The 139,268-nt window shown below is 48.6% G+C and overlaps 5 protein-coding genes and 1 long non-coding RNA gene across 21 annotated transcripts in view; 3 read left to right on the forward strand and 3 right to left on the reverse strand.

Annotated features, from left to right (window-relative positions):
• The window catches only part of PLXNB1 (plexin B1), a 26,359-nt gene extending 2,221 nt beyond the window's left edge, over positions 1-24,138 (forward strand). For 5 of the 8 annotated variants that reach the window (XM_082703209.1, XM_082703210.1, XM_082703211.1 and 2 more), the window contains exons 2-38: positions 2,544-2,596; positions 3,243-4,355; positions 5,027-5,209; positions 5,539-5,667; positions 5,765-5,865; positions 6,156-6,288; positions 6,581-6,737; positions 6,980-7,088; positions 7,171-7,279; positions 7,683-8,369; positions 8,578-8,700; positions 8,888-9,010; positions 9,271-9,364; positions 9,440-9,612; positions 9,769-9,920; positions 12,333-12,438; positions 12,582-12,718; positions 12,985-13,161; positions 13,358-13,529; positions 13,719-13,961; positions 14,722-14,898; positions 14,975-15,123; positions 15,621-15,721; positions 15,824-16,041; positions 16,197-16,375; positions 16,514-16,580; positions 16,841-16,987; positions 17,685-17,853; positions 18,150-18,253; positions 18,328-18,412; positions 18,650-18,822; positions 19,013-19,173; positions 19,278-19,425; positions 21,028-21,092; positions 21,236-21,311; positions 22,126-22,200; positions 23,384-24,138. In XM_082703209.1, coding sequence (XP_082559335.1) covers positions 3,249-4,355; positions 5,027-5,209; positions 5,539-5,667; positions 5,765-5,865; positions 6,156-6,288; positions 6,581-6,737; positions 6,980-7,088; positions 7,171-7,279; positions 7,683-8,369; positions 8,578-8,700; positions 8,888-9,010; positions 9,271-9,364; positions 9,440-9,612; positions 9,769-9,920; positions 12,333-12,438; positions 12,582-12,718; positions 12,985-13,161; positions 13,358-13,529; positions 13,719-13,961; positions 14,722-14,898; positions 14,975-15,123; positions 15,621-15,721; positions 15,824-16,041; positions 16,197-16,375; positions 16,514-16,580; positions 16,841-16,987; positions 17,685-17,853; positions 18,150-18,253; positions 18,328-18,412; positions 18,650-18,822; positions 19,013-19,173; positions 19,278-19,425; positions 21,028-21,092; positions 21,236-21,311; positions 22,126-22,200; positions 23,384-23,488 — 6,414 coding nt within the window. In that variant the 5' untranslated portion in view covers positions 2,544-2,596; positions 3,243-3,248 and the 3' untranslated portion in view covers positions 23,489-24,138. Of the gene's footprint in view, positions 1-495; positions 559-2,543; positions 2,597-3,242; positions 4,356-5,026; positions 5,210-5,538; positions 5,668-5,764; positions 5,866-6,155; positions 6,289-6,580; positions 6,738-6,979; positions 7,089-7,170; positions 7,280-7,682; positions 8,370-8,577; positions 8,701-8,887; positions 9,011-9,270; positions 9,365-9,439; positions 9,613-9,768; positions 9,921-12,332; positions 12,439-12,581; positions 12,719-12,984; positions 13,162-13,357; positions 13,530-13,718; positions 13,962-14,721; positions 14,899-14,974; positions 15,124-15,620; positions 15,722-15,823; positions 16,042-16,196; positions 16,376-16,513; positions 16,581-16,840; positions 16,988-17,684; positions 17,854-18,149; positions 18,254-18,327; positions 18,413-18,649; positions 18,823-19,012; positions 19,174-19,277; positions 19,426-21,027; positions 21,093-21,235; positions 21,312-22,125; positions 22,201-23,383 lie in introns of those variants that run through there. The other 3 variants (XM_082703215.1, XM_082703214.1, XM_082703213.1) reach the window with 2 other exon arrangements.
• An 8,994-nt stretch (positions 24,139-33,132) lies between these two features.
• On the reverse strand, positions 33,133-95,322 carry FBXW12 (F-box and WD repeat domain containing 12). 2 transcript variants are annotated; one of them, XM_082704515.1, is made up of 12 exons: positions 94,855-94,943; positions 73,458-73,579; positions 67,165-67,250; positions 50,597-50,634; positions 50,234-50,391; positions 49,288-49,406; positions 43,226-43,435; positions 42,496-42,654; positions 41,355-41,565; positions 40,724-40,902; positions 40,520-40,653; positions 33,133-33,312 (listed from the first exon to the last, which is right to left on the reverse strand). In XM_082704515.1, the coding sequence occupies exons 2-12, from the start codon at positions 73,489-73,491 to the stop codon at positions 33,213-33,215; spliced, it is 1,428 nt and encodes a 475-aa protein (XP_082560641.1). In that variant the 5' UTR covers positions 73,492-73,579; positions 94,855-94,943; the 3' UTR covers positions 33,133-33,212. The 2 variants fall into 2 exon arrangements, 1 of the variants encoding a protein (XP_082560641.1); XR_014304286.1 differs by lacking the exons at positions 33,133-33,312; positions 40,520-40,653; positions 40,724-40,902; ... (6 more) ...; positions 67,165-67,250; positions 73,458-73,579 and adding exons at positions 92,668-93,421; positions 95,195-95,322 and having other exon boundaries at positions 94,855-95,057.
• SPINK8 (serine peptidase inhibitor Kazal type 8 (putative)) lies at positions 75,270-78,766 on the forward strand. Its single transcript, XM_082726058.1, is given in 3 exon segments — positions 75,270-75,470; positions 75,473-75,514; positions 78,568-78,766. Coding segments are annotated over 3 exon segments (258 nt in total). The 5' UTR covers positions 75,270-75,376; the 3' UTR covers positions 78,690-78,766.
• NME6 (NME/NM23 nucleoside diphosphate kinase 6) lies at positions 95,201-104,821 on the forward strand. Of its 5 annotated transcripts, none has more exons than XR_014304348.1 (7): positions 95,222-95,645; positions 98,244-98,340; positions 100,600-100,702; positions 101,810-101,849; positions 102,275-102,435; positions 103,794-103,933; positions 104,181-104,821. XR_014304348.1 is itself a non-coding variant. In XM_082704810.1 (6 exons), exons 2-6 carry the CDS (start codon positions 98,251-98,253, stop codon positions 102,885-102,887), a joined length of 561 nt encoding a protein of 186 aa, XP_082560936.1. In that variant the 5' UTR covers positions 95,201-95,645; positions 98,244-98,250; the 3' UTR covers positions 102,888-103,325. The 5 variants fall into 5 exon arrangements, 3 of the variants coding, with proteins under 3 accessions (XP_082560936.1, XP_082560938.1, XP_082560937.1); XR_014304349.1 differs by having other exon boundaries at positions 104,248-104,821; XM_082704810.1 differs by lacking the exons at positions 103,794-103,933; positions 104,181-104,821 and adding an exon at positions 102,721-103,325 and having other exon boundaries at positions 95,201-95,645.
• Positions 104,822-110,035: 5,214 nt separating this feature from the next.
• Positions 110,036-117,663, reverse strand: LOC309850687. Of its 3 annotated transcripts, none has more exons than XR_014304405.1 (3): positions 117,500-117,663; positions 110,753-110,841; positions 110,036-110,276 (listed from the first exon to the last, which is right to left on the reverse strand). It is a non-coding gene; the product is annotated as an uncharacterized lncRNA (long non-coding RNA). The 3 variants fall into 3 exon arrangements; XR_014304406.1 differs by having other exon boundaries at positions 117,154-117,646; XR_014304407.1 differs by lacking the exon at positions 110,753-110,841 and having other exon boundaries at positions 117,154-117,644.
• Positions 117,664-124,071: 6,408 nt separating this feature from the next.
• CAMP (cathelicidin antimicrobial peptide) lies at positions 124,072-126,299 on the reverse strand. Of its 2 annotated transcripts, none has more exons than XM_082704860.1 (4): positions 126,007-126,299; positions 125,250-125,357; positions 125,041-125,112; positions 124,072-124,261 (listed from the first exon to the last, which is right to left on the reverse strand). In XM_082704860.1, the coding sequence occupies exons 1-4, from the start codon at positions 126,202-126,204 to the stop codon at positions 124,133-124,135; spliced, it is 507 nt and encodes a 168-aa protein (XP_082560986.1). In that variant the 5' UTR covers positions 126,205-126,299; the 3' UTR covers positions 124,072-124,132. The 2 variants fall into 2 exon arrangements, with proteins under 2 accessions (XP_082560986.1, XP_082560985.1); XM_082704859.1 differs by having other exon boundaries at positions 124,072-124,285; positions 126,007-126,272.
• Between the last annotated feature and the right edge of the window lie 12,969 nt (positions 126,300-139,268).

Here is a 139,268-nt window from a genome sequence, read left to right on the forward strand (position 1 = left end):
ACACTTGCTTTGTGCTGATATCTGGCTCAGTGGCTGGGACCTCTGAATCAAAAGCCACACTCCTTGCCTGCAAGGAGCTTTAAGTCCAGAATGGAGAGGGTGGAACAGGGAGAAAAGTGGCCTTGGTCGGTGCCACTCACGCCAGCCACACACTGTTCCGTATTTAATGGCCGGAGCAGTCCTGCCTCCCGTTCTACACACCGGAACTAAGGCTCAGCCCAAGGCAGAGCTGCTGTTCCCATCAGGATGGTAGCTGGCTTTGTCCATTCCATCCACCATAAGGAGCCTGGGGGGAGACAGGGTAGGGTCTCCTGGGAGATGATGGTTGGGAGTCCGAGTTAAGCAGATGGAGAGGGAGTGGGCATTCCAAGCGGGTAGGAGTGTGAAACAGCACACAGTTAGACCAGCAGAAGCTAATAGCATCTGTGGGGGAGCCCCAGCACGGATTAGATGGAAGAGGGCGTGGACTGGAGGGCTTTGACCTTTATTCTTCAGGCCTGGGGCTGCTCCAAAGACAGGGGAGAGAGATGCTCTGATTCTGCTTGAGGATCCCATGAGGTAGGAGGGGCAGTCTGGAGGGGCTGGAGGCTGCTCTGGCCTGTGGCAGAGGGTTAGGGGAATCCAAGTGCCCAGTAGGGTGGAGAAGATGTCCTTGCCCCTCTCTTCCCCCTTCTCCACCTGTGGTACACAGGGAAGGGCGAGGGTGGTGCTTTAGTGACTGAAGAGGCCCTTCACTTTTCCCAGAGCGGCTCAGCCTCCAGCCTCCTTTGTGGCCTGGCCAGGAGCTATTCTGATCCCTTCCATTTTCCTGTGGGCCACTCGACCCAGTTGTGATTTTACATTTGGGGAGTGTCTTGGTTGCTGCCCCTTGAGGGCTGGAAAACCTTGGCACGCAGTAGGCTCTGAGCAAATGTTTGTAAGTGAATGGAATGACTCTTGGTCTAACTATGGACCTTCTGCCCCTAGCACATCCCTGGGAGGAGGTGGCCAGAGGGAGTGAGCAGTAGCTGAGTGCAGGAGATGGTCTCTGCCCATCCTCGGGCAGACCCTGTCTTCCCAGAGGAAGAAACTCTTCTCCCATCCCTTGGAAACAAGGTGGGGGGCTCCTGGGAGCCTGGCCTTGCCATAGTCCTAGGTTCACGACTCTCCCTGCTGTCCCCTTTCCCCCACCCCCTCGGGTAGCAAACAGAGGCAGCCTTGTTCCCGCTCCCATAGAGCTGCCCTGTTCTCCGCACACTAAAAATGGAAACCCCCAAGCTATTTCGGGAGCAGTGCCCAGCTGGGCTGTGGCCACCACTCCCCTGCTCCCACCAGGCTGCTGGACCCTCCTCCGAGACTTAGGCCCAGCCTTCTCACTCTGGGACAGTCTCGGTAGCACCTTGGCGGGGTCTTGGCTGGGAGGAGCTGACCCCGGGCTGAGGGAGACTCTCCCTCACACAGCCTGGCAGCTGGGTGGCGGGAGGGGCCAGGCAACGTGGCCTGGGCAGAGGCAAGTAGGGAAAGTATCTTCCAGCCTGGGAGCAGCACTTCTTCAACCTGGTGTTCCTGGCTGGGAACCACCCCGGGGGGGGGGGGGGAGATGGTGGTGTCATGGTTTTCTCCTCCTTGCAGGCTTTGGGTGGGGGGGCTACAGGGACGGATCTGGGAGGAGAGCAGGCACCCAGGCTCTGAGGTGGCCCTGGGGATGGGGAACACAGCTGGACATGGTGACTTCCTCTGGGACAAGCCTCCCCCCCCCCCCCCGCCCCAGCCCTGGGCCCTGGCTCTGCTCTGACCTGCAGGAGAAGAAATAGCAAGAGATGCGCCAGCTTCTGCGGCCCTGTAGGCCTTAGGGCTCGAACCAGGGAAGTGTGCATGAATCCGTGTGTGGGGGAATCTGAATGTGGGTGGGTGTGCCATGCGCTCGTTGTGGAATGCCTGTCTGTGCAATGTACATGTTTGTGTAAGGAGGTTGTGTCTTTGCGCAGGTGTCTGAGCGGGGGTGGGGGAGTATGTGGCCTGTGTTTCTGCGTGCGTCTATGTGTGGACACGTTGCGCCTGCATGCGTCTGCACCTGTGCTAGGGCCTGTGTGCTTGTGTGTGCGTGTGCATACGTGGGGCTGGCAGCACGTGTGCTTCCTGGGGTGTGCAAGCCCATGTCTGCTCATGTGCTGGTGTCAGTCTGGACTAGGACAGTCCCTGGCCCCTGGGGAGGGTATGGACCTGGGTGCCCTGGCAGATTTGGGGCAGAAGGTGAGAAAAAGGGAGTGCGTGGAAGGGAGAAGGGGCTGCAGAGGAACAGGGTGATGCTGGGGGAGGGGGGCTGCCAACCGCGGGGCTCCTTCCTAGCTGCCCTTTCCCAGGCCCTGAGGGTGCCTGGTTCCGCTGCCCTCCCCCTCCCTGTGTGGGCTCTGAGGAGGCGTCCCCTCTGGAATGTGTTTGGTGGCCGAGGGCCAGGCTGGGCCCAGTTCCACTGGCAGGCTGGGCAGCGGGAAGGGGAGCCCGGGCTCCCACGTGCCTGCAGCCCAGCCCCCAGCTTCATGCTCTGCTATCTTCCTGGCTAGGTGACTCCCACACAGGTCATGCTGTTGTCTCCTGATCCAGCCGGCCCTGCCAGGTGAGCCTGACTACAAACCTAGGCACCTGGGAGAAGTGTGAGTCCGGCTTCTTAGCGCTCTCCGAAGTGGTGTCCAGTCTTTCAGGCCCCAGCCCTGGCAGCCTCAACCTCCGTCATTTCACTATTGGTTCTGTGGATTCCTTCTGGATTCCTGGCCTAAAAGGCCCCCCATCTAATTCTTGCTCTGCTCTAATGTGCAGATGGCCCATGGGAACTTGCCCTCCCTCTTTGCCCGCAGGCTGCTGACATCTGTGCAGAGGGGTCCTCTCCCTCCTAGGGGCCATGAGCCCCTCCTTCCCCTCACCTGTGCTGCTGCCTCTTCCAGGCCCTGGTCCCTGGGGATGGGATGTTTCCCCCATCTCTGGCCCTCTGGCCCTTCCCCTGGGACTCTGTGATGAAGGGGTGGTGGGGTAGGATGGAGGTCCTCCTGGGACAAATGTGCTTGCAGAAAATGGGCAGTGTTGAAATTTCCAGGAAAGATGTCCTGACCCTTTGCTGGTGTGCCGTCCTGGGGCCATCCTGGACCATAGTGCCATCTAAGCCTAGGCCTCCTTTGCTCACTCCTTGAGTTAGGAGGATCATCTTGGCAGTGTGATAGCCCTGTCCCACCAGTGGCCCATCAGTTCTCCAACTCTCTCCTTTCCAGGTGACCATGCCTGCCCTCGGCCCAGCTCTTCTCCAGGCGCTCTGGGCCGGGTGGGTCCTCGCCCTCCAGCCCTCTCCACCGGCTGCTTTTGCTCCCAACGGCACACACCTGCAGCATCTGGCACAGGATCCCACTTCAGGCACTCTCTACCTAGGGGCCACCAACTTCCTGTTCCAGCTGAGCCCTGGGCTGCAGCTGGAGGCTGCCGTGTCCACTGGCCCCGTGCTAGATAGCAGGGACTGCCTGCCACCTGTGATGCCTGATGAGTGTCCCCAAGCCCAGGCCACCAACAACCTGAACCAGCTGCTCCTGGTGAGCCCAGGGGCCCTGGTGGTGTGCGGGAGCGTGCACCAGGGGGTCTGTGAGCTGCGGCGCCTGGGGCAGCTCGAGCAGCTATTGCTGCGACCCGAGCGCCCTGGGGACACCCAGTATGTGGCTGCCAATGACCCTACAGTCAGCACGGTGGGACTGGTGGCCCAGGGCTTGGCTGGGGAGCCCCTTCTCTTTGTGGGGCGGGGATACACCAGCAGGGGCGTGGGGGGTGGCATCCCTCCCATCACAACCCGGACCCTGTGGCCTCTGGACCCCCAAACTGCCTTCTCCTATGAAGAGACAGCCAAGTTGGCCGTGGGCCGCCTCTCCGAGTACAGCCACCACTTCGTGAGCGCCTTTGCACGTGGGGCCAGTGCCTACTTCCTGTTCCTGCGGCGAGACCTGCAGGCTCAGTCTAGAGCCTTCCGTGCCTATGTGTCCCGAGTGTGCCTCCGGGACCAGCACTACTACTCCTACGTGGAGCTGCCTCTGGCCTGCCAGGGGGGCCGCTACGGGCTGCTCCAGGCTGCGGCTGTGGCCACATCCCTGGAGGTGGCCCAGGGGGAGGTACTCTTCGCAGCCTTCTCCTCGGCCGCTCCACCAACCGTGGGCCGGCCTCCATCAGCCGCTGCCGGAGCATCTGGAGCCTCTGCCCTCTGTGCCTTCCCTCTGGACGAGGTGGACCGCCTTGCTAACCGCACGCGAGACGCCTGCTACACCAGGGAGGGCCGCGCCGAGAACGACGTGGAGGTGGCCTACATCGAGTACGATGTCAATTCAGACTGCGCACAGCTGCCGGTGGTGAGCTCCAGTTCCTCCCTGTCTGGCAGTCACAGCTTAGGCAGGTGCCCCGAGGAGTCTGAAGGGGAGCTAGCGGTTGTGTGGGGGCTGATGAGGTCAACAGAGGTAATGTGCTTCCTTTGTGCCTGGGTGATGGAAAGACGCCTTGCCGAAATCGTGGTGCGCAGAGGTCAGAGAGCCAGCCGTTCGGAACTGGGCGTGGACTGGACACTGCAGAGGGCATATTTGTATGGATGGACTGAGGGTTCTAGGGTGTGGGCCAGGGACCTTGATTGTAGGGGGCTGGGCCCTGTTTTAAGTTTTTGAGCAAGGGAAATTGAGACTTGTTCCGCTCTAGCTTCTGGATGGAACACAGGGAAGAAGCCACACCCAGCCTCCTGAGTGAGGGACAGGTGGCAGGGGCCCAGGGGAGCAGACTTGGACAGAAGGACTCAAGCTTTGGGAGGCTTTGGACAAGTGGTCCAGGGGAAGACTGAGCGCATAAACTGGGGCAAGCCCAGGCAGAGAGACTGGGGTGAGGGTGAGGTTTCTAGGGGCTCCCAAGGAGAAGGATGAGGGAATAAGGCTGTCCCAGGAGGCCCGGCAGAGAAGAGAGAATCATTTGGGAAGAGCTGGCTGGGCCAGGTGATTGGGATGTCCAGGGAGGGTCTTACTGGGCTTGTTGCCTGTAGGACACCCTGGATGCTTATCCCTGTGGCTCGGATCACACACCCAGCCCCATGGCCAGCCGTGTACCGCTGGAAGCCACGCCCATTCTGGAATGGCCCGGGGTTCAGCTGACAGCTGTGGCAGTTACTGTAGAGGATGGACACACCATTGCTTTCCTGGGTGACAGTCAAGGGCAACTGCACAGGGTGAGTGCACAGGAGGTAGTGGGCCCTGTCCCACTGTGATGTGGTGACCAGCCTGGGCAGAGCTATACCTGTGACCCCTGGGGCCAGGATGAGGGGGTCTGTGACACACCCCTGGCCTGAAGGCTGGGAGAGATGATTTAGGCTTCTTTTCCCAGGGCTGGGTGTTAATTTACCTGTGACCTCCCCCACCTCCTCCTCAAGGGCTGGGTGGCAGGACCTGTACTGCCTAGGAGAAAACTCTGCTTCTAAATTGCTTCACTGTAGGGAGAGGAGAGGGCCTTGGGTTTGTGACCACGGACCTGGATCCCAGAACTTGTCTCTGATCTCAGGTCTACTTGGGCCCAGGGAGTGATGGCCACCCGTACTCCACACAGAACATCCAGCAGGGGTCTGCTGTGAGCAGAGACCTCACCTTTGATGGGGCCTTCGAGCATCTGTATGTCATGACCCAGAGCACAGTGAGTGCCAGGAGGGAGCTGGGGCCTGGCTGCTGGGAGGGGCGTTGGGGCTGTGCCAGGGACCCATGAGTCACTGGCGTTTGGATTACCGTCATAGCTTCTCAAGGTTCCTGTGGCCTCCTGTGGTCAACACCTGGACTGTGCATCTTGTCTTGCTCATAGGGACCCATACTGTGGGTGGTGTGTGCTCCTTGGAAGGTCAGTGCTCCCTTGACTCCTGACCCTTGACTTATTCCCCAGCCCCAGCCTCCTGCCCTCACCTGCATAATTGCCCTGTCCAGTACTCCTGGTCATCACTGATCTTTGACTTGCAACCCCTGCTCCCTGGACGCCCTACTTTCCTTCCTCCATCCTCCATTCTGGGCATCAGTGCCCTGCCAGGGTAGACATAGCCTCGTGTCACAGCCCACCTGAGGCTCCTGCTCAGGTCCCCAGGGCTGGGGGTGTCCCTGCCCCCCTGAAGGTGGTTCCCCATTATTTTCATACAGGTGCAGTCGCCACTCCGAGTGCTCACGGGGACAGGGCCCAGAGCGGTGGCTCTGGAGCTTCCAGCCCGAGATAGGCTGTCTGCACGTGGCAGCCATGAGTCCCGCCAACATCAGCCGAGAAGAGCGGAGAGAGGTGAAGGAGCTGGGTGGGCGCGTCCCTCACAGGGAGGGCTCTGGTGATGGGTCGGTACCCCACGTTTTAGTGTCAAGTGCTCCAAATACCACGTGGCCCTCCACCAGTCATTTCTCTTGAGGCCTTGCTTTCTCTGTTTCTAACCCAGGCTGGAGGGCGTTTATGACGGCTTGGGGCCCGCCAGCCCTCAGGGGCCACTAGCCCCTGAGCCTGCTCACCTCGGCTGCCCCGGAAACAGGCCCTGGCCTGCTGCCCAGTGGCTCCAACAGCCTGGCCTGGCCTCTCTTGGCAGGTTTTCCTGTCAGTGCCTGACCTGCCGCCTCTGTGGCCAGGAGAATCGTATTCTTGCCAGTTTGGGGATCACCAGAGTCCCGCCCTGCTGACCAGTGCCGGTGTGATGTGCCCTTCCCCAGACCCTAGTGAGGCCCCAGCACTGCCAAGAGGAGCCGGTGGGTGAGAGAAGGGGCCACCTCTGGGGCTTGGGAGCCCCACCCTCTTCCTTTCTTGCTCCAAGGGGTGCAGTTGGGGTGAGGCGTGAATCCAGGCAGGGAGCCCTGAAGTAGCACCTTTCTCTGAGTCCCCTCAACTGCCCATTTCGTGCCCTGTGGACCGTGTTGCAGACCCTGGGTGCTCCCCTCTGCTAAGGGGTGTGAACCCCACTCACCCTGGGCCCTCTCTTCCTGCTTTGCAGACCATGTGTCCATGAGCGTGGAGCTCAGGTTCGGTGCTGTGGTGATTGCCAAAGCTTTGCTCTCTGTGTATGACTGTGTAGCAGTCACTGAGCTCCGCCCGTCTGCGCCGTGAGTCCCCTCCCCCCCTGCTGACCCCTGGCCCCCGGGCTCCCCCACAGTGACCCCTGCCCAATGGCTGCACTCTGTGCAGGTGCCAGGCTTGTGTGAGCAGCCGCTGGGGGTGTAACTGGTGTGTCTGGCAGCAGCTGTGCACGCACAAGGCCTCGTGTGACGCCGGGCCGATGGTGGTCAGCCAGCAGGTGAGCGGGACCCCCAGCTGGCCCCCACAGGGTTGCACGGGTGTCTCTGACGGCCCAGGGTCTGTGTGCCTGCCCCGCTAGGTGAGGCTCTGTCGCGAGCCCCCCCACCCCCACCCCCACCCCCACCCCGGAGCTGCTGTGTGTGGCGGACTCCCTGGAATTTAGGAGAGAACGTTTGTGGCTGAGCGGCAGGGGAGGTCTGGGCCTCGGGCCCCACCTCAGCACAGATGCCCCTGGAGCCTGCCCTCCCCTCCCCTCTCTCCTTTGGAGAATTAACGGGCTGTTTTTGTTTCTCTTTCCCTTGGTCTCCTTTCCTCCTAACACACCCTTTGCCTGCCTGCCACCTGCTCCTGCGCCTGCCTGCTGAGTGGCCCCTCCTGTCTTTCTCTGCCTCCCCCTTCAGAGCCCGCTTCTCTCCCCAGCCCCTCCAGCAGGAGATGTACCCACCCCCTTCCCTCCCAGAAGCCCCCAGGCCCCAGTCACCTCTGTTCCCGACACCCTTCCCATGGAGCCTGGGGTCCCCTCCACAGCCACAGCCTCGGCTGTCCCACCTGGGGACAGGCCTTCCCTGCTCAGCCCCTGGGGGCCAGGGGCGGGTCCTGGTCCGGTACCTGCCTCCGCCTCCACAGAGTCACCTCTCCATGAGGAACCTCCCCCTCCCGACCCCCCCAACAGACCTGGAACTGCTGTCCCCGCCCCCACTGACTCCGGACCCACGGCCACACCCGAGGACCTCTCGGCCTCCCACCCATCGCCCTCAGATGCAGCAGCACTGCCCCCCGCCCCTGCAGACCCCGGCCCCGAGGCCGACCCCTCTGCGGCACTCCTGGACCAGCCCCCCGGCACTGCTCCCACCACCACTTTCCCAGGGGCCGCTGGCTCCGTGAAACCTGCCCCGGACTGGCTCATGAGAGAAGGCGGCGAGCTGCCTGAGGCGGACGAGTGGACGGGGGGTGACACGCCCGCCTTCTCCACTTCCACCCTCCTCTCAGGTGATGGAGACTCGGCTGAGCACGAGGGCCCTCCCGCCCCCCTCATCCTCCTGTCCAGCCTCGACTACCAATACGACACCCCCGGGCTCTGGGAGCTGGTGAGGCCCAGCCCAGGAAGGAGGCCTCAGGGGAGGGGACACAGGGCAGACGCGCACCTTACCTGCCTTGCGATCCTGCATCAGGAGGGATCGAGGGGCAGAGTGGGTTCTGCAGCTCCACGCTGGCCTTGGGCCCTGGGTTCTGCACAGGGAGCCTCCAAGTTGACCGGGTGGGCGCCATAGACTGCCTTGCTCTTGGTGTCTGCAGGAGGAGGTGAACCGGGGGCCAAGTGCCTGCCCTTGTGTAGACAGCGTTCAGGGTTCCATGCTAATGCCAGTGCACGTGGAGCGAGAAGTCCAGCTGCTGGGCAGGAACCTGGGCCTCCTCCAGGTGAGTGTGTCCTGTGGCAGGTGGATGTGTGGCCTCCTTGGCTGTTGGTCAGCTGTACGCAAGCCCTGGAATGCAAGAGGAGGGCTTGGCCCTCCGTCCCAACCCGGGGGCTCTGTGAGGGGCCCTGGCAGGGCTCACTGGGTCCAGCTCCTCCAGTTGCCCCACCAACTGTGTCATCTGCCCCCAGGACAGCCCAGGAGACAGTGAATGTGTGATGGAGCTGGAGGGCCGCGAAGTGGTGGTTGAGGCCTGGGTGGAGTGCGAGCCTCCTCCAGACACCCAGTGTCGTGTGACCTGCCGGCGGCACCAGGTGCGGGTCACAAGTGCCGGGGTGGGCGAGGATGCACTGACCATGGGCCGGCCACTGGCCTCAGCTGGCCACGCCACATTCATCGTGGGAATCTGCATTCCCCGGCTGTGGCCTCTGACCCTGTGTCCCTTGGGGTCCCTGTTCCCCAACTCTGACCTCTGACCGATAACTAGTCCTTTTGGTCCTTTCTGTGACCATGCCCCCTCCAGGCCTGATGCCTCCCCTGGCCCCAGGCTCTGACCCGACTCCCATTTCTGCAGTTCAGCTATGAGGCTCTGCAGCCAGAGCTGCGCGTGGGGCTGTTTCTGCGTCGGGCTGGCCGTCTGCGTGTGGACAGTGCCGACGGGCTGCATGGTGAGCTAGTGGGGGCCTCTGGGGCCGCGGGACTCCTCTACACCCGCCTCTCACGTTTGTCTCTGCTCTCTCCAGTGGTGCTGTACGACTGCTCTGTGGGACATGGGGACTGTAGCCGCTGCCAAACTGCCAGGCCCCAGTACGGCTGCGTGTGGTGTAAGGGGGAGCGTCCACGCTGTGTGGCCCAGGAGGCGTGTGGCGAGACCGAAGCTGTGGCCGCTCAGTGCCCCGCCCCCCTCATCCACTCGGTGTGTTGCAGTGCTGGCGTGTCCCTTCCTCACCACTGCCTTTAGAGGGAGGGCAGGGGTGCAGGAGGCCTGAAGGAGGGAGGCTGGGTCTGCATCCCCGGGCTGCCCAGGGGTGACTGCCAGGTGGAAGTGTTCCAAGTCCATGTCTTGGAACAGGTGGAGCCACTGACTGGGCCCGTGGACGGAGGCACCCGTGTCACCATCAGGGGCTCCAATCTGGGCCAACACGTGCAGGACGTACAGAACACGGTCAGGGTGGCCGGGGTGCCCTGTGCCGTGGACGTTCTGGAGTACGAGGTCTCTAGTAGGTGAGTTAGCTGGACCAGCGGGAGTTCGGCACACCTCACGGGCTCCCTGGTGGGCTTTCCTGCACTTGGCTGCCCACCCACTCCTCATCTGTCCTTCCCTCTCCCCCTTTCCCTGCTTCTGGCCGCAGGGCCTCAGAGCAAGGGTTGAGGCCCTGGAGCGTTTGCCTCCACTTCGTGCACAGGTGTGCATGTTCCTGGCCTGGGCTGCCGGGGAGTCACTGCTGGGCCTAGGCCTGTCTCTACCTAGAGCTGACAGATGGCCCCGTCCAGGTGTTTTCACCTGGCTTTCTGGTGACCAGGGACGTAGTTGTGGTAGCAAGGTTCTCAGATCCCAGATGACTATGCTCAGGGGCTTGCTGTCCGCCAGCTGCCCTCTCTGTCCCAGGCACTGCTGCAGGAGGGCACCTCAGGATGACAGACTTGTGGCCCGCCTGCCGAGTCCGGTCCCTGGGACCCCAGCTGCCTTCCCAGGCCTGCAGCTGATAGAGGTTCTGGCCCATGGTAGCCTGGTTGGCAGTTGCAGGGTCCCAGAGGTGCCCACATAAGACACTCCCAAGGCGATATCCATGATCAGCAAATCCCAAACCCAGCTGAATATCTGGGTTACCCGGACAGCCTGTCCAAAGCCACCATGGAATGGGTCCTTCGTACCCACCCTCAGAGATCTGGACTGAGCAGGCCCATGCTGGGACCCCATAATTTGTATCTTATTTATTTTGGTAATCTGTATTTTATTTATTTATTTTTGAAGATTTTATTTATTTTTTTAATATTTAAAAAAATATTTTTAAGAATTTGTCAGAGAAAGAGAGCGTGTGCATGCTTGAGCACAAGCAGGGGGAGCGGCAGGCAGAGGGAGAAGCAGGGTCCCCACTGAACAAGGAGCCTGTTGTGGGGCTTGATCCCAAGACACTGGGATCATGTCCTGAGCCAAAGGCAGAGGCTGAACCTACTGAGCTGCCCAGGCATCCCTATTTATTTATTTTAATATTTATTTATTTAGTTTTTAAAAGACTTTGTTTATTATTTGACAGAGAGGAACACAGTGAGAGAGGGAACACAAGCAGGGAGAGTGGGAGAGAGAGAAGCAGGCTTCCTACTGAGCAGAGAGCCCGGTATGGGGCTCGATCCCAGGACCCTGAGATCATGACCTGAGCCGCAGGCAGAGGCTTAATCACTGAGCCACCCAGGCACCTCCCCTATTTATTTATTTTTAGAGAGTGAGTGGGCATGCATATGTGTGCAAGTGGCAGTGGGGTCGAGGTGGGGGAGAAGGGCTGAGGGAGAGACCATCTTAAGCAGGCTTCATGCTTAATGGGGTGCCCGACGCAGGGCTTGATCTCATGACCCTGAGATCATGACCGGAGTTGAGATCAAGAGTCAGACACTTTAACTGACTGAGCCACGCAGGCACCCCCTCGTAATAAGTATTTTAAACTAGACATTGGGGGGCACCTGAGTGCCTCCATTGGTTAAGTGTCTGCCTTCGGCTCAGGTCCTAATCTTGGGGTCCTGGGATTGAGCCCGGCGTCGGGCTCCCTGCTCATTGAGGAGCCTGCTTCTCCCTCTCCTGCTGCCTCTCCCACTAGTTTGTGCTCTCTCTCTTGATCACTCACTCTCAAGTAAATAAGTAAAATCTTTTAAAAAAATTAAAAGTAAACCAGACTTTGTTGGCACACGTGGTTTCTCCCTTCAGTGTGTTATGACCAAAAACTTGAGGTGATCGTCTAGACTGTTAATGATTTTAAAACCATGAGACAAAGGTAACTTGCAAAGTGATTTATAAAGAGATTAAAATATTCGCTAGTTGGAGCCTCTCCTGGGTACTTCACACATCACTTGTTCTGTTTTCCAACGTGCTGGCAGTGAGTGTGACCATGTCACGGATTCTCGCCGCTGCCAGCTTCATGTTGGGGAAATTGATTTGCCCCAAGCTTGTTTTCTGGCCGAGAACCAGCATTTTCTGAGATTGTTCACTTTCCCTTTCCGTCTGTCCCCCGACCTGAATAGAGGCTTCCAGGGACTTTTTTTTCATGAGGAAATCAGGTTGCCACTGCTTTGCGAGTGGTGTGGCACACGTGGTGGTGGTTAGGCCAAGCATTAGCTCAACCCCTCATCCTACAGCCAGCCCTCCGGGGCTCCTTATAAATTTGTGCCACAGAGAGAGGAGGATTCCCCTTCATAAGGGGGGCCTCAGGGTTGGATTTGAATAACTGAAACTGTGAATAGGAATTCGCAGGGGCCAGAGCCCCCTGGAGTGCCATAAGGCATTCCCTCCAAAGCAAGAGGATCTCTGTCAAATTCAGGAGCTGGAAGAACACCTGATTGAGTGGGTGCAAGGAGGGGGCAGCTGAGTCCATTTGAGGGAGCCCTTGGTGTGGCCCAGCACCCCAGCCTGCCCTGTGCCCACAGCTTCGTGTGCGTCACTGAGGCCAGCGGCGGGGAGGTAGCTGGCATGGTGACGGTGGAGGTGCCAGGAAGAGGACGTGGCATCTCAGAGCACGACTTTGCCTACCAGGTGAGGTGGCTCCCCCCCCAGCCCATCTAGTTTTGCCCTCCTGGGGCTTCCCACCCTAGGCCCTTCTGTCTGCCTCAGGCTCCCCTGGTTTCTCTGTGGGTGGCCTCATGCCTGCCTATCTCTCCCTACCCCTGTTCCCACAGGACCCGAAGGTGTATTCCATCTTCCCGACCCGGGGCCCCAGAGCCGGGGGCACCCATCTGACCCTGCATGGCTCCAAGCTCCTGACTGGGCGGCTGGAGGACCTCCGAGTTGTCGTTGGAGACCAGCCTTGTCACCTGTGAGGGCTGCTTCCTCACTCTCCCAAAATCCATGTGTTCCGGGGAGAAGACAGAGGGGCAGGATGCTGGGGAGACCGGAAGTGGGGGAGAGGGTCAGGTCTGCTCCAGCAGAAAGTGGACAAATCTTCCCGAAACTGGGGCTATTGTGGGAAGGCGGCCTCCAGGGTCACCTGTAGAGCTCTCAGTGGGCTCTGAGGGAAGCGAGTGGAGGCCTGAGTGGGCCCTGTGTCCTGGCCTGCCTTCCACTAGTCCCTCCCTTCCGTAGGCTGCTGGAGCAGCAGGCCGATCGGCTGCAGTGTGAGACCAGCCCCCGCCCTATGCCTGCCACGCTTCCTGTGGCTGTGTGGTTTGGGGCCACTGAGCGGAGGCTTCAACACAGCCAGTTCGAGTACACATCAGACCCCAATGTCACCTCTGCCGGCCCCACGAAGAGCTTCCTCAGGTGCTGGGCCAAGTGGCTGCATGCCATGTGCTGGCGGTGGGGGGGATGTCTTTGCAGCTGTAGGGCATGGAGGGGTTGCAGGGCTTCCTGTGGCCGTTGTGACTCCCGTGCCAATGGCAGGGAGAGGGACCATGTGGCTTGGGCTGGGCTAGGCGGGTTCTCAAAAGCCACCCACGGTTCATGGTCTGTCTTGCAGCGGAGGACGTAAGATATGGGTCCGTGGCCAGAATTTGGATGTGGTACAGACACCAAGAATCCGAGTGACTGTGGCCCCAAGAGCCCTGCTGCCCAGCCAGGGGCGTGGGCGGAGGCGCCGCGTGATCCCGGAGACGCCATGCTCCCCTGGGGCTTCCTGTGGCGGCCATCATGTAGGAGATCCACGGGCGTCCCTACGAGGAGACCCTTGGGGCTAGCTGTCCCCCGTGTCCCCCCCACTCCCAACCCTGTGTACAGCTGTGGGTGGCGGGTACCAAAGCGGCGCTCTCCCTGTCCTTGCTGGACCCCCTTCCTGCATGGCCCTCAACGGATCCTCCCTGTCTTTCCTCCCTCTGCCCCAGTTTGAGGAGCCGTGCCACGTGAACTCCTCTCAGCTCATCACGTGCCACACGCCTGCCCTCCCAGGCCTGCCCGAGGACCCCTGGGTCCGGGTGGAATTTATCCTCGACAACCTGGTCTTTGACTTCGCCACGCTGAGCCCCACACCCTTCTCCTATGAGGCCGACCCCACCCTGCAGCCCCTCAACCCCGAGGACCCCACCATGCCATTTCGGCATAAGCCCGGGAGCGTGCTCTCTGTGGAGGTACTGTGTCTGCTTACATGTGGGTCCGCGCAACCCTTCACTTTGCTGGACATTGCTGCTGAGGGAGACTGGGAGTTGGGGGGTGGGCATGGCAGCAGAGCAAGAGCCAGAGGACAGATCTGGCTCTTCACCCTTCATGTGGCGAGGGCTGAGGGGTTGGTGGGGGCTGCCTAGCCTGCCGCGTCGGGCGGGAGCTTGGGTCCTGCCGCCTGGGTCCCAACACATTCTATGGCAGGAGTCTGAATGACAGTATGTAAATGGTCTGGCACACACAATAGCTGGGGGCATGGTACACAGTAGGTGCCTGGGCTGATGCCCGTTTGGCAGCCTGGCTCAATGTGGACAGGCCCTTGGCATGGGCTCGGACATGTGCAGTAGCTGGGCATCCCGGACGACTGTGGGTGGACAGCCCACCGTTGTGTACCACTGGCCCACAGACGCAGTAGGGGCTCTGGCTTTGTGAGTAACTGTGTGTCAGGGCTGGGGAGGTGACTTTAGATTGCCCAGATTTTTAGCTCTGGAGGAGTGAAAGTGTGGGGAAGAAGAACGGGAAGGGCAGAAGAGGGTCGGGGGCAACTTGGGAGATAACCATAGACGGCCACCTCCCCCACAGGGGAAGAGTGCTGAGGCATCATCAGTGCTGCGCCAGGGGTGGGGGTGGGGTGTCAGGACTGTCCTTCCCCCATGGGATCTGAGTGACCACCAGCTCCTCCCCTTAGGGAAGAGTTCTGAGTAATCTGTCAGTGACCTCGTGTTCCAGGGGGAGAATCTGGACCTTGCGATGTCCAAGGAGGAGGTGGTGGCCATGATAGGGGATGGCCCCTGTGTGGTGAAGACGCTGACCCGCCACCACCTGTACTGTGAGCCCCCCATGGAGCAGCCCCTGCCCCGGCACCACGCCCTCCGAGAGACACCAGATGCTTTGCCCGAGTTCACGGTCAGTAGGTGGGCGTGGGCTGGGCCGGGCCCTGGGCACGTGCTGAAACCTTGCTCACTGGATGCTTCCCATGTAGGTGCAGATGGGGAACCTGCGCTTCTCCCTGGGCCACGTGCAATACGATGGCGAGAGCCCCGTGGCTTTTCCCATGGCAGCCCAGGTGGGCTTGGGGGTGGGCACCTCTCTTCTGGCTCTGGGCGTCATCATCATTGTCTTCATATACAGGTGGGTGCAGCCAGCTGGGACTGGGCTGGGGCAGCGAGGGGGGTGTGGCTCTAGAGGAAGGGCAGACGAGGCCAGGGGTCGACAAATGTTCCTGGAAGGTGCCAGAGAGTACTGATTTTAGGCTTTCGTGGGCCAGGTGGCTTCAGTTGCTGTGCTGGTTCTGCTCCGCTTTGACTGTGCAGAAGCAGCCATAGACGAGAGGCAAACTCACGAGTGTGGCCGTGTGCCAACAAATCTTTATTGGCAGAAACAGGCTGTGGGCCAGATTTGGCCTGGTTGTAGTTTGTTGATCCCTGGACTAGACTGGAGGTGGGCTTGCGCAGGACGGGACAGGCTAAATTATTCTGAGCGACGCCTTGGCTTGGCTGGGCATGGCCGTGTTAGACGGTGCCAGCCTAGGCCAGGGCGAGGCTGGGGTAGATAGGCCTGGGCCCGGGGCACCAGAAAGGGCTCTGTTCTGGTCCGGCCTCCCCCTTCCTGACCTTGGTGCTGAACAGGAGGAAGAGCAAGCAGGCCCTGAGGGACTACAAGAAGGTCCAGATCCAGCTGGAGAATCTGGAGAGCAGTGTGCGGGACCGCTGCAAGAAGGAGTTCACAGGTGAGGCTGACGAGCAGAGGCCTGGAGGATGCTCCGGGGTCTGCCAAGCCTCCTCCCATGGCATGGGTCCCAAGCCCCAACCCGGCCTCCTCCGCTCCACAGACCTCATGACCGAGATGACCGATCTCACCAGTGACCTACTGGGCAGTGGCATCCCCTTCCTCGACTATAAGGTGTATGCCGAGAGGGTCTTCTTCCCCGGGCACCAGGAATCACCCTTGCACAGGGACCTGGGTGTCCCTGAGAGCAGGCGTCCCACCGTGGAACAGGGGCTGGGGCAGCTCTCCAACCTGCTCAACAGCAAGCTCTTCCTCACCAAGGTGCCAAGCGCCCCACCCCAGGCCCCAGGCCTCTCCACTGCTGGGAGAAGGGGAGGGAGGCTCCTGGCCCCGCCCCTCGGGCCTCAGCCCTGCCCCTTCTCTGTCCCTCCTGTTCTGAATCGGCCCCTCCCTCCCCATCATGTCTCCTGGACCAGTTCATCCACACCCTGGAGAGCCAGCGCACCTTCTCAGCTCGGGACCGCGCCTACGTGGCATCTCTGCTCACTGTGGCTCTGCATGGGAAGCTCGAGTACTTCACTGACATCCTCCGCACGCTGCTTAGTGACCTGGTGGCCCAGTACGTGGCCAAGAACCCGAAGCTGATGCTGCGCAGGTCTGTGTGGCTGTCGGAGGCTGTGGGGTCTGGGGGGCTGTCAGGGCTGGAGGCAGGAGCTGAGGCAGGCCGCCTGGGGTAGAGGAGTCTGTAGCTCAGACGGCTCTCCGTCCTCCCTGCCCTTTCCTGTCCTCCCAGGACGGAGACCGTGGTGGAGAAGCTGCTCACCAACTGGATGTCCATCTGCCTGTACACTTTTGTCAGGGTGAGAGAGGCAGGGGTAGGGGCAGGGTTGGGGGAGGCAGGGTGGGAGGGGCTTACTCCCCCTCCCCCGTGGTGGGGGCAGGGCTCTCAACCACACAGCTTCTGGCCCCCAGGCAGCTCAGACACTCCTGCCCAGCAAGTCTCAGTCACCTTAGGCCCTCTGCGGCCCATCCCCCTCCCCAGCGTGGGCCATGCCCCATACAGCTCCGTTTCATGCCCATCATCTGCCCTGGGGGTCCTCATAGCCTGTCACTCCCCTAGGACTCAGTAGGGGAGCCTCTGTACATGCTTTTTCGGGGAATTAAGCATCAAGTAGACAAGGGACCAGTGGACAGCGTGACTGGCAAAGCCAAATACACCCTGAATGACAACCGCCTTCTCAGAGAGGATGTGGAATACCGTCCCCTGGTGAGTCGGGGGAGGGAGAGGGGGGAGGAGGGTAGCAGTGGGGAGGGACAGAGCATGTGAACATGTTTGCGCACAGTGGGGTCAGGCCCTGGTGAGGATGAGCGTGGGTGGTCGTGGTGAACATCTGCGTCTGGTTTACAGCGGGCCTGACTTCTGGCTGGCTGCTGGGGAGAGGCTTTAGACTGGCTTAGCAGGACAGCAGCTTGAGGGCCAGTCCTTGAGGCAGAGGACCTGAAGGACCAGTGCCCACCAAGCCCGGGCCAGCTCTGTCAGACCCGGCCACCTCGTCCTCTGGGTGGCTTTCTCCTTAGGGCAGGCCTTTCCTCAGTGACCCACACGGGGTGCCTTTGGGAAAGTCTCATTCAGGCTCACTTCTCACGCAGGCTTCTCTCGGGTGCCTCAGTTGTGCCAGGAACCTGGGGCCCTGAGTCAAGAGGGCCTTGTGTTCCCTTGTTTTTTACTGCCTTTCACTTACCCAGTGCACTGCGTTAGGTGCTAGGGTCACGGCGGAGGGAGCCACTGTCCCAGGGCCAGGTCGAGGGTGGAAGGGTTGGGGACAGTGAAGAGACAAGAATTAAGGACTCTTTAGTGCCTGGAGGTCGGAGGTAGTGGCTTCCTCATGGTTGTCCCTGTCCCTGTGTTTCGATCAGCCGAGGTGCGGCACGAGCCATAACTGCTCCCGTGTGTGCCTCTGTAGACCCTGAATGCACTGTTGGCTGTGGGGCCTGGCGCGGGAGAGGCCCAGGGGGTGCCTGTGAAGGTCCTGGACTGTGACACCATCTCCCAGGCCAAAGAGAAGATGTTGGATCAGCTTTATAAAGGAGTACCTCTGGCCCAGCGGCCAGACCCCCGCACCCTGGATGTCGGTGAGGGTGGTGGAGAAGGGTAGCCTGGGGGCCCGAGCCAGAGTGAAGGCTGGGCTGGCCCTGGCTCAGCCCTGCAGGGGCGGCCTATCGCTCAGTGGGCGTGGGGCAGCAGTGGACTGTGGAGTCCCTCTGCAAGGGCAGCCTCTCACATGGTGAGGGCCCGCAGCCCTAGTCTTTGCAGAGCGTGGGGGTGAGGCTGCCCCCTGATGGTGGGTCTGTGCCCCTGTGGAGGAGGAGGTAGACCCCACCTGCAGGAAGGGTGTCCCGGGAGTCCTCAACCCACCTTGCTCTCGCAGAGTGGCGGTCCGGGGTGGCTGGGCATCTCATTCTTTCCGACGAGGATGTGACTTCGGAGGTCCAGGGTCTGTGGAGGCGCCTGAACACCCTGCAGCATTACAAGGTGGGAAGGGTAAGAGCAGGAGGAGGGGTGGGGGGGTGGGGCTGGTGGAGGGGGTCACTGGCTGTGATCCGCAGGTCCCAGACGGAGCGACCGTGGCCCTGGTCCCCTGCCTCACCAAGCACGTTCTCCGGGAAAACCAGGATTATGTCCCTGGAGAGCGTGAGTACTGCCCACCCCCTTCCAGCCCCCACCCAGTCACTGTTCTCTGTCCTCTCTTTGCCCAGTCCCCAGTAACAGGCAAAGTCCTCTGGACCTTAGGGTGGGCGTGTGTCTACTTCCCTTCCACTGAGAGAAGCCCTCAACCCATGCCTCTGCTCCTGGAAGTTGGCAGGACCCTAGGGGCCCAGGGAAGGTGGTACCTGATGAGGGGTGAAGAGCTGTGGGGTCTTGGCACAGGGACCCCAATGCTGGAGGATGTGGATGAGGGGGGCATCCGGCCCTGGCACCTGGTGAAGCCGAGTGAGGAACCGGAGCCCCCCAGGCCTCGGAGGGGCAGCCTTCGGGGCGGGGAGCGGGAGCGAGCCAAGGCCATCCCTGAGATCTACCTGACTCGCCTGCTGTCCATGAAGGTGGGGCAGGACGGGCGGGGAGGGAGGCTGGGGTCAGGGCCAGGCCAGGCCTCAGGTCTGGGCTGCGGGGGAGGACGGCTGCTTAGGGGACTTGGGGTGGTGTGGGGCTTGCATGAGCATGGTGCCACTGGGCGTCCGAGGCCAGGCTGGGGCTGAGGTTCCCTCCTCTTGTGCTTCCCCTCCCCCACAGGGCACCCTGCAGAAGTTTGTGGACGACCTCTTCCAGGTGATTCTCAGCACCAGCCGCCCCGTGCCACTTGCTATTAAGTACTTCTTTGACCTGCTGGACGAGCAGGCCCAGCAGCACGGCATCTCCGACCAGGACACCGTCCACATCTGGAAGACCAACAGGTGGGGAGGGGTGGCGGTGGCTGGAGCCGGGTGGGCCAGGCGTGCTGGGGTCTCCTCTCCTGCTTCCCCCGAGTGCTCACCGGCCACGCCTGCCCCACCCGCAGCCTGCCCCTGAGATTCTGGATCAACATCATAAAAAACCCTCAGTTTGTGTTCGACGTGCAGACATCTGATAACATGGACGCCGTGCTCTTGGTCATCGCGCAGACATTCATGGATGCCTGCACACTTGCCGACCACAAGCTGGGCCGGGTGAGTAGGTCTCGCCGGACACGGAGGACACGCCGGGGGGCCTGGGAAGCAGGAGCTGGGGCTGGGCAGTGCTGTGTGCACCCAGATTCCAGGCTTGGCCGACAAGGTCCAGGAGGAGGGCTGGGGGAGGCTGGTGACTCCAGTCCCAGGCCGGGCTTTGTTCCCAGGAGGTGGCAGGGCCTCGTCTTCAGAGATGACCCCTCCAGAACCAAATCCAGCAGGCAGCCTGGAGCTGTTGTGGGACCGTAGAAGCCACCTGTCCACCTGGTGTCCCCCACGTCACCTCAGGCTCCCCTTCTCCCAGTCGGGGCTCACTGTAGCCAGAGGCCCAGGGATCCGGAGTGACTCCCAGTTCTACATGGGGCGGAGGAGGTGTCTGGCTGCCAGTGCAGTGTAGACGGGAGAGTCTGGGGCAGCGAGTGCCCGGCGTGGAGCAAGGTGCTGCTGAGAGGAGCTGAGAGGCAGATGGTCAGGGCCAGGGCTGTCTGTCGGGTAGCACGCAGTGGCGGGGTATTGTCACCGCAGTAAGAGCCAGCAGAGTCCCATGACAGATAAGGGCACATGGCTGCAACTGCTCAGGCCCCCAGCAGGCAGGGCCGGTGGCTCCTCAGGCCCAGGAAGGGAGCCTGTTACCTCTGGAGAGATGGATCTCTAGGCCTCTGTGGAGAAACAGAAAGTTCGGTTCTATTCTGTAGTGTTGTCTTGTGGGACCCATTTTTGTTCTGTGTGTACCCATCACTCAGTCCACAGTGAACTGAGAACCACGGGGGCCACCAGGACCTAGGGCCACGGTGGGTGGGTGCTGCATGGTGGCGGGGTTCTTCCCCAACCTTCACACTGCCTCCCCTTGCCAGCAAAAGTGCATATGCTTGCCGGGTAGCTCAGCAATAGCCCTAGCCAGGAATGCCAAGCGTCCCCCTACGGAGAGCGGCTGAGTAGGCACGCGTGCTGGCTCCGGCCCAGGGACTCGCACCACTGCCCACGCAGGGGCGCCATCTTGCCTCACCCTCCCCGCAGCTTCGGGTTGAGGCAGCGGGTGCCGAGAACAGAAGTGTGCTGCCCAGAGCCCACTGCTGGGGGGCAGAGCTGGGACTGGAACCCACTTCGGTGGTGGGGGATGGATCTGGGTGTGTCAAAATTGTGGGTCCTGACTGGAGAGACCTGCTTCAGGTGCCAGCTCGGCCACTCGGGGTGAGGTGGAGTGGGGCCATTTACTAAATAGTGGGGTTAGTTTCCTGATCTTGAAGATGATTACTTGGGGAATGAGCAGCACCAGGAGAAGCAGCATCAGGGCCCCACACGCTGCTGCACCCTCCTGGCCTGCATGTCTCCTCCCTGCTGGATGCAGGTGGAGGCGGATGGAGCTGAGAAATGACTGTGGAATGATTCGGAGAGAAGCTTGGGGTGACAGGAGCAGAGGCTGGACATCGGTGGGGCGGGGGGGAGGAGCGGAGGAGGTCCTTGCAGAAGGAAATGGGCCGGGGGCACCAACTGTCCCAGGTGCCTGGGACCAAGGGGTTCTGGGGATATTCGAAACGGGGGAAAACCGGGACAGTCAGTCACCCTAAGGGGCTCTCCTCTTTCTTTCCTGCTGCTGCCCAGGACTCCCCCATCAACAAACTTCTATATGCTCGAGATATTCCCCGTTACAAACGGATGGTAGAAAGGTAGGAGGGTGAGGTAGTGGATCTGGAAAGGGGATGGGTGGACAGAAGGATGGAGGTTTGTGGCTGCAGCCCAGGGGTGGACCCTGGTGGGGTGAGGCATGGCTCATTATCTCAGCAGCCGCCATACCCATGGTCCCTGACAGGTACTACGCAGACATCAGGCAGACCGTCCCTGCCAGTGATCAAGAGATGAACTCCATCCTGGCTGAGCTGTCTCGGGTATGGCCCTCCCTTTGCTTCTTGGGTTGGGCACAGGTCTCCCACCGTGAGGATCCTGCTCTTTTGCCAGGAAGCCCTGGGGACATCAGCAATCCTGTGAGCTGGTTGGGGTGGGACCCATCTCATCAGCAGAAATACGGCATTTTCCAGTGACCACTCTAAAGATCAGGGCTCCCAGCACCTCACTATAGAGCAGCAGAGGCTTGTCCGGGCAGCTGCCACCGAACCTGACTCAGCTAGGTGCTGGGGGGCCTGCAGCCGTGCTGGGGTCAGGGGACGATGGGTCCCAGGCAGTGAGGTGGCTGGCATCGTCCCAGGACGGCCCATGCTGGCCTACTCTTGCCTCCATACTGCTCTGCTGCCCTCAGGGGTGTAGATGTGCCCATAAACCACACCCAGTTACAACAGGTGGTGGTGCTGCATGGGGGGGCTTTGTGTGCTCACCTGACCCCCCAGGAGCTTCATAGCTCAGGTGATCGTAACCCCGTGGCCCTGATGAGGAGGTGCAGACTCCCAGATGGCCCCATAGAGGGGCCTAGTGTGACCTCACAGGAGACAGGAGGGAGATCAGAGCAGACCGACCCTGGGTCACAGCCTGGGAGCAGCACCTTTCCCACGGGGCCCTGCCACCATCTGGGACCCCAGGCTCCCAGCTGGCGCCTCAAGGGGAGAGAGCCAGGCCCTATTCACGCTGCAGACCCGGGACCCCTGGTGTGCTCATGGGGCTTCCTGTGCAATACCTGTCCCTTCTGCTGCCTCGTCCCCCGAGGGGCTGGTGACACCCCTCATCTCTCATCTCTTGTCTCCTCCCTAGAACTACTCTGGGGACCTTGGGGCACGAGTGGCCCTCCACGAGCTCTACAAGTACATCAACAAGTACTATGACCAGGTGGGCAAACCCGCACAGAGCCCCGGGGCCTGATGGAGAGAGGGGCGGGACTCATGGTCCCCAGGGCGTGGAGCAGGGTGTGCACTGGTGCTGGCTGTGCTCTAACCTGGCTGTGCCCTCTCGGTCTGGGCTCCTCGGCGGCAGCAGGGATCCCAGGCATTGGGGAGGAGCTGCTGAGGATCTGCCGTGGCCTGGAGGTGGAGGGGGGCACATGCTGGGAGGGACACACAGCTGCCACCCATATCCCGACCTTGCCCTGACTCGCATCCCTCCTGAGTCTGCAGTGGCAGCATGCCGAGCACGGCCACCTCTGGGCTCCCTGCGCTGCCAGCGGGGAGGGTCCTGCCGGGGATGGGAGCGGGCATAGCAGAGCCAGCAAGGGGGCTGTCTGGGCCCTTCCTGGACTGGGCCTTGAGATCAGAGCACCCACGAGTCAGCCAGCTAGGTGCTTGCCAGAATCGCACACCCCAGTATTTGTGTGGCACCTGCGGCGTGGCTGTTGCTGTTAGAGATGAGGAGCCTGCCTCGTGGCCCAGGCCTGGAGTGAGGACAGTCATGCCACAAACGAGGGACGCACAGATGTGAATGTGGGCACAGCGACTTTGCTCCAGCAGTGCAAGCCCCTGCATGAGGGAGGCAGGGGGTGGGGTGTGAGGCATCTGGAGGCCTCTCCCAGGCCCTGCCGTGCCCCCTGTGGCAGCCCCCGCTTGTGCTTCTGTAGTTGTGGGTGTGGGGTCGGGGAGCTCTCCGAGGGCAGGATTGCATGGGGCCCACCGTCGCGGGGTCCCTGCTCCTTGCCCAGTGCCTGGCAATAGGAAGTTAGGAAATGCTTCTTGCGTGGTGGACAAGGGGAGCCGCGATGGCTGAAACAGGGCTTCTAGAGGGTTCGTGGCGAAAAGGTCAGCATGGTGGGTGCAGGTGGCCTCCACTCAGCGCGATCTTACCCGTGGAGGTGGATGCTTATTACCATGGGTGCTAAGTACTGAGTAAAGTACCTCATTTTCACCTCTGGAATCCTTAAAACCCTATGCTGACCTCACCAGCCCAGCTCTGAGGAGGTGAGGGGACTCGCTGTGCTCCCAGGCCCCCGCCCCCCGCCAGGCCGCAGCATTTGAGGCAGCCCGTGGACGAGCACAGGGAAAGGTGGTGGCGGGCACCCCTGACTGGCTGGTCTTGGTTGCAGATCATCACTGCCCTGGAGGAGGACGGCACAGCTCAGAAGATGCAGCTAGGCTATCGGCTCCAGCAGATTGCAGCTGCTGTGGAGAACAAGGTCACAGACCTGTAGGGACCTGGCCAGCCCTGGCCTGCATTTGCCTCAGCCTTGCCTGGGCGGCCCCAGAGCCGTGAGGGAGAAACTACCTTCTTAGATGCCTGTATGTAGTGCCTGACAAGCCGAGTTAGTGGAAGGTGGCTCCCAGTTCCCCTGGGGGCTCTGGCCTGGGCCCTGCTGGACCTGCCTCGCAGGCCTGGGGCCTTGAGGCTGATTGGGTGGGGCCCAGCCTGCTCCCTGAGCCCAGTGACCCTGTGGGCTATTTTGTGTGTGACGTCAGTCTGTGGGGAGTCAGGGACTAAGGGTTTCCAGAGAGTGGCTGGTGGGGCCTCCAGCCCCTGGAGAGACTGTACTGTTCCTGTACACTGGCCTTTATCCCGCTGGGATGCAGAGGGGGAGGAGAAGAGCCCCACTTCCTGTCCTGCCCTCCTCTATCATCCCTGACCTCAGTTTAGCTGCCTCTGGCCTTGTTGCTGCTGTCACGTTCCTAGGTCCGAGAGAGGAATGCCTTTGCTAGGCTGCTGCAAACTGACCCCTCCGCGGGGCCTGCTGCCTCCAGGCCACCCTGCCTCAGAGGCAGCCCGTGGTGAGGGCCACCTGCTGCAGGCGCCCGGGGAGAGTGGTGGCCCCACTGACCCAGATATTCATTAAAGGATAACACACTGCATGGCGTCTGATGTGTGGGCTCAGCCCAGCCCCTGGGAGGTGGCAGCCGGCCTGGAAGGCCCTGGAGGGAGGTGGGATCTGTACCCTGGGTCACGTGTGTGTGTGGGGGGGGGGCGGTTCTCGTCACCCCATCCAGGATGGGCTGGGGAGCCTGCAACCCGAGGCGGGGCATTGGGTGCCGGTCTGAGTCCCATCAGGGGCCCTGCCTCGTCTGTAGCACAGATGTTCTCAGGCTGCCATCCTGTTGTCTTGTCGTCTGAGAGGAACTGGAGAGGAGGACTACTACAGGTGACTCCAGGCACAGTGGGTCTTAGGCCGCTTCTCTGTACTCCTGCTTCCTGGCTCCCCACACCCTTCTTGCCTGGGACGTTTGCTTCCAGGGCGGGAGGTCTGACCCAACCGTCCGCCTGTGTGAAGGCCACCTTGGGTGGTTCCTGACTCACAGCTGGAGGTGAGCATTGAGACTGTCTCGGTCGGGTCTTGTGTTGCAGGCTGGGCCTGTCCGTCTGGGGCTCGATGCCCCTTTGACTCAGACCACCTTTGGCCTCGGCAGGAGGCCAGCCTGCCAAATAGGAACACCCTCAAATCTTGACAAGCCTCTCCCCCTTGGCTCTCTGCTTACTCCCCAAGCCCAGAGACCCCCCAGGCTCTCTTCTCTTCTGACCAGAATCCCCACTTCCCACTAGGGTCTTCACAGAGTTTGAAGAGACTGAGGCTGATAGAATTCCAAGAGGAGTCCCTTCCTTTCCTCTCTGGGGCCCTAAAGCCATCTCAGAGTCCTTGCCCCTGAGACAGCGGGAGCCACGCTGATCTGTCTGTGCCCACTGTGGTCACAGCTGCTGTTCTCTGCCCCGAAGCCACTCCCTCCCCACTTCTGCCCCTCAGAGAGGTCAGCAGTCAGGCCCCATCCTCTGGGAGCCTGGGAGCTTTGGTGCTTCAGAACAAGGAAACCAGGTGCCTGCATGCCCGGGAGGAGGACGTGCTCTGAGGAGGACGTGCTCTGAGTCGTTCACTTCACGTCTCAGCCTTCTCAGAACGTTGTTCTAGATAAAGCAGAGAATGAAAATGTACGTGATAAGGCAGGAATGTCTAAGTCCTCACTCCGACGCCACAGCTGAGAACGGAGAGCTCCAACAGCTCTGCGATTGCTCGCTTGGGTCTGGCCCCATTTCAGCCCCATTTCAGCATCACATGCTTGTCAGCCAAACTGACCAGCGTCTTCCTGTGTTTCCAATCAAGGTAGCAAACGCGTACTCTCGTGGCTTGGTATCTCACACAATCATGTTAGTGTGCAATGGACCCTGTTTCTTGCCTGGGGCGCCTTCAGGAGTTTAGGAAGTGACTTGCCTTCCTACATGAACTTTCTCCACTTTAAATACTGGAATAATTGTCCAGGCAAGATCTGGGAGTTTTGATGACTTTTTTTTTTGCATTTAAAGAACTGTGCTCAATGGTGTCGTAGCTGAATTTGTGCTGATAAATGGTGGTATCATTTTGGAAGCCACTTGAAACCTTGGGAGTAGGCAGAAGGACTCCAGATCCTCCTGGGCAGTGCTGACAGATGGCTGTCGGCTATGCTGGGGGTCACAGGGTGGGCCTTGGCTGCCCCAGGCTTCTGGTTGGGCACCGACACCGGGGTATCCAGTACCTTTTCACCCCCTAGCTTCTCCTTAGGATAATACATTTCAGAATAAATTCAAACCCAAACCTTCTGGTGCTGCTCCATGGATCTCCCTTTGAAAGTGTCCTGTTCTAATTAAGGATGGTGGCTTATCCTATTGCAAATATTTACCGGAAATCTAAGGCAAAGATAACATCTTGGTATTTGAAAGGAATTTGTTCCATGATTGCAATTTGGGGGTTTTATTTTTAAGTGTTTGGATTACCTGGCTGATATGTGTACTTGAAGCAGAATGAGCTTTGGGCTGTCCCAGCAGCCACAGGTCTAGGAGGACTGAACCCCTGGGGAACTGGGGACTTGGGATGGTGGTGTACTGCCACCTTCTGGTCACAGTGTGGAATTTGATCAGAGGCTGCTATGGGTATTTCTGTGTCTGGAGCTCTTTAAAAATCACAGCAATGATAACTTAGTAGTGCTAAGGGCTCAGGAGGTAGCCTTGCCTTGTCTCTGACCTCTGGTTTAGATGTGAGATACATGTAAGGAAGTAGCTGAGTCCTGTTACAGTGAGTGGACTGGTGCAAAAAACAAACTTGAGTGTTTCAACAGAAGATTGATCACCCAAGTGTTGGGAGGGCAAAGCAGAGGTTAGTGACCACTGAAGCCTTTTCACCCCTAAACTGGCAGGGGCACAACCCTGTAACGGGCCCATGGGATGCACCAGGGCTGGGTGCTCACTGATGCTACAGGAACCCGGTACCTGACTTCCCGGCTAGGCACCTACTATGAAAATGCCACAACTCCCAAATTCATCTCTTCCCCACAACCTCAGGCCAGGAAGGCCGGAGACCTGGATTCTAGTTTGAGTATCGCCTCCCCTGACTTGCTGGGCCTCTGGGGAGAAAGGCAGAAACGTACTGGTACGTGGTGCCCCTGTGTCGCAGGATGGGACTGCAAGCTGGCAGCTGGCAGGATTTAATGAGGAAATGTTTGTCAAGGGCCGTATTGATCCAGGTCCTGGTGGGAAACTGATGGCATAAACCAGAGAAGAGGTCACGGAGATAGGCTTAGTGAGATAACTACTTCCAGAGCTGCGGAGGAGGTGGGGGGGTTGAATCCATCTGGAGGGAGTGACTTCCTCAAGGTCACCCAGCGAGGAGGACTAGAACCAGCTTCTGACTCCCAGACGGAACCGTGGAGACGTGCTGCATCAAGCTGCCTTCAACCTCCTACCCTGCCCTTGCCCGGCAGGGAGTGGCACCCAGGTTCCCTGTGCCACCTCCCACCCCCCTTTGTCCCCAATTCTATTATTGGACCAGGCCCTTGGGTCTCTTCGGGGACCAGCCAGGCCCAGGTTTGTCTGTTTCTTACACCTCATTCAGTCTTGGTTTTGTATCTCCTCCTCCCCTCCTTGCCTCCAGTGGTTGTGTCCATTTCTCCTGTTTTGTATGTTTGTGTGTTTGTTTTTTGTTCCTATATTTGAAGGGAGTCATATTTAGGATTTTTAAATCTTTGTGTTAAACTTTTTAATTGAAGTATAGTGGACATATTCATTTCAGGTGTGCAACATAGTGATTCAACAATCATACACACTCTGAAATGCTCACCACAGTAAATATATTAAAATATTGTCTATTTCCTGTCCTGTACTTTTCATCCCTGTGACTTATAGTTGAGAGTTTGTACCTCTTACTCCTGTTCACCCATTTTGCCCATCCTCCCCACCCCTCCCCCTTCTTAGGCAATCACCAGTTTGTTCTTCATGTTTATGAGTGTCTCTCATTTTCGCTTTAATTTTTTAGATTGCACGTGTAAGTGCAATCCTACGGTATTTGTCTTTATCTGACTTATTTCACTGAGCATACTAGATCTATCTAGAGCCATCCCTGTTGTTGTAACTGGCAAGATTTTATGGCTGAGTAATAATCCATTGTGTGTCTGTGTGTCTGTGCATGTGTGTGGAATCTGTATCTGTTTGGCCATCCATGGACAGAGGCTGCTTCCATGTCTTGGCTATTAGAAATCGTGCTGCAGTAAACATAGGGGTGCATATCTTTCTGAATGAGCACTTCCATTTTCTTCAGGTAAGTACCCAGAAGTGGAATTACTGGATCATATAGTGTTTCCAATTCCAATATGTTTTTTAAAAGATTTTATTTGACATAGATCACAAGTAGGCAGAGAGGCAGGCAAAGGGGATGGGGGGGAAGCAGGCTCCCCGCCAAGCAGAGAGCCTGATGCAGGGCTCGATCCCAGGACCCTGGGACCATGACCTGAGCCAAAGGCAGAGGCTTCAACCCACTGAGCCACCCAGGCGCCCCTCTATTTCCAATTTTTTGAGGAAGCTTCAGACTGTCTTCCATATTACCTTCCCATCAACAGTTCCCAGGGGTTCCCTCTCCACATCCTGACACTGGTTGTTTCTTGTCTTTTTGGTTCTAGCCATTCTGACGTGTGTGAGGGGATGTCTTACTGTGTTTCTGATTTGCATTTCCTTGATGAGTAATAATGTTGAGCATCTTTTCATATGTCTGTTGGCCATCTGGGTGTTGTCTTTGGAAAAATGTCTATTCAGGTCCTCTGCCCGTTTTTTTAATTGGATCGTTTTTTGGTGTTGTAGAACTTGTTTATTTTGGATACTATTTGGATATCTTATGAATTTTAATATTTTATTAACCCCTCATCGGATGTATCATTTGCAAGTATCTTCTCTCATTCAGTAGGTTGCCTTTTTATTTTGTTGGCCTTCTTCGCTGTTTAAAAGCTTTTCAGTTTGATGTAGCCTCAATTGTTTATTTTTGCTTTTGTTTCCCTGGCCTGAGGAGACAGATCTAGAAAATGTTGCTAACGCTGACGTCCAAGAGATTTGTGTGCACCAGAGGTTGGTCTGCATTTATTACTGGGTAGTAGCTCATTATACGGATGTCGCTGAGTACTTTTCACCAGTTGAAAGAGATTGGGTTGTTACTGATTTTTGGTGACTGTGAAAACAGTGGCTATAAGGATTTATATATAGGCTTTTGGGTGATCAGAAGTTTTCATTTCTCTTGGGTACTTAGAAGTGGGATTGCTGGGTGATATGCTAAGTGTATGTTTTATTGCATAAGAAATTGCCCAGCTCTTTACAAAAATGGCTGGAGCACGTTGTGTCTCGGCCAACCGTGTCGGGGAGTTCCGGTTGCTCCACATCCTCTAGCTCTTGGCACTGTCCATCTTCCCCTTAGCCCCCTCCAATCTAATAGGTGTACACTATCCTTTTGTTGCGGTTCTAATTTAAATTTCTTTAATGGCTAGCAACGTTGAGCCCTTTTCATGATCTTGTTGGCCTCTTGTGTATCCTCTTTGGAGAGGTAGCTGTTCAAGTCTTTTGCCCATTTTTACGTGGGTTGTTTTCTTGTTGAGTTTTGGGAATTCTTTATATATTTGGGATGTAGGACTGTAAGGGCTCAAAGGATTTGAAAGGCTCATCAAGGAAAAAGAACAAGAGGTAGTAACACACATAAACTTTACTAAGCAGTGCATGGAGGGGAAGTTCCTCATCCTGGGAGCCTGTCTGGAAGCTTGTGGTGCAGGGGCCACCATCCAGGAGGGGAGGATAGCAAGGATACTCAGGGAGAGAGGAGGGGGAGATGGGAGCAGGTGACTTCTGTGCCCAGATGTGTGTGTGGGGTGGGGACCTCTGGGTCAAATAGTCCCCCATGACTGCAGTAGCCCAGGGCTTATAGTCCTAGGGCTCTGGCTTAGCAGTGGGTAAGGTTTCAGTGGGGGGTATGAAAAGCAGACAGGCTCCAACTAGCTAAAACTCTGCTTGTTTAGGCCATTTCCAAAATAAAATCTGAATTTGGTGCCAGTTGGCTTTTGCGGTAACAGGTCTCATGCCTGTTTTTGGAGCCAGTGATAAAGCATCCTCAGGATCCAGAAACTTGTAAAGTCACAGACTAGGATTTCAAAAAACCTTTATTCCTAGCCAGTCTGCCCTTTTAGTAGTAGAGAACCAGGAGAACTGATCTGATCTCTCTGTTGAGTCCACAGACGATTATGTGGTGTGTGTCCCTTATTGTGAAACTTGCTGAATGTAATTCAGCCCCAGGCAGGAGGAGGTACTGACAAGCGCTAGAGCCACTGACGATGTGGCTGCACTGGTAAAGGTCAAAGGGAAAGACAGGGCCACAGAGAAGGGGTTAAAGTTGAAGGTCATCTGCAGGGCATCTCTTGGGCTCTTGGGAACCACCCATATGGTGCTACTCCAATTCACACCAATGAATTCTGTTAGATAACAAAAAGGCAACCATGTAAAATTTAAAGGTCCAAGGGGCTTTATTAATCCATTTGTGAATTGGGCAGGGCTTCCATCTAGTGAGTAAAGGAAAGCTCCAGAGGGATCCAGAAAAGGAAGAGTTTTTTAAAAGTTAGAGAATGGGGGAAAAGGAGATTATTAGCAAATAACCCACTGTTTTAGGCAAGGTTGTGCTCCTCCAGGGGACAGCGGTAACTCTCCTGGAGCTGATTGGGAAAGTCCCACACAGACTGGGTAAAGGTGACATTTCTGGGGGGCTGAAACTGCAGCTAGGTTAAGTCCCCAAGTCTGCCAACCAAGACCCAATACCTTAACCCAAGAGACACCATGTGGGGCCTGTGGTTTCCTTTTCCACAGTTCCATCTCCTGGGTGTCAGGAGCAGGTCCATTGGCTCCAGTGGCCGCAGCAGAGCGAAGTACACCGGGGCTAGAGAGGCTGCCTTGCTCTCTCTGTTGAAGTCTTTACACAGTAGAATGTGTTAGTCAAATCTATAAACCCCTTGAATTAATCCATTCAAGCAATGATATCTGGAAGGAAGTTCTAATAAGAGGAGTAGCCCTGTTTCATTCCTTGTAGCTACAGTAAGCCCCCACTCAGTAGCTGTGGCTTTCAGCAACGGCCAGCCCAGGGCACCCAAAGAAGAGGTGGGGGGGGGGCGGGAGGAGTCAGTACCCCTTCTGTAACTAAATCAGCTAGGCTAGGCCAGCACCCTCCTGGTACAGGTAGGGGAAGATTAACTCTTCCCAGCAGCTGCTTCCCGCCCACGGCTGAGACAGAAACAAAACCTGGCCTGGAATCCTGAGCGCAGGTCAAAAGTGGACTGCCAGCCCCCTGTGGGAATGCTTACAAAAAGGAGGGGCTAAAATGCCATCAGATCTATTATTTCTGTGGGTTCTTGAACTCTTTTCACCACAACAAACCTTGGTCAAATTACCTTAATGGGTGTGACCTCTGTCTAGTCTGGGGACCTTGACTGATAGCAGCTCCACCTCCAAGGGGAGTGTGGTTACAGTTAAGAATTCTCTGGAGGGAATGGTTTCTTTGTTTTATTCCACCCATAACTGAAGCTGAAAGAGGCAGCTCTCCACATCCTCCTTCAAGGGGTAGACTTCCCTTCCGTTTACCTACAAGGAAAGGACTGTTACTTTTCTGAGGGTCCCGCACCTTACAGATCTGTGACCTGACCTCAGCGTTGGCAGGGGTCCGGTGCTCCATCATGGAGTCCTTTAAAATTCTGTGAATAATGCACACGGCGTTTCTGGACTTGCTCTCTTTTATTCCCCAGCTAAGAAGGTTTCTCTTCAGTTCAACCCCCTTTGCCATAGATCTTAAGGTTTTCTTTTGTCTTTTTGCAGTTTTGAACAATGTTTGATGCTGTGTATAGAAAGTTTTCTCTGCTTATCTTGGCCAACTTTTTCCCGGAAATGAGCCCAACAGCAGTTCGGTTTTATCTCTAAGTTGTTCAAAAATCGCAGGTGCTGTGGGATCCTGTTTACTCCTGTTTCCTCAGACAGACTGCGTTCTTTGTCCTCCTGCGCACGTAAGGCACAGATCCTTGCCTCCGTCCCATCTCCCACCTCCATGTCCTCCGTCCTACTCCATGGCAGGGATTCTAATCAAGAAGACAGCCTCATGGGCTTTCCTTTCCTTAGTGTGACGGCTACATTTTTTTTGGTGGAGGTAAAATTGGTACAGGACAGGGTCCTCACTGCAGGTGTAGGCTAGGGCTGCTTCTTAAATCATTTTCTAAATGACAATGAGAAGGATCTTTAAAAAAAACACAGATCTATAAAATGTCTTTTTTTCTCCTGTGGTAAAAACCAAAGTATTTGGGTTAGACTCTGCTGCTGTCTGTGTGACTTGACACCTTGACTTCCCAGCCCAGGTTAGTACATACTCTTCTCGCGGACTTTGATTCGCATCTAAACCAGACCTGTGACTGTCCCGGAACTGCCAGGTGCTGTGTACAGCACATCTCCTGCCAGCTTCTTCATCCAACCTTGTCCATCTCCGGAGACCCTCCACGGACTTCCTTTCCTTTATCCTCCTGGTCACAGCTTCTAGTTTATTTTGAGGAAGAGGGAACAGTGGGCATTTTAATAGCCCAGAAACCCACACTGCTCCTTGGAGAAATCTCCTACTGAGATTTCATTCTTATGAGAGTAGTAGGTCCTCCTCATGTCTTCTCTTCCAGTCCTCCCCTCCTCTCAGGGCCAGGACAGCAGAGCTGTGGGTCTTAGGCTTGATGTATTAGTACTCTCTCCCCAAACTCTGAATCCTGAACCAGTGACGCAACCTAGGGGGCAGTTCTTTTTCATGTCCATTACAGTGGCTGTAATGAAACATGAATTGAAACTTCCTTGTGATTTAGTTTTGGCCGTGTGTCCTATTTCCTAGTCCTCTTGGACATTTGTTTTTACCATCCATATTTTTTAAGATTTTATTTATTTATTTGAGAGAGGGAGAGAGAGCATGAGCGAGGAGAAGGTCAGAGGGGGAAGCACACTCCCCATGGAGCTGGGAGCCCGATGCGGGACTCAATCTCGGGACTCCGGGATCATGACCTGAGCCGAAGGCAGTGGTACAACCAACTGAGCCACCCAGGCATCCCTACCATCCATATTCTGAGTTGCTTCTAGCTACCGTTGAGTATCGACGTCTATGCTTTTCTAATACATTTATGTTTTGCTTACATTTTAGAGATCATGGACTAATACAAATGACCTTCACTTTTACTATTTTTTTTTTTTTTTTTTAAGAAGACTCCACGCCCATGGGGCTTGAACTCACAACCCTGAGATCAGGAGTTGCATGCTCTGCCGACTGAGTCAGGTGCCCCAGGTGCCCTCACTTTTAAACCTGCCTCAATCTGAAGACATACTACCCCACCATCCCCCATATAAGCTCCTTTTGAATTGATTTGTGACCAGTTATATTTTACTCCCCTAGTATTCTATACTCTCCCTGCTAGCAAGGACAGAGGATAGGTTGCTCTGCCTTCTGTATAGTGCATCTATTACAGTGTCTGATTTACTGTAGGTAGTTAAATCATCACTTCTTTCCTAAGATCACTAAACAGTCATTCTCGGTTTACAAACAGAATTCTCTTTACTACATTGAGAGAGATGATGTGAGGTTAATTCCATTAGTTTCCACATTACACACGCAAGGAATACATCACCAGAATGCTGGATTCACGAAGTCTCGACACCACACATACAATGCTCATGTTATCGCATATTGCTTTGGAGACATAGCTGCCAACAGGAAAAGACAAGATCATCAGTGGACAAGTGGGAAAGTAGTTATATCCATTGCTGATACTACTAAATGTGAACCTGACACAGATACGGATATTCTTCCCAAATCAATTGGTCCTCTGATCGCTGAAGTTATTCTTAGATTTGGTTTTGACTGCACAGATCTGACACAGTTACGGTGATTTTTTAAAAAATATTTAATTTATTTATTTGACAGAGAGAGAATCACAAGTAGACAGAGAGGCAAGCAGAGAGGGGGAAGCAGACTCCCTGCTGAGCAGAGAGCCCGATGCAGGGCTTGATCCCAGGACCCTGAGCCAAAGGCAGAGGCTTAAGCCACTGAGCCACCCAGGTGCCCCAGTTATGGTGATTATTAATTGCAAGTGTTGAGATCCCAACCTGCTTTAGATAACACTGCCAGAATTCTCAAGATAATAGCAAATCAGAGATATTATTTAGTAATGATGAGAGAATATTTTTAAAGGTTTTTAAAAAATTATTATTCATTGGAGAGTGCTAGCAAGGGTACGAGCAGGGGGAGGGGAGAGGAAGAGGGAGAAACAGACTCCCCACTGAGCAGGGAGACCCATACAGGGCTCAATCCCAGGGCCCCAAGATCATGACCTGAGTGCATGTAGATGCTTAACTAACAGATACCCAGGCACCCTCAGAGAATATTTTAAAATAGAATTCTGTTCCCTTTGCCGATACCTGCCCTCTCAGGTGAGTACTAAAAGAGGCCATGCCTCCCGCCCTACGGGGGTGATGTAGAGATTGTGGGGCATGGCCCCGTCAACCATTCTCACCCTGTACTAATGAGGTGATCGACCCCTCTTCTCCAGGAGAAACTGGGCGGAGGCAGGGGATAAGAGTTCTGCTGACCATCCCTGCCTTGCACTAACCCAAGCAAGGCTAGTGCCTTTACCCCTCTCCTGCAAAGATTGAGGTAGAGCCTTATTGCCCATCTCCTCCCCTGCACTAAGGTGAGTAGAGGTGGCCCTCCTTCCTCTTGCCTTCAAGCCCCACAGAGAAAAGTAATAGCTAAAAACTCCTCAAATTTGGTAAACCTATAGAGCAAAAAAAGTTAGGTGAGATCTAAAGACTAACAATAACTTGAGATTTCCTCCTTGGATGGCCCAGCAAGAACATCTCAAATGAAAGCCCTTACTCCCCTCACTGTTCTTATCCTCCCCCTTGTAACCTCAGCCATCCAGTCAGGCACACTAGATGCCAGTTCAAGCATGACTACTCAAGGTAGTGCTCCCACAGATGGTACACCGACCACCACCACCACACCAACTCCACCTACTCCTCCAGTTTCTGTATCAAGTATAGTTAGAGCCTCCACTGTCACGACTATAGAAAGCAAACCAAGCACAGTTGCAAAAACATCACCTAGAGCTACCATGAACATCACCTCACCTGTAAGTGGGAACTGGAGCACAATGGTTCCTTTTCCAAAAACACAAAAGACTAAAAGTCACTTGAAATCAGCCCGAGAAAAGTGACACTTATCTATAGAAGAACAACACTTCGAAAAACAGATCTCTCATTGGATACCATAGAAGCCAGAAGGAAATAACATAACATTTCCCAAATGCTGAAATAATTACACCTGTGGAAAGACAGATCTGTGCACCATATGCATAAAAATCACAAGCCAATTAGATGTTGTCTATAAGAAACTTATTTCAGCTATAATCATATAAGTAGACTGGAAGTAAAGAAATGGAAAACAATGTCACATACAGACATTAATCGAGAGAGTTGGAGTAGCTAAGTTAATAACAAAATAGATCTCAAAGCAAAGAAAATTGCCAAGGACAAGGAGAGACACTACACAAACATAAGAGGGCCAACTAAGCAAGAAGACATAATAATACTAAATGTATATGTACCAAGTAACAGGGCTGCAAAAATACATGAAATAAAAACTGATGGAGTTTATAAATGTGGATCTCTTTTTCCTTTAATCAGAAAATTTTACTATCTTCTCTCATAACTGATAGAACCACTAGATCAATAATCAGGAGGGGTATGGAGGAACTGAAACAGATAAGACAATGTCATTGGCAATTACAGAACATTCTACCCAACAAGAGCAGGGTACACATTCTTTTCAGGCACAAATCAAATATTCACCAACATACACCATTCCCTGGTCATAAAGCAAAGTTTGACAGACATAGAAGAAAAAAACAATTGTGGAGTGTGCTCTCTATAAGTGATTTAAACTAGAAATCAAAAATATAGCAATAAAATATACAAACACTTGAGAAATTAACATACTTTTGAATAATCCATGGGTCTTTACTCCTGAAACTAATATTATATTATATGTTGACTAACTGGAATTTTTACAAATAGATTTAATTTTTTATCTGACAGATCACAAGTAGGCAGAGAGGCAGGCAGAGAGAGAAGAGGAAGCAGGCTCCCTACTGAGCACAGAGCCCGATGTGGGACTCGATCCCAGGACCCTGGGATCATGACCTGAGCCAAAGGCAGAGGCTTTAACTCACTGAGTCACCCAGGTGCCCCTTGACTAACTAGAATTTAAATAAAAACTGGAAAACAGTCAATCCATGGGTCAAAAGGGGAAAGGGAATTTTTAAAAGTATATGGAACTGAGTAAAAATGAAAATACAATCAGTTGAAATTTGTAAGTTGCAGCCAAAGCAGTGCTTAGTGAGGAATTTAGAGCATCAAATGCTAATATTTAAAAAGAGAGGTCTTGGGACACCTGGGTGACCAATTCTTGGTTTTGGCTCTGGTTGTGATCTCAGGGTTGTGGGAGGGGGCCTGTGTTGGCCTCCATACTCAGCAGGGGGTCTGCTTGAGATTCTCTCCCTCTTTTTTCCCCTCTGTGCCTCCCATAGCTCACTCACACATTCTCAAATCTTAAAAAAAAAAAAAAAAAAAAAAAAAGATCTCAAAGCAATAATCTAAAGTTTCTACCTCAAAAATTAGAAAAACAAACCAAAACAAAAAGGAAGAAAATTAAAGAGTTGAGATGAAACAGAAGAAAAAAAAAAAGACAAAACAAAAAAGCTATTTCTTTGAAGAGATAATTAAAGTTGATAAATCTCTATTAAGACCAACAAAGGGGGCACCTGGGTGGCTCAATTGGTTAAGCATCTGCCTTCATCTCAGGTTATGATACCTGAGTCCTGGAATTGAGCCTCACATCAAGTTCCCTGCTCAGTGGGGAGCCTGCTTCTCCCTCTGACCACCCCCTTCTCATGCTCTCTCTCTCAAATAAAACCATATATATATATATGGTTTTATATTATATATATATTTATCTTTAAATATATATATCTATATATTGATATATAGATATATATATGGGGTGTGTGTGTGTGTGTGTGTGTGTATAAGACTGACAAAGAAAAAAGAAAAGAAATTACCAGTATCAGGAGTGAAGGAGTTGAAATCTACAGATATGTAAAAGACTAAAAGGAAAAAGATGAAATGACTAACAAGTTAGATGAAATGACTAATTACTGGAAAACCACAAACTACCAGAATGGTATCATCTATCATCTGAATGGTACTATAACCATTAAAGAATTCACAGTTGGAGCACCTGGTTGGCTCAGTCAGTTGAGCATCTGCCTTCCACTTAGGTCTTGATCCCAGGGTCCTGGGATCCAGTCCCAAGTTGGGCTCCCTGCTTGATGGGAAGTCTGCTTTTCTGGCTGCCCCAATCCCCTGCCTGCGCACATGTGTGCACTCTCTCTCTCACACACACATACATGCTGGTCATGTATGCTCTCAAATAAATAGAATCTTTATAAAAATTCTTTTAAAAAAATAAAGAATTCATGGTTATGGGGCACCTGGGTGGCTCAGTCAGTTAAGCACTTAAGCATCTTCCTTTGGCTCAGGTCCTGGTTCCCAGGGTCCTGGGATCTAACACTGCATTAGGCTCCCTGCTCCACGGAAAGTTCGTTTCCCCCTCTCCACCCCCCATGCATGGGTTCTCTAATCAGAATCTTAAAAAGAAAAAAAATCACTGTAATTTGTCTTGTTAACAATCTAAAAACGAAAAATCATATGCTCAGGAATTGGTGCAGGAAAACCATTGGCAAAATTAAACATCTACTCATGATAAAAACCCTAAACACAAAAGAGCTAGAATGGGACTTCCTCAACCTAATAAACGGTAACTACAAGAACATACAGTGAATTTCATAATTGTGAAAGACGCAACACTTTTCTATCAAAGTCAAGGAATCTGCTCTCCACTCCAATATTGTTACTGGAGAGTTTTTTGTTTTTTAAAGTAAACTCTACATTCAACATGGGGCTTGAACTCATGATCCCAGGTTTAAGAGCTACATGCTCTATCAACTAAGTCAACCAGGCACCCCTGGTTATTGAAAGTTCTATCCAATGCAGTAAGTCAAGAACAAGGACTAAAAGACATACGGATTGGAAGACAAAGGGAAAAAATCTGTCTATTGACAGATGACATGATTGTATACATGGAAAGTCACAAAATATCTACAGATTAATAAGAGCTATTTGAATAATAGTTTAACAAGGTTGTAGGATATAAAATTAGATATTACTGTTACAGTAGCACTCAAACCACTAAATACTTAGATATAGTCTTACAAAAGATTTGCAAAAGCTGTATCCTGAAAACTACAAAACACTTGATAAAATAAGGAAGACCTAAATAAATTGAAGAGACATAAGGTTCATGGATAGGAAGACTCAATTGTAAAGATGCCATTCCCCCGCCTAAAATTTATAGATCCAATAGAATTCCAGTATGAACTCCAGCAGAATTTTTGTGTGTCTGAGTAGAATTCTGATTTTTTGATATATTTAATCTCTACACCCAATGTGGGGCTCAAAACCTGATATGAAGAGTTGCATGCTCTTCCGACTGAGCCAGCCAGGAGCCCTTAATTCTATTTTTTAAATTCCCTTAAGTAATCTCTATAACCAGTGTGGGACTCAACCTCACTACCCAAGATCAAGAGATACATGCTCCAAAGACTGAGCCAGCCAGGGGCCCCCCACCAGCAGAATTTTTATAGACATTTACAAAATTATTCTAAAATATATGTAGGGGGAAAAAACACAAAAAAATATGTTGAAAACAAGGGAAACAGAATAGTCAAAGTAATTTTGCAAAAGAACAAAGTGGAGGACACACATCAGATTTTAAAATTTCTATGAAGTTACACTTCAAAGTAGTGTGTTATTAGAGAAAGGATAGACACATAGGTCCTTGGGACAAAAAAATCTCGAAATCAACATGTTATATAACATGGATATTTACATATATACACATAACATTAATATATATACATATAAAATTAAAACATATATGTTATATAACATATATGGTCAATTTTTGGCGAAGATGTAAAGGAAATTCAATGGAGAAAGAACTCTCCCCCCACAAATGGTGCTGAATAATTAAATACCTGTATGTAAAAAGAAAAAGAAACCTTGATCTAGATCTTACCCTATATAAAATTTAATTTAAAATGGATAATAGACTTAAATGTAAAATCTCAAACTATACAATTTTGACAAAAACAAAGGGGAAAACCTTAGTGACCTCAGGTTAGGCAAAGATTTCCTAGATACACATCCAGAGCCCAATCATTTTAGAAGAAAAATTGGAGATTCAAAATTAAGAACACCTGCTCTTTGAAAGATACTGTTAGAGTAGAAAGACAAGCCACAAAATGGGAGAAAATATTTGCAAATCCTTATCTGATAAAAAAATTTATATTCCAAATATATAGATATTAATAAACAACCCAACTAAAAAACATACAAACGATTTGAACCAATGCTTCACCAAAGAAGATATGGCAAATAAGCAAATGAAAAGCTGCCTGACATTACAACTATAATGAGAGCATACTACACACCTATCAGAATGTAAAGTAGTCAACAAAACAAAACCGGAAAAAAAACAAGTAGGAATGAAAAGACAGCCCGCCCCTAGGAAAGTGTTTTGCAGTTTCTTATAAGGTCAAACATACCATATGACCCAACAGTTCCCCTCTTAGGTAAATATGGAAACATGTTCATCCCAAGCTACAAACAACATAAATGACCCTCAGCTGGCAAGGTGATGAACTGTGGTCCATCTCTACAATAGGGCCCTCACCACTCAGCAACTAAAGGGAGTGAATTCCTGATACACCACAGGAGCGTGAATCTTGAAAACCACGCTCACCGAGAGAAGCAAGACACAAAGGGATACATACTATATAATTCCATTTACATAAAGGCTTAGAAAATGTAAACTAATTAATAGGGACAGAAAGCAGATCAGTGGTTGCCTGGTGCTGGGGATGGAAGGAGGGACAGTCTGCAACGGAGCCTAAGAAAACTTGGGGGATGATGGAAATATTCTGATTAAAAGACTTCTGATTAAAAGACTATGTTTTTGTCAAAACTCACACTTTGTTGGACAACTGCACTCTGGGGGAAATACATAAATTTCTTTATATTGTTAAAAGAAATTAGATAGATAAAAGACATAATGCTACACAATATGGAATGTGTGATATGAAGGGGAAGTATTTAAAATTACTGAGAGGTGCCTGGGTGGCTCATTCGGCCAAGTATCTGCCTTCAGATCAACGTCATGATCTCAGGATCCTAGGATCGAGCCCCACGTCAGGCTCCCTGCTCAGTTGGGAGCCCACTTCTCCCTCTGCCTCTGCTCCTGCTCATTTTCTCTCCCAAATAAAATCTTAAAAAAAAAAGGAGGCACCTGGGTGGCTCAGTGGGTTAAGCCTCTGCCTTCAGTTCAGGTCATGATCCCAGAGTCCCGGGATCGAGCCCCACATCGAGCTCTCTGCTCAGCGGGAAGCCCGCTTCCTCCTCTCTCTCTGCTTGCCTTTCTGCCTAGTTGTGATCTCCGTCTGTCAAAAAAATAAATAAAATCTTAAAAAAAAAAAAAAACACAAAAAGCAGCAACCCAAATGATGAACTCAAAAAAAGGTATAAACCTTGCAAATAAAGACAGGAAAGCCTTTTGACATGTACTGCATGGGCTGTGAACATATCCCAAGAGCTAGCAATTCTCTTTTTGGATCCAAGTTTATTTACACACACACACAAATTTTTTTTTTTAAACCTCACTTATTAGCCCTTCATTTTTTCATATGGAAGAGTTGGAATCTTTGAGGAAAGCTGAAGTCGCAGAAGCAGGGCTTACCAGCTCGGCGCCGAGTCCCTGCCCACGTGCTCCAGGTGACAGCAGCTCTTGAGGTATGGGTAACGGCCTTCCTCTTCCCACATGTACAAATGCAGAGAGTCATCCATGGACGTGCTGAGGACGTGCACAGAATCCTACAAAGGACACCTGGGATGAGCAGCCCCGCGTCCGAGCGCCGGGCGGTGGGCGGAGGCTCGTACCTACCACCCATAAGTTGCCAATGGTCCTCTGGTGGTCCTCAAATCGCTGCAGCAGGTGGCCACTGATGGTGAAGAGGAATAAGGACGGCCCGCTCTCAAAGACGATCACATTTCCGTCTCCGACTCCCATCCACACAGGACTCTCCATGTGAGGCGGCAACAGGAAAGTTGCAACCTGGTGGGCTGTGTTCATACAAAACACACACACATCCGTGCGGGCGAACTGGGGATCCTTGAGTCCGCACAAGAGCTTTACGCAGAATGCAAACACACACTACCTCCTTTCAGGGGACCTCAGTCTGCTGATGAAGATGAAGGGCAGGCTAGTGACAGATACAGGTCATGGACCACAGTAACAGGTGCCCGGACCCCACAACAGGGGGTGGTGGGCAGTAACAGGTCAGGCACAGAGGAGGCTTTTGGATCCAGGCCCTGCAGCAGGATTGGAATCTGAACAGACCTGCCTAAGGGGGTGGAGGGCTTGTGGAACATAGTAGAAGTACAAGCATGGGCAGGAGAGGCCTGCAGGCTCGGGTTAAAGAAACCCCCTGCCCCCTTTCCACAGAATTAAGGCTTCCAAAGAATACACGGGTGGAAGGGTCTAGAAACCGTGTCTCCCATGTGGCACAGCCTACCTTGGATGTCTGTTCTGTCCCCCGTCCTCTCAGCTGTTAGCTCGAAGGTGGTAAATCCGGTCTTTCTGAAAGAGCCTCTTCGATACATCACTGTTATCCTGCTTGTCCTCCTTGGGGCCCAGCAGGCCCTGCAGCACGATGAATACGGGATAGAGAGGGACAGAGGGCTTTTGCCTTCTGCCGGTTTCAGCAAGCTCTCTGTGAGGAACACCTGGGGAGAGGGTATTGCACATGCGGTTAGATGAAGGGAGAAGTGACAGCAGGTCAGGACAGGAGCAACTCCAGAAAGACCTCCCTGAAAGCCCTTGTTTTGTGGGAGCACCTGGCTGGCTCCGTCAGTAGAGCATGTGACTCCTGATCTCAAGGTCAGGAGTTCAGGCCCCACACTGGACATGGAGCCTACTTGTTTTGTGGCCAAAGCTTTATTCGGAATCTTAGGAAGCACTGAGTAGCCTCTGCCTGTCTCTGACATCCAAGAACTGGCTTCCTCTTCTGCCTGTCATGGTCACACGGAGAGCAAAGCCACCAAAGCTGTTCTTCCTGGTGTGCTTGGAGCTACAGAATCATCTGGCCACACTGGAGCCCAGATCAAGCTGTCATTGGTTGGATACATTTTTCCCTTCTTGGCAAACTCATCATGGGCTGTTCGGCTGTTGCTGCCTCCACTCAGCTCCTCGCTCTCTGGTGTGAGGTGTGCACATGCCACATGGTAAAAATGGTGGACTCAACAGCCACAGACTTTCTCAGAGGGACATCTGTAGGCTGATATGTTCTCATTTACCTCTGGACTTCTTTGTCCCCTCCAGCCAAGGTGGATAAAAGTAAAATAAAGGAAAGCTAAAAGGTTACCAAAGATCCTACCTTCTTGAGACCTCTCTCACCTTCCTCTAGCTCTTTGGCTGATTCAGGCTTCATGAGTAAACTTTTATTAACTTATTTTTTTGCAACCAGACCCTATCACTTCAAAGAACATTGTTTCTTGGCTCCAAAAATGGATTCTACGTGTGATACGGCCTTTGAGAGGTGGGAGCACCGTGTGTAGTCCTCCCTGAGTTCTGCAGGTTCTCCAACACCTCCTAAACCCCACTTTGCTCATGCTTGACCCTCTCCTCCCAAAATTAAAGCACAGAGCACCGCTTACCACTGGCAAGATATTCTGATGTGTCCCAGATGCAAAGATCCATTTCTTGTCGGGAGAGCAGTGTAGGAGGTCAACACTGTATTTGAATGCATTGACTTTAGAGACATGCCTTAGCTCCGGGACTGTCAGTGTGTACAGGTCACCTTCAGAGTTGCCTACCTAAGACCAAAGCACCACCACCACATCAACAGAAGGAGACAGGAAATCCTAGAGCCCTCAGAAGGCAGCACTGTCAGTTGCAAAACATAACAGTTTCTTTGATCCCATAATGGAAAGGAAAAGCTACCTCAGCATCGTGAGAATGATCCCCAAAAATACAAGTTCCTAAGCCCCACTCTTCTCAAGAATAGTTACTCACAGCACATCAACACTGTTCTTTTTTCACGTCTTCCCAAACCCATGGCTCTCTCTCCATAATCCCTGTCCAAGGTCAAGTACTGTACAATACACACTTGAAAGAAGAGACATAGATAGGAATCATTCAGGGAGGCTTTTTTTTTTCTTTTCTGGAAGAATGACTAGGGAAAACACACTTGTGGTAGATCAAAGGCCAAGATGGTAGCAGAGTTTTTATGGCCAATATTCATGGGTATGTTTGGGCTCTCAGGGTTTGTGGTAGGGAGGACTCCAAGAAGACAGACAGTAATGGGACAGTCATGGGGGCACAACACCTGTCAAGGCAGCGGGCATTTTGTTCTGTGGGCCCTCTCTAGGTGCAGGGCTCACTTACCATCAAGAAGGGGCCATCTTTTGTGAAACAGATTTCCAAGGAAAAACAGGCCTGTGGCATGGTGAGAGTAGCCAGGGCTTCCGCATCCTGACAATTCCACACTTTGACTGTTCCCTCCAAATCTGCAGTGAACGCAAGATGCATCTGAGGGAGGGTCGCCAGACGCATGATGCTCGACTGCTGGGCGGGGCTGGACCAGATCATAGTGCCCTAGAGAATGAGAGGACACTGTAGGTGTGCAAGGAACTCTTCACACCTACTGGGCTTTCTTTCTGCCAGTGTTTATTTGGAAGTTTCCTCCAGATCCATTTTTTGCTTCTGGCAAAAGAATAAGAAAATTCTAAACATCTTAGTTATTTGAGGAGTAGTGAGCACAGAAAAGGAACATCACAGTACGTTCAAGGCAAGATTTCACTGTGCGATCAATCAGCATAAAGAATGATCGGGCTTCTGAGCTCAAGTGAGTTCTGCCTCTTACTAAAGGTGTTACAATTCAGCAAGTTACTTACCAGTTGTGGCTTCTTACAGGGCTCTCGTATTACATTTCACAGCACATGAAATAGTCTTTTTGAATTCTTTCTGCCTAGGGATGCCAGGGTAGCTCTGTCGGTTAAACATCTGACTCTTGGTTTCAGTTCAAGTCATGATCTCAGGGTTGTGAGATTGAACTCCATGTCAGGCTCCACGCAGAATTTGCTTGGGTTTCTGTCTCCCTCTCCCCCTACCCCAAATATATTTTTTAAAGATTTTATTTCACAGACAGTGATCACAAGTAGGCAGAGAGACAGGCAGAGAGAGAGAGAGAGGAGGAAGGAGGCTCCCCGCTGAGCAGAGAGCCCGATGTGGGACTCGATCCCAGGACTCCGAGATCATGACCTGAGCTGAAGACAGAGGCTTAACCCATGGAGCCAACCAGGCGCCCCCCAAATAAATAATCTTAAAAAAAAAAAAAAGAATTCTGCCTAGTCCACAGTAGGAATTCAAAGAATATCAACTCTCATAATTATTATTCCATCATCAATCTTGTACATTGCAGATAAGACAAAAGAAAGTTTCCCTTCTCTTTAGCCTTTAAAAAATTGTTGGGGCGCCTGGGTGGCTCAATGGGTTAAAGCCTCTGCCTTCAGCTTAGGTCATGATCCCAGGGTCCTGGGACCAAGCACCGCATGGGGCTCTCTGCTCAGCAGGGAGCCTGCTTCCTTTCCTCTGTCTCTGCCTGCCTCTCTGCCTACTTGTGATCTCTGTCAAATAAATAAATAAAATCTTTTAAAAAAAATTGTGAAGTATATCAAAAAGAACACAAAAATATATGTAAAATTCAGTTATTACAAATTGATCATATAACTCCCTCTAAGCCGACCAGTACTTGCTCTATTAACTTCTCCACACTCCCCAAATGTAATCACCATTTTGGTCTGTAACACTGTAACACTGTGCAAGAAGTCATCCCAAAATTGGGTGGCTTAAGATCAAAACCACAATATCATCTCACACCAGTCAGAATGGCTAAAGTCAATAATGCAATGACCAACAAGTGCTCACGAGGGTGCAGAGAGAAAGGAACCCTTGTGCCCTGTTGGTGGGAATGCAAACTGGGGCAGCCGCTGTGGAAAACAGAATCAAAAAATTAAAAATAGAACTACCACATGGTCCAGCAAGTCCTTACTGGGTATTTAGCTGAAAAAAAGGAAAATGTAATTTGAAAAGCTCTATGCATTCTTGGGCACCTGGGTGGCTCAGTGGGTTAAGCCTCTGCCTTCAGCTCAGGTCATGATCTCGGGATCCTGTGATCGAGTCCTGCATTGGGCTCTCTGATCAGTGGGGAGCCTGCTTCCTCCTCTCTCTCTCTGCCTACTTGTGATCTCTGGCTGTCTAAATAAATAAATAAAATCTTTAAAAAAAAAAAAAAGCTCTATGCATTCTTATGTTCATTGCAGCATTATTTACAATAGCCAACATATGGAAGCAACCCAAGTGTCCATCAATAGATGAATGGATAAAGACAGACAGACAGACACACACACACACACTATTACTTGGCCATGAAAAAGAATGAAGCGTTGCCCTTTGCATCAACATGGATGGATCTAAAGGGTATCATGTTAAGTGAAGTCAGAGAAAGACAAATAGCATATGATTTCACTCAAATGTGGAATTTAACAAAACAGAAAAGAGATAAGCCCCCAAACAAACTCATAACTCAAGTGAACAGTTACCAGAGGGGCGGAGTGGGCGATAAGGGAAACAGGTGATGGGGATTAAGGACTGCCCTTGTCATGACGAGCACCAGGTGATGTACAGAATTGCTGAATTGCTACATTGCAGACCTGAAGCTAGTCTAATACTGGATGTTAACTACACTAGAAGCTTTTGAAATAAGCAAAATAAATAATAATAAACCCTCTCCCAAAAATCTGAGTGGTTAAAACAGAAGTTTTTGTTCTCTCAGTGTCTGTTAGAAATTTAGGTACATGGGGCGCCTGGGTGGCTCAGTTGGTTAAGCAACTATTGATGGCTCAGGTCATGATCCTGGAGTCCTGGGATAGAGTCCCAAATCAGGCTCCCTGCTTGGCAGGGAGTCTGCTTCTTCCTCTGACCCTCTCTCATGCTCTCTCTCAAATAAATTAAATTAAATTAAATTAAAGAAATTTAGGTACAGCTTGGCTGGGTAGTTTGTGACTAGGGGTCTCTTACGGGGTTGAAGTCATCTTCATAAGGATAAGGCTCAAGATGGTCAACTCATTTGGCCAGCAAGTTGGGGCTGGCTACCTGCAGCCCTCAGTACTTCGCCACACAGACCTTCCCTGCAGGGCATTTTAAGGGCCCTCCTAACACTGTGGCTGGCTCTCTTGGAGCCAGTGACTCAAGAGAGAAGAAGTGTCTTTCAGGACATAGCTTCGGAAGTTACACACCATCATTTCTGCAATGTCCAATTGGTTACCAAGGTCAGCCCGATTCAGGGTGGGAGTAGACTACCTAGGATCGTGAATATGGAGGCTATCTTCCAGATTGGCAGACACACTGCACCCTGCAGTCCCTAATAACTCACCTCTCTCCCACATGCAAAGTACACTCGCCATCGCCCATGCCCCCAGATAGCTCACCGTTACAGCATCATCGTAAAATCTGGATCTCGTTAAGGAGATGAGGTTCTTTAGATTCAGCTCATGTTGATGTGAAAACCTCAGAAATATCTAAGTTGTCTGACCCCCATCCCCAACATACAAGGATAGGACATTATACCATAGGTAAGGATAACATTATAGACCGTCTCATCCGGGGTGGGGGGAAAGGGCAGTAGAGGGGTGGGAATCCCTGCTGCACAGAAAATTCGAGATCTAATGACAATGTGCTGGTAGTACACTGACCAGGACTCAAGGTCCAGGAAAGATTCTTCAGGACTCTTGGCTCCGCTCTCTAGGCTCTTGGGTCTGCCTTCTGCGTTATGCTGCCCCGTCCCTACCCGGTGGCCCAAATCAGTAGCTGAGTAGGGTCACAGGTGCTTCTTCCCTGTAAGAGTTCAGGATTCAAATGCCTTTTTTCCTGTTGGGATATTTCAGCCCCTGTATATCCAAGCTGGCAGCACCCTTGCCAATAGGCTTTCTGAAAAAGCCAACATAACAAATGCCAACAGTTGAGAGAGAAGTAGGTCATGGAAAGGCACAACAGCCCAAGTTTATCTCACAGCTGTTCCACGTTACCACTAGAAAGTAAGTCCCTGTACAAATCTATATGGAGAAACACACATAAGAAAACTTTGAGAAAACTTTGTGGGTCTCCAAAGGAACCTACAGGAGTTGACGTCATTAGACAAGAGCCCCACCCACAAGGTTTTGAGAGGAATCCCGACACCCTGGGTGGCGGCTGGGTCTGTTGAGGATGAGGCTTCACCCTGTGAGGTCCATGGCTTGACCTCGGTTCTGAGGCACCCTCTTAGTTCTTTCTGAGGTCGAAAAGAACGTTGTGGTCACCACTTTGGCTTCACCTTTATGGTATGGCTTATTAACACTGCCCTGCACTGATCTTGCTTGCAGTCTTGGCCTTAAATCTTAGCACCATTTGCCATCTTGAAAGACTGCAAATTTTCGGAACCAGCAAGCTTTGGCTCTCTTATCTGACCATCATTTTCTCCTCTCCTTCTCTTGTTTTACTACAAGCAGCAAGCCGTGGCCCGCACTCAGCATTCTGCCTAGAATTCTCCTTGGCAAGAGCATTCAATTCCTTGGATCTATTCGCTCCTTTTTACATTCGGGGGGTGACAATGTTGCTAAATTTTCTCCAGCTGCAACAAGAACCCGGTTTCCTCTGGTGTCCAATACCCTTGTTTACATTTCCCTTGGTCTTCACTGGTGGCTTTATGGCAGGCCACTAGGTTTCTGCTAGGTCTCCTCAAAGTCCCAAACTCTCCTCAGGGTTTCTCCAGCTTCTTTTCACTGCCTGGTTCTAAAGCTTCTTCCACACCTTAAATTTATAATCAAGAAAAGGAGTACTAAAATCTGTTATCTGTTGCTGCCTAACAAACACCATAGCAGCTCAAAGGAAGAAACACTTATCTCACACACCTTCCGTCGGTCCAAAACTCGGGCGGGGAGTCACTGAGTGGCTCTGGTTTCGGGTTCCTCACTTGGTTGACTGTGGACACAATCTGAAGGCCAGAAAGTTAGCTTCCAATGTGATTCACTCACAGGACTGCAAAGATGGCTGTTGGCAGAAGGCCAGAGATCTTTGCCAAGTAGTCCATCCACTTGGCTGCTTGGATGTCCTCAGGGACATGGTGACTGGTTTCCTCTGGAGCAAATTATCCAAGAGAGTGCCTGATTTTCTCAGCTTTAGTGAAATGTAATTGACATATAACATTGTGTAAGTTCAGGGGCGCCCAGGCGGCTCAGTCAGCTAAGTGTCTGCCTTTGGCTCAGTCAGTTAAGTGTCTGCCGGGATCCTGGGATCGAGTCCTGCATCGGGCTTGCTGCTCAGCGGGGAGCCTGCTTCTTCCTCTCCCTCTGCTGCTCCCCCTGCTTATGTTCTCTTCTATCAAATAAAATCTTTTTTTAAATTGTATAACTTTAGGAGTCCCTTCTAGACTTATTTCATCATTCTCCTGCTACCTCATATATTCATAAAGGGTTTACTTGTCATAGTTCACAAGACCCTGTGTGAAAAATGGTCATTAAATACTTTTCACAGGGAGGAGAGAAATACAAACAGGGAAGGCCAAGAAAAATACAATAACTTGTGACCCATTTTGGGGTCTTCTGATTCCCCACCTAATGATTCTTGCACTACATTTACTGGTCCTGATGTAGAAGACCTTGGTCTACCCTGGAAGTGACTAGAGCTGGAGACCACTTTCTGAAAAAGCCAACATAACAAATGCCAACAGTTGAGAGAGAAGTAGAATAGGTCATGGAAAGGCACAACAGCCCAAGTTTATCTCACAGCTGTTCCACGTTACCACTAGAAAGTAAGTCCCTGTACAAATCTATATGGAGAAACACACATAAGGGGTGCCTGGGTGGCTCAGTCAGTTAGGTGTCTGCTCAGGTCATGACCCCGGGGTCCTGGGATCGGGTCCTGCATTGGGCTCCCTGCTCAGTGGGGAGCCTGCTCTCCCCCTGCTTGTGCATGCTGACAAATAAATAAAATCTTTAAAATTAAAAAAAAAAAAAAAAAAAAAAAGATGGGCGCCTGGGTGGCTCAGTGGGTTGTCTCTGCCTTTGGCTCAGGTCATGGATCTCAGGGTCCTGGGATCAAACCCCACATCGGGCTCTCTGCTCTGCAGGGAGCCTACTTCCTCCTCTCTCTCTCTGCCTGCCTCTCTACCTACTTGTGATCTCGGTCAAATAAATAAAATCTTAAAAAAACCCCTACACATTAAAAAGTGAATTTTCTGTGTGTCTACCATCTAAATGGAAAGGTCCCAGATTACCAGTTAAAAGACCCAATTTGAAACTCTGTCTCTCACCAATTCCAAGTACCATTCCCGCCCCCCAGCACTTGCCACCTGTGTGGGACAGGGTGGATTCGACAAGACCTTCTTTGTGCTCCTCGATGGCCATACTCACTTCCTGCAGGTCCCAGGCATAAAGCATGTGCTTTGATGACACTGTACAAATGACTGACTTCTCCTCTCCACCCACTGCGTTGCCATATCCTGACAGATAAGCCATAGGTCCTAAGATTCCTAGAAGGAAACACAGATAAGACTGGCTCACCAGATAGTTGAGGGATGGCCCAGTTGAATAAAAGGGACTCTGGAAAGATAACGAAGTTTTCCTGCACCCTCTTAAGAAGAGTTTGGGAAACAATTATGGAGAAGAGGAGGAGCTGGTTCTAGAGTCATCCATACGTAGGTTCCTGCTGCAGATTGGCCTGAGGCACTGGCCGACTTATTTTTCCTCCTCCATTTCAGTTTCCATACATGTAAAATGAGGATAAAGAGGTCTCCATCAGAGAATGTTCTGAGTTTTTTTTTTTTAATATTTTATTTCTTTGTCAGAGAGAGAGAGCACAAGCAGGGGGAGCAGCAGGCAAAGGGAGAAGGAGAAGCAGGCTCCCCACTGAGCAGGGAGCCTGATGTGAGGCTTGATCCCAGGAACCCGAGATCATGACCTGAGCCGAAGGCAGACGCTTAACCAACTGAGCCACTTAGGCACCACTCTGTCCTGAGTTTTAAAAGAGGTATTAGGAATAAAGTTAATGGTAGAACGCCTGTTACTCAGTTTCCTTTTTGTTTAAAATCTTTATTCTATGAGGAACGGGAGGCCTTTGGAGAAAGTAAGTCACAGGGCCTGATTTTAGCTCATGTAAAGATCACTCTGGTCTCTCCACGCACCATAGACAGTGGGGGACAAGAGAAGATGGAGGGAGACCTTGACCGTGACCACAGCAACCCAGTCCCACTAAGCCTTCATTTTCTTTGTCTTCACTGAATGAAGACACGGGGGAGAGAGACAGTGTGTTTCTTAAAACCATATTGTCATGTTCCTTTAGCGGACCCTATCCCCGTACCGAGGTTCCCACTTGCTTCTCTGAAGATAAAGTCCTCTGGCTTCACCCTCGCCATCCGGTGCTCCAGCTTTGTCTGTCTGAGGAAGAACTGCTTCCAGGTCTGTGAGCCCGGGCATGGGGAGAAGCTGCAGAAGCTCCATTTCCTCAGACACAGGTTTCTGGAAACAGAGTCATCAGCCCCAGAGGCAGCCCCCGTCAGCTCCCTCCTCAGTAGCTCAGGTCTCATGAACCCTTTCCTCACTGTAAGCCGCATTCGTGCCTCTCCCAGCGCAGCCCCACCCAGGCCCCCTCGGTACACACTGGGATGTCCTCTCCCTCCCAGGGGACACCCCTGCCTTCCCGCCTTACCCTTCCCTTGCTCACCTCCACAGCTGGTCATTCTCTGCAAGCCTGTTCCAGCACTGAGGGGGAGAAAGGAAGAGGTAAGCAGGCGGTCAGTACCCCAAGGCTGGCTCTTCCTCTGCTCTCCTCTGTTCTGGAAGCCAGGCCCTCCTCTCAGCGGTAAACCAGCCACCAGCCCGGCTCTCCAAGCCCTCCCAGACTGGGGGGACCAGGACACGGTAACCACAGAGGCCCACTGCGGCAAAGACAGGTGCTTGGAATTCTTGTGGGAGAAACACTGGCAGTTTCCCGGGGCTTCAAGTGGACCATTTGATCCGCGCAGCGACACCTGGATATTCGTCTGCCCTTTTCGTTTAACAAAAGGCGAGGCCCTCAGAGCGAAGGAGGCTAGCCCCCCAAAACCCAGCGCATCCCTCGGCTCTTCTGCGACCTGGCGCTCCAGCTGGTCAAGACGGGCAGCTGAAACCCGGGCACTGGGTCTGTGGGAGCCGAAGGAAGGGGCCGGAACAGGGTAGACGTAAGCGAGGACGGAGGCTGCGTGGGCCCCAGGCTGGGGTCGCCGAGAGGCCAGCGCGGAGGGGCTGCGGTGAAGGGGGTCTGTGTGACGACCCGTGGAAGGGGAGGTGGGGGGGGAGGGGGGCCCCCCAACAGAGGGCGGCCTGTGGAGAGCATTTACCCTGTTCACTCGGGAAGCCTGGAGCAAGCTGAATGCGTCCAGGAAGGAGAAGATTTTCAAGAGCGGCACATCAGGCACGGGGACCGCCATCTTGCACGGTCTGAACCTCCATCCGGTAACCTCTCCGGCTGCTCCGAATTTAAAGTCTTGGCCCAAGTCTGCAGCACTCGGGAGGATCCCCACCCGGAGCTCATTGGGTTCCGACCGAAACAGGCCGCAGGTGGGCACGCTTCGGCCTCCGACCCCGGGCCAGATCCACGCTGCTGAGGGCACGCCCCCCCCCCCCCCAGCACCTGCTTGTTCGTGTCCATTGTTTAAACCTGTTCCACGGGACCTTCTTTGGTGCTGGGAACCGAAAGTGCAGAGTCTGGGGCCGCTCAGGGGCGGATGAACTTGTCAGAAGTTTAGGAGTTTTCCACGGACACACTCGCATTCACCAAATTCAAGTCTCTGTGTGTCACCCTTTAAGTTCCAAATCACCAGGGCAGGGAATCAGCTTGGCACTTTTTTTTTTTTTTGTAAGATTTTATTTATTTATTAAAAAGAGAGCACAAGCAGGGGGAGCAGCAGAAGGAGAGGGAGAAGCAGGCTTCCCGCTGAGCATGGAGCCCAATGTGGACTCAATACCAGAACCTCGAGATCATGAACTGAACCAAAGCAGATGCTTAACCGACTGAGCCACCCAGGCACTCTGCTTGGCATGTTTATCTGTCTATTTTGGGACACGGAATTTGCCATCAGGGCCTATCTTCTAGCACCAGCACAGCCCTGGGTTTCCACCTTTGCGCATTCCACTTCCCGGTGGGAGGAAAAAGCATGGGCCACACGGACTTTCCCACAGAGGCCCTGCTAAGGGCATAGGGACCATCAGAGATGGCTCCCACAGGTGGTACCTTTCTCTTGTGACCCAGTTTTTTTCTTCCAAGAACTTGATTACTGATTCCAGTATTTTCTATGAGTTCCTCTGTGAGGCTCAGTGATGACCACCCCTTTCCTTGAACTGCTGCCTCCAGCCTGACCCACAGGAGTGGTTCTTGGAAGGCCTGTTTTCCCTACAATGTTATCTACTCCATTATCCAAAACCAGATTGGGCTTTTCAGGGGTAAGTGTCTTCTTCCTCAGAATTTGCAGTGGAAAATCTTCCACCATGACAGGCCTATCAAGTACAAACCTGCCAACTATGGGAGGACACATTTTTCATTCTGTTGAATTAGGTTCATAGACAATCAGTTTGAAGAGAACGTCCTTCAGGGCACCTGGGTGGCTCAGAGGGTTAAGCCTCTGCCTTCGGCTCAGGTCATGATCTCAGGATCGTGGGATGGAGCCCCGCATCGGGCTCTCTGCTCAGCGGGAGCCTGCCCCCCCCCCCCCGCCTGCCTCTCTGCCTACTTGTAATCTCTGTCAAATAAATAAATAAAAACTTAAAAAAAAAAAGAGAGAGAGAGAATGTGCTTTAAAGAGAAAGAAATTATCATAAACAAAAAAATTCTGGTTTCAGGAGAGAGATAAAGGGAGTCTTCCAGTATCTTTCATATCAGTAATTCTAGTCCTTTCTAACTCAGTTTCCCTGAACAATGCCATTTTACTGATTATAAAATTATAATCTGTTTTTCGGTTTATCTAATTCAAATGAATGAGCAAGCTCTTAACTGACTCTTTACACTTTAATACCAACAAAAATGTATGTTCAAATTTATTAGACCTTGATCCTCAGCTTTTCTTCATATATATTCATGTATGGGCCAATGGCACATGGGACTGCACACCTGTCAGAACGCCTAAAATAAAAAACACAAGAAACAACAGGTGTTGGCGAGAAAGAGGAACCCTCGTGTGCTGCTAGTAGGAATGCAAACTGGGTCAGCCACTGTGGAGAACAGCATGAAGGTTCCTCAAAAATTAAAAATAGAGGTGCACCTGAGTGACTCAGTAGATTAAGTGACTGCCTTCTGCTCGGTTCATGATCCCAGGATCCTGGGATCGAGCCCCATATTGGGCTCCCTGCTCAGTGGGTAGCTGGCTTCTCCCTCTCTCTCTGCCTGCCTCTCTGCCTGCTTGTGCTCTCTCTGTCAAATAAATAAGTAAAATCATTAAAAAAAAGATATGCCTGATGTTTTTAAAAAATATTTTATTTCTTTATTTGACACAGAGAGAGAAATCACAAGTAGGCAGAGAGAGAGGGGGAAGCGGTCTCCCTGCTGAGCAGAGAGCCCGATGTGGGGCTCGATCCCAGGACCCTGGAATCGGGATCTGAGCCAAAGGCAGAGGCATAAGCCACTGAGCCACCCAGGTGCCCCACGAGCTGTCTGATGTTTAAAAAAAAAGTTAGGGCACCTGGGTGGCTCAGTTGGTTAAGCAACTGTCTTCAGCTCAGGTCATGATCCTGGAGTCCTGGGATCAGGCTCCCAGCTCCAAGGGGAGTCTGCTTCTCCCTCTGACCTTCTCCCCTCTCATGCTCTCTCTCACTGTCTCTCTCTCAAAGAAATAAATAAAATCTTTATAAAAATTTTTAAAATAAATAAATAATTAAAAATAGAACTACCCTATGATCCAATATTTCTACTACTAATTCAAAAAGATATATGCCCCCATATGTTTATACAGCATTATTTACAATAGCCAAGATATGTAGGCAGCCCAAGTGTCCATCAATAGACAAATGGGTAAAGAAGATATGTATATATACATATATATGGAATATATACGCACACATACACGCACAAGGGATACTTGGCTGTAAAAAAGAATGAAACGCTGCCATTTACAACAACATGAATGGCTCTAGAAGATATCGTGCTAAGCGAAATTAGTCCGAGAAATACAAATACCATATGATTTCACTCATAAGTGGAATTTAAGAAACAAAACAAATGAACAAAGGAAAAAAGATACAAAAAAAAACAGAGAGGGCGCCTGGGTGGCTCAGTGGGTTAAGCCGCTGCCTTCGGCTGAGGTCATGATCTCAGGGTCCTGGGATCAAGTTCCGCATCGGGCTCTCTGATCAGCAGGGAGCCTGCTTCCCTTCCTCTCTCTCTGCCTGCCTCTCTGCCTACTTGTGATCTCTCTCTGTCAAATAAATAAATAAAATCTTAAAAAAAACAAACAAACCAGAGAGAACAAATTGATGGTTACCGGGGGTGGGGGGTGAGGGGTGGGTGAAATAGGGGAAAGGGATCAAGAGGATCACTTACTGTGATGGGCGCTGAGTCATGTTTAGAACTGTTGCATGGTTATAATGTACACCTGAAACTATTTTACACTGTATGTTAATTATACTGGAATTTTTAAAAAGATTTGATTTATTTATTTGTCAGAGAGAGAGCACAAGTAGGGGGAGCAGCAGGCAGAGGGAGAAGCAGGCTTCCTGCTGAGCAGGGAGCCCGATGCAGGACCTGATCCTAGGACCCTGGGATCATGACCCGAGCTGAAGGCAGATGTCCATTGACTAAGCCGTCCAGGTACCCCTGGAATTTTTTTAAAAGCCTCAAATCCAGAAAATTAAAACAAAAACTAACTAAATATTTACAACACTTGTGGGGAAAATCTTAAGTTTCCCAGAATGAATTATAGTTACATACAGTGTGTGTGTGTATGTATATATATACACACACACATATATATATGTGTGTGTGTGTATACACAACTCTATACACAAATGATTTGAATATATCTATGTCAGTTAGATGTCCCAAAAAGCACTCAATTCTAATACATCCTTGGTCTTACCCTCTCTAAAATTTTAAAAGCCTGTCCAATGTGGAATCAATAAAATGACAAAATACCCACAAAACAAAACAACACACGGGACTGGAATTTGGTGATAAGCTTCCTTCCATCTCTCATGGTCCAGGACATTGACTGTGAGAACGGATCTTCAGGCTGCTGCCCACTCTTACCCTCCAAAGGGTAAGAATGGTGATTTCAAACTGACTTTGTCTCGCGATCTCCCTCTCTTTTTTTCTCTGTGTTCTGTTCATCCTTTCTTCTCCAGATCAGGGAAATCACTTCTCTTTGTTTCATTAAGGTCTTTTTCTGAGGTTTTATCTTGTTCTTTCATTTGGAACACATGCCTCTGTTTCTCCGTGGTCCTCGACTCTCTGTGTGGTCATTCACCTCTCCCAGTCTTGGCGAGCGGCAGAGTGGCCTCAGGTGGGAGATTAACCTTATCAGTCAATCCTGCCCTATCTCTTGCTTGTCTCCCAAGCTCTGCTGATTGTCCAAGTCACCTACTTTCTCTTTAGCGGCGCCTAATCGCTGAAGGTATGCCAAGATGTGTCAGCATCTCAAAGGGGAGGATCTTGGTCAGCACTGGATTCAGGCTGACTGGAAGTCTGACCCTCAGGCAGCAGCTTTTAAACATGCACAAAGAGCAGTGCCTAGCTGGCACAGTTGGGCTTGGGTTGTGACCCCAGGGTCATGAGATCTAGCCTCATGTCGGGCTCTGCGCTCAGTGCAGTCTCCTTAAAATTCTCTCTCCCTCTGCCTCTGCCACTCCTGCTTGCCCTCGAGCACGTGCTCTCTCTCTCTCTCTCTCTCTCAAATAAATAAATAAATCTTTAAAAAAATCCAACGTGTACAAATATACCTTTTTCAGGAGAAGATGGATGTTTCTATCTGCTTCCTCAGCACTGAGCCTTGGGGAGCCGGCCAGTTGAGAACCGTTTCTTTCTTCGCTACTTTCCTGTTGAGCCTGTGAACATAAGCACCACTGTTCACGAGAGCAGGCTCTCAAGAGATGTGTCCTCGGGTGGCTTAGTCAGTTAATCAGCTGCCTTCAGCTCGGATCCTGGTCTCAGCAACCTGGGATCGCGCCCCGAGTGGGGCTCCCTGCTCAGTGGGAAGTCTGCTTCTCCCTCTCCCTTTGCCCCTCCCTCTGCTTGTGCTCTCTCTCTCTCAAGTGAATAAATAAAATCTTAAAAGAGAGACAGATGTGTCCTCTGGGCAGCAGACACAAAAGTCAGGGTATCGGGCATGTACAAGGTCTCTTTTCTCAGAGACACCACAGATCTGGGGTGGGGCAGAGGGAGAGCAGAGATGGCACCAAGATTTGCAGTTTATGCTTGTTGCATTCCCAAGTCTCCTGTGACTTTAAATTGCATCCTTCTGGTCACAGGCACAGCCCTGTAATGCATCATTGACTCAGCAAATACCGAATGTGTGCTTACTCATCCTAGTCCCTTTTGTGAGCAGGGGGTGCTCACCAGGGAGAGGACTCAGGCTTCACTTCCCTGATCTCTCTGACTCGCCTGGAAGAGAGAGAGACAGAAGGTAGAAGTAGGGTTAGGCTGGCTGGCTCCAGGGAGCCACGGGCAGCAACTCTTGCTCTCTGTTGAGCTCCCAGCCTCTTGAAGTTGGGTCCGATCAGTCCAGAGACCTGACACCGTGCCTGGCACCTTGGAGGTATTTAGTAAATATTTGGTTTACTGCGTGCATGCATGAATGAATACGTGTATGAGAAAGATTGTAAACAAAGGGGAACAAAGGTAGCAGAGGAAACATTAGCATGGGGCGGGGGACTGGCTGGCTGGCTGCCAACCTGTAGGGTCATCTGTAAGTACCAAGAAAGGATGGAAGCCTCAGGTCAGCAAGGAGCCCCGCTCCCACCCAGTTATGCCTTGGGGAGGTCCTGCAACATAAGAGTCTCCTCCTCACCCATGGGAGGAATCCGAGGCTCTCTCCTGCCAGAATGGGCCTTCGCAGGTGCAGAGGCTGCACATTCAAGGCCTGAATGCCCCTACTCCCTCCCTTTCCCAACCCCTGGGAACATGCCTTAGTCCTTGCCCCTGTTCTTACTAAGCCCCGAGCCACCCGCAGGGTCCTTTTCCACCTTGCACTCTACCCAAGCATGGAATGAATTTCCCATCCTGAATCTCAGTTTACAGGAGGGACTGACTTTGATAAACAGAAGTTCTGAATGAAGCCCAGTTTATCCATTTTCTGTTTTTCTTTCTTAAGATTCCACCCATTTATTTGACAGAGAGAGACGCAGTGAGAGAGGGAACACAAGCAGGGGGAATGGGAGAGGGAGAAGCAGGCTCCCCACCGAGCAGGGAGCCCGATGTGGGACTCGATCCCAGGACTCTGGGGTCACAATGGGAGCTGAAGACAGACGCTTCACGACTGAGCCACCCAGGCGCCCCAATCCATTTTTTCTTTAACAAATTGTTCTTTTCCTCTTTCAGGTACATTTGCCTACCACAAAGTTACTTTTTGCTTGGATCTTTATTGTTTTGGGCGTTTATATTTAAGTCTGTAGTTCCTTGCGAATTAGTTTTTCTGTGCAGCTTTCCATCTGATATAGCACCACGTGTGGAAAAGGTGGTTTTTTCTCTACTACAGTTCACTGACAGCTTTGTTGAAAATCAGGTGATCGTGACATATGTTGGTCCATTCCTGGATTCAGTATTATGTTCCATCGATCTAATCATAAGGGCCTCTATACTTTGCTGGGTCTTGAAATGTAGTGTTTTCCTCTCTATCCCTGAGAGACTCAGAGATGTTTTAGAGGCTTTCTGTCCAAATTCTTATTCCCTGACTCCATGTAGTCCAAGAATTTGGCAAATGCCTCAAGAGGAAGGAGAAACAAATCATACATTGGGGTCTCATCCTCCTGCCTCCTTTCCCTAGAACACTGGCCACCCAAATCCTGGCTTCCTTGGATTTGGAAAGTTCAATCTTTGTTTTGCTTACTTCTCTGACCCTTAGCAACCGCCCTCCCCAGACCTCCAGGGGCCTGGGTTTTCAGGCTCTCTCCTGCTATTAACAGCCCTTGGCTCTCTGGTTCACTTCCTTTTGCCATCTGCCCACTCAGATCCTAGTTTCCTAGGCTGCTCTCTGATGATGTCATACAGATTCATTTCTTAAAATCATATTTCCTTTTTAATCTGGTTTTCGTGGGAGCATGAGGCTTCCACCATCCACTCCATCATAGCCAGAAAAGGGTGTCTGGATTCCTGATTTAAATGAGGTCTATATCCTGATGACTCCCACATTTACATATCCTTCCTAGGCATCTACATAGTTTAAAACTATGTAGCTTTTTGTCTTCTTAACATTTATACTTTGATATTTAAAAGGCAGCTCAGGGGCACCTGGGTGGCTCAGTGGGTTAAGCCTCTGCCTTCAGCTCAGGTCATGATCTCAGGGTCCTGGGATAGAGCTCCGCATTGGGCTCTCTGCTCAGCAGGGAGCCTGCTTCCCCCTTTCTCTCTGCCTGCCTCTCTGCTTGCCTCTCTGCCTACTTGTGATCTCTCTCTGTCAAATAAATAAAATATTGAAGAAAAAAAAAAGGCATCTCAAACTTCCAATGTACATTTTCCCTATGTCCTCATGCATAGTAACTGTCACTTAGATTCATTCTCTTGTTCAGGCCCCAAATCTCAAACTTTTTCTCAATTTCTCTTTCCTTATGACCCTCCTCTTCCCTTGGAGAACCCCATCTCCTCCTTCACATCTTAGCTTAAATACAACCTCCACGTAATTTTTCTTAAAATTAAAAAAAAAAGTTTTTCCTAAAATAACACTTCCCATCAAGTGTGGTCCTTTTTGCTTCATATCCTTAACAGCTCCTGTAATTCACTTACAAATAAATAAAGTACATTTATTTGTTTATCTATTTATTGTCTCTCCCCCTTCAAGGAAGATCATTTCTTTGATGAAAGGAATCTGTCTAACTCACTTCTGAATCAACGAAGTCCAGGCTTGTTTCTGGAAATGTAAGATTTAATTATAATCCAATGAATAAAGGAATGGATGAATCCATTTTAAGCTGATGAGCACCGCAAGTACCCTGAAGGGCACGGTTGCTAATAACCACGGGCTAACACGGAAGGGCTCCCGCCTGATGTAAGGACGAAATGAATGAGAAATGAGCCTTCATTTTCTCTGTCGAAAATAAAGGAAGAGATTTCCTTCCCTTCCCTTTTTTTAGAGCATTACCTTGAGAAATTTTGCAATAGTAAAGCTCTTTCTCTGTCTCTTCGAAGTGTATAAAATCTTTTTAGACCCTAAATAAGACTTGCCAATCAAATCCACAATGAGATACCACCTCACACCAATCAGAATGGCTAAAATTAACAAGTCAGGAAATGACAGATGCTGGCAAGGATGCAGAGAAAGGGAAGCCCTCCTGCACTGTTGGTGGGAATGCAAGCTGGTGCAGCCACTCTGGGAAACAGCATGGAGATTCCTCAAAAAGTTGAAAATAGAGCTACCCTACGACCCAGCAATTGCACTACTGGGTATTTACCCTAAAGATACAAATGTAGTGATCCAAAGGGGTACATACACCCTAATGTTTATACCAACAATGTTCACAATAGCCAAACTATGAAAAGAGCGTAGATGTCCATCGACAGATGAATGGATAAAGAAGATGTGGCATATATATATATATATATATATATATATATGAATACTATGCAGCCACCAAAAGACATGAAATCTTGCCATTTGCAACAACGCGGATGGAACTAGATGGTGTTATGCTGAGCGAAATAAGTCAATCGGAGAAAGACAATTATCATATGATCCCCCTGATATGAGGAATTTGAGAAGCAAAGTGCAGGGTTTGGGGGGTAGGGAAGGAAAAAATGAAACAAGATGGGGTCAGGAGGGAGACAAACCAAAAGAGACTCTTAATCTCAAAAAACAAACTGAGCGTTGCCGGGAGTAGGGGGTTAGGGAGAGGGTGGTTGGGTTATGGACATTGGGGAGGGTATGTGCTATGGTGAGTGCTGTGAAGTATGTAACCCTGACAATTCACAGACCTGTACCCCTGGGGCAAATAATACATTATATGTTAATTTAAAAATTATAAATAAATAAATAAGACTTGCCAGAGTACACTTACTGTGATGAACACTGACCAATGTACAGAATTGTTGACTCACTCTGTTGTACACCTGAGACTAATAGAATGCTATTCCAGTTAGTATGCTAACCACACTGGAAAACAAAGAAATAAGCCACCTGCCAGCTTTCCGACCCAGGAATGTCTTTCTCAAAGACCCGAGAAGACTTCCCTTTAAAATGTTAACGTCCAGGGAGAGAGCACCCCTATCTCGTAGTTTCTGGGGGAGGGTGGGAGCCTCCCTTCAGTGGGTTGCTCCCAGTTGAAAAACGATCTCCTGTCATGAAGATAAGAGTTATTTTTCCTTTATATAAAACCAACGAACTAACACAGATTGTCACCCCATTACCAGGTGAATTTAGGATGAACTAGGTAATAAATTGTGCTGTCAAGTCCTCTTGGTGAATGCTTAGTCATTTATGGTCTATCTTGGGAACGTGTATGTAAGGGGTTGTATCTGCTTGCCCAAAAGGGTGAGATTCCTTCCTGTCTTTGTAACCTCTTCCTGACTGCCTGTGAGCCACAACACATTCTGGCTTGATGCTTATTCAATAATGAAATTTCTTTTTCTTCTACCTTCGTGGAGAGGTACCCTGGGTTGGGAGATTTTTTTTTTTCAAGATTTTTATTTTTAAGTAATCTCTACACCCAGCGTGGGGGCTCAAACCCACAACCGTGAAATCAAGAGTCACGAGCTCTTCCAACTGAGCTAGCCAGGCGCCCCTGGGAGATGGTGTTTTTCATTACATTTCTACGATGCTGACAAAGGTAGGGAAAAATTACGTCTCTTGAGGGTACATGAATTTTGGGCATATTCCAAACACACTCATCTTCTGAGAAGCAATAAGCCAAAGGGCAAGACAAACACGAGTTACATCCAACATAAATGAAGAACGAAGCGACAGGCATCCAGAACTCTAAGTTGAAGAGGTTTGCTTGTGCTTCATATTTTCCCACCCTTCCTTGAAAAAAAAATACAGTAGAACTAGATATTTTTTCTTGATAGAACTAGACAAAATAGGCAAGAATGTATAGTATGCGTGGCTGAGCAGTCCCAACCTATTTCCTGTGTTTTTCTGAACAGATCTACATTTTCCAGAAAAATATTTGATGAGCTCATGGAGTTCCAGAGGACGCCTCCACAGGGCTTTCTCATGTGACTACTGCCCGTTACTGAAAGGCCTTAGAAAGAAAATGGACTTTTGCTGCTCTGGGGGAAGATAGACAAATTAGGAAAGTGCTTAATTACAGACGACTGGTAGAAATGTGAAGGCTAAGGACGCCTGGGTGGCTAAGCGGCTGCCTTTGCTCAGGTCATGATCCCAGGATCTATGATCCCAGGATCCTGGGATCTATGATCCCGGGATCCAGTCCCACATCCAGCTCCCTACTCCGCCAGGATCCTTCTTCGCCCTCTGCCTGCCACTCTGCCTTCTTGTGCTCTCTCTCTCTCTCAATCTCTGACAAAAAAAAAAAAAAAATCTTTAAAAAAAAATGTGATGGGGGTGCCTGAGTGGCTCAGTGGGTTAAGCCTCTGCCTTCAGCTCAAGTCGTGGTCTCAGAGTCCTGGGATCCAGCCCCGAATTGGGCTCCCTGCTCAGCGGGGAGCCAGCTTCCCACACTCTCTCTCTGCCTGCCTCTCTGCCTACTTGTGATCTCTATCAAATAAATAAATAAAATCTTTTTTAAAAAATGTGAAGGCTGGGGTGCCTGGGTGGCTCAGTGGGTTAAAGCCTCTGCCTTCCGCTCAGGTCATGATCTCTGAGTCTTGGGATCCAGCCCTGCATTGGGCTCTCTGCTCAGCAGGGAGACTGCTTAGCGTCCTCTCTCTGCCTGCCTCTCTGCCTACTTGTGATCTCTGTCTGTCGGGTGAATAAATAAAATCTTAAAAAAAAAAAAAAAAGTGAAGGCTAATGAGTAGTTGTTTTGGGGGAGAGAAAGAAGTTTAAGTTTGGCAAAATGGGGGCAATTATCTATGCCTCCTGTAAGGGGCCTCCTTTGCAGTGAGGCTCCATAGCTCCGCCCATTCCATAGCTCCGCCCATCAGGATGGGCCAGTTTCTCTGGGCTTCAAGACTCTTTCTTTGGCTCAGGATCACGCACAGGACGTGTTGTTTGTGGCAGCCCATGGGCACTCAGGTGAGCCCGCCTAGTTGCAAAGGGATGATACCTCTCTGCTACAGAAGGGGAAGACAGTTTCGCCATATTTCTCCATACGGCATCTACTCCACTGTTGAAATTTAATTTCACTGTTTTTCTGGTGGAAAATTCTGTTCATGCACAGCCAACTGGTATTTAAACTGTCTTTTGGAGCTACCTATGATTTTCCAAGGTCTTTTTTTCTTAGTATCAGCCTTTAAAAAAATTCATAATTGTACTTTATGGTTGATGCACTTTCTTTCATACAGAAAAATAATTTAGGAGAAGCCATACTTTTCTCTCCATAATTAGATGTTTCTATCTCAGTTTGGTCAGTTTCACCTTCCTGGTGAAAGCAAATCAACAACTCTTACAGCATGTGGGTGGAAATGCCCACAGCTAACGTATATGATCTCATAATCTTGGAAGAGTCCTGTTGGACACTTTTCAATGAGAAAATGTTTTTTCCTAAAATTAATAATGATTTGGGGAAAATGTGATTCTCTGAACTTGCTCTAAGCAATATGGCAAGTTTCTCTGTCCCCAATAAGAGGAATAGAGTAGTTCCATTGATGGTCCTTTTGGAGAGAGAACCTCTGATTTGTCTATTGATTGCAGAGATATGTATCATAGATACACTCTTGTCACCCCACCCCCCACCCCTTTGGGCCACCCAAGTTCACCTGCAACTGTAAAGCAAGAGGACTTCCTCAGTGTACTGTCAGATTTACATCCCAGGTATGTGCGTCTTCTCTCTGCCTGAGGCTTTCAAAACCTGAGGGGTACCACATGAACTTGCTTGGCTGTATAGACAGCACCAGGGATGGGGAAATAAAGTTTCTGAGGGTCCCCCTCAAACATGGGGACATGGGAGTTGGGTGGGGAAATGTTGAAGCCTCCCAGACTGAAAAAGAATGATTCTGGGTGCCTGGGTGGCTCAGTGGGTTAAGCCGCTGCCTTCGGCTCAGGTCATGATCTCAGGGTCCTGGGATCGAGTCCCGTATCAGGCTCTCTGCTCAGCAGGGAGCCTGATTCCCTCTCTCTCTCTCTCTCTCTCTGCCTGCCTCTCCATCTGCTTATGATATCTCTCTGTCAAATAAATAAATAAAATCTTTAAAAAAAAAAAAAAAAGAATGATTCTGACTTTGTTTCATACCACTTCTGAGACCGGTTCATTGATGTCACAATGGATGGTTTTTCTACCTTCCTTGTCTCATTTCTCCACTTCCTCATTTTTTTTTTCCTCCTGGAGACCATCTTCAATATAAAGTATGCCATTTGAGTCCTTGTCTCGGGATTTTCTTTGGGGGAACCAATCCCAAGACCATCAGCATAGAGACCTGTCAACTGTCGGTCAGATGACAGGACTGTATGGCTAGTGTTAAGTGCCACATTTGGGAACATTCCAAAGACATGCAATGGATTGGGATGGGATACAGATGGAAAGTGAAACACTAACTTATGCAATAGTTCTAGCATTTGAACTATATGTGGGGAAAGAGATTGGACGGTCCTGGAGTTGGGTGTGTGGCCAATCATAACCTATGGACATGTTCAGAGAGCCAGAGTATCACCATGGCAGCATTTAAATAGACCCTCATTTCTTTTCTTTTTCTTTCTTTCTTTCTTTCTTTCTTTCTTTCTTTCTTTCTTTCTTTCTTTTTAGGTTGTATTTATTTATTTGAGAGAGAATGAGAGCATGAGCAGGGGTGGGGGAGAGAGGCAGAAGGAGAGGGAGAAGCAGACCACCCATGGAGTGGGGAGCCTGACGTGGGGCTTGATCCCAGAACCCTGAGAGCATGACCTGACCTGAAGGGAGACATTTAACCAACTGAGTCATCCAGACACCAATGGATCCTCATTTCCTTTTTTTTTTTTTTCTTAGTATATGTGCTGCTGAAGTGAGCACTCCTTTTTTGTTTTCTCTTAAATATTTTATTTATTTTTTTTTATCAGAGAGAGACAGTGAGAGAAGGAACACAAGCAGGGGGAGTGGGTGAGGGAGAAGCAGGCTTCCCCCTGAGCAGGGAGCCCAATGCGGGGCTTGATCCCAGGACTCTGAGATCAGGGCCCGATTAGACCCTGAGCCACTCAGGCACCCCTAGACCCTCATTTCTTGAGCAGGAAGGCAAACAGCAAAAATTAAGGCCAGGATTTCATTATAAGGGCAGTGGAATTAAAAGGATATCAGTGCGGACACCTGGGTGGCTCAGTTGGTTGAACAACTAACTGCCTTCAGCTCAGGTCATGATCCTGAAGTCTGGGATCGAGTCCCGCACTGGGGCTCCCAGCTCCATGGAGAGTCTGCCTCTCCCTCTGACCCTCTCCCCTCTCATGCTCTCTCTCACTGTCTCTCTCTCAAATAAATGAATAAATAAAATCTTTAAAAATAAATAAAAATAAAAATAAAATAATCTTTAAAAATAAATAAATAAATAAAAATAAAAAAAGAATGTCAGGGCACAGAACTTGCAGGTCTTCTCTGCTAAATTAGGACACTAAAACTGAAGGAGTAAGACCCTGATACCAAGGACAGGAACATATGTTTGGATCCTCCGGAGACCACTGAACCCCTAATTCCCCCCTAAAAGACCTCTAGGTCGGGGCACCTGGGTGGCTCAGTGGGTTGGAGCCTCTGCCTTCGGCTTGGGTCATGATCCCGGGGTCCTGGGATTGCGCCCCTCGTCGGGCTCTCTGCTCAGCAGGGAGCCTGCCTCTCCCTCTCTCTCTGCCTGCCTCTCTGCCTAGTTGTGATCTCTGTCTGTCAAATGGATGAATAAAATCTTTAAAACAAAACAAAACAAAACCTATAGGTCTATGGAAGCAGTCGCCTTACCTTTGCAAGAGGAGAGAGGGCTCCCATTATCCTGTGGCCGTACAAAGGCCCCCCGAAGTGGCTTCTGCATAAGATGCTGTCTGTCCCCCTCTAGTCCCACTGCTGCCCCCTTCCTGACCTCTAGGCCAGTAACTAGGTTCAGGTCTCAGCAGGGCCTCGGTGAGGAAATAACTGATGAACCGAATGAGCGGTGCACTGTGTCTCATCTGTATAGATGGGCACTGGGGGAACAGGAGCAGAAGGGCGCTGTGAGGGTTTTCACTGGCCTGGAAAAGGCTGGGCATGGGGGTGTTTGTCGACATGAGGGCACTCACAGTGACTCAGGATTTGACATCTTGCAAAGACACATGGCACTGGCCCTTGATCCTGCTGGGAGAGCTCTTTGAAAATGCGACCTGTTGATGCCACAACAAATGAGGTGGAGATGCTGGAGTTGCCTTGGCAAACTGTGCGGGTCAAGCTTCAGCAAAGGAACACACAAGAATTAAATTATTAGGGTGCCTGGCTGGCTCAGTCTGTTAAGCATCTGCCTTCAGCTCAGGTTATGATCTTGGGGTTCTGGGATCAAGCCCCACAACGGGCTCCCTGTTCAGTAGGGGGCCTACTTCTCCCTCTCCCTCCTCCCTCTGCCCCCCCACCCCGCTCATGCTCTCACTCTCTCTCTCAAATGAATAAATTTTTAAAATCTTAAAAAAAAAAGAATTGAATTATTAGGGGTACCTAGGGGGCTCTGTCAGATGAATGTGTGACTCTTTTTTTCTTTTTAAAGATTTTTTTTAAATTCATTTGGCAGACAGATCACAAGTAGGCAGAGAGGCACAGAGAGAGAGAGGAGGAGGAGGCAGGCTCCCTGCTGAGCAGAGAGCCCAATGTGGGACTCAACCCCAGGACCCTGAGATCATGACCTGAGCCGAAAGCAAAGGCTTTAACCACTGAGCCACCCAGGTGCCCCGAGTGTGTGACTCTTGATCTCGGAGTCCTGAGTTTGAGCCCCACATTGGGTGTAGAGATTACTTAAATAAATAAAACTTTTTAAAAAGAATTGAAATATTATGTGACTCCAGAGAACCCACTAGAATATGGTCCAGGAGAGGGCCCAGAGATCACTCCTCTCACAAAAGCAATACAGGATGCATTAGTTGGACAGGCAGCAGCATCACTAAGAAACTCAGTAGTGAGCTTCTGTCTACTGAGGGTCCTGGTGAGGACAGGAACGTGACTAAGAAAGTGGGCTCCCTAGTGTCAGTGGGGACAACGGGATTCCATACCACCGGAGCCAGATGGTAACAGCTCACTGTTAGAAGTGGGATGCATGTGACGGCTATGACAGGAAATAAGTCTGGCTTTGCAACCTGGGGGCCTCTATTCACACGGATTTGTGTCGAGGGCAAATCGGCGTTGTTCCTAGGCATGAGAGAGGATGGGCAACCAGGGATGGCACAGCTTACCTTCTGCATGACGTGATAAAGAATGGGATTGCAGAAGACTCGTGTCAGCAACTAAGCAGATAACTGTGGGGCCCTTATACAACTTGGACATCTAAACCAGTTTCACAGAGCCCATTGCTTGAATGGGGACCTGGTGTCCTTAAGAATGGACCCAACAGAGCCTCTGTAAGCATAAATAAACATACATTCACGAGTCCTTTGCCAGTGGGACCTATGGCCATGGGCCCAAGTAACCCTACTCTGAGAAAAGAAGGATACCTAGATCTATTGGGGGCTGTTCGATATAGAGAAGGGGCTTACCCAATTACCAGGGTCGACTAAGAGGTATAAAACACATAAGTCATGGAGATGAAAAGTACAGCAGAGGACTACAGTCAACAGTATTGTATCAACTTTGCAGGGTGACAGATGGCGCTCACACTTGCAGTGAGCATTTGTGTAAGGCATATAATTGTTGAATCAGAACTTTGTACACCTGACACGAACCAATTACATGTCAACTATACTTTGATTTTAAAAAAGAAAGAAAGAAAGAAAAAAAATCGATCACAGCCCTCATGTTAAACTCAAGCATATGAAGACCAGAAGATAGCCAACTCATGTCCATTTTATACTGGATCCAGTGGTTCTGTGAACTTACCTCATTGTCCTTTCTCTGGTCTTGGACTATAAAGTCATGACAGCTCTGCCTGGCTGGTGGGAGGGCACGTGTGTTGGTTCTATGTCCTGTGAAGTAAAATTCACTGAGGTAAGAAGAGCCAAGTGAATGCTCCTGAAAGCATCTTAACTAATCAAAATACTGTACTGTATCCAGGTAGAATTGTGGTCTCAAAGACAAAGGGCATGCGGGTCCCATCACAGGCCAAGCTATGGCTGTTGCGAAAACAAGATGGATCATGGCGGATGAGAGTCAGCTATCATAAACATAACTGTGGGGCCATTCTCTGAGCAGCAGCCAAGGCGACGGATTAACCTTGTAGGAACAGATTAACACGAACTCCGGAATGTGGCTCTTAGTCTAACATGTGTTGTCTCTTGTCTCTATCAGGAAGGAGAATCTAAAGAAATTTTCAATCACCTGGATAAGAAAGCATTCAGGGGCACCTGGGTGGATCAGTGGGTTAAAGCCTCTGCCTTCGGCTCAGGTCATGGTCCTGGCATCCTGGGATCGAGCCCCGCATCGCCCTCTCTACTCAGGAGAGAGCCTGCTTCCCCCCACCTCTCTGTTTGTGTCTCTGCCAACTTGTGATCTCTGTCAAGTAAATAAATAAAATCTTAAATTTTAAAAATAAATAAATAAATAAATAAAAAAGAAAGCATTCACATTCTCTCTCTTTCCACCCAGCTGCCACAACTTTTCTGTTCTACGTCATCATGTAATCTGACAGGATTTTCATTATCTTGACATGCTGACATCATGTTAACCGGTTCTCAAGAACAAGATATAGAAAGTTCTCTGGATAATCAGGGAAGACAAATGGGCCCCAGGATGTAGGATAAATGCCCTCTCTTTTCATATCCAAAATATTTAATAGAGCCGTCTACACGACAGTGTCTGCCTTCATTCTTAGCTTCCTCGGAATCACAGTTCCACGGAGGGTGCTGAAACCATCAATTTCCCCAGAACTTCCTTCCTGTTTAATTCAAGAGCTACTTCAATGTAGTTATATTAATTTTCCTCTTAACAGTTTTGGAATTAGTCAAAATCCAAAATATTTGTTAAGATGACATTAGCGGGGTGGGGGGAGGGTGCTTATTTACTTCTTCCTCCTTGGCAGTCCCATTTTACACATTTTTTGGTGTATTTCACTCTTTTTAAAAAAAAAAAAGATTTTATTTATTTATTTGACAGAGATCACAAGTAGGCAGAGAGGCAGGCAGAGAGAGAGGGGGAAGCAGGCTCCCCGCCGAGCAGAGAGCCCCATGTGAGGCTCGATCCCAGGACCCTGAGATCAAGACCTGAGCTGAAGGCAGATGCTTAACCGACTGAGCCACCCAGGCACCCCTCTATTTCACTCTTTATATCATAAATGCCTGAGTATCTGAAATTTGTGAAGAAAAGCATATGGAATTATACATTCAGGGAAATCTATTCCTCAAAGGAACCATAATTCTCTCTGGAAAGTGAAATTAGATTCTCTACACTCATTTACTGCATCTGAGGATATCTGTTTCCCATCACCCTGGAAATTACTGGGAAGTTTCTCTTCTAGTTAATTTTGACCATTTTGTTGGGCATTTTCATTAACTGCTAATCATTTTCAATAATAATACTTGGACAAATCTAGGTCGGAGAATTAGCATGCTGTTCTCTTAAAGCGACGGTTATTCCTGCTGCAGGTGGCAGCTCTGGAAACAGGCGAGCTCAGAGTTACCATGCAGAGTTTAGCTGCTTCTCACCATACGTGCATTTGGGTAGAAAGCTGAGAATTTCCGGCCTCATTTCTTATAATCACCCTTATCCCGTCGCACATCTAAATTGTGACTGTGTCATCTTCTCTAAGCTCGACGGGAATCTCAGATATTGCAACATACAAAGTTCCGTGTCCAGCTGGAACCCAGAACTCTCGATTCCTGGTTGAATTCAGTTTATCCTAACTGGTAAGGTAGACATTTCCATGGCACTTCTAGGGTTCCGAGGATCGTCTTCTCCAGAGTTTGCAAGTGACAGAAGAAAACCTATCACACTGGGGCACATGGTGGTGAAACAGGATAGGAATTTATTTCACAGAGGCGGACTCCTGGAAGGCAGCAGACTAGCTTCTCAAAGACCATCTCCAAAGTGCTGAAAACACTTCCAGGTTTGTAAGAGGGAACTGTGGGACAAAGGTCGGTGAGTACGGGCAGGTGACCAGTGAAGGTCATGTCCACAGGTCTTGGGGTCAGTCACCATCCCTGTCTTGTTGGCTCAGGGCAGTTCTTTTTGCTTGAGGAGTAGTTTCAGTTCCTGTGAAGGATGCTTTGCCCGAAGGGTCTTTGGCCTGAGTTAGGAGATAAGCTGGAAAGAACTGAATCAATTAGAAAGTAGGACTGAGGTCAAAACAGAGGTTCTTAAGTCCTCTTTCAGACACAGATAACCAGTATCTCTCTCTGACAGAAAACTAGGACTCACATTCTGATTCTTTTTTTTTTTTTTTTAAAGATTTATTTATTTATTTATTTGACAGACAGAGATCACAAATAGGCAGAGAGGCAGGCAGGCAGAGAGAGAGAGGAGGAAGCAGGCTCCCCACTGAGCAGAAAGCCCGATGCGGGGCTCGATCTCAGGACCCCGAGATCATGACCTGAGCTGAAGGTAGAGGCTTAACCCACTGAGCCACCCAGGCGCCCCTCACATTCTGATTCTATCTCTATTTTTAGTAGCCTGTGCCATTCTAACTATTAACTCATTTCCTCTCTCTTTTCCCTAACCTCACCCACTTCTTTGAATAGCTTAAATGTTTGAATACCCACTGTCTTCAAATATCTTAAAGTACACTATCATTTGGCAAAATCTAGGCTTCTTATCTCTGTGCCTCAGTGTTCTATGTCCCAAGCTTCAACAATTTTCTGATTCAGAATCTCTTATCATGTTAAATATTTCATTAAAGGTATGCTTTGGGACTGGGATAAATAAGCACACACACATACACACACACACACACATTTGGGAATTCTGTGCCCTATCACTTTCTGAGAACACAGAGAGAATGGGATATTTAGCAAGATGGGTTATACTTGGAAAGGGGTTCAGATACGCTGGACCCTTCTGTTCCTACTTTGATTTCATTGACAGTAATCATCTAAGGATACCTGTTTTATATTTTTTTAATTAAAGATTTTATTTAGTTTCTCGAGGGAGAGAGAGAGAGAGAGCATGCACAAGCGAGAGCATGAGCAGGGGCGAGGGTCAGAGACAGAGGGAGAAGCAGACTCCCCGCTGAGCAGGGACCTGCACGTGGGACTTGATCCCCTGATTCCAGGATCACAACCTGAGCCAAAGGCAGACACTTAACCAACTGAGCCACCCACGTGCCTGGGATACCTGTTTTATTTATTTATTTTTTAAAAGATTTTATTTATTTATTTGACAGAGAGAGATCACAAGTAGGGAGAGACACAGGCAGAGAGAGAGAGAGGAGGAAGCAGGCTCCCCGCTGACCAGAGAGCCCAATGTGGGACTCAATCCCAGGACCCTGAGATCATGACCCAAGCTGAAGGCAGAAGCTTAACCCACTGAGCCACCCAGGCACCCCAGGATCCCTGTTTTTTTTTTTTTTTTTTAAGATTTTATTTATTTATTTGACAGAGAGAAATTACAAGTACACTGAGAGGCAGGCAGAGAGAGAGAGAAGGAAGCAGGCTCCCTGCTGAGGAGAGAGCCCGATGCAGGACTTGATCCCAGGACCCTGAGATCATGACCTGAGCCGAAGGCAGCGGCTCAACCCACTGAGCCACCCAGGCGCCCCCAGGATCCCTGTTTTAAAACTATTTTAGAATTCTACATTTTCCTGCATCATCTTTTATAAAAATGTCTGGTTTTATACACAAATATTAGGAACATTATAATTTTTCTGCTTATATATAAGGAATAAAATCTTTGCGTTCCCATGCTCTGATGGCATAGGTGCTGGGAGATTCTCATTCGTTTCTGTCTCAGAGCCAGATACAATGAAGGAGACAGTGTCTCTCTCACCCAAAGGGCTTGTGATCAGCGAGAAGCTGCCCACTTTCTTTTCTTCAGTATATAACTGGACACGTAACAGTGTAGGTCTGGAGGTTTCAGAGATCAAATGATCCTTACAGATAATTTTTAATTGCTATTTCTTCCCCTAAACATGTTTTCCTACCCCTGCTATTACCTTTTTTATTCTTTTTACTCTATTTCTTCATCAGCTCTTTCAGGTGGCATGAACGAGCTGATTGTTAAATGGAGGTGAAGAGCTGACTTGGGTAGCTGGTGGGTGGGTGATGCAGGGAAGTATTTAATGGTGACAGTCACTGATCATGGAGGAAAGCCTGAACGGCTATTTTGTGATTGAGCTGAAAACAGATCTCTTTGTATTGCTCGGTTTACTAAAACAAACTGTATATAGTTGCTTACGTTTTCTTACACTTTCTGAATATGTACAGCACGTTTCTGTGCTTTGCTTGGGCATCACCCGTGTCCTCCTCCATCGTGGAAGTGCTGTGATTCAGCTTTTCCGTCCTCTTGGCTTTGGTCTAGAGCTCCCTCTTCTGCCACCTCGCCAGGTCAAACGGCTCTTTGGCTGCATGGCTCCCTACAGCAGATTTCCTTTTTTTTCTTTTTCTTTTTTTTTTTTTAAGATTTTATTTATTTGATAGACCGAGATCACAAGTAGGCAGAGAAGCAGGCAGAGAGAGAGAGAGAGAGAGAAGGAAACAGGCTCCCCTCCAAGCAGAAAGCCCGATGCGGGCTCGATCCCAGGACCCTGGGACCATGACCTGAGCTGAAGGCAGAGGCTTTAACCCACTGAGCCACCCAGGCCCACCCTTTTTCTTTCTTTATAACATTTTTTTTTAAAACTGGTCAGTAAAAAAAATATGCACCACCTAACACAGTGTCCCAAGAGGAGACTAAGCCATCTACTTGCTTCCTTTTTTTAGAAGATAAAACACCCAATATTGGACTCTCACCTTGATTTTATTTATTTGTTTTCCTATTTTTTCATTCGTCTTCAAAATTATTAAAGCTATTTGTTGGCTTATAAAGATCTATTTATTTCTTTTTCTTTTTTTTTTTTAAAGATTTTATTTTTAAATAATCTCTACACCCAACGTGGGGCTCGAACTCACAACGTCAAGATCAAGAGTTGGGGCGCCTGGGTGGCTCAGTGGGTTAAGCTGCTGCCTTCGGCTCAGGTCATGACCTCAGGGTCCTGGGATCGAGTCCCGCATCGGGCTCTCTGCTCAGCAGGGAGCCTGCTTCCTCCTCTCTCTCTCTGCCTGCCTCTCTGCCTACTTGTGACCTCTCTCTGTCAAATAAATAAATAAAATCTTTAAAAAAAAAAAAAAAGATCAAGAGTCACACGCTCCACTGACTGAGCCAGCTGGTGACAATGACTTCATCATCGTAGCTCTCTGTAAATGTAAAATATTTTTTCAAAGTCCTATTTTACTCCATATTTAAATCTGAGCTTTGATGTTTAAGTTTAAAATATTCAGACAACTGAAGTATTTAAATTAAAGATATAAAGCAATACAATTTTGCAAAAAGAACTACATGACTACATCTCAAATTTAGAGGCAGGGACAACCATATCAAAGAAGATAAGAAAGCAGAAACTATGTAATAATAAAATGGAATTACTTGATTAAACACCATGTAAAAATATTTGTGTGATAATATATTCTATAAACATAATTAATATACAATTAGCATGTAAATAATAAATCTAGTAAAAATGTACTTTGCAGATTATAAAATTTGATTAGTTACACAGAAGTAATAACTTATGAATTTCTGAGGAAAGACTAAAGGAAAACTGGAGAAAAGGTATGAATTTTCGGTTCACAAGGACCAACCCAGAGAGACACATCCTCTTAGAAAAGTATTCACATTCATTTGGGTGGAAAAATGCAAATTAAAGTAACAAAGGCAGGGCACCTCGGTGGCTCAGTCGGTTAAGCATCTGACTTGGCTCAGGTCATGATCTCAGGGTCCAGGGACCAGCCCCCCGTGGAGTCTCATGCTGGGCTCTATGTTCAGCTAAGAGTCTGTTTCTCCCTCTCCCTCTGCCTCTTCCCCAACACCCATGCTCTCTATCTCATTCAAACAAATAAAATCTTTAAAAAATAATAATAAAATAACAATGCCATATCACTTTCTAATCATCAACCCAGGGAAATGCTGAAATTACTAATGCCAGTGGGAATTAAGGAGACAAGCCCATTCCTACCGTGCTGGTAGAACTCTGACTTGTTTCAACCTACCTGGAAATCCGTGATCCTTGGCCTCTTCCCTCATCTCCCTCTCCCTTCTCTGTTTTTCCCAGTCTTCCTTCTCTCACTCCTTCCTTTCTTTAAAGCAGCATCCCACTCCCGTGAGTCTGAATCTGCCGTAAGAGGAAAGAAACAAGAATAAGCTTCCTGCAAGGCTGCAATCAGCAAACATCTAGGTTCTTAAATACTCCATAAAATATACAACGAGGCTACCCATATTGGAGACTGTGCGGTGTAAAAGTGAAAGACCCTAGAGCCAGTGCAAATCTCAGCTGTGCTACTCATCAGACATATGGATATTGGCAAGTTATTTAACCTGACAGTGTTGCATTTTCCAGATCAGTGACATGAGGATAACACTGTATCTAATTCCTAAGTATGTTTTGATAATTAAAGTAGATCTTATCCCACAGAGTCACCTAGCCTCCCCCCACCACCATCGACTTATTTAATGTGAACATGATTTTTCAGTGTGAATCTGTGAAAAAACAGGGCAAATAGAGAACTGATGCTGGGTCCCGAGTAATTCCAGCAACAAGTAATATTCAAGGGTCTATACACAAATAACTGGGAAACATCAGCACCATGCAACACATTATGAGCTAGGTCCAGGTTTGGCAAGAACGACTAGATTCTGAAGTGGTAGTGGACAGCACGCTTAAAAAACTGAAATAGAAACTCGTGAGATTTAGGCATTACAGAATTACAGAATTTGGAGTTGGAAGAAATAGGTATCAGTGGTGACCACATTCCCAGCTTCAGAGTTCCCTTCCTTCGGGGCGCCTGGCTGGATCAGTCAGTGGAGTGTGCCACTCTTGATCTCCAAGTTGTGAGTTCGGGCCTCACGCTGGGTGTAGAGTTAACTCAAAAATAATTAAAAAAAAAAATCCTTGAAACCAAAGTTCACGGTCTTCTACTGCCAGGCATCTCAGCCTTGAGAAGACATTTCCTCCCTCACCCACCCACTCCCACACACATCGTTATTTCATTATCAACAAACTGGAAATTTAAAAATCTTGTCCAGCCTGTTTATCACAGCAACTATGGGAGTCCCGGCAGCTAAAGTGGACATACAAATTTGCAAACGTTTGAGTAGGAAAAGGGTTATATAATTTACTATTTGTTTTACTCAGGAGGTCTTGGTCAGAAATTACCTAGGTATAAAATTTTCCTTACGGATTGAAACCCTCATATAAATAATGTCAACTGCCTTGTACTATCATATTTTCAACAATGCAAGTAAGCTGTTGGCAAATACTGTATGGTTTTCCCTTCAATACTATTATTGATTACTAAATATTAACACCAAAGTAATAATATGGAAGATTAAGAAATGAGAGTGGGTTGTTTTGTCTCTTCCTGTCTTTTATTATCTGTTGATTTAACATGTGTCACTGAACTTCCTAGTGACTATCCTTCTTACATCAGAGACAAAGATCAACTTATAAACATTTAATTGCAAAGTTCTTAGTGTGTATTCTTTACCAAGTGATCCCCTCTAGATAGTCCTCACTAGCTCTTTTTTCTGGCATCTCCTAAAATTCCATTTTTGAGATCATTTTCTTCTTCTTTTTTTTTAAGATTTTATTTATTTGACAGAGAGAGAGAGAACATAAGCAGGCAGAGCAGCAGAGAGAGAGAGGGAAGCAGGCTCCCCGCTGAGCAGAGAGCCCGATGCGGGGCTCGATCCAGGACCCTGAGATGATGATGACCTGAGCCAAAGGCAGAGGCTTTAACCCACTGAGCCACCCAGGCACCCCGGGATTATTTTCTTCTAATGTCCAATTGTTCTAGGGAAATAAATGAAGCAACTTAATAGCATCAGACAAAATTCACTTCAAATGGCCTAAGGAAAGAACAGACTCGAAGCCTTTAGACTTTGCTTCCTGGTCAGTCAGATCTGTGTGAGAATGCGTACTTTGCATGGAACTTTCTCTCTCCAGCCATCAAAGGCTGCATATTTTCACAGCTTTTCTCCCACCATGAAGGAGGTTTTCTCAAATGCTGTCTTGTGTTGGCCATCTCTGTGTGGGCTGCCTTTGCAGTTGGTGAGTTACGTACGCTTGTTCATTTTCTGGGGTATATCCAGGATTACTGGATAGCAGGAGGGAGGAGTAGGAGGGAGGAGTAGAAGCGCAGTTCAGTTTTGTTTAATCCCAATTCCTAACTCTACAGATGTAGAAACTGAACCCAAAGGAAGAAAGGATTCCCTCAATGTCATTGATATCAAAGCTGGGAGTAAACTCCAGAACTTCCAAACCCAGGACCTTTCTCAAGTCCCTGATTACTACCGAGGCATTCAAACCTTAAAAACACTCATTTCCAGAGTCTGTATATTTACATTTCTCAAACCCTAAAAGAACATGCTGAGGGTCTGTGGAAATAGAATCAGATTTCTGGTCAGTGGCTGGTTTGAGAGGAAACAGTGTTCATGCTTAACTGTAGGGAATCTCAGTGCAGAGCATTCTGATTGTGTGGGGGCCAGGAGTGCCAGTGGTCAAAGTCACCCAAGGCAGGATAAGAGACATAAAAGTTTAGGGAGCAGCAGGCAGGACAACGAAGCAGAGACTGCCCGGAGGTGGTGGCGAGGGGCTATAGTTATAGGGCGGAAGGAGGAAGTATAGGGACTTATGGAATTTTCCCTTTTTTGGTAATCTTAGGAACTGCATGTGGCTGTAATTAGTCAGTTAGGACCCATGGCTATTTCAGGTGGATTGCCTAATAAGCCTGTTTGTATCAGCTCAGTGGTCTCCGGTCACTGTGGACCCACTTGCCTTCTTCAGATTTCCATTGCTCAAGCCTGTTGCCTAAAGGCAGCCTCTACACTCAACAGGCCCATCTGTTTCCCATCTGGACGCTGAAACTCTCATTCACCTTCAATTTTCTACTTTCTTTTTTTTTTTTTTTCAAATTTTATTTATTTATTTGACAGGCAGAGATTACAAGTAGGCTGAGAGGCAGGCAGAGAGAGAGAAGGAGGAAGCAGGCTCCCTGCTGAGCAGAGAGCCCGATGCGGGGCTCGATCCCAGGACCCTGGGATCATGACCTGAGCTGAAGACAGAGGCTTTAACCCACTGAGCCACCCAGGCGCCCCAATTTTCTACTTTCGGTTGGTACTTTCTCTCACTTAAAACAATTTTTTCAAGCCTCTCACATCTTAAGAGGCTCTGTAACAAATTGAAAACGATTCTTCGTGCCTCTCATATCTGAAGGGGAAAACCCCTTTTCTTCTTCTACTGAAGATAAAACTATTTCCTTCTTCTCCAACACTTCTGACACCAAATGTGTGGGTTTTCCACACCAAGCAATCCTCCCATTTTCTGTGGACACCAACTGGGTATCCCACAATTTAATACAATTGTGACAATACTATCTAGCATCCATCCAAAACCAGATACCCAGGGACCCCTGGTCTAGGATGTTTATGGAGGTTCCATTATGATCGTGTCAACTTAGAAAAAGAGGCAAAGCTGAAAAAGAACAATGGCCTTTAGCTGAGAGGTCTCAGAATCGTAATTTGGCAAGCACAGTTTCCGGGGTAACCCAAAAAGTGTCCTGCTCCCATGGGAAAGTAGGCGGTTTTTGTGAGAAAGAAGGAGGACAGCTACAGGAGATGAAGAAGAGAAAAAAACTTAATCCAGTGCTAACCGGTTGGGCTGCCTTCGATGACTACCTCGTTGATTATTTTATAGTTGTTATCAAATAAAACTGAGATGCATTCGTCAACAATTTTTGTCTTCATAAAGGTCGTGTCAACAGTTTTATGGTCTGAGGACCAGTTTGGATTTTACAAGCAACTGTTTGTGATACCATGACCTCTTCTGGCCCAGTTCAGGAGTTCATTAGTTAGAAAGGAAAATAGAGGGGTGCCTGGGTGACTCAGTGGGTTAAGCCTCTGCCTTCAGCTCAGGTCATGATCCCAGGGTCCTGGGATTGAGCCCCACATGGGGCTCTCTGCTCAGCAGGGAGCCTGCTTCCCCCTCTCTCTCTGCCTGCCTCTCTACCTACTTGTGATCTCTGTCAAATAAATAAATAAAATCTTAAAAAAAAAAAAAAAAGAAAGGAAAATGAGCTTCAAAATGGAATCTCTCCTGTCTAGGAATTTTATACAGTTCCACAAAGGCATGATTGATTAAATCATTGGTCACTGGCAATTATTCAATCTCCACCTTCTGATGGGATCTGATGCTTCCCATGTGCCAGCCAGAGTCTCTCTCATTCTAGCTTTTCCCCTTAAGGTCAGAAGACAGCAGCAGCATCTCTGAATATGTTTTTTTGTCTTCCAGATTTCCCTCTTCCTACAGGCACAGGGGCTCACCTACAAGAGGCAAAGGTGAACTCTACTTCCTTGGTCCCAGGAACAGGGGTGGGAAGAAAGGCAGTTTCCTTGATAGGCCCCAGAGCTTTTCTCTGAGAGGCGGGGGCAGAGGGGGCTTGTGTGGGAATAACACCACAGTAAAAACTGAGTCATCAACTGTGTGGCTCATTTCCTATGTTCCTAAGCCCTCTTCCCATGCATTATTCCAATCAGTTCATACTCTCTTGTGGGATAGAAGCCAAGTATTTTGAACCAGTAAATGGATGGAGTCATGGCTCAAGTTCAGGTCTGTCCTATGCTGCAGGGATCATTCCTTCAGCCAAGATGGACCAAAATGTACATCCTGCCTCCTCTACCCTAAGGCCCCACAAATATTCTCTGGGTTCCCTTCCTTCTACTCCCTCCCTCTGCTGGGACAAGTTTGACACCACTGCTGTCTGAAGCACCACACACACACAAGTCATTCAGTAATGCTCATAAGGAAAGTCTCCCCTCCAAGACATGTTCTTTTCTGTAATCTAATAATCACATTTTGCGGTTGGTAGGGCAAGGGATTTTCATCCTAATGAGGAACTTACAGCTCAGACTGGGAGTTCACAGAATATTATATTATATTCATATTGTTGGATAAGTGCCAGGGGTCGGACCTTGAAGCTGCCAAAGTCTCTGGACTCCTGATCTAGCATTACTTCTGCAAGCTTCCAACCCCACTACCAGGGACAGTGGTCAGAGGTCCTAGACGAAGGCATCTGAAGCAGGAGTCTGTGTCTCATCTTTAGGCAGAATCCACTGAGAATAGAAAGAAGTGTTCGATTTTCTCTTACATCAAGCCAAATGAACCCATATGTGGCAGTGACCAGGTTACTTACAGCGGTGAATGTCATCTCTGCTCCCAAATCCCCTAAGTCTTGATTTTTATTCTCCCTTCTCCCAGTCAGGAGGCTAAAGGTAGCCAGGATAGGAGTAACCTCCTCAGAATGCTTCCTACTGGTTAGCTCCTCCCTCTGGTGACTCCTCCATGATTTGCTCCTCCATCTCTTCCATCCTTTGCTTGTGTCCCCGGAAGGGATCCCATTCACACTATGCAGAAACAGAAACCCGCCGAGGTGAGCATGTTGTGCCTGACTTCGACAAGTATCATGTAGAAAGTTCTCAAGTAGCAAGGAGCTGCAGCATTCAGATCATGGGACCGCAGCAGACAAGGGTTACCCTCAAGCCCCTACACACCAAGAACAGAAATCTGACAAAGAAGAGGAGGAGGAGGCTGGCTGAAGAGTCTTCCCAGCTGTTGATTCATTGATCTTTGAATGGGAACTCTTCTCAACTTTCTTTAGCTTCCAACTTTCTTGTAGCTTTCATGTGTGAGCTACGTGGTTTAGTCTTTGGGCACATCACATGTTAGACATGAAATGGCCAATGCTTTGGTCTAAGAGGAACAGCAAGGCATGGGTTTTCATCAAGGACACTGCCTGACAGAGGCTGTGGACAGAGGAAGGATTCCCTGATATCTGCTCTTTCCTTTAAGGAAAAAAGCAACACCCTTGGATAACTAAGATTTAGAGATTAAGTCCAATATTTTAAGAGAGAGAAGAGCAAAGACAGGAGAGTAGATAAAACTTTCTTTCTCTCCTTCCTCTTGTCTTCTGCTTAAAAGAAGAAATAATAATTGTGGTCACAACAAGAGATGTCAAGCTGGGTAGGACTGGCCTTTCTTGCATGCCTTGCTGCATAAATACCAAAACTTACACTAGAACCCATAAAAGACTTGTGAGATGAACAGCTTTCATGTCAGCCTCCATCACCGGTACAGACATCCGATCATCAGAATGCACAATCTGGGGAATTTAGAACATCACAGACTCATTGAATGTTAAAACCAGGAGGTACTTGAGAGATAGACAGTTTTCAAAGAACTTCCATTGACTAATATTTTCTGAAATATTTTCTTTTTTTTTTTTTTAAAGATTTTATTTATTTATTTGACAGACAGAGATCACAAGTAGGCAGAGAGGCAGGCAGAGAGAGAGGAGGAAGCAGGCTCCCTGCCGAGCAGAGAGCCCGATGTGGGACTCGATCCCAGGACCTGAGATCATGACCTGAGCCGAAGGCAGCGGCTCAACCCACTGAGCCACCCAGGCGCCCCTGAAATATTTTCTTAATAGTTAAAACGGGAATGAAAAGATTTTAATGTATAATAATCTAGTTTGTATTGATACCACATTAATTACAAAAGTTTTAAAAATATTTTATTTATTTAAAAATATTTTATTTATTTATTTATAAATATAAAAATATTTTATTTATTTCACAAGTAGACAGAGCAGCAGGCAGAGAGAAAGGGGAAACAGGATCCCTGCTGAGCAGGGAGCCCGATGCCGGGCTCGATCCCAGGACTCTGAGACCATGACCTGAGCCGAAGGTAGAGGCTTTGGGGAGCCTTCTTCCCCTCTCTCTCTGCCTGTCTCTCTGCCTACTTGTGATCTTTCTCTGTCAAATAAATAAATAAAACATATTAAAAAAAAATCTTCAAGTACTTGTTGGCCATCTGTATACCTTCTCTGGAGACATGTGTATTTGAGTCTTTTGCCCATTTTTTTTTTAACTGCATTGTTTGTCTTTTTATTTTTAAGTTGTAAGAGTTCTCTATATATTCTGAATACTAGATATTATAATTTATAAATATATTCTCCCAGTCTGTAGATTGTCTTCCACTTTCCTGATCATGTATTTTGATGCACAAAATTTAGAATTTTGATCAAGTTCAATGCATTTTTTTTTCCCTGTTGCTGCTCTTGCTGCACTAAAAGTATAGAACAAAACCTCTATGTTTTCTTCTAGGAGTTTTATAGTCTTGGCTATTAAATTTAGGTTGGAAATCTATTTTTGAGTTAATTTTTGTTATGGCGGGAGACAGAGGTCCAACTTCATTCTTTTGCGTGTGATTATCTCATTATCCCAGCACCACTTGTTGAAAAGATTATTCCTTCTATCACTGAAAGGTCTTGGCACCCTTGTCAAAAACTGATTTGCCATAGATGTTTGAATTTATCCTGCACTCTCAATTTCACTCCATTGTTTTATATGTCTATCCCAATGCCAGTGCCACAGAGTTACTATATTTTAGTAGTAAGTTTTTTGAAATTGGAATTTTGGGGTCCTCCAACTTTTTTTCAATAGTGCCGGCTACTCAGGACCTCTTGCAACTCCATGTAAATTTAAAAGTAAGCTTTTCTGGGGTGCCTGGCTGGCTCAGTGGGTTAAGCCTCTGCCTTCAGCTCAGGTCATGATCCCAGGGTCCTGGCATTGAGCCCCGCCTCAGGCTCCCTGCTCAGTGGAGAGCCTGCTTCTCCTTCTCCCTCTGCCTGCTGCTCTGCCTACTCATGCTCTCTCTCTCTCTCTGTTAAATAAATACATGAATGAATGAATGAATGAATGAATGAATAAATAAATAAAATCTTTTAAAAATGTACATTTGGCAGTGTGAGTACATCTCACAATATTGCACTGAGAAAGAGAGAATAATTCAAGTACCTCAATACCATTATGCAAACTAAAAATAACTACAAACAATCCATATTTTATGCAAACGCATAAACAAAAAGAGTCATTCTAAACTCATTAAAATGTTTGGCTGTAGTGTGAGGAGAAAGGGAATAAATGAATAAATGAACGAATGCATGCATAGTGGTCCCTCCCATAGCCCTTTACCAAAGCACAGTGGAAACCGTTTTTGGCAAGACTAAAAAGAAAATAACACTATCCTTGATGGAGGACTAACACTTATCGCTGGTTGACTGCCAGCTGTGTACCTTGTGCTGTGGCCCATGATTTTGGCTCAGGTCATGATCTTGGGGTCGTGGGATTAAGCCCCATGTTGAGCTCCGTGGTGAGTGTGGATCCTGCTTGAGATTCTCTCCCTCTGCCCCTCTCACTTGCACTCTCTCCCTACCACATGCTCTCTCTCTCCCATAAATAAATAAAAAGAAAAAAAAAAAAAGACAAGGGAATGAAAACAGTACTCTGAAAAATATTTAACATACAAGAAAAGACAACAACAGAGGAACAGAAGAAAAAAAAAAGACGTAAGACAAATAGAAAACAAATTGCAAAATGACAGAGGACAATTCTATCTTATCCACAACTACATAAATGGGTTAAACTTTAAAATCAAAAGTAGAGATTGACCAAATGAATAAAAACATGATCCAATTAGATGCCAGCTACAAGAGACACATTTTGGATCCTAAGACACAAATAGGTTGAAAATAAAAGAATCAAAAAAGAAGCATGCCAATAGTAACAAAAAGAAACCTAACATGGCTATACTAGTATCAAACAAATTGCTAGCAGAGACAGGGGATATTTTATAATGATCAAAGAGTCAATCCAGCAAGAAGACATATGAACATTTTTGCAACTAAAAATAGAGCTCCAAAATACATAAGGCAAATTAAGGAGCTAAATAGACAATTCCACAATAACAGTTGGAGGTTTCAATATTCCTTTTTAAAAAATATTTTATTTATTTATTTGACAGACAGAGATCATAGATAGGCAGAGAGACAGGCATAGAGAGAAGGGGGAAGCAGGCTCCCTGCTGAGCAGAGAGCCCAACGTGGGGCTCGATCCCAGGACCCTGAGATCATGACCCGAGTGAAGGCAGAGGCTTAACCCACTGAGCCACCCAGGGACCCTCAATATTCCATTTTTAAATCCTGGATAGAGCAAATAAGCAGAAGATCCAAGGTAAAAGAGAAGACTGGAGTAACTATACCTATGCAGGTATCACAGACCTAACTAGACATCTGTAGAACACTCCATCCAACAACAGCAGAACTACACGTATTTCTCAAGTGCATGTGAAATATTCTCTAGGATAGACCATGTCCTGGAGCACTAAAAATGTTCAATAAATTTGAAAGGATTGAAATCATACTAAGTATGTTCTCTGACCACAACGGACTAAAATTAGAAATCAATAGCAAAAGGAAATACCTAACAAAACTATTGGCAAATACCTAATAAACTTAGGTATACACTTTCCTCCCAAACCAGTAATTTCACTCCTAGGAATCTACAACTCTGAAGACCTCTCTACAAAACATGTACGTACAAGGTCATTCATTGCAGCATTGTTATTGCAAATGATTGAAAACAACCTAAATGTCCATGCATAGGGGAGTGGTTGAACACAGTAGGTGACATCACACAATAACGAAACAATGCAGCTGTAAAAGAAAAGTAGAACAGGGGCGCCTGGGTGGCTCAGTGGGTTGAGCCTCTGCCTTCGGCTCAGGTCATGATCCCGGGGGCCTGGGATTGAGTCCCGCATTGGGCTCTCTGCTCAGCAGGGAACCTGCTTCTCCTCATCTCTCTCTCTGTCTGTCTCTCTGCCTATTTGTGATCTCTCTCTCTGTCAAATAAATAAATAAAATCTAAAAAAAAAAAAAAAAAAAAGTAGAACAGTCTCTGTGAGCTGATACATACAGGGCATTCCGGAAAGGAGAAAGAAAAATGCCAAAGAGTATCTACTGTAGGCTACATTTGTGTAAGAAGAGGATAAGCCAAACTACACCTGTATCCGCTCATTTGTGCAAAGGGAATATAGACAGGGTAAACCGGAAACAGAAGAGAATGGTTCCCTGTAGGGAGTAGGTGGGGAAGTGATGGAAAGAAATGGGGAATGGGAACAAGAGAGGAGGAATGAGGGGGAGCAGCACTTCTCCAAGCATATCTTTTGGTAAAGTTCCCTTGAAACCACAGTTATGTTTCACATACACAGGCATAAACAATTAAAACCAGCCAGGATGTGGGAGGACTCAAAATGGAATACAAACACTAAGGATTGCACAAGCCGTGTTTTAAATTCCATAACCACCCTGAAGGGGGTAGGGAAGAAGCTAACCCAGCTAAGTGACTTTGTAGAACAGTATCTTGACCGGCTACATAAGGCTAAAGACAAGAACTCTACATGGGGTGCATGGGTGGCTCAGTGGGTTAAGCCTCTGCCTTCGGCTCAGGCCATGATCCCAGAGTCCTGGGATCGAGCCCCACATCGGGCTCTCGGCCCAGAAGGGAGCCTACTTCCTCTCTCTCTCTGCCTGCCTCTCTGCCTACTTGTGATTGCTCTCTCTCTCTCTGTAAAAAAAAAAAAAAAAAAAAAAAAAAAAAAGACAAGAACTCTACATAAATGCTGTAATCCAGTCGGTAATTGTTGAGGGAGAAGATACCAGATCTGAGATGAGGACTACATTTATTTTTTTAAGAGATTTTATTTAGAGAGATCACAAGTAGGCAGAAAAGCCGGCAGAGAGAGGTGTGGGAAGCAGGCTCCCCAATGAGCAGAGAGCCCGATGTGGGCTCGATGTGAGGCTCAATCCCGGGACCCTGGGGATCATGACTGAGCAGAAGGCAGATGCTTTAACCCAGTCAGCCACCCAGGTGCCCCACAGGATTACATTTTACCTTTTTTTTTTTTTTTAAGATTTTATTTATTTATTTGAGAGAGAGACAGTGAGAGAGAGCATGAGCGAGGAGAAGGTCAGAGGGAGAAGCAGACTCCCCGTGGAGCTGGGATCCCGGACTCCGGGATCATGACCCGAGCCGAAAGCAGCTGTCCAACCAACTGAGCCACCCAGGCGTCCCCAGGATTGCATTTTAAAGGCAGATGTGCTGCAGGCAATTGGGAGTTACTGGAGCTCCAAAGAACATCAGGGAGAGCCATCCACCCTCACCTAACAGACCCCAAGTCTTTGCCTCTTTGGTTAGGTTTATTCCTAGGTATCTTATGGTTTTGGGTGCAGCTGTAAATAGGATTGACTCCTTAATTTCTCTTTCTTCTGTCTTGTATAGAAATGCATCAAGTCTTGGGGCGCCTGGGTGGCTCAGTGGGTTAAGCCTCTGCCTTCGGCTCAGGTCATGATCTCAGGGTCCTGGGATCGAGCCCTGCATCGGGCTCTCTGCTCAGCAGGGAGCCTGTTTCCTCCTCTCTCTCTGCCTGCCTCTGCCTGCTTCTGCCTGCTTGTGATCTGTCAGATAAATAAAAAAGTAAAAATAAATAAAAAAAAGAAATGCATCAAGTCTTTACTTCTGCCTTAAGAAACGACTCCTCCAAAGGCTCCGTTCAAGATGATTAGAACTCTAATCCAAAGAGGAGTAGAGGACAACTCATTTCTTCTTTTGTAACTTGCCTGGACATGTTTTCACTTATCAATTTGTAGAGTCATATCTATTAGCCATTTGGTAAGGAACATTTATTTATTGTAGTTGCCAAAAAGCTATAATTTACAACACGATCTACAATTCATTCATGGTCTTTTATTACATTTACTTACTTATTTAAGTGGTCTAGCCTTTCTTTTATGACTTCTAGACCATACCTTGCTTGGGAAAGTTTCCTCACCGCAGAGGATATAAAAATATTTTCCTAAATTTCATCCCAACATTTTTATCATTGTATTTCACTCTCTCCCGTTTAAAGCCAGGCAGAATTTATCATGTATATGGTTGAGGTTAAAGTCTAGGTGTTTCCTTCTAGATGAATTCTCAACTGCATGAACATTACTCTTTCTCATGGAATACCACTGACTAGTACATATACATATACTTCACTATTTGATGAAAATGGATTTATAAGAAATATAAATATCTTGTAAGACAAGTCTATACCCAACCATTTTTAAAAATTAATTTTTGATTGTTTTTCAAACATTTATTCTTCTACACCCAACACCCTCATTCTGGCACGCCTGGGTGGCTCAGTGGGTTAAGCCTCTGCCTTTGGCTCAGGTCATGATCTCAGGGTCCTGGGATGGAGCCCTGCATTGGGCTCTCTACTCAGCAGGGAGCCTACTTCTCCCCTCTCTCTCTGCCTGTCTCTCTGCCTATTTGTGGTCTCTCTGTCAAATAAATAAAATCTTAAAAAAAAATCCTCATTCTGAAAGTTTTGTCCATGACTGACACAATCCTATCCCAATGGCACAATTTTAATTATTGTAGTTTATATTTAATGTCTAAGCATTATCTTATTACTCCCAAGGGTTTCTTGCCTCCTTTTTTCTCTCATCTTTAAAAATATTTTCTTAGGGGCGCCTGGGTGGCTCAGTGGGTTAAGCCGCTGCCTTTGGCTCAGGTCACGATCTCAGGATCCTGGGATCAAGTCGGGCTCTCTGCTCAGCAGGGAGCCTGCTTCCTCCTCTCTCTCTCTCTGCCTGCCTCTCTTCCTACTTGTGATCTCTCTCTATCAAATAAATAAATAAAATCTTTAAAAAATATATTTTCTTAAATATTCCCCAACCTCATTTAGAATATTGATTATAACCGCTTGGATGCTTGAAATGTTTTGTATCTTGATCTGGGTGATGGTTACTCAGGTGTAGTTATATTTAAAATCTGAAGAGTTAAGATTTGTTCACTTTGCTGTATGTATAACTACATAAAAATTTTCAAATAAGCTTGTATTTTGATTTTTTTTCATTTTGAGAAATCTCTGCTCTTATTTTTGACTCTTTTTAATAAATTTTGTGTTTAGTTTGCTTATTTTTTCTAACTCGTAGAAAAGGGTGGAGGCTTAGATGATGGATTCTTCAGCCTTCTTTTCTAATGTATGTATTTTAGGTTTCACCAGTGTTCTTCAATTTAAAGCAAATTATACCTAAGTACAAGGTACATGTAGAAGTCATGTGAGCATAAGCAAGATGAAGCACCTCCTCGGTACCATTGGTAAATATTTTCTGTTACTACCATTAGTTGTCCTTTGTCTCTTACACGTGCATGGGGACCCTGGTGGTGGGAAAGGGGCTGGGAATGGGACAAAAGGGAGAATTCTGGGATTCCTTCTTTATCAGAGCATGGACTCCTCTTCTTCCTCCTCCTCCTCTTCCCCCTCTCCCCCTCCTCCTCCCCCCCTTTCTCCTCCTCCTCCGCCTGCTTCTTGAAGTTTGGTTCATGTTGGAACATTGGATTCTGGGATCCCATCTAGGTCAGGGTCTGGAATTTGGGGAAAGAGCTGGTTTCATATAGGGTTCCTGTCTTTCGTTCAGCTGGGTTGTTAGCTTGTTTCTGGGCTTCTCCTGGAGTCCTAGTGATTATGCTAGGGAAACTGGGGAATGGCAATGCTGACTATGGCTCTTATCTCCTGGGTTATGGTGGTCATTGTATTTTGCTGAGGTTTCTTTTTCTGTGTCCTAGGGCAAGGGCTTTACTGAGCCATCCATCTGTGTCTGAGAGTTTTACCACTTACTAAGTACAGTTCTCTTCCACCGTGGGTCTAGGATGACCTGCTGAGGCTATTGTGTTGGGACATAGAGGCACGGTTACAATAATAGGGACTTTCATTGCCCATCTTCTGAGATTTGAAAGCTTGTTTAGGTTGCTGCTAGTCTACCACATCCTGTATTTAGGGGAGTTTTTCTGGCTTCTTTTTTTTTTTTTTTTTTTTTTTAAGATTTTTATTTATTTATTTGACAGAGATCACAAGTAGGCAGAGAGGCAGGCAAAGAGAGAGGGGGAAGCAGGCTCCCCGCTGAGCAGAGAGCCCGATGCAGGGCTTGATCCCAGGACCCAGAGATCATGACCTGAGCCGAAGGCAGAGGCCCAGCCCACTGAGCCACCCAGGCGCCCCTTTGTCTGTCTTTCTAAGAGTCCTATTGTTTCATGTTCTCTGCCTGGTGGATTAATTTGCTGGCATTCACTACATCCTCTGACCTATGCAGTTTGAGTTGCTGTTATTCCCCTTGTCTGTGGCTCATGGTAGGGTGAAGTACTGTCTTGTCATTTGTGGAGTAAGGGTAGGGGCTCTGTGGTTACAGGATCCTGGAGGTTAGCAGTTTATGGGTGAGGGTTTGACATTAGAATCCATGGGTCAGAATTTAGGGATTAAGTGCTGAGAGTAGGGTAAGATTATAAGGTTGGAAGATGAATGTCAGGGCCTCTGGATCTAGAAACCAGGTCTAAGATTGAAGGGTTAGAAGTTCAGGGACAAGGGTTTGGGTTAGGGTTAGAAAGTAGTATCAGAGGAGTTAAGGTTAGAGTGGTGGTGAGGGACTGCTGTAGATTAGATATTAGGGCTGTGGCAAATAACTAAGGTTTAAGACTTCAGTTTAAGGACCAAGGGTCAGAGTTACAAGGTCAGTGTCAGAAGAGAATGAGTCAGGGTCAACAGAGCTAAGGTTAGGATACAAGTTAAAAGTTAGATCACTGTCAGGGTTAGGGGTCAGGATATAGAATTTAGAGTAAAAACTACGCCAGAGTGGCTCAGTCAGTTAAACGTCTGCCTTCAGCTTAGGTCATGATCCCAGGCCTGGGATCAAGGAGCCCACATCAGGCTCCTTGCTCATCGGGGAGCCTGGTTCTCTCTCTGCCTGCTGCTCCCCCTACTTGTGCTCTCTCTTTCTTTCTGACAAATAAATAAAGAACTTAAAAAAAAAAAAAACTTAAAAAAAAAAAGAATTTAAAGTAACAGGTTAGATACTAGGGTTGGAATTTGTTGGGCTGGAGAAGCAGAGTGAGGGTAGCTTCCTCTTTTCCTTGCTGTGGGCAGACTGTTCAGGAAGACAGAAGGCATCGGGTTCTATGGTTCCATAAGCCCCAAATCCAGGGGGATACATGTCAAGGTTTCACACCAACCACTCCATTGCACATCCCATTTGACCATGGCAACACTGGGCCCTGAGGTTCAAGGGATCAGTAGGAGGGAGGGGACTCTGGAGTCCCCTTCATTCGGCTCAGGGGAACCACCTTTCCTCCTCGAAAGCAACACACACACACACACACACACACGCGTGTTCACACATGCAGGGAGGAGGCAAGTCCTGGAGGGCTGCTAGCCAGATTTTCATCTCTCTAATTAAGGCAGGAGAAAGGGTGGGCTAGAGCAACAAAGATGAGTACAGGTACTAAGAAAAAAGAGAAGGGTGAAGGGAAAGAGAATGCTGGGAGAGGGTGCTGCTTTAAAGATTGATTTATTTTTGAGAGAGAGCATATGCGGGTGGAAGGGCAGAGGGAGAAGCAGGCACCCCACTGAGCAAAGAGCTAGAGGTAGGATTCCATCCCAGGACCCTGGGATCATGACCTGAGCTGAAGGCAGATGCCTCACCGACTGATCCAGAGAGGGTGTTGCTTTAGACCAGGAAATCTGGCCAGGCCTCTCTGAGGAGGTGACTTAATGCGGACTGAAAGGGGCAAATATTGGGTAGAAGAGCTTTCGGGCAGAATGAGCAGCTCCTGCGGAGGCCCTGAGGTGGGAACAAGATGGTGGAATGCTAGGAGGGGAGAGTGGTTTGTGAAGAAGGATCAGAGGTCGGCAAAGGCCAAGTCAGGTCGTGCTTTAAGGAGCATGGTGAGGAGTCTGGCTTTTGTTCTTAATAGGGCAGCAAAACATGGCAGTGCTTCAGGCAGGAGAGTGATGTGACCTGCTTTATGCTTTAAAAAGATCAGCCTGGCTGGCTGTCAGTGGAGTGTGCAACTCTTGACCTCGAGGTTGTGAGTTTGGGCCCCACAATGGGTGTAGATTAAAAATACATATTTACTTTATAAAATAAAAATTAAATTAAAATAAAAAGACCAATCAAACGGCTGTATGACAAACAAGCCCCAGAAGGGCTAGATGGTACAAGAAGAGATGAGGCTGGCTTGGGCCAGAGGTGATTGGAGTTAGTGCACAGCTGGAAGTTCGATGGACGGGTTTGCTGAGGGATGGTTGAGGGGAGTCTGGCAAAAAAGGAAACCAAGAATCATGTCTGAGCTTTTGGAAAACTGGATGGCTCACGGTAGGAGTGGAGCTCCGGAGATGGAAAAGTTCTGTTTTATAACATTTATAACAAAAGAAAAAAATACGCACATCATCTAAAAAGGAGTGTGGAGGTGTTTAAATATATATATATTTTTTATGGAAAGTATGTTTCAGCAGCTGTGAACAGAAGCAGTGATTCAAAGTAGGAAAAATTTTTAAGAAGGTTTTATGTATGGGGCGTCTGGGTGGCTCAGTTGGTTAAGCCGCTGCCGTCGGCTCAGGTCATGATCTCAGGGTCCTGGGAAGAAGGCCCGCATCAGGCTCTCTGCTCAGCAGGGAGCCCGCTTCCTTCTCTCTCTGCCTGCCTCTCTGCCTACTTCTGATCTCTCTCTGTCAAATAAATAAATAAATAAATAAATAAATAAATAAATAAATAAATGAAATCTTAAAAAAAAAAAGTTTTATGTATGTTCCATACATGTATGTATTTACTTGTCAGAGAGAGAGAGAGCGCGTGCACACACACAAGCTGGCAGAGAGGCAGGCAGAGGCGGAGAGAGAAGGCTCCCTGTGGAGCAAGAAGCCCAATGCGGGACTCCATCCCAAGACCCTGGAATCAAGGCCTGAGCCAAAGGCAGAGGTTTAACCTACTGAGCCACCCAGGTATCCCTCAAAGTTAGAAACTTCTCTCAGGATTTTTGTTCTCTAAAGTAAATGCTCTCAATTATGATTCACTGGGCTTGCGAATATTTATTAGCTAAATTTGTCTAAACTAATCCTTGGGCCTTAATCTCCCAACTCAACAGGCTGGTGAGTAAACTGAATATGAAATGGGTTCCAAATATTTTTAAGAGTACCTAGGATTCCCTTGCTCTTTTTGGCATTGCCTGCTAATATTCAGGGGTCTAAATATGGCTATGCTGCCTGTCCCCAAAACAATATTCAGCTCATGTTGGAGACTCAGAAGGAGACTGAAATGCTCAGGGCTAGTGTGGACTAGGGCTGAGTCAGATTAAAAGGGAGAAGGTCAGCGATCCAGACGAGGGGAAGAGCACAGACCTGGTCTAACTGATCAGGGGACTTATGAAGGACACCGAGAGACATTCTTCATCCAGAGATAGTCAGACACATACACCTCACCAGAACTCTCAAGGTCCTCTGGAGAACCCATAAGCAAGTGAAGTTAGTATTTTATATTCTGTTCTGTTGCCCCAGGGCAGAATACCAGCCTCTTTGTGGGCTGCCAGCTGATGAAGGGTGTACGTGCCCATAAGAAACAAAAGCCACAATTTTCATACAATCTGTGGTTTTTCCTTCTTTTCTTGCTACTCTTTCTCGCATATAAATCCTGTTTTTGCTTTTGCTAAATTAAATCAATCAATTATTGCTTTCCCTTATATACAAGTGGGGTTTTCTGCTTGGTTTTTTTTTTTCCTTTAGTTTATGTATTTATTTAAGTAATCTCTACACTCAACATGGAGCTTGAACTCATGACCCTGAGATCAAGAGTTGCTGCTTTTCCGGCTGAGTCAGCCAGACACCCCCTTTATAAACAATTTTTTAAAATTATGCTTTGACAGGGGAAGGATTGGTTTTTGACCTTGTCTTTGCTCTGCATTCTTTCCCAAGGCCGGTTCTTCACTGACGTATTTCCAACTATCACCACTCTGACCACTCCCAAATCTTAACTCTCTAACCACAACCAGGCTGGTTCTGCTTCAATGTCCCACCATCACATCAAACTCACCACATCCCAAATGAATTTATTTTCTTCTTTAAGCCAACCTCTCAACCCCAATTCCCAACATACAGGCTGAAACCAAAGAGTTATTTTTAAATCTTAGAAAGGGAATGCTTCTTGGACTGATTCCTTGGGTCCACAGGAAGGATTTCCTCTAAACAACTCCAGCATTTTGCTGTAAATCATCCCCTGGCTGAAGTTCAGGGACAGAGAACCAGGTTAAGTGTAGCTTGGCCTTTTCTTCCCTTCCTTATTTTGGGAGCCACCTGCCCACAGGTTCTGCTGCTCTGTGTTGGAAGTTTTACAGGAATAGGCTCTGCCTTTTGGCAGGGGGGAAGGAATGTTTAAGTCAAAGGAATGTTAGGATCTTGTGATTTGGCAAAGAATATAAGACAGACCTGGTGAGGAATGCGGGGAGTGAAATACCACATACAAGTTGAGGCTATGACGGGACCAGTCCTGGAGAAGTTTCACACACTTTTCAAGTTGGCCACATGGAGATGCTGGCTACTTTGTTCACAGGCAAGAGTTTTTATAACTGATTTTATGTAAAGGCAGGGATGAATGAGTACCTTAGCCAGTCACATGGTTCAGCAAAGACACTGTCCTTACACAAGCGCTATGGTTTAAAAATGTAAGGGTTAAGATGTGGGCACTGACCTTGACCTTACCACAGAACCACTGCCTCTCTTGTGGGGCATCTGCAAAGCCTAAGCCGCAGAGAAGATCTTGGTGAGCAGGCGGTGCTGAGGCACACGTTTGACTACAGGGAAGTCTTTCCCTACACACATCTTTTAGATATCGGAACAAAACAAGTACTTGTTCCTTTACTATGTTTTTTAGGTAATTCAACAGGCCAGGGGCTTTAAACTACAGTTAAACTCCACACGTGCTAAGGAACACAAGCGTGTAAGCTCCAAACTTTGTTAGTCCCAGCCCAGCAGACAGCACGGAAAGGCTGTCCCAAATTCCATCCCTTATGTTCTGAGCTAGACTCAAGGCCAAAGGCCAAAGGCCAAAGCCAGAAGAATTCATATGTTGCTTTTTTCCCTCCTTCGTTTAAGGATCAATCCCCACTTGCTGTTCTGTCAATAACTCTGGCTAGGGTTTTACAGTTCTGGGATTTGCAATGCAGCCTCAATCTTTAAAAGATGGAAGGTTTTTATTTATAACAAAAACAATGTCCTCCTTACAAATAAAATATGTCATTCTCTCAGACTGAAGTAGAAAAGCCACTTGATGAAATTACCACAGCCACAGAGGTTGACAAGGAGATGAGAGAAGCCTATGCCTGGAACACTGTCTTAAGGAACCACCTATGTTCAGGAAATCCAGGGAGAAATGCATAGCTTTAGAAACCTGCTCTGTCAGATTAGAAGCAGTACAAGAATGAAAACAAAGGAAAAGAGACTTTTTAAAAAGATTTTATTTACTTATTTGACAGACAGAGATCACAAGTAGGCATAGAGGCAGGCAGAGAGAGGGAGAAGCGGGCTCCCCACTGAGCAGAGAGCCCGATGCGGGGTTCGATCCCAGAACCCTGAGATCATGACCTGAGCCCAAGGCAGAGGCTTAACCCACGGAGCCACCCAGACGCCCCAACAGATTTTTTTTTTTTAAGAGACATTTTCTTAAAAGAAAGTTGACATCTGGGCGCCTGGGTGGCTCAGTCAGTTAAGCATCTGTCTTTGGCTCAGATCATGACCCCATACGGTCCTGGGACCAAGCCCCAAATTGGGCTCCCTGCTCAGGGGGGAATCTGCTTCTTCCTCTGCTGCTCCCTGTGCTTGTGCTCTCTCTCTGTCAAATAAATAAAATCTTCCCCCAAAAAAGAAAGAAAGAAAGAAAAAAGAAAGTAGACGTCTTGGAAAACAACTGAGAGACTAATCTCCAGGGCATAGCCCTGGAAGTTCATTCCTTCCCCATTTTCTGTAGCCTAGCAAAGAGCAGGCTCCATGGTCTTCCTTCTCTCCAATAATAAAAAAGTCAAAAATTCAATGAGCCTTCTGGAAAGGAACAGGGGAACACAGGGAAAAAAAAAAAAATGCCAAAAGAGAAGTGTCTGAAAGAAATGTTACTCCCCATGGGGTACATCCAGAAGCTGAAGACCGTACCTTGAGCAATGGCAGAGGTCTCCATTCTCGCTGGGTCCCTGAGGCAACAAACTTTAGAAGAAAGAGCAGCTTCAGTAAAAAACAAAACAAAACAAAACAAAAAAACCCAGCAAACCACACAACCTGCCAGAGGGATTCTGAACTGGAATTCATGGCATAAAGGATCACCCTCCTGCCCTCCACACACAGGAGCCAAGCGTTCTGGGCCTGACCAACTGCACAGCAAAACGGAGTGGCCAAACAAGACCTGCTCGCGGTGGGGCTGGGTAAGCTAGGTCCTAGGAACCCACCCTCAAGGCAGCCTGGGGATGCAAACACAGGCCCCCAAAGAGAAACAGTACTGAGAAATTTGAATATGCTGGATAAAAAAGAAAGGCATCTCAAAGATGGGATTTGGAGCTGCCACTAGTGTAAATTAACATTGCAGAAAGGTGGCATCATCTTAACTATCACTAGCTAAAGACAAGATTAGACACAGGTAGATGCCCCTCAGGATATAATGAACACAGGTCCTCATCAACCTCATAATGGGTAATTCTCCAAACCGAGTTCAGACTCACTAGTTAAGTGAGTAACTGGTATAGAATTACTTGAGTCCCAGTGACACTGAATCAAGACCTTTTCCGCCTATTCACCTTCCCTTATGTACCACTGAGTAGCAGAGTCTGTTGTTTCTAGGGACAAAATCTGCTACAAGCTAGAAGCGGCCTGCTTTCTAAATTCAGTGAATGTGGGGCAATACCATGATCACACACCGTGTGTGTGTGTGTGTGTGTGTGTGTATAAGACAGGTGAACTAATGACCATGGTCTAAGAATCAGCAAAGTCCCTATTTCAAAGGTATATTAGTGAAGATGAAGGTAGAAAACAGGGGTGCCTGGCTGGCTAAGCCAGTGGAACGTGCTGCTTTTGGTCTCACGGTAAGCTAGAGCCCCATCCTGGGTGTAGAAATTAAAAATTGAACTTAAAAAAAAAAAAAAGGAAACAAAATTGGACCTGATGCATTTGGAAAATAAGACTAAAACCTGATGTCTGGACAGTAGCCCATGTTTACATTTACTCTAATCCTGTGAAGGCAGAAATGGACCTGTGCCTTCACCCGCCAGGCAGGACTGAACTTTCCCAAAGACACTTGATGGAAACAAGCTGCCAAACACCGACCTGCCTTCCAACATGTCAGGAGGGTGACACCTGTATATGTGGCACCAGAGTCAGTTAAAAAAATATCTATATATCTATACACACACACAATGATGACAACTATGGCTTATTTTCACTCTTCCCAAATTCAATGACTCCTCCCAAAACCCAACCTGTCACACCGTCCCCTGTCCATACTCCGACTACACACCAAGAATACTCACAGTTCCCAACGCACCCTGCACTGGCTTCAATAGACTCCTGGGTAACCCATCACACCCCAAATTCCTTAGCGACAAGATCAAGGCCCTTACGACTAGCTCCCGGATCACTGACTAGCTCACCGATCACTGCCTACTGACACCTGGACCGCAGCCCGGAACCCTGGGTCACCCCCACGTTAGCTGCGCTCCCTCGTGTCTCCGCGTCGCTTGCAGCTCGAGACTTTCACAAAGGCGGCCTCGGCCCTCGAGATCAGCGCACAGCTTCTTCGTCCTGCACGTACTTCGGCCAAGTACTGGCCACCAACCACATGCCAGGCACTAGCCTAGACAGAAAAGAGAGCGCGAATCAGGCAAGGAAAGTCCGTCCCAACCTCAGACCGCCACCTCCCCCTCCCCACCCCTGCGCAGGGCCGCCCCGGAACTCCGGCCTCCCTGCCGCCTGGGGGCGCCCGAGAGGCACCTCGAAGAGGACGCTCTCGCCCGAGACGGCTCTGTCCTCTCGTGCGGCCCGGGACAAGCCCATGGGGAGAGACAAGGGCCACCAGCGGGGCCGGACCTCGGGCTGCAGGCCGCCTCGCCTCAGCCCGGCCGCTGTCACTCACTGCGCCGTTCCCTCGCGGACCTCACACACCCGGTATCCGCGACCGGCTGGGTCCGCAGCCTCCGGGCGAGGACCCCCAGCAGGGCTGCCCGGCCGAACGCCCGAAGGACCCCGCGGGGGCCGCGCAGGCTAGCTATCGCAGTGCCTGGTGGCCGGGCTCCGCGCTGGAGGACCAGGTGACTCCAGACCTGAACTCCGGCTGGGCTGGGGTTCGAACAGCCCTGGATCTGGGGAGCGCTTAGGTCCTGCTTCGAAGGCCAGGAGTCGCGCGGCTGTCGGCCCGGAGAAATGAGGGCCCGCGAGGAGAGGGGTTGGTGTCAAGAAATGGGGCTGAGAGCCTGGTGGTCAGGGAGCTGGGCCTCAGGTGTCGGGGTGAGGGTAGGGGATGGGGAGACCAGACAGAGTTGAGGGGTTGCAGGCCCCCGCGGCGCCTGGGAGGAGGGGGGCTCGGTCACTGCCCTCCTGGAAGCAGAGGAATGGGCGCCTCAGGCGTGGAGGCGAATGCCCAGCCAACTTCTGTAATTTGTGATTCTCTGATAGAGGAAATTTAAAGTTGAGCAATTTTCTTGACCTGTCAGCATTTGGGTTGTTTTTTTTTGTTTGTTTGTTTGTTTGTTTTAAGATTTTATTTATTTATTTGACAGAGATCACAAGCAGGCAGAGAGGCAGGCAGAGAGAGAGGGGGAAGCAGGCTCCCCGCGTCGCAGAGAGCAGGATGCGAGGATTGATCCCAGGACCCTGGGATCATGACCTGAGCCGAAGGCAGAGGCTTAACCCACTGAGCCACCCAGGAGCCCCCAGCATTTGCTTTTTGTTGTTGTTTTTGTTTTAAGATTTTATTTATTTATTTGACAGGCAGACAGGCAGAGAGAGAGGTGGAAGCAGGCTCCCCGCCAAGCAGGGAGCCCGATGCCGGGCTGGATCCCAGGACCCTGGGATCACGACCTGAGCCGAAGGCAGAGGCTCTAACCCACTGAGCCACCCAGGCGCCCCCCCCCCCGCATTTGTTTTAAAGACTGTCTTTACTTAGCTGACATTAGGAACCACATCCTTTCCTGGAGAGCCCCTAGCAGCTTGGCCTTGCAGAAGCTGAAGGATGTTCGTTTGGTCGTTCGTTCATTCATTCATTCATTCAACAAATACTGGTGAGAGGCAGCTTTGTACTAGGCACTTGGCATAGGTACTGGGAATAATATGATGAGCAAAACAGACCCCTGCTTTAATAGACCTGACCTAACGGGTGGAGACATAACTGAAGAAAACGTCCAAAAAGCTATATATAATAGTGGAAGCCAGCTAAGAGCTAGTGGGTAAATAGGAGGTTACCAGAGGAGGCACATTCTGGACTGTGGAAACATCTCAGGCAAAGGGCTAAGGAGTGCAGTGATATAATTAGATTTGCATTTTTCCTTCCTTGGCTGCTTAGCGGAGAACAGATTGTAGAGGCTGGCAGGAGTAGAAATTGAGAGGCCATGGAGGAGTTTCAGGAGTCCCAGGAGGGTTGATGATGTCTTGGACTGGGGTGGTGGCCCTGGAGAAGGAGAGGAGACTGGTGATGAATGTGGATGTGGAGTGAGGGTGGGGAGGGATCAGCGATATCTCTCCCTAGATTATGGTGAAGATTTGGTTTGCTTTTGGGTTACTCACAACCTGGGATATTAGGGAGAGTGGGTTGGCTGATCTTGAGCCAGTTAGACTAGACTTAGTTTTTTGGTTTGAGGGGAGCATCCAGCTGAAAACTGTAGAAAGGACATGAGTAGGGGAGACCCTAGCACTGTCTTTGACATGACTGTCAGACTTTCAGCCTTAGAGAAATGAGAACATTGTCCATACTGACCCTGTGTGTATTCATGGAAGCCTTCTCCATATTTGTTGGTAAATTTAGGAGCTCTGCCAGATAATCTTTTGAGACCTAGTTCTTGGTCCTGATCAAATGATCAATTTCTCACATGTGAATAGCATTTCACAGTTGGGAGAGATCTCAAATTCTTAGTCCAGTTTATTTATTTTTTAAAAACTATTTATTTATTTGAGAGAGTGAAGAAAGAGCGAGAAGGAGCAGGGGGAGCGCAAAGGAAGAGGGAGAAGCAGACCCCCAGCTGAGCAGGGATCCAGCCATGGGGCTCAATCCTGGGACTCCAGGATCATGACCTGAGCCCAAGGCAGACGCTTAACCAATTGAGCCACCAAGCGCCCCATCATAGTCCAGTTAAAAAAAAAAAAATACCTTCATGTTCTTATATCATTTCCATAACTACTTATTGAGCTCTTACACCATGCTAGACACTAGGAATACAAAGATGGACAGATACGACTATCTAGGTTCAGTTAGTCAGTTAAACTGACCTTTGTTGTGGCACTGTTTCAGCAGCTTCAGATACGAAACAATTACAGCTGGCCCTGGACCTTGGAGTTGCATGTCCACAAGCCTTGCCATTGAGGACAACTGAGTGTATTAAAGGATTTGATTTGGGCAGGGGAGATCCTGACCTATCTGTAAGATTAGATAAGAGATAGTATATATCCAGCAAACTTCTTTGCGGGTATCCTGGCAAGGTCCCAATTCTTGTCCATCCAATCTTCCAATTCTAGGATTGATGGGAGCACACTGTGGGATAGAAGACCTTATGAAAGGTAACAGTTATTGTACGTTTGTGGCCAGGCTGTTTAGCAATGTAAATTATAAATCCTCAAAAACACAAAGAAAAGTTAGGAAGTGAAGGGAATATTGGCAGGGACAGGCAGTGTCTAAACTTGAATTTCTCCTGAATAGATTACTCCTTTGTAGGTAACTGCCACAGGCTTTGGGAGTGAGATCCCTGTGGGCTTGCAAGGCAGCGTGGCTCTGGAGTCGGGAGGGTGGGGAAGACACCACTGATAGGTCCCTAATCCAGCTTTCTGATGGCAGGAGTGAGATGACCTCGATCTTGCGGAGCCCTCAGGCTCTCCAGCTTACTCTGGCCCTGATCAAGCCTGATGCTGTTGCTCACCCCCTGATTCTGGAGGTAAGAAGGAATCGTAAACCTCTTACTGTATGCCGTGGGCCCTGCATCTCTTTCTGGTGCCACAGGGCCACTTGTGAAGACTGATAGCACAGTCCTGTGCAAGACACAAAGCTAGGAGCTGTGGACTCTGACCCTAAGAAGACTAAAAATCTACTGGAGAATTGGGGCAGATTAAAAATATAAGGATCCAATACAATAAGAAGAACCAAACCTCAAGACAGTGCATGTATATTAGTTTTCTGTTGCTGTGCAACAAATTACCACAAACTTACAGCAAATTGCCATAAACTTAGCAGCTTAAAGTGACATTTATTATCTCACAATTCTAGAATTTAGCGGTCCAATAGGCTCAGGTGGGTTTTTCCTCAGGGTCTCAAGGCTAAAGTCAAGGTATCAGCTGACCAGGTACTTAGCTAGAGCGTCTGGGGACGAATCCACTTCCAAATTCATTCAGGTTGTTGGCAGAAATTGGTTCCTATGGTCATAAGACTGAGGTCCCCATGTCCTTGCTGGCCTTCAGGCAAGGACTGCTCTGAGTTTTTAGAGACCACTCACACACATTACTCATCTCATGGCTCACTCCATTTCAAGATAGCAGCAGTGTATTTAGTGCTTCTCACACTTTAAACCTGACTTCTCCTAGCCAGATAAAACTCTGCTTTTAAAAAGCTCATGTGGGGGCGCCTGGGTGGCTCAGTGGATTAAGCCACTGCCTTCGGCTCAGGTCATGATCTCAGGGTCCTGGGATCGAGTCCCGCATCGGGCTCTCTGCTCAGCAGGGAGCCTGCTTCCCTCTCTCTCTCTCTCTCTGGCTGCCTCTCTGTCTACTTGTGATTTCTCTCTGTCAAATAAATAAATCTTTAAAAATAAAAAAAAAATAAAAAAAAATAAAAAGCTCATGTGGTTGGAGCACCTGGGTGGCTCAATCGTTAAGCATCTGCCTTCAGCTCAGGTCATGATCCCAGGGTCCTGGGATCGAGCCCCACATCAGGCTCCTTGCTCAATGGGAGGCCTGCTTCTCCCTCTCCCACTCCCCTTCTGTTCCCTATCTCGCTGTGTCTCTCTCTGTCAAAAATAAATAAAATCTTTAAAAATAAAATAAAATAAAAAATAAAAAGCTCATGTGATTAACTGGGCACCTCTGGATAATCTCTGTTTTGATTAAAGCAAAGTGAACTGATGGGTGCCTGGCTAGCTCAGTCAGTTGAGCACCTGACTCTTGATTTCAGCTTAGGTCATCCTCTCAGGGTCATGGGATCTAGTCCTATGTTGGGCTCCACACTCAGCGGGGAATCTTTTCAAGATTCACCTTCTCTCTCTCTCTCTCTCTCTCGCCCTCTCCCTCTGCCCCTCCCCAAAAATCCTCTCTCTAAAAGAAATAAATAAATCTTAAAAAACAAAGCAAAGTCCACTGATGACAACCTCAATTACACCTGCAGAATCCCTTTTGCCATGTAATGTTCCAATCATATTGCTTCATATTCACAGTCCTGGAGAGAAGGGTGCAGAATCTTGTTGATACTGGGGGAGGGTCATTGTAGGGTTCTACCTACAATAGTTCTATAAATACTAACTGAGCAGCTCTGCTAGGTGAGCTGACTGTGATGCAAAGGAAGACCAGAGCAGTCAGAAATGGCGGCATGCACGTGTTGGGACCTGGCCATGCTCAGAGGAAGGGTGGACTTCAGTCAGTGCATGGCAGGGGCAGATGTTCCACAGAGGGAAATACTGAGGCAGGAACATGTGTGGTGGATCTGGGGGCCACAGGAAGGCTGGGCCAGTGGGACTAGAATTGGAAGAGGTGGAGGGCAAGGAAAGTATAGCCTTGAGCCCTGGGCTAAAGTAGTTGTACCTCATTCTATGAATAAGGTTCTGACCAGAGTGTGACATGTAAGTTATGGTGTTTTTAATCTGTCAAGTGTGATGGTTTAGAGAGAGTTGGACAAACTCAAGGCAGGACCACCATCAAGAGATTTTTATGATGGTCTGAAGGGGGGTCGTGTGGGTTTCTGCTCAAGGAGCTATAGGAACAGAAGGGCAGAGATGCACTTTCTGTCCCCTGCACCCGGCAGGGCTCATGCTCTGGCCATGTGACCGAAGGTCTTTACCTCACCTCCACCATCTTTCTCTTTTGACCTGACAATGGGACAGACCCTCATGTCCCGAGCTCTGATGGGTCCTCGTGGTTCTTGTGGTCAGCCCTGTTCACTCATATGGTCCCTTTGACCAATTTTTGTCTTTGATGTGATGTTTATCCAGGCTGTTCATCAGCAAATTCTGAGCAACAAGTTCCTTATTGTACGAATGAGAGAACTTCTGTGGAGAAAAGAAGAATGCCAGCAGTTTTACAAAGAGCATGAAGGTAGGATCAGCAGTCCTCTGAGTGGGAGACTTCTCTATCCCAAGATGTACGCAAGAGAGATTTTTACCTGGGATGCTCAATGGCAGGCTGTCTCTGACCTACCAGTTGTCAAATTGCAGCCATTCTAAAGTCTTGCTTTATATACAAACTTTCCATGATTATTAATCTTTTAAAATTACTTTCTAGGGGGCACCTGGGTAGCTCAGTCAGTTCAGTGCCTGACTCTTGATTTCAGCTCAGGTCATGACCTCAGGGTCATGGGATTGAGCCCTACGTTAGCTCCCCAATCAGTTAGGAGTCTGCTTGTCCCATCTCCCTCTGCTCCTCCCCCCTGGCTTGTGCTCTCTTTTGCTCTCTCATTCTAATTAATTAACTAATTAATTAAATATCTTAAAATATATATTTTTTAATTATTTTAATTAACATATACTGTATTATTTGCCCAGGTGTACAGGTCTGTGAATTGACAGGCTTACACACTTCACAGCACTCACCATAGCACATACACACCCCAATGTCCATAACCCAACCACCCTCTCCCTACAAATATATATATTTTTTCTAGGAGGGTTCCACTTCCTAGTCCCAACCAGAAATTTAGTCTTATGTCTTGATGATATCAGTAGTTAATAGTGAATGTTTACTCTTTTAGACATTGTCCTAATGCTCATGGTTGCACTGAATTTTCTCTAGAGCCCTATGACATAGATGTTGTTAGGTCTCCAGTACACAGATTAGGAACCCAAGTTAGGGAAGTTAATAACCTACCTGAAACCACATACGCTGTAAGTGACAGGGCCTGGATTCAGACCCAGATATGTCAGACTCCAAAGTCCTCTAAAAGAGTTTTTATTGGGGCACCTGGGTGGCGCAGGTGGTTGAGCTCAGGTCATGATTTTAGGGCTGTGGAATCAAGCCCCATGTCAGGCTCTATGCTCAACATGGAGCTCCCCTGCCCCTCCCATCTGCACGCTCTCTCTAAAGTGGATGAATATTTTAAAAGATAAAATAAAATAAAACAGCTTTTATTATTCCAAGTAAGGAGGCAGAAGTACTAAAAGTTCTCTTGGGCACCAGTGTCTTGATGAAGTTACTCTCTCTTTGCAGGGCGTTTTTTCTATCAGCGGCTGGTGGAGTTCATGGCCAGGTAATTCTCATTTTCATTTCAGCATCTTTATGCACCAAGATTTACCTCCCCCTGCTCCCTAAATTTGTTTATTTCATTTGACACTCTTTCAAGTTGTAATCATTGTTAAGTGTCTGAAGAAACATGGCTTGGGACCATGTCTAAGCCAACACCGACCTGGTAGCCACCTGTCCCATGATGGTTAGTGGTCCAAGGGCTATAGAATAATATTGTGAATGCTACTTAACAACTCTGCTGATCTCTGTGGCCTTTCGTGTATACCCACAGTGGCCTTCTATTACCTGCAACTTGAAGCAGCATGGGTACTTAGCTAGAAAAGCAGGGTATCTCTCAGGATGTAGTGTGCCTTTATTCGTGCCCTGCTCACAGTGCGCCCTACTCAGCCCCACAGCCAGATTCTTGACCTGTGTTCCTCCTGTACATAGCGGGCCAATCCGAGCCTACATCCTGGCCCACAAGGATGCCATCCAGCTCTGGAGGACGCTGATGGGACCCACCAGAGTGTTTCGAGCACGTCACGTGGCCCCAGATTCAATTCGTGGAAGTTTTGGCCTCACTGACACCCGCAACACAACTCATGGCTCTGGTGAGTCTGCCTTCCCTATCCTCAGCCACATATAAGGGAGGATGGTTTGCCATTGGTGCTCAGGCCATATGGTGGAATTGAGAGCCAGGTAACCTTGCTGTGAACTTCCCTCCCAATGGCCTTTCTGGCCCCTGTGGCCTGCTCAGCAGATGTGGCCCCAGGACTGAGGGCCTAGAGGGCCTAGAGAGCTAGAGGCTCAGGTTTCTGAATCTGATTATAACTGCCTCTTGCCTCCATCCTATACTCCCTAGAAGAACCCTTTCTCTTTCTTACCTCTCCTTATAGACTCTGTGGTTTCAGCCAGTAGAGAGATTGCAGCCTTCTTCCCTGACTTCAGTGAACAGCGCTGGTATGAGGAAGAGGAGCCCCAGTTGCGCTGTGGGCCCGTGCGCTATAGCCCAGAGGGAGGCATCCACTGTGCAGCCAGACCAGGACGCCCAGGACCAGCCTGACACAAGCCTGTCGGTCTGTGAAGACTGGTGGCATTTCCCAGCCTTTTCTTGGAGACCTCCTGGGACCAGGGAGGCCTGGGAATCATGGCACCATTTCTGTAGGCACCGCAGCCACCCAAGGACCTAGCTTCTCACTGCCACCTGCTCTAGGATCTAGCTCTCTATCTACCTCTTTTCAAGAATGTTCATGGGTGATTCAGAGAAATAATGGCTCCTCTCTTTGAGAACTATTCGTCTTTCTCAAGGAGCTTGCCTAACTGACATGCCTGGAAAATGCAGTGACTCTCTATAAGCACCATTTGGCCTATCTTTCTTAATAAAAGTCAGCGTTCTACTAAATCCTAAAGGCTAAGAGCACTGTTCTAGGTGTTTTCTCTCTCTCCTTAAGTGAAATAATTAAACCTGTCCCAGGGATGCCTGGGTCACTCAGTTGGTTAAGCATCTGACTCTTGATTTTGGCTCAGGTCATGATTAGGTCATGGGGTCAAGCCCCATGTCGAGCTCCATGCTCAGTGCAGAGTCTGCTTGAGATGTTCTCTCTCTTTCTTGCTCTGCCCCTCCCCCTGCTCTCTCTCTAAAATAAATTTTAAAGAACAACAACAACAAAATTGTCCCAAACCCAGTTCCTGGTCTATGCTAAATGGAGAGAATTATGCAGAAATCTCCCAGAAGGTTCACACACAGTGTGCATCTTGTCTAGTGCATAAAAGCACCCAGTGACAGAGCTGAGTGTGGGCCCAAATCCATGCTGTGCACCTGGCATAAGTCTGCCTCTTATGCCAGGTGGAGGAGGGCACCTTTTATTTGAACAAAGGTGTTTCTACCCAGTAGAGGCATGTTTCTATGACTCACTTTTTTTTTTCTGATTGCACAAAGCCACTAAAGTTAGCCACATCTGTGTTTTAGATGAGGATAACAGCTGCCTATTGCTGCACTACAAATCACCTCACAATCTAGTGGCTTAGAACAATGATTTATCTTTATGTGTCTCTGGATTGGCTGGGTGATTCGGCTGGTCTCACTTGGATTCACTCATGTGGCTGCAGGTAGGTCAAACATGGTTTTTTATCCTGAGCTGCTTCATAGCATGATTGTTTCAGGGTTCCAGGAGGATAAAGCCCCATTCACAAGCTTATCAAGCTTCTGTTTATATCATGTTTGCTAATATCCCATTGGCCAAGGCAAGTCCCGTGGCCAAGCCCAGCATCCATGAGGGAAGAGACTAGGTAAGGGCATGGGTACTGGGAGGTGTGAATCACTGGGGGGTCATTACTAGGGCAATCTACCATACAGGGCATAGTGAGGAACCTTGAATTTATATGGAATTTGTGAAAACAAGTATTTGCACACGTTAACGAAGGAGATGAAGAAATAGCCTGAGAAGGAAGGAAAAATCCAAGGATATGTGCATCAGGAAAGTCAAGAGGAGAGAGTGTTTCTGGAGAAAGAAGCAATGTTGAATATTATCGAGAAGTCCAGAATGATGAAGCCTTTTAAATAACCTCTAATGTGGCAGCATGGAGGTCACTGTGACCTTGGTAAGAACAATGCCTCTGTGCCAACATGGGGGCTACCTTGCATGGAAGATAATGGGCTTAAGCATTTATAGTGTCATGCTACCCTGGGGTTAGAGTGGGATGTCTGGGAGTCAGAGAATCTTCTCACATCTGAATCTATAAATGTATCTGCATGTGCTCCCCTCTTCTCTTCCTGTTACAACATAGGAAGTGTCCTGCTTTCCATTAAGCCTTCTATGTGCTCTGAACCCTACCTGGCTCTTTTGGTTTTCTGGTCTCTACTGCACTTTCACCTCTCTCTGCTGAGTCCCTTTGAATTCAAACATGTTTTGAAAACATGTTTGGGTAATTCGGCATGGAGCCTACTTAAAATTTTTAAAAAATTAAAAATAAATAAAAGCAAGCCTTAATACATCATCTCCTTCATGCCACTGTCCCATATTTCTGCTCACCTTTATAGCAAAACTCTGAGCAGAGTAACTTAGAACAGCAATGACCAGTGACTTTCAGTCTAGACAAAATGTAGATGTATGTAGACCCATTTACCTCTGCCCCTCCCCACTAAGTACAACTGTAAACCTGAAAATCATGCAAGAAACAATCAAGGAGAACTCTGAAAAGTTCTCCAAAGAAGAACTGGTTTGAGACTTCCAGACTAGAGGAACAACACAGTAGCAGGGCATCTTGGGTTTCACTACACAACAACACAAGGTGATCCAGAATGGGAATTTACCAAACTGTAACCTGGAAACATGACAGGCCCATCTGGCCTATTCTTTCCCATGACTAAACAGACTAAATAGGAAGTCCAGCTTAAAACACCAAGCAAACTGACAAAAGAGAATTGATCAGGAGTGCCAGCTATCAGTAACCAGCCAAGGGAAGTACTCTCTTTCCTAGCCAGGTTTGAGGCTACCCTCCCTCATGGAAACATACTAACATGGTGAGGTAGCACCCACAAGAGAGACCAAAACAAATGCCCTAAGTCCAAGTTCTGTGACCAAAGTTAGACCTCTAAGTCAAAGTCAAAGGTAAGTTCCAAGAGCCAAGTCAGTCCTATGTCTGAGTTTAATGTCCAGGACAAGTTGAATTCCAAACTAAGGTTCCAGTTTAAGACCCAGGTCCCCCAGTCTAGGTCTAGGATTCTGGTTCAGATCAACATTCCAGGTCTAAGGTCATGTCCTGATGTAGGTCTGATTTCTAGGTTCGAGGTCTGGACATGAGGTCAAAGTCTCAGGTTAGAGGTTGAAGTTCAAGTAACATTTCCAAAAAACCAAGTCTGAGGACAGGTCCAATGTTGCTCTCTCCAGCAAGAACGACACGGAGACACGCGTGGAGGCAAACTTCTTTAATGGCTTCTTTTTATCTTCTTCCCCCTCTGGCGCAGCACAGCACGCAGCTCCCGCCGCCCCGCTCCGGCGTCCCCGCTGCCTCCAGGGCCGCGCGCCGCCCCTGGGCGCCCGCCGCCATGGTCCGGGCTGCGGCCCCCTCCGCCCGCATGGCGCGGCCTGGCCTCCCGGCGGGCCCGCCCCTCTACAAGTACATTCAAGCATATATACACCGGAAGCTTAGCCCGCCTAGCCAATCACCACAGTGCTCATGCACCTCCCGCGTGAGTGGACCTAAATGAATAGCCAATCATATTCAGTCCCTTACAGCTCTTATAGTAGGCCTCCTGTACTGGCTCCCAACAGTCCAACATCATGGATAGAGTTCCACAGTTGAGATTTGATGTTCAAGTCCAAGGTCCCAAGTCTATGTCCAAGGACCAGTTTGAGATCTAAAGGCCAAGTCCAAAATCCAGGCCCAAATCTGAGGTTCCACATTCAAAGTCCAGGTCCAGAGTTTGAGGACAAGGTCTTTAAGTCTACAACATATCAGGTCAAAGTCTGGGTCCAAAGTCCATGTTCATTTCCAAAGCCCAGGTCCAACATAAGTATCCAGGATCAAATGCAGACACATACTCTACATTCAGGTCCCAAGGGCAGACCTAAGTTTAAAATATTCAGTGTTCAAGTCTGAGGTCCAAGATACAATCCTAATATCAAAGTCCATGTCTAAGGAACAGGTTTAATATCAGGACTAATTGACAGACCAATTCCACATCCAACACCTACAACAAGGTTCAGGAGCAGGTCAATGTGCAGTTCCACAGATAATATCTAAGATCCAGATCCAAGTCTAGGTCCATGGTCCAGGTCCAACATCTATGTTCATATTTGAGGCTCAGGTCCAGTGTTAGTGTTTAATGTCAAATCTAGGTCCAAGTTCACAGTCCAGATTCAAGGCCCCATGTTCAAGGTTGAGGTACACTCAAACACTTCCAAAGTCCAGGTCAGGTCAAGACCCAAAGTCTGGATCCAAAGTTAGATCCAATGTTGTGGTTCAAGGACCAGGTCCAAGGTCCAATTCTAGGTGCACTTCCCAGGTATAAGCTGAGTCCAAGATCTAGATTAAATCCATCTCTAAAGTCCAGATTAAATATCTAGTACTAGGTTGAGTTCCAGCTCCCAAGATCCAAATCCAAGTTCTAGTCCCAAGGTCACATATAATCCATTCTGAATTATAGGGCCAGGGTCCAGAAATAAGGTTCCTCTTTAAGGTCTGATATTCACATTTGAGATCCAAATCCAGGACAGAAGCCTAAATCTAAAAACTACATCCAGGTCTGAGATACAAGATGAAAGTCACTTTCATTGCCAAAACTCACTGGTAAGATTCAAAATCTTGTTCATATGTGCAAGTCCAGGCCAAAGATCCAACCAAGTGTAGGCACCCATTTTTAAGGTAAGGTCTATTGTCCAAGAAAAAGCAAGATTTGAGATCCAGCGTCACCTGGGTGGCTCAGTTGGTTGAGTGTCTGACTCTTGATTTTGGCTCAGGTCATGGTCTCAGGGTCTTGGGTGGGGCCCTGCATCCAGCTCTGCACTCACCATGAAGTCTGCTTGTCCTCCATTTGCTCCTCCCCTGCTCTCTTTCTCTGTCTGTCTGTCTCTCTCAAACAAATAAAAAGAATCTTAAACAAAACAAAACAAAACTTCAGCTATTCCTCCCTGGGCAGGAACTTCTGTGAACCGCAACTGTCTTTGGAGTGTTTGCCTCCTTTCCCCATCCCTTCCTCCACTCACAATCCTTTATTCTGAAGATCTCACAAAACCGTGAGCCTGTCATTGTAGAGATTGGGCCGTTAGAGACCTGATTTCAATCCCTTTTCAAGAAAGGAAGGGGTGGCTTCAGTCAATTAAGTGTCCAACTTTTGATCTCAGCTCAGGTCATGATCTCAGGATTCTGAGATCTAGTGTGTCAGGCTCCATGCTTAGCAGGGAGTCTGTTTCTCTCCCTCTGCCTCTGTCCCACCCACTCACATGCATGCCCATGGTCTCTCTCTCCCTAAAAAAAAAATGCAGACCCAGGAGGGAATGATTCTTTTTTTTTTTTTTTAAAGATTTTATTTATTTATTTGTAAGAGAGAGAGAGAGTGAGAGCGAGCACAGGCAGACAGAGTGGAAGGCAGAGTCAGAGGGAGAAGCAGGCTCCCTGCGGAGCAAGTAGCCCGATGTGGGACTTGATCCCAGGACGCTGGGATCATGACCTGAGCCGAAGGCAGCTGCTTAACCAACTGAGCCACCCAGGCGTCCCGAGGGAATGATTCTTGACTGGAAGGAACCCAAAGCTATCTGGCCTGGATGTTTGTCACCTCCGCATCTCTTCCTGTGATTCCTGGATCTGACAGTGGTCTCACTATGCCAGGCCTCTGTGGTGTCTCTACAATGTCTGTGTGGATTTTAATAGAAAACAAACATTTTTTCTTTTCTTTATGTTGACCAAGAGGGGCCATTTGGGCCCTGGATAACACAGGTAAGAGGTAACACAGGCAAGAATGGCTCTGATTCAAAGAGATTTAGCAGCATAGTGAGGACAGATACAAGTGTGCGGCTAAAAGACTGGACACAGAGATCGGGGGCGCTGTAGAGGCACCATGAGAAAGCCCCGAAACCTGGTATTGTCAGGCTGATGTGGACATTGCAAGAAATCTTACACCTGCCAGGGGAGGGCCAAAGCAGCATGATTATGAAGTCTAAGTCCTGAGACTGAAGACCTTTTGGGGTGTGGCTAAATGGACCTGGGTTTGGGATTGGAGGGGTAGCAGGAAGACATGGCTGAGGTGTCCCTCAGATTACGGGCCAGAGACTCAACCCCGAGCAATCACTAAAAGTGGGTGCAGAAGAGGATGCAGCAAAGGTTAGGGACATAGAAAAAAAATAAAACAGGAGAATGTCATAGAAGTCAATGGAAGTTAATGGACTTGCAGAAGGAAGTAAGATTTAGTTGACTGGTGCAAAGACCACTAAAGGGAGCATCACTTGGTACCTCTGTTCTCAGAAGCTAGACCTCTGCCACCTTCACACTCACAGAGGGGTCAAGGGTTAGAAGACTGTCCCTGAAGCCCTCTCTGAGCTCTAATGGGGTTTATGGAGGACAGATGTGACTCTCAGTGTTTCTTACAAGGTCACCTCTAGCTAACACTTTGCACTCCCTATACACAGGCTTCTCCCTGAGCATGTCCTCTGCTCTGTGACAAGGAGTGATGTCCAGCTAAAGCCTTGTCCACATAACCTTACAAGGCTTCAAGGCTTCTCCCCTGTGTGTGTCCTCTGGTATGGCTGATGGTTGACTTGTTTCTAAACACACACCCTTGGTCCTTGCACACCCAGGGCTTGTTCCTGAGTGTGTCCTCTGGTGCCTCATGAGGGCTGACATATAGCTAAAGCCTCACCCACATCCCCTACACGCATAAGGCTTTTCCGCTGAGTGTGTCCTCTGATATGTGCTGAGAGTAGACTTGAGGCTAAAGTCTCGGCCACACGCCATGTACTTGTAAAGCCTCTCTCCTGTGATTGTTCTCTGGTGGGGATTGTCTTGTGGCTAAAAGCTTGCCCACACTCCCCCCACACTTTAGGCTTCTCTCCAGAATGTGTCTTCTGATGGGTGATGAGGGTTCATCTATCACTAAAGCCCCAACCACACTCCCTGCAGACAAAAGACTTGTCCCCTGAATGTATCCTCTGGTGTAGGATGAGATGTGATTTCACTCTAAAGCTTTGGCCACAGTTCCACAGTTCCTGCACACACAAGGCTTATCTCCTGTGTAAATCCTCTGATGCTTAACAAGGTCTTACTTTTCACTAATGCCTTGCCCACATACTGCGCACACAAAGGGTTTCTCCCGTGTGTGTGTCCTCTGGTGTGAGAGGAGGTGTGACTGCGAGCTAAAAGTTCATCCACACTCCCTTACACACAAGGCTTTTCCTCTGTGTGTGTCCTCTCGTGTTTGATGAGATGAGACTTCCTGCTGAAACCTCATCCACAGTCCCTGCACACGCATGACTGCCTTGTGTCTGAATAGATTTGTCTTCTGGCTAAAATCTAGTCCATGCTCTCCAAACTCAACTGTTCCTGCCCTCTCACGAACTCTGTGCACTTCCCCAGAGCTTGTGCTATGGGCACAAGGGCTGGACTGAGTTGTACCTTCAGTACTCGGCTGCCTGCCCAGGAGCTTATGGATGGTCCCTGGGGTGAGTGAGGGAAAACCAGAGAAGTCCCCCTCTCATTTGTACTCCCAGACAAGGGTTGAGAACCTCCTCTTCCTTTATTTTCTTTGGCCCCCCCCCAGTGGCTTTTATCAGAATGCTGTTGCCACTGCTGCTGCTGCTGCTGGTCCTCTGGGCAAGAATCTCCTGGTTGGAGTGGATTTACTGAATATAAATCTGGACTGCAGGGTGATTGAGTAGTTCATGTTGACTGAGAAATTGCTGCTTGCCAAAGGCCAGAAAGCAAGAGGGCCAGGGATGAACTTCCAGTTTTGATTCTCCTGAAGAAAGGAGGAAAGGAAGTTCTGAGTCAGAGTAGTCATAGGAAAGGCTCACTGGGCTCCTCTTCCTTGTCTTATGATTAAGAGCTAGTCCATTAATCATTCACAATGACTCATGTCCGTTTCCCCAAGACGTACTTTACAGGACCTACATTTCCATTCAACTTCTTTAAACTTTTTATATGGAAATAGTTTCAAATGTACAGAATAGTTGCAAGATTAAGAACAATACAAAGAATATCTGGGCACCCCCTACCCAAATTACCTATTGTTAACATGTGTGATGTTATATATACATGTGTGTGTGTGCATATGTATGTATGTATATTTTTTTCTCTGAAATGCCTGAGAATATACTGCATATGTCACGGTTCTTTACCCCTAAATACTTTGGTGTGTATCATAAAAGGAGGGGTATTCTCTTCCATAACTACAATACAGTTATCAACTTCATAGATTTGACATTTACATCATACCTGTATCTAAGTTTCATATATATTCCAATCTTGTCAGTTGAGCCAATAATGTCCTTTTATAGCATTTTCCCTGCAGTACAGGATCTGGTCTAGGATCAGATATTATAATTAGTTATGTTTCTTTAGTTTCCTTCCCCTATTTTTAAAGAACATTCTTCATGTTCTAGAATATATAGAGAGCATTCCTTTTTTTTTTTAAAGATTTTATTTATTTCACAGACAGAGATCACAAGTAGGCAGAGATGCAGGCAGAGAAAGTGAGAGGAAGCAAAATACAAAGTTGAGCTGAGCAGAGAGCCTGATGCGGGGCTCGATCCCAGGGCCCTGGGATCATGACCTGAGCCGAAGGCAGAGGCTTTAACCCACTGAGCCACCCAGGCGCCCCTATAGGGAGCATTCCTGAGGTCTTCCCATGGTTAGATTCAAATTATGTACCGCACTCAACTTTTAAATATTACATCCTTTACCTGAATCCCAAAAAACCCACAGTAAAACCTACTGTACATATTATCTTACAAGGAGTCTTCCAAGTAAGCATCAGAGGTATCTTCAGCTCTGTAAGTATCTGTAATTATACTAAAATTATCTTCTAGGCCATAACCAGTTACACTGACACAAATAGCTACAACATTTGTTTCCAATAAGAGAGAACCATCTTTATGACCTATATGGGAAGGTCCTTTGTGACTTTTCCAATGGGAAGAAAGAACAGGTGACTTAGGAGTCAGTCTGGATGTCCTCCAATGTAGGAGGTAGTATATAACAGTAGTTAAAGAGCACATGTGAAATCTACATTTGAGTTTCCCCATCCATTCTCAGATACTGGTTAGAGGACTAGTATGCATCATTCTACCAGGAAGTAGAGATTCAGCAAAATAAAAGACAGGAAGGCACAACTGACTTAAGTAACCTTGGCTCTTGGCCCCTCGAATTAGTCCAAGATATGCTCTTCTCTGTTTTCCACAAATCAGCACCTACAGAAATTTTACCGTTTGTCTGCACTTACCTAAGAAATCATCAAAACTGGATTGCAACTCTTCTAGCCAGCTAAAGATGATAAATCATGAACTCTTTGAAATCATGGGAGACCAGACCCTTTATTGGCCCTAACTGAAGACTCTTTCCTGATTAATAAAAGGAATTTTTTCACCAAATATGTACAGACCCACAGATTCATTCCATCCCATGCAGAATGCTATTTTTTTAAATCTTTTATTAGCACAAATGCCATAAAACTGCCTTTCTAGTCCTTAAACATCTCTGATATTTCTCTGTGAACTATTTAGTAAAAGTTTTTCTACTGGTATATATATCTTTATCTGACAATTAAATAAACTCAGAATTTTTTTTTTCTTAGTAAGTTTTGGTGGTCTTTGTTTTATGACCTGACATTTGGATTCTAAGAGTTGTTATTACCATGACCATTTGCCATAATAAATAGCACTTGCATGGTGAGTGCTGTGAAGTGTGTAATCCTGACGATTCACAGGCCTGTACCCCTGGGGCTAATAATACATTATATGTTAATAAAAATTAAAAAAAAATAAATAGCTCTTGCTATGGGCCCAGCATTTTGCTATACAATGTTTTTCATGAAAACCAAATTTAGTTCTGCTATTATCATTTCATAGATGGGGAAACTGAGGTTTAGAGGGGGTAAGTAACTTATCCACAGCTACAAAGTAAGAGGAGACAAGACAGGATTCAGGATGTGCTCTTTTTTTTTTTTTAAATTTTATTTATTTATTCGACAGACAGAGATCACAAGTAGGCAGAGAGGCAGGCTGAGACAGAGAGGGGAAGCAGGCTCCCTGCTGAGCAGAGAGCCCGATTCAGGGCTCGATCCCAGGACCCCGAGATCATGACCTGAGCCAAAGGCAGATGCTTTAACCCACTGAGCCACCCAGGCACCCCTCAGGATGTGCTCTTAAACAAACCACAGATAACTCTGACTACTTAGCATACAAAGGTTTATATCCTACTAAATCTGTCCATAAAGGGAGAGAAAAAAGCTTCTAAGCAAAAAATGACACTCTTGCTGCCTTGACTAGGTTTTTGCAGAAAATAACAAGAATTAAGCCTCGGACACAGATGCAGTCTTCTGAGGGGAAAGCTAACCCAATTTGGCATATAAACTAAATCCGGAGGCAGTCTAGGGCTGTAAAGCTGCCACCAAGACATCCTGATCAGGAGATGTCCAAACACCAGCCCAACTGCACTGACTCAGGACAAAATGGGGGGTAGCTAAGTCACGCTACTCCAGAGGAGTTACTGAACCCAGTCCTAGCAGGATCCTCACCCATTCCAAAGGTAGTATTACCTGGGGCCTGGAGAGCTCTGCCCTGAGATCAGGAATAGAAGAAAGGGGTGGGAGTGGGGTACTAAAGCCAATTCTCTCTCTTCCTTCTCTCTTTTTAAGAGCAGGGTGGAGGGTGGGGTGGCAAGAGGGGGGTGGAGAGGAGGGTGGAGAGGGAGAGAGAATCTCAGGCAGACTCCATGCTGAGTACAGAGCCTGAGATGGGGGTTGATCTCACAACCCTGAGATCACAACCTGAGCTGGAATCAAAAGTCAGAGGCTCAACCGACCAAGCCACCCAGGTGCGCCTCTTCCTTTTTTAGTCTATATTTATTCTATATTTCTAATAAATAGGACTCTTCACTTAAAACATTCGTTTTAAAAGTCCATAATGTTCTGAGTAAAAGCCAAGCTCCTCAGAGGGCCTATGAGGATCCGCATTCTCTGGTGATCTGCTGCCTCTCTGACTCTATTTTCCACCCTTCATTTGCTCCACCAGAGCCATGCCGACCTCCCCTCCTGAAGCCTTGCCCTGGCTGTTTCTTATGTTGGGAACACCATCCTCCCAGACACATCACTGATATATCCCAAGAACCCGCATTTGGGCCTAACATTGAAGAGTCAATAGATATTTTTGAATGAATGAATGATAGGAGCAGAATTAATTAATTAAGAACTAAAAGGTGAGGGAGAAGACAGATAAAAGATGGTCAACACTGTCACAACTAAAGCTTCCTTCTTTTTTCAAAGATTTTATTTTTTAAGTGATCTCTACACCCAACATAGGGCTTGAACTCATAACCCTGAGATCAAGATTCACACCTTCCCCCCAACTGAGCCAGCTAGGCACCCCAAAGCCTCCTTTTCTACCCTGGTTTCTAACATCTCATTTATTGTCCTGAAATGAAATATATATTTAATAAATTGTGCCTATACAAAGAAATTTTTTAAAAAGATTTATTTATTTATTTATTTGACAGAGAGAGAGAGATCACAAGCAGGCAGAAGCAGGCAGAGAGAGAGGAGGAAGCAGGCTCCCCGCTTAGGAGAAAGCCCGATTCAGGGCTTGATCCCAGAACCCTGAAATCATGACCTGAGCCGAAGGCAGCAGCTTAACCCACTGAGCCACCCAGGCACCCCTACAAAGAATATTTTTAAGATAATGGAATACCTTATCCAAAATACCAAAAAGGAATTTTAAAAAGTAATTTACAATAAAACATTATGCGTTTCAATATGAATTTCTTGTCAGGACTACATTAAGAGACATAACAAAGCAATCAGATGCTCACAGCTATAGGCAGATCATCATGGACACGAAGTTACAAATGCAGACAGATACAGATGTCTTTTGATTACACACAAATGCCTATTTCATTGGTGATAGACACAGGTGTGCTATATAGGTGGTGACTCAAACACTGCCACCAGCACTGCCATTGATGATGTGATTTTTTTTTCATATTGATAAACACCTCTTGGTAAAGTTTAGAAGTGTTTTCCCTTGATTTATAATCTATGCAAAAATTACCTTTTAGTGTTATCTAAAACAGATTTATATTCTAGATTCAGAGCATTACAAATAGATTCATGGCCCATGGAGAAAAACCAGGAGAGGGAAAAATTGATACAGATTGAAGAGACATTTTTAAAAAATGGAATGTGTGGATCTTGTCTAAATCCGGATTCAAATTTGCAAAATGACTTTTTTGAGATGTTCAGGTAAATCTGAACATGGACTAAGTGTTAAATGATATGGAAGCACTACTGATAATTTTGTGAGATATGATAATGATACTGTGGTTATATAAGGCAAAACTGTCCTTATTTAATAGAGTTGCACTGTGATATACTTAAGAGTGGTATGCCACATTATATGGGATTTGCTTTAAAAGATTCAGCAATGAGAGAAAAAAATATATGGAAAGGATGAATCAAGAGTAGCAAAACATTTCAAAGCCTGATATGGATCCAATAGGATCCAAAGTTTCAGTGTAAAGATTAATTTGAGTCAGGGTATTTTAAGGCAATTTTAACATAGTCCTCAGAATCAACAAAAATGTGAGCATGGAGAATAAGGAGCAGATGAAACAAGATGAAAACTAGACCAAATTAGATTGGCCAGTTGAAAGCGAATTTAGGGACACCTGGGTGGCTCAGTCTGCATTTTTGGCTCAAGTATGACCCCAGGGTCCTGGGATCAGGTCCCACATTGGACTCCCTGATCAGCAGGGAGTCTGCTTCTTCCTCTCCTTCTGCCCCTGACCCTGCTCATGCTCTCTCTCCCATTCTCTCTTAAATAAATAAAGAAAATCTTAAAAAAAAAAAAAAAAAAGAAAGAAAGAAATTCTCTCCCCTTCTCTCTGCCCCTCCCCTCTGCTCATTTGCACGTGCGCTCTCCCTCTCTCTCAAAAAAACTTAAAAAAATCTTTAGGGGTACCTGGGTGGCTCAGTCATTTAAGCATCTGCCTTCAGTTCAGGTCATGCTCTCAGGGTCTTGGGATTAAGCCCCAAGTCAGGCTCCTTGCTCAGTGGGGAGTCTGCTTTTTCCTCTCCCTCTGCCCTTCCCTCTGCTTGCTCTCTCTCTCTCTCTCTCAAATAAATAAATAAATAAAATCTTTTAAAATTAAAAAAAAAAAACTTTTAGGGGCACCTGGGTGGCTCGGTGGGTTAAGCCTCTGCCTTCGGCTCAGGTCATGGTCCCAGGATCCTGGGATCGAGCCCTGCATCGGGCTCTCTGCTCAGCGGGGAGCCTGCCTCCCCCTCTCTCTCTGCCTGCCTCTCTGCCTACTTGTGATCTGTCAAATGAATAAACAAAATCTTTTAAAAAAATAAAATAAACTTTTAAAAATAAAATACTATCATTTCAACACATAATCAATATTGAAAAGTTATCAGTAGTTTATATTCTTTGTCAAGTGTGTACTTGACAAAGCACATCTCAATAATGACCTTAAATTTTCAAAGGTTAAAGGAAAATGTGGTCTCACCAAAAACAAAAATAAATAAGCTTGTGGGGCAGAAGACACAAACAGGCATTTCTCCAAAGAAGACATCCAGATGGCCAACAGACACATGAAAAGATGTTCAACATCACTTATCATCAGGGAAATGTAAATCAAAACTACAATGAGGTATCACCTCATACCCATCAGAATGGCTAAAATCAAAAACACAAGAAATAACAAGTGTTGGTGAAGTTGCAGAAAAATAGGAACTCTTGTGCACTGTTGGTGGGAATGCAAACTGGTGCAGCCACTGTGGAAAACAGTATGGAGTTTCCTCAAAAAGTTAAAAATAGAACTACTCCATGATCCAGTAATCATGCTACTAGATATTTACCCCCCAAATACAAAAATACTAATTCGAAGGGATATATCAGTAAATGAATGGATAAAGAAGATGTGGTATTGGGCGCCTGGGTGGCTCAGTGGGTTAAGCCTCTGACTTCGGCTCAGGTCATGATCTTGGCGTCCTGGGATTGAGTCCTGCATCCGGCTCTCTGCTCAGCAGGGAGCCTGCTTCCTCCTCTCTCTCTCTGCCTGCCTCTCTGCCTACTTGTGATCTCTCTCTGCCAAATAAATAAATAAAATCTTTTAAATTAAAAAAAAAAAGAAGATGTGGTATTTATATATAATGGAATATTACTCTGTCACAAAAAAAGAATGAATTCTTGCCACTTGCTCTGACGTGGACAGACCTAGAGAGCATAACGCTAAGCAAAATATGTCTGTCAGAAAAAGGCAAATACCATATGGTTTCACTCATATGTGAAATTTAAGAAACAAAACAAACAAGCAAAGGGGTAAATAAGAGATAGAGACAAACCATGAAACAGACTCAAGTATAGAGAATAAACTGACAGTTACCAGAGGGGAAATGGGTCGGGGGATGGGTGAAACAGGAGATGCGGATTAAGGACTGCAGTTGTCAGGATGAGCAGTAGGTGATGTATGGAAGTGTTGAATCACTATACTGTACACCTGAAACACAATGTTGTCTATTAACTATACCGGAATTAAAATTGTTAAAGTTAATTAATTAATTAATTAATTAACTTGTGGTTGATGGGGAAATATTTTAGACTTGTCCAGTACTTACTTACAAATTAATTAGAAGTAACATTTAAAATGTAGTTCCTCAGAAGCGCTTGCCACAACAGGTGGTGTAGCCTGACCCCCGGACAGAGGCGGCGGTTAGCACCATGGACAGTGTCCAGGACTCAAGGGGGACTGCAACCCCTCTCCACCGCAAGACAGGTGAGCAGTCGAAGGAGCCCTCAGCAGCGCGCACAGCGCCCAGCCTCAACCGCCACATCCTGAGGGGCAGCCGAGGCCTAGGACACCGCTGACACCAGCTCGGCGCCTGAGGTCCAAGTGCGGGAGGAAGTAGGACGGTCACCTCCTCTCTCCCTTGTCCCTTCGGCCCGCCGAACCAGTCCGCCGACTCACCGTGAGCCGCCGAACCCCGAGCACAGCCCGCGGGTCCCACCTCCGAGCCTAGGCTGACAGGAAGGCGAAGCGGGGGCAGGGGCGACAGTGGCATAAGCAAGCCCATGGAGGACCACGCGGCGATCCTAGGCGCCGCAGGTGGGTCAGAAGGAGGCGGGGATTCTAAAGGAAGTGCGTCAGCCCGCTGCGTGCAGCCCTCCGGGAAGCGTAGTTCAGAAGCAGAACGGTCCTCTGTCCCTCCAGTTCTTAGATGGGACCCCGAGTGCAGGGAGCTGTCACCGCGTGTGAACAGTGCCATGACCTTATGTGATCAGGACTGTGACGCCACATGATCAGAGCCACTGACTCCAGGTGATGGGAAATGTGGCCCCTCTAACCGTGACTGTGACCCCCACATGCTGGGGCCATGACGCAAGTAATCAGAGCCTGCAGCCCCCGTGCCAAGGGCCCTGACCCCACTTAATCAAAGGCTTGACCCCAGGTCTTCTGGGGCTGTGACCACTGCCTTGCTCAGAGCAGTCACCCCTATAGTGCTATTCTCCCATCCAGGATCTAACTTCTCTGGGGTCTCCACCGTAAGTCTTTGTGGGCAGGACCCCAGTGTCCTCATGTGGAAACCCAACTTCACCTGCTATGGACCCCACATAGGTGGGGCTGTTACCCCTGGTGCAGGGAATGATGCTAAGGTGGTAGATAATTAGTTATCTTTTATAAATTGGGTGTAGATAATCAGTGAGCTAGACGGATGGAATAGTTAATTTGTGGGGTAACAAAGTGATTTCCATTCTTCCTGTTAAAAAACTATGGAAGGAAAATGCGGAAGGACAGGGCAGAGGGGAAATCCTGGCTCTGACCACAGTCAGAATGGTTTTTTGATATATTAGGGAGAGATTTTAGCCTGCCACTCCCTTGCAGAGTATTCAGTAAACTTCTATCTCAATCAATCAATCTATCAATAGGATGGGAAAGATTTTAATGTCACTTTCTTAGAGCTGTGACCACAGATGACCAGAGCCCTCACCATGGTCAGGTCTGGTCAGGACCATGACCTCCACATGCTCAGGGCCATGACCATGGTTCACCTGCTGTGAGGAGGCTCTGCCAGGCCCTCAGGAAGGAGGCGGCAGGCATCCGCTCCCAGCTGCCACAGGATGGAGAGTGTCCTTTAGGTCTTGAATCCTGGAGCAGTCAGCTAAGTTGGGGAGGAAATATGAAGGACTTATTTTTCCCTTATGCTCTCCATGTTTTTTAGTGACCTTTGATCCTCTCAGATTATCTCATACTAAACAATATAATATGACGGTTGAAAACACTGAATTTGCAATCCAAAAGAACTCATGGAAAATCCCAAACCCACCACTTCCTCACTTTGGAGTCCTAGTTTCATCATCGAAATGTGAACTAGGGGTCCTCTGTCCACCCAACACACGGCCTCTCAGATACAGGGCAGGAGGCTTAAAAATCCCTACTCCTCAGGCAGTTTAACTGGGATTTCCTTTGTAGATAAAGCTGAGTATTTCAAACTAGGCTGGTTCAAACAAACAAACAAACAAACAAACAAAAAATCAGCATATTCTTGTGTTCTGATGTGAACATATATTAGGTAAAGAGATCAGATTCAAAATCAGGTTGTAATTACATACAATATATTGTCATTATTGTGGGAATGCAACGGAATTCTTATCCCAAGAAGGAACGGAATAATGTAACTTAGGGACTAGATGGATTAAGTGTGTCTATGGGAGAAAGTGTGCCCCTCAGCTCCGGCCTGAGGCAGCCTTACCCAGAAGCCTCCTTCACCCATATCCGGACAAGGATAACCCCCGGCCACCTCCCTCCACTCACCCAACCCTCGCAAAGCCCTTCCCTCTCTGCATCCCTGGGCCTTTGGATCTGGAACCATCGGCCAGGAACAGCCCCAGGGTGGGGGAGGTATTGGTGGGTCTGAGCTCCGCTGTGCCCTTGGGTACCAGAGCAGCATCCGGGTACAGACAGAGCAGGGGGTGGGGCTATGCTGGCAGACAGGAAGCCCGAGCCAGACCCGGGATGGCTCTGACACTGGAGTTTGGCCATGGGCAAGAAAACTGTCCTCTCTTTCACCAGCTGGAGCCGAGGCTTGCCTATTTGCACTCTACTCAGATTTTGGAATCAGACTAGTCCTGTGAAATGTCCATTCCCTCACAAGCAAGCGGTAATGTGATAAAGATCGTGCTGTGACTGGGTGAACTGGGGCTGTATTCAGTTCACCAAACTCTTACCAGGCAATTTAAGGAAATCGGTCTATCTTGGGGAAGTTATTTGACATTTTCCTATCTTGGGTGGGGGTTTCTTTTCCCCCTGTTTTTTGGTTTTGGTTTTCCCCCGGGTGCAGTGTAGGGAGATTACCCTTTATCTTCCTTAAGGGAGAGGCGGGGAAGGAGAGAAGCAGACATTCCCAGTGGCTAACTTAGGCGGAGGCTTCTAAGTGCCCCCTCCCTGCTCTTGACCGAGGCTCCAGGCACCCTGGAAGCAGCCCACAGAGCTATAGGTTCAGCTTGAGGAAATCCTTCTGGCTCCATGTGAAACCACCACATCTAGTTCAGCTGTCCAGCCCACCCTGGAGCTCCTATGGGATCCTCCTCTTGGCCTAACCCCCTGCATGCTAATGGCTTGTTTGGATTGCTTTTTCACCTCACGTTTTTCTTCTGGATTCCACAGGCTCCCCTAACTCGGTTGCTTGCCCCAGGCCAAAGATACAGCACCCCAGGCTCCTGAGGTGGCCAGTCAGACCTGCCCCGGGGCCCCAGAACCAGACCACAGCGTTCCCTCAGACCCACGCTGATGTATATGTCCTCATCCCCGCCAAAAGGATCGGGCCAAACTAGAAGCAGGCACTTGGTGTCTTTCAAATGCCACAAGGCCCCTTGTGAACAGGGAGGACCACTGCTGGTCACACAAACCATCGGGCTGACTGGCGCCAACATGTGGAAGAGGGGAAAACACCTCCTGGCCCACTGAGCACGGCTCCACCATCCTCCTCCTAAAAGCCATGAGCTCATGTGCTCTGGGGCTGGAGCTCGTGTTATGGGGCAGTCTGGTGACAAACAGTATGTCTAGAAGCAGGCAGAGGCTAAATCCAGGCCCATGGAGACATTTCCATATCCACCCTACTGATTTATTTACTTTTCAACCACAGGCTCTTATACCAATCAAAAGCTTTAAAAACAAAAACAAACAAACAAACAAAAACTCCAAAAATCTGGCACCGAGATCACAAAGAGGGAATATTGTTGATCCTTGGAGCAGCACAGTGACTTTCCGCAGGAGATGAGCAGATGCCCACAAGGCCAAACTCCACTCCTCTCTGCTCATGGGTGGCATCCGGCTTGTTACAAGGCACGAGTCAAAGCACCTGACCTTCCTGTGCGTGCTGGGGCTGCTCCAGGGAACGTGGCCCCAAACTCTGAGCTCCCATAAGTAATTTTCACCGCGAGACCACAGGTAGGCTACACGCTTCCTCTGCCTCATGTTTAAAGACATTCCAGTCTTGAGTCACCAAAGTCATCCTTGGATTCATCAGAAAGTTCGGGTTATCCACAGCCCAACCTCTCCACTAAAGGAAGAGAGGGACTGCCATTCCTTGGGTGCCTACTATGTGTTCTGGAGGGGGCAGCCCACAGCCTCAGTGACTGATACGGGTCAATGTCACCAGCGGCTCTGACCCTCTTTTTTTTTTTTTTTTTAAAGATTTTATTTATTTATTTGACAGACAGAGATCAGAAGTAGGCGGAGAGGCAGGCAGAGAGAGAAGGGAAACAGGCTCCCCTCTGAGCAGAGAGCCCAATGTGGGGCTTGATCCCAGGACCCTGGGATCATGACCTGAGCCGAAGGCAGAGGCTTAACCCACTGAGCCACCAAGGCACCCCCCCCCGCCTTTTTTTTTTTTTTTTAAGATTTTATTTATTTATTTGACAGAGATCACAAGTAGGCAGAGAGGCAGGCAGAGAGAGAGAAGAGAAAGCAGGCTTCCTGCTAAGCAGAGAGCCCGATGCGGGGCTTGATCCCAGAACCCTGGGATCATGACCTGAGCCGATAGCAGAGGCTTTAACCCACTGAGCCACCCAGGTGCCCCCAGTGGCTCTGATCTTTGTCTGGGGTGGTTCCTCTCATCACAAACATCGGTGAGGGCTATCCAGTCTAAAAACATGGCTCCTGAATCCATGCTTCTGCCCCCAAACCAGCCACAAGGAGCAAAGACCATCCAAGGAGCAGTTAAAGGATTGACTCTACTACAAAAATAATCTAAATATAATACTGATTGTAGATTCTAATAGGTGGGTACATGTTCACTATACAGTTATTTCAATGGTTCTGTATGTTTAACTACTTTTTAACTTTTTATTTTATTATTTTTTCAGTGAGCTCTACGCCCAGTGTGAGGCTCAAACTCATGACCCCAAGATCAAGAATCACATGCTCTACTGACTGAGCCAGCCAGGTGCCCCTGTTTAACTACTTTATAAATAAAATACTGAGAAAATTTTAAAAACTAAATAAATCACACAAAGATGAATAACTTTGGGGGCGCCTGGGTGGCTCAGTGGATTAAAGCCTCTGCCTTCAGCTCAGGTCATGACCTCAGGGTCCTGGGATCGAGCCCCGCATCGGGCTCTCTGCTCAGCAGGGAGCCTGCTTCCTCCTCTCTCTCTGCCTGCCTCTCTGCCTACTTGTGATCTGTCTGTCAAGTAAATAAATAAAATCTTTAAAAAAAAAAAAAAAGATGAATACCTTTGATGGAAGAGAAAATCTATTTCCTAAAGGAAGAGCCTTTCCAGAACCTTGTAATCAGAGGAGACCATGTCCCTTCACTAAGACAATTAACTCTGATTTCCAGAGTGATCACAATGATGGCCCACAAAAGGGCATGGGAATTCAGTAGTTGACGAACAGTGGACGTCACAGAAAGGAGGGTCAAGGGAACCCACTCAACATGGGCCTACTTGGGAAGGTAGGAGCCATGGAAGCAGAAAATTTAGTGTGACCTGCTCACCAGGAAGAAGCAAGTGTGAGAGATAACAAAGGAAATGCTATGTGATATCCTGCCTCCTGTTGCTCTTAGAACAGAATATCTATGTCTTATTTTAGGCTGGCCCAGAAGCAGATCTCAGACAAGGACACAAGGGGAAGGAGTTTATTTGGCAGGCAAATACGGAAAGCAGCAGTGGGAGCATAAGGAAGTGAGAAGGAACAGGAACAGAAGAAGCCAGAACAGGGTGTGTTAGTAAACAGGTCATTGTTGTGGGCAGCAAGGCCACAACCAGCTGGGGACGTGAGCGATGTGTAACCCATCTTGGCGTGGATTCACCCAAGGAACAAGGAAGAGAAAATATTTTTCCACCAACTCCTGCCAATCTTTGGTTGAGGCTACTCCCCGGAGTGCCAACTCCCCTGGCAAAGAGCCACAGGTGCTTCTAGTCAGCTACTGAATGGCAAATGGGCAAGACGCTGACAGTGTCCTAAGCACCCATGTCTCTCCTAGCCAGAGCTCTTCAACCTGTTGAGCAAGATTCTTGCTTTATTTATTTATTTATTTATTTGAGAGAGAGACAGTGAGAGAGAGCATGAGTGAGGAGAAGGTCAGAGGGAGAAGCAGACTCCTCATGGAGCTGGGAGCCCGATGCGGGACTTGATCCCAGGACTCCGGGATCATGACCTGAGCTGAAGGCAGTCGTCCAACCAACTGAGCCACCCAGGCGTCCAAGATTCTTGCTTTTAATAGTTCCAAATGTTGGTACCATATGATCCCTAAACACAAACCCCCAACTTAAATCTGCTACCCAGCTAAAGAAACAGTGATGTTTTCCAATGCCAGAGAAGATGCCAGGAGTGGTGGGCTTTCCAGAGTTAGGCTTTTTTTTTTTTCTTTTCTTTTTTTAAGATTTTATTTATTTATTTGACAGACAGAGATCACAAGTAGGCAGAGAAGCAGGCAGAGAGAGAGGGGGAAGCAGGCTCCCTGCCGAGCAGAGAGCCCGATGCGGGGCTCGATCCCTGGACCCTTGGGACCATGACCTGAGCTGAAGGCAGAGGCTTTAACCCACCGAGCCACCTAGGCGCCCCCAGAGTTAGGCTTTACATGGGGAATTGAAACTTTATGGAATTGTACGAGCAGGCTGACCTTAGAACCCAGCCTGCCAGAGACAGAACTGCCTGTATTTGAGAGAATGTCTGGCCCCTCCCACAGCTGTGATCTCTATGGGAGCAGGAACAGCTCTGCAGCCTTTCCACTACCACTACACACAGGGTGCATCTCCTTCATCACTGCTGGGTGTTCAACGAGGATGGTGGGAGGCATTTGAAGGGCATGGGGAAGAACCCTGAGAATGGAGACACCGTCCTTGCCCGCTTAGCCCTCCAGCCTCACCCCATGCCCTTCTGGGTGGAAGAGCGGCGCAGACCTTTGTGTTTTGCATGCGTGTGTGTTCGCGTGCACACACACACATACGCACACACACGCACAAGCCCTCCCAGGATTGAAGATTCCGTCATGGTAAGTAAGAGGCAAGACAAGTAAAATTGAAGCTTGGAGGAAGTTGCTTTCACAAAAATTTATTTTTCAGGGTGTAGAAACCCGAGCCAGGGCAAAGCAGACCCTTAGGACTCTTCCTGGGGCAGCTGATACTTCGTAAAGAGTCTCCTGATTCTCCTGCCAATTCTGCGAATACCCCGCCCCGCTCTCCGGAGGAGATCGCGCAGCCCGCCGTATTTGCTGACTTCCAGGTTCTGTGCATCAAAAGGAAACACATTCTTTATGGGAGCTGGTCTGGACCCAGGGTCAAGACGAAACCCCTCCCATCCTAGACACTCCCCTTCTTGGGCCACCCCAAGAGCCTTGGGGCTCCGGGTCATCCTCTGGCTCTATCCTTCTGTTAGAGTATGTGCTGGATTCAATCCCTGCACCCATGGAGGAAGAGACTGGCCTAGGGAAGGCAGGGGGCTTCGCACGGTCTCACAGCTGAAAGCTCATTACTCAAACTAGCTCTCAAGCCTCAAAAGGAGTCCAAATCCCCTGGAGGGTTTGTTAAAGTACAAATTGTTGGGCCCCACCCCAGAATTTGATTCTGCAGGTCTGAGGGGGGCCTGTGAATTTGCATTTTTAAAAAAGATTTTATTTATTTATTTAACAGAGAGAGAGAGAGATCACAAGTAGGCAGAGAGGCAGGCAGAGAGAGAGGGGGAAGCAGGCTCCCTGCTGAGCAGAGAGCCCAATTCGGGGCTGGATCCCAGGACCCCTGAGAAGGCAGAGGCTTAACCCACTGAGCCACCCAGGTGCCCTGAGAATTTGCATTTCTAACAAATTCCCAGGTTCTCAGGATCACACTTTGGGAACCACTGTTCTAAAGGGTTGTAGAGACAGTCCTGGAGACCTGAGGCTCAGGTTAAGGGAAAAGCCCAGGGTAGGAAGGGCTTCCTCTGCCTGGATGTGACAGTGGTTAAGTGGCCCATAGGATGTTCTATACACCACCGCCATTAACCCCTGCAACCCAGAAGGGGCCACTCACCTCCTCACAGCTGATGTCAAAGTAGCTCTTGTCTTCGTCCAGGCTGATTGTCCCAGCACACTGTTTCACCAGCTGAGAAGAGGAGGCTCTGGGTCAAATTGGAACCTCCATGCCATAACCTCCCGGCCTCACCCCAGTGGCTGGAAATATTCCCAGGAAGCCACTTGCTCAGCTCCCAGGGGGGCATCTGCCAGCACCCCCAGCCTTACCCCATTGTCCTTGAAATCACACTGCTCCAGGGGCTGCTGTGTTGTCTTGGGACACACAGTCTCCTTCACAGTGAAGCTTGCTGGCTGTGGGATGTTTGGGTTCTCGTCCTGGTCAGGGGAGGAAGTGGGAAGACCAGACTCAGGCTCATGTTTGCGTTCTCTAATCTATATCCCTGCCCAGCTTCCCCAGCCCATGCCCCCCACCAACCTCCCAGCTAAGAGAGCAGCCTTTCAACAGCCCCTGCTGTGTGTCTGATACTGGCTACGTGCTGAGGCACAGAGGTGAGGAGGGCAGAGCCCATTCCCGCCCTCCCCAAGCTGAGAGCATGAGCAGACCTCAGACAAGCTCTAATGAGTGGCACCCCCTTGTCAGGGAGCCGCAGTAAAACAGGGGTCTCCTGGAGAAAAAGACATTGCCACTGGAATCTCAAGGCTGAGCAGAGCCCTTCCCAGAGCAGGGAAGTCACATCCCAGAGCCAGTAATCCCACTCATCCCCAGAACTTCCAGAAGGCTGAATGGAATTGGCATCTCTTCACACACAGCAGAGATTCTAAGGCAAGAAGCGCTCATGCTGGGGGGGAGGGGGGGGTTGGGAGGCGGCACACAGCTCTGGGAAGGTTTCCTGGAAGAGGTTGGACCACACTTAGAGAAAAGCCTTCTTGACATGAGCAAAGCATGAACAAAGGAAAGGACAGCACGGACATCCTGGCTGGCCAGAGCAGAGCGTCCCTCCCACTGCCACCCTCCCCGACTCACTCCTTGAGGCTCTGAGTTCAGATTCAGGAGACGGTAGAGATTCTCATCTGAGGACCGCTGGTTTAAGCTATCCACAACACGGAGCACAGCCTCCCTGTAGCTCAGGGTCCGTGAGGTGGCCGGAGTGACCACCAGGCCGAGAAGCAGTAGCAACAGTGACCACCGCTGCAGGGAGGTGCTGTACCTCTGGGTCTCCATGGTCCCCAAGTTGACCTCCTCCCAACCTGCAGGTCCCTCCTTTATGCCCAACCTGAGTGTGATGCAAAGACCCAACCAGGAGCCTTCCTGACCCACCCATCACTGGCTGCCTGCCAGGATGTGGACAGAGGCTTGCCTCAGTCCCTCCTGTGGTTGCCTCACGGGGCTTGCTGGACAGCGGGCAAGAGGTCCTCACGTGCGACTAAAGAAATAGTTTCTCCATCTCCCCGGCAATGTGTTGGCCTCTCCTGGGCCCCACAGGGGAGTGTCATGGCCAGGGTTGCTCAAGAGAGTTGAGTACCCCGGAAAAAAGGGAGACAGATAGCTGTCCAACATCCTTCTCCCCAGGAATCACGGTAATATAATATATTCACCACTCAATCTCCAGCTCTAGGCATTGTCTTGCATCCAGTTGGCACTCAGCTCATGTTTGATGAATGAATAACAGTAACCACCCCTCCTCTAGAGCCTGACCACCCCCTGCCCAGGCAGTTTTAAGGGAAACCTTCAAGGCCACAACATCCTGTTCTCTGGACCCAGCCCTCGGACAGCTCAGGGGCTCAGCTCTGGCTGTCCCCCTTTCTTGGGTCATCTCCACTGCCTTTCTCAGCCTGAAAATGGCCCATTGCCCTGGCTCCTCCCCACCCAAGCCTGAGGAAGGGTCATCTACCTTCATGGACCCCCTTCTTCACTCTCTGACACTCACGCTGCCATAGGCTGGCCAGCCCTCGCTGGATGCAGTGGTCCCTCTCAAGCCTTGTCTTTACCTGCACAGGCACTGATGACCCCTGCTCCACTGTCCCCTGATGCCACTCTCCTGGTTTCCCTCTCATGTCCCTGGTACTCCTTTTCAATCTCCTCCAAGGGACCCTTCTCTTAATATGGATGGGGGGGGTGCAGAATTGTATCCTGAGCTGTTTCTCTTCCCAGTCCTCTCATCTCCCTGGGGACATCCCCTCTCAGGACACCAGTTATGAGAGACAGACCTGGTCTGTATCTCTACATTCAAGACCCCCATGAATACCCCTGCTTGTCTCCACTAGGTCTGCTGTTTTGCTCAGTGCCATTGCATGAACCCTGAGATGAAAGCTTGTGGTGTGCCCTGCCTGGTCCTTCTTCCTGGGAAGACCTCCCCCGTAGCCCCTTGTCCTGGTTTCTTTCTTTTTCTATTTTTAAGATTTTATTTATTCATTTGAGAGAGAGAGAGAGCACACACAAGCAGGGAGAGTGCCAGAGGGAGAAGGAGAAGCAGGCTCCCTGCTGAGCAGGAAGCCCGATGCGGGACTCGATTCCAGGACCCTGAGATCATGACCTGAGCCAAAGGCAGATGCTTAACCGACTGAGCCACCCAGGCGCCCCTTTGTTCTGGTTTCTGTCATCATCTTCTTTCCTCTGGAGTGTGACCATAATCTCCAGACTCCACTTTCTCTAGGTTCCGGACTCTTCCCAGGCCACAACCTATCATGCACAGCAATTTTCTAGGGGCTCTTTCAAACCCCTGCCTTTAGGAGCTCACATGCCTCCTGAGCTGGTATCAGAGCCTGGAGTCTTTTTCTTTTTTTCTTTTTAAAGACTTTATTTATTTATTTGAGAGAGAGAGAGGGAGAAAAAGAGAGAGAGCATGAGCAGGGGGAGAGGGAGAGGGAGAAGCAGACTCCCACTGAGCAGGGAGCCCGATGTGGGGCTTGATCCCAGGATCCTGAGATCATAACCTAAGCTGAAGGCAGGCACTTAACTGCCTGAGCCACTCAGGCACCCCCAGAGCCTGGAGTCTTATTGCTCCCCCTTGCTGTCACCCGCAGTCCTGCACACCCCAGACACCAGGATGCCCTATATATGCAAACGGCCCAGACCCCTCTGAGCTGCCTCTTCTTGCTTGATCTCTGCACCCAATCCCTCCGCTCGGCATGCTCCTCCACCTTGTGAAGGCTCCCTTGAACTCTGACCAGTCAGAGCAACCTCCTCCTCTTTTCTCCTCTTTGCTTCCTTCAGAAAGTCTCCTCTGAATTGACCCCAAATGACTCTCTCTGTCCAATGCTCTGGTTGAGACCTCAGGCTAGGGTGGCTGGGTCTGGGGGGTGTGGAGAGAGCACCGCTGGGAGAAACCATCAGCCAGAGTGACAGAAGGGTCCAGAGGCCATGCTAGTCCCAGCTCCCCTGTGCAACGGCCATAAGGCTGTGAGCCTTGGGGAAGTTTCTGGCTCCAGCAGCCCATGGGACTCTTGGGGGCTAGGGCAGGGCACCTCAGAAGGTGGCATCTTGGATGCATGATGCTGGTTGCACACTCAGTCTTGGGAGAAGGAAGAAGAAATGGGCTGCTGTGCAACCTAGTTTCACAGGCCAGCTGTTGCCCCAGTGGCCTCTTGGTCAAGCAGGGCTTCGCATCGGTTCTGCCCAGACTCCGCAATTCCCACTGTGCACCTCTCCCCGCTGCCGGACCGGACTGCCAGACGACCTCGAATAGGGGCATCGTGAGCACCATCTTTTCCTAGCTGTGTGACTTGGAGCAAGTTGCTTTGTTTTCCTGGGCCTCGGTGGGCTCTCCTCATCTTCAGGATGGGATTACATGTCCTGTAATGTCTGCATGGGGACACATGTGTCCTGTCACATCTTGCCCTCCCGGGGAGTTTTTGTGAGTGAGGTCAGGGTCAAGTCTCCTTGCCCAGCAGTGACTCGAACTCAACCATATCCCAATAGGTGCATGCCCACATGCAGGTTTGGGAGCTGTGCCCTCCTTGCCAGCACCAACACCCACTGCCCCAGGGTCCTGTTACATGTTTCCTCAGAGTCAGCCTCTCTGGGAGGTCTGGCCCAATGTCACCCCCAGCTGGCATCTTCTATGATGCATCCCACACCCAACATCAGGATGGAGGCAGCTCACCAACCTTCCCTTTAGTCTGAGGCTGGTCCCCAGGATAAGGCTACCTATCCCTTTAGGCAAGAGTCATGAAGGCCTGAGCTGCCCCCTCAAACTTGGACTCCCCAAGCCACTCCATCTGTCTAGCCTCCCCGCAGGGCTTCTCAAATGTGCCAAGTCTGTCCCCCAGACAGAGGCTCCTGAGGGCAAGACTCTGCATTCCCTTCATCTCACAGGTTCCGTAGGGGACAGGACCCATTTCATCTTTGGGCCCCTCTTGGGACCCGGCCCTGGGCTCTGCCCTCAGAGGGGTCCAACAACCAATGCATCCAGAGCCAGGTTTAGAGAACAGCCATCAAAAGAAAAGCTACACATCATGAGGGTACTGATGTGTCATTTCTAGAGCATATGCCTTTGTTTCCTGGAGTGATTCCCTAGAGGGGCCTGGGACATGGTGTCCCAGGAATCTCTGTCCGGCCAGAATGGGGAAACCCAGATATTGCCCGGATTTCAGCTTCTAGGGCCCATCTGTCTTCCCCTGGTGGTGGTTGCAAGGTATATGGTGGGGGAGACAGGAAGTGTCAAACCAAAGAATGTGTCCTCCTGGGAAAGGCCAAGGCCACTGTGGGCAATCACACCCTGGCCTGTGCAAGAATACCCACACGGGGCCAGGGCCCCATTGCAAAATCAGGTTTCCCATCTCCACATTTGCCGCCAATGAGGAAGATGAGGCCTTCAGCTTCCTGACCTGGGCAGCCCCTCCTGCTTGCCTGGTGACCTTGCCCAGCTCCATTCCCCATTCCCAGCCTCTTCTTGCCAGTGATCCATAAACCCTGTGCCGCTCCAACATTTCTGTGCCTCCACGTGGCTGGGGCCGAGGCAACATGCACCTGTAAATTGTATCTGTTGCCTGTGGCTGTAGGGATTGGGAAGCAGATGCCTCGTCCCAAATCAACTTTTTTGTTGTAATAGCTTTACTGAGATATGACTGACGTGCCACACAGTTCACCCATTTAAAGTGTAAAGTTGGGGAGGCCTGGGTGGCTCAGTGGGTTAGGCCTCTGCTTTTGGCTCAGGTCACCATCTCAGGGTCCTGGGATCAAGCCCCTCATCAGGCTCTCTGCTCAGTGGGGAGCCTGCTTTCCCCTCTTTCTCTGCCTCTCTGCCTGCTTGTGATCTCTCTCTCTCTTTGTCCAATAAATAAATAAAGATCTTAAAATGATACAGAACACTAAACAATCAAATTTAAAAGTGAGAACATTAAAAAAATAAAGTGTAAAGTTGATGATTTTTAGAATACTCACAAATTCTGCAAACCAGTACCACAGTCAGTTTTAGAACATCTTCATCATCCCCAAAAGAAACCCCCTGGAGGGCACCTGGGTGGCTCAGTTTGTTAAGCATCCGACTCTTGATTTTGGCTCAGGTCATGGTCTCAGGGCTCCGGAGATTGAGGCCTACCTCGGACTCTACGCTCTTCAGCGTGTCTCTCTCCTTCTCCCTCTGACCCTCCCCCTGATTCCTTGTGCATGCTCTCAATCTCTCTCTCTCCCTAAAATAAATAAATAAGTCCTTTAAAAAAAGAAAACACTGTGAGCAGTCACTCCCCATTCCCCGCCCCCAGCAGCACTCCAAGCCCTAAGCAATCACTAATTTACTTTCTGTCTCTATGAATTTTCCTATTCTGGACATTCATATAAACAGTTTCATTTCTTTCATTTAGCATAATGTTTTTTAAGGTTTCTCCATGATGATTTCTGAATGATCCATTCACACAGTTCATAAAATTTACTGATTTGTCCAAAACGTACTCATGTATCTCTATAGGGGACGAGGGGAGGAATGGAGTCACAGGGTCTGAGAGTGTCAGAGGGGCCAGGCCTCCAGTGTTCCCAAAACCCCAGCCTCCCTGTGTCCTCAGCCTCCTCCTCTCTGTCTCTCTCTTTTCAGGTTCACCACCCCAGTTTATGTTTCCATGTCTGCTCAAATTCATTATGAAGAGACATAAAAGCAGACCCAGTAGCACTGCAGATATATCTTCAAAGTGTTCTAACCAATCTCCTATAACATGAATTCCTGTAAATGGTACAAAATGTTTGAGGGCCCTCTTTAATTAATTGATCACTTCCTAGACTTTCTGAATTGCTCAGTCTGAAAAACAGAGCAGTATTCTTAAGATACTAAAAAAAGTCACATCAGAAAATTACTCAGTCTTTAAGGGACATCAAAAGAACTAAAATTTTCATTTATACAGAGCTAGTTTTTATTGTATAGCAAAAAAAGACTATGTTCTATGATAAAAAGACAAACCCTCAAGAAGAATAAAATTCCCCAAACTCAGCATTCAATCTCCTTAACATATCTGAGAAATGTGTTCATAAGAATATATTAGGAATGAAGTGTTATTAAAACACAGTGTTGGTAATGTGGCGCGCTCTGATGGGATGAGGCCACCAAATGTGGGACAGCCCTATTGGGTAGAGGCCAGCCTTGTAGGCAGGGAAGAATTCACCCAAGGCAGAACAAAGGAGACAGAAGTGTATCGAATATATTGCAAGGTAGCTGAGGTCAGCACAGGGGTGGGGGAGGGGGCTGTAGTTAAGAGAGAAGGTGAGGAGGTATGGGAACATACAGAATTCCCCTTTCCTGGTACTAGTGTCCGGTGTCCGATGTCCCGGTTAGTAAGCCAGTGGTCAGCTAGGGCTCACGGGATGTTCTGAGGTGGGCCACCTAATGGGCCTGTTTGTATAAAGTTTTCAATGCTCCATGGTTGCCTAAAAGTGGTCTCTCCAGGTAAATTTGGTAAATTAAGCTATTTAATCCTTAGCCAGCGGACTGCTTTTGCTAGGGGGCAGGGCTCAGTCAGGTCCCCGGGGAATCCCTCTCTGCTCCCCACGATCTCTCTCCCTGTCCCCCAAGCCCTCACCATACTCTGTGAGATTTTCTCTCCAGGGTCTCACTCTGCTCCCTTGAGTCTCAGTGTGATTTCCAGGGCCCCTCCCGCTCTTCCAAATGTCCCCTGGGTCCCCACACCCTCACACGTGGGGCTGGGGCCGAGTCCACATGGCAAGGACTCTCCGGCTTCTCTGAGCAGCGGCCCTCCTGGGATTCTGGCAGGCTTGGCTTGCGGCAGCTGTTTTGTGGAAAGGCAGGGTCCTGGGCAAAAGTTCCAGGTTCTTAGCTGCAGACTGAACAACAGACTTCTCTGTCAAATAAATAAATAAAATCTTGGGAAAAAAAAAAGAAAGAAAGTAAGAGCTCCGAACAGGCACAAAGAAGTGCGTATCAATGCCATCGCAACTCCCCATTGCTCAGAAGGAGTCACTGAGGTCCCCAGAGAGAGGCAGAAGGGGGCTTAGCAAGGTCACAGATGTGGCAGGGGCCATGCTGGCTGGGGCTCAGCCCCCACAGCACACACACCCCCACCCCGCACCCCATCATCGGACCCTAGGGGGCACTCTGGAGCTTTGTGAGCTGGCCTCTGGCCTCCCTGCCAGCCTCCACCCCTTCCAAGCCTGAACCCGCCCAGTGGGCCGCCCCCTCCAGCACAGGCAGATTTCCTCTGCTGGAGCACCCTCTCCCCCACTCCCCGCAGCCCAGCCTCCCTGACCTGCCAGAGTCCTACAGAGCCTTCAGAACAAGGCTCCCCTCCTCAGGAAAGCCCACCCTGACTGTCCTTGGCCCCAGCTCCTGGGGCTCCCTGAACACAGCTCTCTTTCAGCACCGTGCCCCACAGTGCAGTCTCTGTGGGGCAGTCGTGAGTCTGTGAGAGGTGTGCAAAATATATTAGGATGGAGACAACAAGTACAGAACCCCTCTTGGGGCATCCTGAGGAGATACGGAGTGAGCTGATTGTGGTGCTGTGCTCCTGAGAGGGGGCAGGTGGGGAAGGGCGTGGGGAGGCACAGCAGAAAGACCTGAGGTAGGAAAAAGAGTTGAAGTCTTAGGCTGGGATACCTGACTGGCATGGCGGCCGGGTCCATTTCCTTGTCTGTCTTCCTCCAGGCGGTGGGCCCCCCAAGGGGTGAGACCAGCTCATCTGTGGCCCAGCTCAGAGCAGCCCCGGACCCCAAGGCACTTAGTATGGGGTGGATAGTGGGCCACCCTGCCGTGTGAGCTCAGGAAGGGACACTCAGGATTGTCCCAGCTCCACCCCACCAAGGGGGCACGGGGAGCTGAGCCAGGAAGCCCGTGAGCATCCCAGACTCCACCAGGGTCCTTGTCAGCTTTTGCACAAGTGAGCAGGGGATCCAGGCAATGTCTCCCAGAAAGAAACTAGGGAAACTCCTCAAGAAAGTGGATCTTTGGGGCGCCTGGGTGGCTCAGTGGGTTAAGCCTCTGCCTTTGGCTCAGGTCATGGTCTCAGGGTCCTGGGACTGAGCCCCACATTGGCTCTCTGCTCAGCGGGGAGTCTGCTTCCCCCTCTCTCTCTGTCTGCCTCTCTGCCTACTTGTGATCTGTCTGTCAAATAAATAAATGAAATCTTAAAAAAAAAAAAAAAAAGAAGAAGAAGAAGAAAATGGATCTTGGGGCACCTGGGTGGCTCAGTGGATTAAAGCCTCTGCTTTCGGCTTAGGTCATGGTCTCAGGGTCCTGGGATCGAGCCCCACATCAGGCTCTCTGCTCAGCAGGGAGTCTGTTTCCTCTTCTCTCTCCATCTGCCTGCCTCTCTGTCTACTTGTGATCTCTGCCTGTCAAATAAATAAATAAATAAATAAATAGAAAGTGGATCTTTTCCATCTGCAAGGACATGGACAGAGCTGCAGAGTATAATGGGAAGCAGAATAAACGACCAGTCGGAGACAGACACATACCGTGTAATTTCACTCATCTGTGGAATTCAAGAAACCAAACAAACGAGCAAAGGAAAAGAGAAAGAGAGAGGAAGCCACGAAACAGACTCTTAGCTACAGGGAACAAACTCAGGGTTACAGGGGTGGGGGAGGGAATGGGTGAAACAGGTGAAGGGGATTAAGGAGGGCCCTTGCTGTGATGAGCTCCCCGTGTTGCATGGAAGTGCTGAATCGTTACAATGCACACCTGAAACTAATATAACACTATATCGTTAACGAATTGTAATTAAAATCGAAAAAACAAAAAGTGGTTCTTCTGCTCCTCCCCCCAGGGGTAGGAGTGGGGGTTAGAGAGATGGGATTGGCTCTAGGAAAGTGGGTTCTGATGAAGGCCACGCCATGAAGCGGCCAAGGGCACAGAGGCTGGGGCTAGGTGCCCAAGCTGGAAGTCCCAGCTCTGCCACTGACTTGCTTAGTGCTTTTGGGCAAGTTGCTTCCCAGCTTCTCTGTCTGTCCATTTTCCTCCCTCTAAAGTTGGTCTTGGCGAGCACAGACCTCAGTGGCTGATAAAGGATGAGGTCTGATAAAGGAGTCCAAGCAGATAAAGAACGTGGTCCATTATAGATGTTAAAATCAACAGGGGGAAGAGCCACCCCCAAGGGCTGATCAGGACCATAGACTCCAGGATCAGGCAGATGGATGGGTGTTTGAATCACTGCTTTACTCTCACTAGCTGTGACTTCTTTGGAAAAATTCTGCCCTTGTAGGCACTCTCAGCAGCAAGTGAGTGTGAGCCCAACTCACATCGCCTCAGGCATAACTGGGAAGCTCAGAGGGAGAACAGAACAAGCCGTAGAACTAATTTACTGGTCCTTCTAGATGCTCGCTCCACTTTCCTGCAATACCCTTGGCCTGGAGTGAAGGGACGAGCCAAAGTAGATCAAGGTCAAGATCTCAGAGGCTGTGGTAACTAGGCCCTGAGATGGTCAGGCCAGGTTCTGGGCTCCCTCCACCCCATGCCCACTCCTAACCTAGCAAAGGACACCAGCCCAAGAGGTGGGAGCTGATGGTCCTGCAGAGGTCAGTGCGGGAGTGATATCACCACCTCACCCCAACGTTGGACTCCCACCTTTCCCAGTCCACCTCTCTTCCTCCTCCCGGTCTGGCTGAGACAGATGTCCTTCCCTGTCATGCTTGGCCCTTAAAACGCACAGGCTGGACAAAGCACAGCCTCGCTTGTGTGTGAACACCTCCTCCATCCCCGCCCCAGAGCCCTGGACTTCCAAGCCATCCATGCTAAGTGGTGTAAGAGAACTAGTAGGGCCCTGGCTGAGTGACTTGGGTTGCCCCCTGCCTAACCTGCTGACCATGTATGCGAACTTAAGATGTTCACCAGCTGCCCCTCCTCCTTGTCAATAACGTAGAAGATATTATTATATCTGCTTGCAAGGCCATTGTCTTCTCCATGGAGGAATGCGTCCCATGTGAACTTCAAGGTGAGGGATCAGAGACCCTCCTGAGGGAGAAAGAGGATGGCAGCCATCAATCCACAGCTGCCCGCCCCCACCCTGGGACCGGCTCACCAGGAGAAGCCCAGGCCATTGCTGGTGTTACCCCTGAGGCCCGACTCTTCAGGAACCTCCCTCAAGGATGTAGGTGAGGAAGCGTGAACCAAGACGATCCATGCAGCTTTGCTGGACCTAGTTTTGGGGAACAAGAAATTATCCAAAGAAAGGATATGTCCACTCTATGGTCTACAGGGCAGCCATTTAAAACGAATGAGTTGGGGGCATTTGGTGGCTCAGTAGGTTAAGTGTCTGCCTCTGGCTCAGATCCTGATCCTAGTGTCCTGGGTCCTCAGCAGGGAGTTGGCTTCTTCCACGCCCTCTGCCCCGCCCCCCACCCTGCTCCCACTCATGCTCTCTCTCCCTCAAATAAATAAATTAAATCTTTTTTAAAATAAAAATTAAAACAAAAAATAGGGGCGCCTGGGTGGCTCAGTGGGTTAAGCCGCTGCCTTTGGCTCAGGTCATGATCTCAGAGTCCTGGGATCAAGTCCCGCATCGGGCTCTCTGCTCAGCAGAGAGCCTGCTTCCCTCTCTCTCTCTCTGCCTGCCTCTCCATCTACTTGTGATTTCTCTCTGTCAAATAAATGAATAAAATCTTAAAAAAAAAAACTTAAAAAATAAAAATGAATGAGCTAGAGGGGTGCCTGAGTGGCTCAGCCCATTAAGAAGCTGACTCTTGGGTGCCTGGGGTGGCTCAGTGGGTTGAACCTCTGCCTTCGGCTTGGTCACAGTCTCAGAGTTCTGGGATCGAGTCCCGCATCAGGCTCTCTGCTCGGCAGGGAGCCTGCTTCCCCTTCTCTCTGCCTGCCTTTCTGCCTCCTTGTGATCTCTCTCTCTGTGTCAAATAAATAAATAAAATCTTAAAAAAAAAAAAGAAGCCAACTCTTGACTTGGATCGGGTCATGATCTCAGGGTCGTGGGATTGGACCCTCTGGTGGGCTCAGCAGAGTCTGTTTGGGATTTTCTCTCTCCCACTGCCCTTCCCCCCCCACTTATGTGTACATGCTCTCTCAAATAAATAAATAAAATCTTTCTAATTAATTAACTAACTAAAATAAAAAGAAACTACCCAAATAGCCATCAGTAGCAAAAGAATAACAATATTGTGATATAGTCATTGAATGGAATACTACTCAGCAACAAAAAGTTGAACAAACTGTAATTGTATACAACATAGGTGATTCTCTCAAATGTCCTGATACATGAAGAGCTTGTATGCAAAAGAGTATATACTGTATGGTTCTATTTTCTATAAGTTTTAAAATCTGGCACCACTAGTCTATGGAATTCAAAGTCAGGGTCATGATTATAGGGACAAGTATCCCTTTGAAGAGGGACGAGGGGACTTCTGGGGGCTGGTTACTGGTTACACTAATGTGTTCACTTAGCAAAAACTCAGCAATCTGCATACTTATGATTAGTGCATTTTTTCATACATTCATATAAATATACAATATATTTCAATTAAAAGTAGGAAGATGCCAGGGTACCTGAGTGGCTCAATCAGTTGGGCATATGCCTTTGTCTCAAGTCATGATCCCAGAGTCCTAGGATCAGGCCCCATGTCAGGCTCCCTGCTCAGCGGGGAGTCTACTTCTCCCTCTCCTCTCCTACTCTCCTTGCTTGTGCTCTCTCTCTGTCAAATAAATAAAATCTTTTTTTAAAAAAGTAGGAAGATGCCAATATAATTATGAAGAGGACAAGTGAAATTTCAGAATAATATGTGCAGATGATTCCATTTATGTAAACCATCAACCACCGTAATACAAGACCCTCTATTTTTTGGCACTCATCAACATATACAAACATCTAGAAAAAGATCGGGACGGGTATGCTCCCAGTTGAAGAATGAAGGTTATCGGGTGCCTGGGTGGCTCAGAGGGTTAAGCCACTGCCTTCAGCTCAGGTCATGATCTCAGGGTCCTGGGATTGAGTCCCACATCGGGCTCTCTGCTCAGCGGAGAGCCTGCTTCTCTCTCTCTCTCTGCCTGCCTCTCTGTCTACTTGTGATCTCTCTCTGTAAAATAAATAAATAAAATCTTTAAAAAAAAAAAAAAGAATGAAGGTTATCTCTGAGGTGGACATTGGGATGAGTGGAATAGGGATCCAAACTGTCAAAAGGACTTTTGTACTGTGCTTGTTTGAGTTTGTCTAAGGAGACTATGTCCTTTAACAGAGCTTATAATTACAAGAAGAAAAAGAGGAGGAGAAAGAAGAGAAAACCGGGAGAAAGAAAGTAGAGGAAGTGCCTTGTGGGGGGTGGGGGGGGACAGCAAGAGCAGCTTGGAAAGACCAGATTCTCTGAAGGGCCAAGTGCTCAATGGATGGAAACAAGTGAAGGTCGCCCTTGACAAAGCTCAGCCACACACCAATGTGGGTCCCCTGTGGGTCCTGGGTGAAGCCCAGTCCCGATCACGATGAGATTCTTTCTTCCATTCACGTGATGAAGAGAATCCACGAGAAGTCCACTAAAAAATCCAAAGTGGAAGAGACAACCACAGTCACCTTTGCCCTGTGTGTGCTTCCAGAATGTCCTGAGGCCTTTCGATTCTGTGCCATGTGTACGGTGGAGGCCCAGAGGTGATTCAGAGGTGATCTCCACTCCCAAGAAGCTCCCCGTTCAGCAGGAAGATGGACAAGGACACAACATCTGTGTTAGAGGGGGCTTCCAGGGTATTGTGGATGACCAGTAAATGCAGCCAGTAGAGGGGGTTTGGGTGAGCCTGGTGGTGAGTATTAGGGAGGGTACACATTGCATAGAGCACTGGGTGTGGTGCATAAACAATGGATTTTGGAACATTGAAAAAATTTTAAATTAAATTTTAAAAAACCACAGCAAATAGAGACAGTGTGAGCCAAGGCATGACAGTGAGAAGGTCCACCAAGTTCCATGAGCAGTGACTAGTTCATGTAAAGAGTGAAGCATGTGTGTGGGCGGGAAGCAAGCTGGTTAGACTGGAGGCGTCAAGGCTCTACTGAGGCCACGCCAAGGCTGTAGTAGTGTTGAGCTTCCCAGGGAATAGAGCATCCCTCAGGCCTGCACAATGCTGGCAGAGACCCCTCAACTCTCTGTCCTCTTCTGTGGTCAGCAGACACTTGAGGAAAAGCTCCGGCCCTTGTCCCTGGCCAGCCACCTCCCAGTTCAGCCCCTCCATTTCTAATATACCCATTGAAGCCGAATCTCAGTCTCTCGACCCAGGTGGGCTTTGGAAAAAGGTGTGGTCACAGTATAGGCTCGACTGAAAAAGATCTGAGCCACTAAGACCTCCCTCTGTGACCTTAGGCAACCCACTCTCTGGCCTCAGTCTCCTCCTCTGACAAATGGGAATTGTGGTGGTGATCCCTTGCCCTGACCTCCTCACAGGACTGCTCTGAACTCAGAGGGGACAGATGGCACAGGAAAGCCACGCACGCATCACATCCAGGCTCAGGTGGCCAGAGATGATGGGCAGCATATCCACGGGCAGTCATGGCTGTAAAATTCTATGGCCCCAGGCACGCTCTCAAGGTGCTGTTACTATGACAACCCCAAAGACACAGGTTTTTTTGCTTTGGTGATGGCAAGGGCCCCAGGGCTGCTCTGTGGGCTCTGAGTTTCCAAACTCACTGGAATAGGGCTGAAGAGAGGAGAGCATCTCCCCTCCCCTCCACAGGAACTCTCTCCCCAGTGGGAATAACCTCTAAGGCAGGGGACTCCTTGCTCACAAGAGATAGTCACCAACTTTAGAGTCAATGAGGGGAAGGGTCCACCATGTCCCCTGAGGAGTCTCAGTCAGAGGGAACACACAGAAAACACACTCCCGGAGTGCCTGGGTGGCTCAGATGGTTAAGCGTCTGTCTTTGGCT

Source organism: Mustela nivalis, assembly GCF_964662115.1.
Source record: "Mustela nivalis genome assembly, chromosome: 1".
NCBI classification, from domain to species: Eukaryota; Metazoa; Chordata; class Mammalia; order Carnivora; family Mustelidae; genus Mustela; species Mustela nivalis.

What these genes read in the sequence shown, in the direction of transcription:
- FBXW12 (XM_082704515.1), bottom strand. Translation starts at nt 73,491, where the DNA reads ATGAGGGAAGAGGCCAAGGATCACGGATTTCCAG. An exon ending in ACCAGAGAAAGGACAATGAG is followed by an intron (nt 50,635 to 67,164) that starts GTAAGTTCACAG and finishes TCTCCCCCTCAG; the next exon opens with TGCTGGAACAGGCTTGCAGA. An exon ending in ATCAGAATATCTTGCCAGTG is followed by an intron (nt 41,566 to 42,495) that starts GTAAGCGGTGCT and finishes CCCTCTCCCCAG; the next exon opens with GTGTTCCTCACAGAGAGCTT.
- CAMP (XM_082704859.1), bottom strand. Translation starts at nt 126,204, where the DNA reads ATGGAGACCCAGAGGTACAGCACCTCCCTGCAGCGGTGGTCACTGTTG. An exon ending in TGAACTCAGAGCCTCAAGGA is followed by an intron (nt 125,358 to 126,006) that starts GTGAGTCGGGGA and finishes TCCCCTGACCAG; the next exon opens with GACGAGAACCCAAACATCCC. An exon ending in TTGACATCAGCTGTGAGGAG is followed by an intron (nt 124,286 to 125,040) that starts GTGAGTGGCCCC and finishes GCTCCCATAAAG; the next exon opens with AATGTGTTTCCTTTTGATGC.
- NME6 (XM_082704810.1), top strand. Translation starts at nt 98,251, where the DNA reads ATGACCTCGATCTTGCGGAGCCCTCAGGCTCTCCAGCTTACTCTGGCC. An exon ending in CTGGTGGAGTTCATGGCCAG is followed by an intron (nt 101,850 to 102,274) that starts GTAATTCTCATT and finishes TCCTGTACATAG; the next exon opens with CGGGCCAATCCGAGCCTACA. An exon ending in CAACACAACTCATGGCTCTG is followed by an intron (nt 102,436 to 102,720) that starts GTGAGTCTGCCT and finishes CTCTCCTTATAG; the next exon opens with ACTCTGTGGTTTCAGCCAGT.